Consider the following 144,179-nt stretch of genomic DNA (forward strand, 5'->3'; position numbering starts at 1 on the left):
AAATTTAGCTCCTTAAGCCTCACATTGTAAGACTTGTTTTCCTGGCCCTGGATCATTTTTGTGATCCCCCATTGAAGTCTCTTCAGTATTTCCACATCTTTCTTGAAGTTTGGCCACCAGAACTGGACACAGTAATCACAGTCTTACCAGTGCTGAGTACAGAGGCGAGATTGCTTCTCTACTTTTACTTGATATCCCCCTTTTTATACATCGAAGGATTGCATTAGTCCTTTTTTTGCCAAAACATTGAACTGAGAGTTCATGTTGAAGATAAAAGCAGCAAAGAGTCCTGTGGCACATTATAGACTAACAGACGTTTTGGAGCATGAGCTTTCATGGGTGAATAACCACTTCGTCGGATGCATGTAGTGGAAATTTCCAGGGATATTCATGTTGAAAATATTATTTATGATGACCCCTAAATCCTTCTCTGGGTCACGGCTTTGCAAGACAGAATCTCCCATCCTGTAGATATAATATGCATTCTTGGTTCCCAGATGTATTATCTTGCACTTTAAAATGTACTTTAACATGTATTTTGTTGGACTGTGACCATTTAATCAGGAGATTCAGATCACTCTGTAACAGTAACCTGTTCTCATTATTTACTACTCCACCAATCTTTGTGTCACATGCAAACTTTAACAGCAAAAATGTTATATTATCATATAGGTTGTTGATAAAAACATCAAATAGTGTTGGACCAAGAACTGATCATTGGTATTTCCCCATTAACATTTTGAGATAGGCCATTGAGCCAGTTTTAACCCATCCAGTGTATGCCCTAGCTCTTTGTAAAATGGCTTGTTGTCTGCCCCAAATTGGCCTTTTATTATGCAAGGTCTCATGATATAGAAACTTCAGTCCCTCTACTGTCTCTTGACATTGCTTGGCACTTCTAACAATGCCCATTTCAGCCAGTTTTTTGGATGCCTAGGCAGGTAATGTATATGATTTGAGTTCAGCTGCCCCTTGATCTCTTCTTCTCTCCAGATGGATACCAGCATCTCCATGGCAACCTCAAGCCAGTTGGCAGCAGGCTTGTAAGATGATTCCTCTGGGACTAGTTGACAATATGATCACATTTGGGTAACAAAAATGGGAAATGGATTTTCATTGTGAAAATAGTGCATACAAGAACTCTATAGCATGTGCAGTACTTTTTATGGAAGTAAAGGGCTTCTAGGCAACTTGACCTTGACAGAATGGAGTGCAGAAATCAGATCAGAAAGGCCACCTCAGCAGTGATTGGTGCACTGTGGGACAGTAGTGGAAGGACTGTTTATAATATTGGGATTATGATGCCAGTGGTAAATGTCCATTCTGGCACATTACCAGTGGATACTGGAATGATAGAAAACAACATGGCAGATGGTCTGGTGTCTAAGGCACTTGCTTGGGACTTGGGATCTGGATTCAGTTTTTCGCACAGTCACAGATATCCAAGTTATAAACTGTCTATGCCTCAGTTCCCTGTCCGTAAATTAAGTATAGTAACACATACTTCACAAGGATAGATTTACCGTGGAACAGCTTCCATATGAGGAGAGATCAATAAGACTGACACTTTTCAGCTTGGAAAAGAGATGGATAATGGGAGATATGATTGAGGTCTATAAAATCATGACTGGTGTAGAGAAAGTAGATAAGGAAGTGTTGTTTACTGCTTCTCATAACACAAGAATTAGGGGTCACCAAATGAAATTAATAGGCAGCAGGTTTAAAACAAATAAAAGGAAGTATTTATTCACACAACACACAGTGAACCTGTGGAACTCCTTGCTAGAGGATGTTGTGAAGGCCAAGACCATAACAGGGTTCAAAAAAGAACTAGATAAATTCATGGAGGATAGGTCCATCAATGGCTATTAACCAGGATGGGCAGGAATGATGTCCCTAGTCTCTGTTTGCCAGAAGCTGAGAATGAGCAACAGGAGATGGATCACTTGATGATTACGTGCTCTGATCATTCCCTCTGGGGCACTTGGCACTGGCCACTGTTGGAAGACAGAATACTGGGCTAGATGGACCTTTGGTCTGACCCAGTAAGGCCATTCTTATGTTCTTATGTGGGGACAAATCCATTGTTTGTGAGGCATTCAGATATCATGGTGATAGGTGCCATATAAGATCCTAGCTAAATAGACTTTCTTTGAACAAAGATAACTTAATTCAATGAAAAGGAGTACTTGTGGCACCTTAGAGACTAACAAATTTTTTTCAGCATGAGCTTTCGTGAGCTACAACTCACTTCTTCGGATGCACAGAACCGAAGAAGTGAGCTGTAGCTCACGAAAGCTCATGCTGAAATAAATTTGTTAAGTCTCTAAGGTGCCACAAGTACTCCTGTTCTTTTTGTGGATACAGACTAACACGGCTGCTACTCTGAAATTAATTGAGTGAGTGGTTGTAACATTTGTGAACCGTTGGAGCATTTTTATGTGTGGATGTGAAGTGTGTTGCAGTGGTGCTATGAGACCAACCAGCAGTTATAGACTAGGCCTAAGTGTATATTTTACCAGCTCTTCTGTATAATTTCTCTTTTTTACACACATACTTTTTAATGTGATACTCAGGTACTTAATGCCTCTGTTTCCCAAAGAATAACTTTATGGTTGAGAAAAGCCTGTGGTCCCCCTTCTTGCTCTAGAGCTAGAGAGGGCCAGGGCCACAGTTCTGTGCAGTGATACCTCACTCAGGCAAAGCTGTGTGTCTCTCTTGCATGATGGCTGTGCCAATGTTGCCAACTTTCACTTTTTTTTAATCACAACTCTAGTAATTCTGGGATGTTATTTTATCTGTCTCATGAAAACATGATGAAAGGTGCCAACTCACAATTTTTCCCTTATTCAAAATTGCCACCATCCCTATATTTCCCTCCAGTCCATCTGCATGTGGACATGAGGCTGCCCTTAATAAACTTGGTTGCCCACTCACATTGTTTTCAATAAGACTGAAGCCAGGCCTACAGGGAAAAAAGCTGCCACTCTAGGGTCCCAATGGCTAGACAGGACACAGGGACTTGGAGGAGCAGCAGAGACACTGAAAAGTAGATGGGGAGAATAAGGGGGAGCAGGAGGCAATTTAGGATTTTCAGGGCTGCAGAATGTTGTGAGGGCTAGGAGGAGAGCTGGGGGTGGGGTAGGGAAGAGGCAGAAGACAGTGATGGGAGTGGGAGATGGAGGGGATGGAATAGCAGCTCCTTCAGCTTGGGGGTCAGTGGACTGGGAGTCAACTCCAAGCAGCCAGAGGAAGTGTTGCCAACTTGCATGAACTGATACTGATCCATGAGTCACAGGATTTTGGTGCCTGCCCTAGGACCTGTTCTGATGACACAAGAGACGCTTCTCAGTAAATCTCCCATCCCACAACTTTCAGGGCTTGGCATGTGGGCAGAGCTTTGTGCAAAAGCCTTCGGACTACGGCCGCAGACCTGCCCTGACATGTGTATGGCCCTAGAGCGGAGAGTTGATACTGGGATAGGAAGCAGCAGTGAAGGGGAGTCACAAACTGCTGCTGCTGGAACCCAGGAGTCCTAGCCCAGCAGGAGACAGAGAAGCCTAGCTGTGGGGGCAAGGCAGGAAAAGGAAATGGCAATGGCTAGTAAGGCCCTATATCTAGGAGCCAAAGGGGAAGCAGCCAAGAAGAGGTGTGGATTAAAAGTTGACTTTTCTATCTGAAAATGTCTCACCCCTACAGGCACACAAGGGAGTGGAAAAGGCGAATCATGCTTTGGGAGGGGGCCGACGCCTGCCTGTGGCGGCACCGCGTGCCTGTCCGTGTCAGGGAGAGCCGCTCCCAGCCGGCGCGGCGCTGTTCCGCACCACGGGGCGGGCGGGCCCCCTCCCCACCTTGCAACACAGGCCTGGGAGGGCCCCTCCCCCACGGCGGCGGGGCGGTGCCTGGGACTGGCGTTCTCACGTCCCGTCCCCCGCTCCCCCCGCCGGCGCAGCGCTGTGGTGAAGCCGCATTGTTTGTGCTGAGGGGGGAGGGGAGGTTCTCAGCCCTAGGACGGAGCGCCGAGCCCGCAGCCGGACTGCGACCAGCTCCGCGCCTCCCGAATGCGCCGCGCGCGGCCCGAGCAGGAGCCCCGCACCCGCCGCCGGCAGCCCGGCACCGCCAGCGCCCGCTTGGCCGCCCGGGGCTGCTGGGAGCCGCATCGGTGGAGCCGCCTCCGCCATTAGACCGGCCGCAGCGTCGACCCGGAGACGAGGAGCAGGAGGGTCTGTCAGCCGCGCTCCGGCGGCTCCCACAGCGTGAGTGCGGCCTGGCGGGCAGAGCCGGGCCTAGCGAGCGGGGCTTGGTGGCGGGAGCCGGGGCAGGCGGCCCGGCACAGCGGGCGGGGGAGGGTGCAGCGCAAGCTGTTTTGTTGGACGCCATGTTGGTGGGCCGAGTATTGTCGGGGTGGGGGTGGGGCGAGGCTCGGGAAGGGCTGGGGCTGACTGGGCTGGGAAGGAACTATTCGCGCGGGGGTGACGGGCGCGGGCACGAACCATTCGCGCGCGGGGGTGTGTGTGGCTAGAGCGGTGATGGGCGTGGGCAGGAAGTGTTCGTATTGGAACAGGGTGTGGGAGGGATAAGGGGCGTGGGCAGGAACCATCCATTGCGTGTGCATGGGGGGAGAGAGGAGGGAGCTTGGGGAAGAAACCATTCGAAGAGCCTAGGTGAGTGTGCCCTTTGGGAGGGTGGAGAAGGAGCTAGAGTGGAGAATGATGCTGGTTACCTCTTTGCTGGGTTCCAGGAGACCCAGGGAATGTTAGGCTTGGTGATATCAGGCTGGGTAGAGCCCAGGCCTAAAATGGGTATTGTCATTGATGAGATCAAATTAATTCTTCAGGGTTTAGCTACTGTATTTTCTGTGCATCAATATGGCTAGACTTGAGAGGGTGATCTTACTCTGAAGGCTGAGGCTGCTAGTATTCTCTCTCCAGGTGCATGGTGGAAATATTTCTGCTTGCTCTCTCTTATTGACTGGTAGTAATGGACTGTTTGTAGAATCCTTGGTAGTTTCTTTGTGTCCATCTCTTTGCGGTGGTCCACAGATGGATGCTTGTTGAGAACCACAAATGGAATAGGAGATCTCTCTTCCACGAAGCAAGAGAGCCAAGGACCAAATACAAAGAAATGAGGGAGAAGAAGAGAAGTGAGTGCAGGGTTCACTGCAGGTTTGCAAACCCAATTGGCAGCATTTACAAAGGTCCACACAAGTGCTGCACCATGGGTTTAATCTGCTCTCCTCTCACCTATTCTCTTAGCAAGCAATACTTCAGCCCCATAACTGTCATTGCACATAAACAACTGCATCTTCACATTTTTTGTCATGACAATGGAAATTGTTGCAACAAATTGTCGTTCTAAGGAAAACAATAGCTCTGTGGAGAGCATTTCTTCATCTTATCCTGCTTTAAAAGGAGGGAAGTGCCCCAAACCTGAGTTGTGTAACACATTAGGAATTCTTCCTGTTTTATGGTAAAGTTAGTAACCCTTATTATTATGCTTTAGGTTCAAAGGCATTTTTTACTCACCCAAACTAGACGTATGCAAAATTAGGAATGATAATTTCAGTACTACTTCCACATGTAGTGTTCTCCCTCACACACATTTTTACTGTTTTCCTTTAAGTGTAAAATGCTAAGTTGCCATCCATTTTCGGATTGGGCCAAAACTAATCTAAATGTAAGAGAAGGTGCTTAAGCACGTAAATGATAATTGTTCTAATCTCATTATTAGAAGGTGCCTTTTTTCATCACTTTGTGGTCGACATCTTCCCTTATTTAGGATATATGACATTTGCACTAAGTCTGGGAGGCAAGCTGCTTGCATTCTGAGATACTCTTGTTCTATCAACTGGTTGTCACTGTAGTTGAGAAATTGCTTTTTGGCCTGAAAACCAATACGCATGATTGTGTTTTTTTCCAATATTAGAATATATCAGGGGTTGTCAACCTCTGGCATGTGGCTTGCCAGGATAAGCACCCTGGCAGGCTGGTCCAGTTTGTTTACCTGCTGCATTGGAAGGTTCGGCTGACCGCAACTCCCACTGGCCGCGGTTCACCGTCCTGGGCCAATGGGGGCGACGGGAAGCGCCGCGGGCCGAGGGACATTGTGGCTGCGGCTTCCCGATGCCCCCGTTGGCCTGGAACGGTGAACTGTGGCCAGTGGGAGCTGTGGTTGGCTGAACCTGCCAACACAGCACGTAACAGACTGGCCAGGCCCGCCAGGGTGCTTACCCTGGCGAGTCGTGTGCCAGAGGTTGCCGACCCCAGGAATATATGAAAGAACAGTGACGAGGATATGGACAAATGGCAGTGTCTTCTATAGCAGTGGTTCTTAACCAGGCATCTGGGGCCCTCTAGGGAGCCACAAGCAGGTTTCAGGGGGTCCACCGAAATATACCAGAGAGCAGGGCCAACTCACTGAGGCATGAGGAAGAAAGCTGAAGTCCAAGCCCTGCTGCTCAGGATTGAAGCTAAAGCTTGAGCAACTTAGCTTTGCAGAGCTGCCTGTAGAGTTGGGCCCTGAGCCATTGTCCTGCTTGCCTACCCCCCAATGCCAGCCCTGGCTTTTAATCTACTGAATATGGAGAAAAACAGTTATGGCGGCACAGGTCGGCTGGGAAATGTTTATAACGTGTGAGGGGGTGAAGAAAGAAAAAGTTTGAGAACCCATGTTGGATAGTCAGTCATAATAGCCACTGTCTATCCTTCTTTTCCAGTCTGAGGTAATACGCAGTTACCTCCATGATCAATGTCATTGGTCTTTGAAGCTCTGGTTATGCTGTATATAAACATAGGTGGTTTTATATAAAAATGCTCCAAATATTCATATGTTGGATTATTAAAATTGAATTTTTTTTAAAAAAAAACTATTTACTCTTTACCTATTGTGCTATTTATCATTATCTTACAAAAATGAAACTAAATGGGTCAATTTCAGTGCAAGGTTCTCTTACACTAACAAATTGATAAATGGCTTTACAGCATTATAAGGGAACAAAGAAATATACATTTTTATTGAAATTTAGAGGGGCCATTTTATATTCCCTGCCCCAGAATTTGTGAGATAATGGGAACTAAATTTAGAATTAAATTAAATTTTCACACTCTTTATATCTAGTTATTAGACCTACTTTAGCAAATATTAGTGGATTCATCTGTTCTGTTCATCTGGAAACTGACATGTTCAATGAAATGTTGCTTTGCAGACAAATAATAATAATACTTAACTTTAATATAGTGCTTTTCATCAGTAGACCTCAGAGCACTCCACAGTCTTTTAATATATTTATCCTCACAAGCACCTCTATTAAAAGTTTCATGGAAATTCACAAAAGGAGAAAAATCTGTATTGTTTTTGTTCATTACCTAAGCACAGTGGAAATCAGATGTCACCCTGTAGTGACTGTGCACTGGATGTTGCTTTTTTGGATTTGTGTTAGAAACATATTTTTAATACAGTTGTGTTTAACTTTAACACACAGTTTGTTAAATAACACAATATTACATCTACAAAACCAAGAAAACTAATTCAGGCTGATCCTTTTTTTTGTTGTTAAATGAGGCCTTTTTTGGGGGATGGGTGGGCGAAGATACTGGAAGGTATGTGATCTGGTATTGGCTGCTTGATACATTTCATCTTGCCTTTGTATTGCAAATCATCAGGTATGTGATTTTTGTGCATATAACTTCTGAAGGTGAGCAAAACATTTTATTTTAGGTTTGCCTTTGAATTTATAGGTTGTAAATTTTGTTTCAACTTTTTATGAAGAAAATAGCAGTATCGTGGAACTGGTGGGCAGATAATTGATTTATATTTGCTCTAGTGTTTTGGTAGGCATACTGACTGAAATATTTTTCTGTGTACTGTACTCACTCCATCATGTATAATTCCTGACTTGATCAGGTCTGGTATGGTCTAGCTAGCAGGTCAGATTGATGGCCATGGGCGCTTAAGAAATCAGTTATAGGAGGAGCAAGAGCTTTGCTGTTGGTAGGGTTGAGACTTGCTTACTATCTAACAGCTGGTTTTCAAAGTGCTCTAAAGATAAATTAATATAAAGTAATTAACATGACTTTCAGATGCCAGATTGAGTTTGCAGAGCTGACAGGGAGAAAATCGTCTTTCATTTGGTCAGCTGATCAGACCTGTGCTGAAAAAGATACAAACACGGAAGCCATCAGTTTTATTTTTGATAATTTTCCAGATTACCAACTGTGTATGGACCAGTCTGGTCAGGATGCTTAGTTTTCCATTTTTTCAATCTTCTTATCACAGCTTCCTTTATGATACAGGTGCAATACTTTATTCCAGTAGACCTTGAAGCTAAAAATGAGTGTTTCTTTTCCTGGGTCACAGGTTCAAATCCATCCCAGGATGACTGTGTATAATTTTGAAGTTAATGGAATTTTAGCAACTCCACTGCAAGTCAGAAAATGCTGATTTTACTTTTGAGAATCAATCTTTGAATATAGCGATGGAGGTTTCTTTCAGGTCAAATGTTAATTTTAAAAGTGAATTTTATTTTTTCTAATTGGCAGCCCCCAAAACCCAGTCTGGGAGCTAAAATTAATTAAAAGTGCTCAGTTTGTCTCTCCACTAGTGGTAAAAGCATTGGTATTAAAACTTAATTCATAATTGTCTTGGTGTTATGTAGGCCGTAATGGAATGTGCTCTTCCATAGCCGTATGGGCTATGCAGAGCTGAATAAAACATATGGTGGTAATAATAATTTTAGTGAGAAAGATTATGTTGATTATCTGATAGTACACCTTGGGAATTGTCTGCTACATGTTTTCTTATCTCAAAAAGTTTACAATATAAATAGTGAGACACATGAAGAAATAACATAAACCATGCATATTTGAGGTTCACTTTAGGTAAGTGTAAACATACTGACTGTAAGCAGATAGATAGAATTCTGAATACATACTGAGGTCAGATTTGTTAAAGCAAATATAATTTTTACATAGTCACTTTTCTGATCATAATTGCCTTCTATGCAAAAATATTTCTGGAATATTTCTTACTCAGACTGCTGCTGAATAAGCTTTTAACAATGAAACCAGGACTTTGCATAGAGGCCTTTAATTCTACAAAACAATGGTAATTTTCTATTACAATGACAACTTCTGTTACCTTATGGCACAAGTTTGATCCTTTCGTGGGTGGGCCTGGGCAACAATTTCTCTGTGCCAGTGTTGAATTGCTATAGTTTGATTGGCCCTGTAGGTTTGCAGAACCATAGGTTCTGTAAATTCATTATACTCTTATTAATTTGTCTCTCAGGGACTTTTTTTAATGTAGGAAATAAGTGTAATTCATTCCAGCAATCTATCAACACATTTGTATTTGGAGTAATGCTAAATGTGTTGCTCACTGGTGTGCCTTCGGAAGTTAGGAGTAGTCCGATTTAAGTTGTTTCAAGTACAAACATTGCATAAATTTAAGACTTGCATGTCCATGGATAGTACAAAGCTTAAACTAGTGCTTGTTTTTTACTGTGTTAATTTTTATACTTTAGCAAGTGAGAGAAATATTTAAAATGCAACATCATAACTCTGATTATAATTTTAGGTAATCATTACCAAATGAGGAGAAAAGGAAGATGCCATCGAGTATCTGCAGCAAGGCATTCTTCTTCCCCGTGCAGTATTAAACACTCCCCTACACGAGAAACTTTGACATATGCTCAGGCTCAAAGGATGGTTGAAATAGAAATTGAAGGTCGCCTGCATAGGATCAGTATTTTTGATCCATTAGAGATAATATTAGAGGATGATCTCACAGCACAAGAAATGAGTGAATGCAACAGCAATAAAGAAAATAGTGAGAGACCACCTGTTTGTCTGAGAGCCAAGCGGCATAAAAATAACAAAGTGAAAAAGAAAAATGAAGCTCTTCCAAGTGCGCATGGTACACCTACTACAACAAGTCCTCTTCCAGAACCAAAAGTACGTATTGTTGAGTACAGTCCACCTTCTGCCCCTCGGAGACCTCCAATTTATTATAAATTCATTGAAAAGTCAGCAGAAGAACTTGACAACGAAGTGGAGTATGACATGGATGAAGAAGATTATGCATGGTTAGAAATAATAAATGAAAAGCGAAAAAGTGATGGAGTATCAGTTGTGTCACAAAATATGTTTGAATTCCTTATGGACAGGTTTGAAAAAGAGTCTTACTGTGAGAACCAAAAACAGGGTGACCATCAGTCTTTAATTGATGAAGATGCAGTATGTTGTATATGCATGGATGGTGAATGTCAGAACAGCAATGTAATCCTATTTTGTGATATGTGTAATTTAGCAGTGCATCAGGAGTGCTATGGGGTGCCATATATACCTGAGGGTCAGTGGCTCTGCAGGCGTTGTCTGCAGTCCCATTCGCGGCCTGTAGACTGTGTGCTGTGCCCAAACAAGGGAGGTGCCTTTAAAAAGACTGATGATGACCGCTGGGGTCATGTTGTGTGTGCTTTGTGGATTCCAGAAGTTGGATTTGCCAATACAGTTTTTATTGAGCCAATTGATGGTGTCAGAAACATTCCCCCAGCCAGATGGAAGTTAACATGCTACCTCTGTAAACAGAAAGGCGTTGGTGCCTGCATCCAGTGCCACAAAGCAAACTGTTACACAGCATTCCATGTGACATGTGCTCAAAAGGCTGGTTTGTATATGAAAATGGAACCTGTGAAAGAATTAACTGGCAGTGGGACAACATTCTCTGTAAAAAAGACGGCCTATTGTGATGTACATACTCCACCAGGTTGTATACGGCGACCTCTAAATATTTATGGAGAAGCTGACATGAAAAATGGTGTGTGTAGAAAAGAGGGATCAGTCAGAACTCCAAGGTCTACATCAAAAGTCAGAAAAAAGGCAAAAAAGGCCAAGAAATCAGTGGTTGAACCCTGTACAGCTATGCCAACAGTATCTGCTCCTTATATTCCCCCTCAGAGGTAAGCAAACAATCATACAGAAATTTTTGTCTAAATTTTGCTGGATGTCCATTTGAATATACATTTGTCATAGGTTCTACAGATAAATAATTAATGAAAATTTGAAAAACTACATAAGGTACTTACCTATTTTTTTTCCATTTTTGTCCTTTGTTGTGTGTCCCTAACATGTAAATTGTGCATGTTGTATTACTTTTGCCACAAAGCACACAAAAATACTTTCACATAGAAATTGGAGGATAGTTCTTCTCCCATTCTAATTTCATTGTTAGTTCCAGCAATCATTTTTCTTCCAGTCTGTAAATTCTGTGTATGCCCTTTTAGTTTACTCACCTAGGCCCCAATTCAGAATAGTAAAAATATCATGTTTACCTGCACCTCATTTCAGGAAAGCTCTTAAACACATCTTTAAGGTTAAGCACAGATTTAAGTACTTTCCTGAGTGTGCCTGACTTTCCATTCTCAGCTGGGCTTTTTAAAGGGACATCAACAAATATCAAATCAAAATATTCTCTACATGCTGATTAGAGAATATTTTATCAGAAATTGGAATTTTTTGAAATTAGTAAATTGAAAAAACATTCAAGTTGAGAGTTTCCCTTAAAATCTTATCTTAGACCACCAATACTAGTGGTCTTTTGTTGAGTTGGACATCCTGTGCTCACTCAATTTTAGTATGCAGTAGAATGTTTTCCAAGTAGTATAGGAAGCACTGTGAGGCAGTTCTTTGACTGAATGGGTTAGATCAGTGGTGGGCAACCTGCAGTTCGACAGGGTAACTTGACTGTGGGCGGTGTGACATTTTGCTGATTACCGTCCACAGGCCCACTGCTTCCTGCAGCTCGTATTGGCTGGGAATGGCGAACCGTAGCCACTGGGAGCTGCGGAGGGCCGTGCCTGCAGACAGTCGATGTCAGCAAAATGTCTTGCAGCCTGCAGTCAGATTACCCTGATGGGCCACCTGCAGATTGCCCACCACTAGGTTAGATTCTCATCTGCCTGTTCCTAAATCTTATGTTTGATATTGCACAGTGCAGCTATGTTCTGCAAGGCTGGCAAGAATTACAGTTTGCTGCTGTGCAGATTTTGTCTTGAAATTTACTAGTAAGTCATTAAAGCAGTGCTCTACAGTTTAATAACATATCTGAAATGAATTATTAGGCATAGGACCAAAAGCTCTATGCCATCAACACATTGACACTAAAACATATACATGAGAACATAAAAATAGCCATACTGGGTCAGACTAATGGTCCATCTGGCTCAGCAGCCGGTCTTTCAACAGTGGCCGGTGACAAATGCTTCAGAGAGAGGGAACAGAACAGGGAAATTTATCAAGTGATCCAGCTTCTAACAGTGAGATATTTAAGGTCACTCAGAGCACTGATGGACCTATCCTCTATGAACTTATCTAATTATTTTTTGAGCCCAGCAGTAGTTTTGTCCTTCAGTTAACTTTCATTGGATGACCCCTGATTCTTATGTTATGTGAAGGATGAAATAACACCACCTTATTCACTTTCTCCACACTATTCATGATTTTATAGACCTCTATCATATCTCTCCTCAGTCATCTTTTTTCCTGAACTGAACTATCCCAATCTTTTTAATCCCTCCTTGTATAGAAGCTGTTCCACACCCTTAATAATTTTTGTTGCCTTTCTCTGTACTTTTTTCAGTTCTAATATACCTTTTTTTGAGATATGGTGACCAGAACTGCATATAATATTCCAGATGTGGGTGTGCTATGGATTTATATAGTGGCATTATATTTTCTGATTTATTATCTATCCCTTTCCAAATGGTTCCTAACATAGTTAGCTTTTTTGACTGCCACTGCTCATGGAGGGAATGTTTTCAGAGAACTATCATGCAGTGAGTCCCAAGATCTCTTTCTTGAGTAGCAACAGCTAATTTAGACCCCATCATTTTGAATGTATAGTTGGGATGATGTTTTCCAGTGTGCAGTACTTTGCATTTAGCAACCTTGAATTTCATCTGCCACTTCCTTTCCCAGTCACTTAGTTTTATGAGATGCCTTTGTATCTCTTCACAGTTCGCTTTCCAAATCATTTATGAATCTGCTGAATGGCACTGGTCCGAGTACAGATCTTTGGGGGACTCCACCATTTTCCTCTTGCCATTATGAAAGTTGACCATTTATTCCTACCCTTTGTTTTCTGTCTTGAAACCAATTCTGATCCAAGAGAAGCCCTTCCCTGTTATAACATGCCTGCTTAGTTTTCTTAAGAGCCTTTGGGGAGGGACCTAGTCAAAAGCTTTCTGAACGCCTAAGTACGCTATATCCACTAGATAATCCTTATCTGTTTGTTGACACCCTCAGAGAATTCTAATAGATTAGTGAAGCATGATTTCCCTTTATGAAATCTGTTGATTCTCTACAGCATATTGTGCTCATCTGTGTGTCTCACAATTCTGTTCTTTGTTACAGTTTCAATCAATTTGCCTGGTACTGAAGTTAGGCCTATTGGCCTGTAATTGCCAGGAGTGCCTCTGAAGCCTGTTTTCAAAATTGGTATCACATTAGTTATCTGCCAGTCATCTGTTACCAAGACTGATTTAAGTGCTATGTTACATACCACAGGTAGCAGTTCTGCAATTTCATATTTGAGTTCCTTCAGAAGTCTTGGATGAATTTCATCCGGCTCTGGTGACAACTTATTATTTAATTTATGATTTTTTCCTCTATTGACATCTCAATCTGGGACAGTTTCTCAGATTTGTCACCTAAAATAATGGTGAAGGTATCTCTCTCGTGTCCTTTGCAGGGAAGATAGATGCAAAAAATTCATTTAGCTTTTCTGCAGTAGCTTTGTCTTCCTGGAATGCTCCTTTAGCACCTGGATCTTCCCAAGGCTTGTGAAGCCTGATTATTTGGTAGGCTTCCTTTTGATGTACTTTAAATTTTTTGCTGTGTCTTGAAGTACAATTGTATAGTTAAATCTGAAATTGAGTAGTTCGTTTAAAAATATTTCCATTATATAAAAAAAATCATGGATGGGGTAAAATTTCTGTGATCCTAATCTTGCTCTTTTTATTTTAAACTTCGGTATATTGTAAATTCCCGCAGCAGCTTAAACCTTTATCTTGTGTGCAGTTTTTGTATCTATGTATAAAATATACGTAGATACACTGAAAAGTGTATAGTGTACTGGTTTTAGTGGCTGCAGGAGTTTGTTATATGCAGAAGTGTAATAGAAAGAATTAATACAAACTAAAATGGACCCAAACTATTATCAAAGCAATTATCACCTGTTAAAATTATATGTCTGTGTTACCAATATTTTAAACAAGGACTGCTGGTGTACTGTAAATCTAATTTAGAACTTGTGTGAGTTAATGAGAGACTGGTAATTTCCAAAAAGCTAACACTGAGAGATTTCCTTTATGTGGGGGAGGAGAGCAAAGTTGCAAGATTGTAACTTGGCTTCATTTATCTATTTTCAAATTTATGAGGCCTTAGAACAGCTTAATTAAATGAAGAGAGCACTGAAACTTATTTTTTTTCAGATTTCATTCACTTACATTAACTGAGTTTTAATACCTCTTAAATGTGGAAACCTACTTCTTACGATGTCAGAGAGCTGGGACAGAAGGCTGTGTCAGAGAGGCACACTGACTTCAGTTTTGCTGACAACTGGGACTTTACCTAGTTGATACTCAAAAACACAACGTATAGTAGAGGACAGGAAATAAATATAGCACATAATTTAGGAAAAGAGATTTTTCTGGTGTTCCTCTCTCTCCTTACTAATTTCAATCCCAGCATTGCTGTTATAGCACCCAGTATTCTCGTTTTAGGATTAAGCGACATGAATGCTTTGTAAGATACTTGTGGTAGGGACTATATGTTTGTGTTCATAATGTTTACCACAACAGACCTCTGATCCTAATTGGCCTCTAAGTGCCACTATAATACTACAAATAAATTATATCATTTGATGTATAATGTGTGATTAGAGCTGGTCAAATTACTCTTTACAAATAATGGTTGTTGAGAATGTAGCCGTCTTTTGTTCTGATTTCTTTTAATATATATGTTGAATAGCTTGGAGGAACTCTCTGGTTTGGTAGCAGACTTCAGTTGGATTGTTCTCTGTTCATGGTTTGCGATTGGTGAAATGAAATTATTTCTGCTTCTTGATGAGATAATTAATATTTTAAAACAGGTTATTGGCAAATAGCAAATATTCTTGTTCACATGAAAAATAGGTATTCATACATTCAGTCTAGTTCCAAAAATGTTTACAAACAATTCTGTTTGCTTGAATGTTCACACATAACAAGGAGACAGGAATTAAACAGGTTGAATTAAATAGCAGTTCAGAATTTAAATGTTCAAACAGTGTTGAACCAGTTCTAGCTTTTTTTTAGTTTTAGTTCTCACTAAAACGAGGCCATCACATAAGTATGGAGGAGGAAGGTAAGGAGAGGGGCATTATGGTGATTGGAATCACTCAATTTTAATATATGAAATCTTATGAAAAATCAGAGATAGAAATAAGTGCTCTACATTGTTGGGAAAACTTCCATTCCCAGATTCCACAGATATTCCAGCATTTGTTTCCAGCCTTGTGCTGAAGCAGTTGGACATGTAATGTTCACTGGTTCCTCGGACCAGAAATTATATTTTTGGCAGAGGTCTGGGGTTTAAAAGTGTAGTTAAAATAACAATTTAAAAAAATGGTTTAAAGGCAAGTTCTTAATATAAATTGTTTGGCTTTGGATATTGCCTCAGAGTCCAAAGTTGAAAGGTGTATGTTTTCCTAAACTAATCTATCTGTGAATCAAACAAAAAAGTTTGTCTTTGATTTGTTTGATTTTTGGCTTTACTGAGGAGAAAACTGATTTTACTGTAGTCCAAAATCTTCATGGTCTAATCTCCCTTTCCTGAATGATAAATACTATGAGAATTAATATGTGCGCAATTTTTAAGTACAGTTCCACAAAATGATAGTGAATGCTATGGTTAATGCTACTTGCAGTCTTCATGGAAACTAACCCTTTTTCTAATACTATTTTTAAGCTGTATCTCTCTTGGGGATGAAGCTTGCTATACCTTTTCTATGGAGTGAGGAAAATTTAAGTCATTTGAGTTATAAAAGAAGAAAAGCATAAAGACAATTTTAAAAAATAATTAATTGGTTTGAAATTTAGAGCTATTGAACGGCGATGTAAAAGTTTATCGAAGCTACATGTGCTCAGCACCTCTGAAAATATATATTTTTAAAATCTCCTGCTGAGTAGTATCTCAGAATTGGGTGAATAAAGAAACTCTCTTTGGCATGTAGCTAGATCTTCATGAGAATGTTTCTTAGTCAACCTTAGGCGAAAAAAAAACCATTAAAAGTAAAATGAATGGAAAAATATCTTCTGAACATGTTCAGTGAGCATCTCTGAAACTTTATCAAAACCTAATGAGCCCCGGCTTCTAGGACATTCATTTAGGTATGCAGGGCCGTCCTTAGGCATAGGAAGAATAGGCAGCTGCGTAGGGCCTCACTCTCCCTGGGGGCACCACTCTGCAGGCAGCCCAGACAGTGTAGAAGCAGGGCTGCTGGGTCCTAGAGAGAGCCGAATGCAGCACAGTCTGAGGAATGGGATTGGCTGCTGGGGTCTCTGGGAAGGGGAGGGGTAGGGGTTGGGAAAGGAGCTCACCTGTGAGTGTGACTCTTTCCCCCCAGCTGAGGTGAGGCGAGGCAGGCTCTGTAGCACCCCTCTCTCCCGCCTCCCTCCCCTCCGTCAGGGCTGGGTTGAGTGAGGTGCTGGTGGGGAGGGGAGGCTGGCTGGCTGCCTGCTGAGGAATGAAAGTGAAAGTAACTCACTTCCTCTGCAGGCAGCCAGAATTGGAATGTCACACAGGGCTGGGTTAGGATTAGCCAGATGTGTGAAAAATCAGGATAGGGGTTTGGGGTACAGTGAGCAGATATCCCTATTTTATAGGGACAGTCCCAATTTTGGGGTCTTTTTCTTATATAAGCTCCTTTTACCCCCCCACCCCCACCCATCCCTGTCCTGATTTTACACACTTTTTCTGTCTGGTCACTCTAGGTGGGGGTAATTGATGCCTATATAAGACAAAGCCCCAAATATCGGGACTGACCCTATAAAATCAGGACATCTGGATCTGGCCACCCTAGCTGGGGAGCGCCTCTCCCCCGGGCTGGCAGCTGCCAGCGATCCATCTCATCCGGGGGGAGCTTCACAGGGCAGGATGAGCTGCTGTGGCTCCATGGGTGCCCCGTCCCTGAGATCAGATACTGTGCTAACTTCACCATGGTCCATAAGGCTGGTGGTGGTGCCCATTGGCGTGTGATTGGACCTGAGGGTTTGCTGCTGCTGTTGCAACTCTGCACCCCAAGAGGTGGATTTTGGGGTCCTGCAGTTTTCCACCTATCTCCTCCTCTACTGCAGCTGTTGGACCAGCAGGCTGGGGGGTGAGCCAAGCATGAAAGCAGTACTGTGTTGCCATTTAGATTGTCATTTAACAACTTTGTTTGCCAAAAATTCTTGCTAACAATCCTGAACCCAATTTCAATATTTTTTTTTTTAAATCAATATCTTAGCCAAAAACAGAAAATTAAGTTGTTGACAATTATTAGTGACAGGTTTGGTTTGAGACGGAGTGGGTCAGTTTTCATCAGAGAAACAAAAAATGTTGACTGACTTTCCTATAGCCTGTTACTCCTGATAAGAGCCCTCCAACAACTGTAATATGCTCATCTCCTTACTAGTGTATAAAGCAGGGTTCGGCAACCTACGGCACACATGTCAAAGGTGGCAGGTGAGCTGATTTTTGATGGTATGCAGCAGCAGGCTGAGCGGCTCAGCCCATCACTGCTCTGGGGTTCCGGCTGCTGCCCTATTGCCAGCTGGAATACCAGCCATCGGCCCCACTCAGCACCTGCTGCTGGCCTGGGGACCCCCAAGGAACCCCAGGCTGGCAGTGGGCTGAGCAGGCCAGCTGAACCACTTAACCTGCTGTCAGCCTGGGGTTCCATTCATTCAGCCGGCAGCGGGCTGAGTGGGCTGGTGGTGGGCTGAGTGGGCTGGTGGCAGGCTGAGCAGGGCCGGTGGGGGGTTGAGTGGCTCAGTCTGCTGCCAGTCTGGGGTGCCAGCAGCACTCAGCCTACTGCTACTCTGGGGTTCCGGCTGCCGGCCCCTTGCCAGTCAGGAGCTCAGCCGCCAGCCCCACTCTGCCTCCTGCCAGCCTGGGTGAGCAGAATCCCAGGCTGGTAGCGGGCTGAGAGGGGGTTGGCGGCCGGGATCCTGGCTGGCAGGAGTTGGTGGTCAGAACCCCAGACCAGCAGCGGGCTGAGCAGGGCCTGGGATCCTTGTCTAGAGTTCCAGCCACCAGCCCCCTGCCGGTTGGGGTTTCATTTACTCAGCTGGCAGTGGCCTGAGCAGGACCGGTGGCCAAGACCTCAGATAATAACAATAGTTTATTTATATAATATAGACATAGAGAGAAACCTTCTACAAACATTAAAATGTATTACTGGCACGAGAAACCTTAAATTAAGGTGAACTTGGCACACCACTTCTGAAAGGTTGCCGACCCCTGATATAGAGTGACCATATGTTGTACTAAGATTCTCTTGCTTTTTTTTACCCTTGTGAGTCAGTATAACTTTTGCCAGCCCAGAAGTTGGGCAGCCAATGTTTTACGTTTTCACAATGTTTTCTCCAACTTTCATAAAGTAAATACATAGTTAATATGAGTTTAAAAGGCCAGGGACACTTCTTTGTGAAGAATCTGTACAGCAGATCATGCCCATAGACGATCCAGAAAAGAAATTTTAGGTTGAATTTTTTAATGTTGTGATGGATAAAGCAGTATCTGCTGTTGATGAAAGGTTTAATACCTTGCAAGTACACCATGAACAGTTTGGATAGTTTGTATGACATAACTAAATTCAACGAAATAGGAAAACAAGAGCAACTAATGACAAAGTGCAAGAATCTAGAGAGCCTCCTGAAGCATGATGATAGTTTTGATTTAAATGGACTTGAACTGTACGAAGAATTGAGTACACTGTCATCAATGTTGCCACATGCAAAATCGGTGATTTACATTGTACAGTTTATTCATACTCGCAAACTTGTTGACATATATCCTAATGTGTACATTGCCACTCGTATTCTACTGACAATTCCTGTAACAGTAGCATCAGGAGAACAGAGTTTCTCAAAACTAAAGCTCATTAAAAACTATCTCCACTTTACAATGAGTCAGGAACGCTTGACTGGTCTTGCGTTCTTGCGATCGATCAAGACACGACTTTGTCTTTGTCATACGATGACATTATTACTGATTTTGCAGCCAAAAAAGCCAGAAAGATTGCTTTTAATTAAAAACAAATCTTTGTTTCAATACCTCTTCATATAAATTTCCAATAAAATTTTGATAAATTAAAAAAAATATAGTATTTGCATCATTCTGTCATATCAGAATTTTTTCTATAGTGCTGCTTCTTTAATGCTAGTCCATCAGCATTACAGTGTGTTTAATTAAGTTTAACTGGTTTTAATAATGTGAATGTGGCAAGTTTTCCAATACTATAAGCTTATGTTTGTGTTGCTAAGAGCAGATCAGGCACAGGGGCACCAGTTTAATAATCTCGCCTAGGGCACCATAAATCCTAAGGCCGGCCCTGTAGGTATGAATGAGAACTGCACCATCTCCTTAATCTAGAGTGCCTCATTGAGAGGAGGTACACCTGAACAGTGTGTGTGTGTGTGTGATATTGACATACAACCACAATAAAATTATCCCCGAAAGCCCCTGCCATAACACTAATGAAAATAGTAGGTGTGAAATTTGCAGTCCCTGTCTTTTCAGGATATCTGTGCAATTATTTTGTATTCCATAGTTTTCTTACATTAACTTGTGTAAGAAAAATTCCCAGGTAAAGCTTTCAGAATCATTTAAGGGAGTTAAGGTCAGATTTTCATACAAGTTTTTGCACTAGTTTAACTAGATTGGTTTTAAAAGCAGATTCAAGTTATACCAGTGTTGCTGTCCCATGTAGATCAATCCATAGGCTTCTATGTCCTTTTGGCATTTTTTCAAAAATGTGATCCTTTCTCTTTCCTGCTTGGGAAAAATACATCTCTCCCAGTGTAAAATAACATTACTGCCTTATTAAACTACTCCTTGAGAAAATTTTCTAGAAAATGAGTCCACTTCTGCTCCTGTTGATCTCAGTGGGAATGGGTAGGAAGTCTCCCCCTCTTCAGTCTTCTCTAACATTGTCACCCACGCTGCACATGCAGTGTGTGCAGTTATTCATTTAATCAGCTACTTCTCACACACTGAAAATATATATTAGTTAATTACTTACAACAGGACTCTTGTTACTTCCTTTTGTGCTTTTAAATTTTTTTTGTAACTTTAATGTTGCATTAACTTTTGCCTTTGTTTATTATAAGGGAGCATCCCCTAAACCTTTGATGATAAAAAATTATGACATCTTCTTTGAGAAGTTTTCACACTTAAATTGTTTGCTTTTGATATTTAACAGGGGGATATCTCTTAGCCTACAGAAGTGCCTTGTCTTTCTTCCATGAAATTCCATTCAGCTTTGGCTGAGATATAAACTGAAAATCATCACTTGTCTTCTGTTTCTTGCATTCCTCAGCAAAACTTTGGTAATATGCTAAAATAACTAAATATTGTCAGCTCTGCCTCAAATCATGTTGCTGCACATGCTGTAGTGGGAACACTTGAAAGATGTCAGAGCATCTGTAGTGGGGGTGTTCCCCACTGGTACTCAGCATGTGGCCCCAGTTGACACCATCTAGGATGAGGAGTATGTGGGGGAAAGGTGGGATAGGGGGCTGGGCCCCTCTCAGCAACCCCCCAGATATAGCACATTGCCTGAGTGGTCCATCCTGTCTTCTGGAATAACAGCCTTTTGCTACCAGCTAATGTAGGCTCTGTAGCTCACATGGTAATAGTCTGTGTTGTAGTGCCAAGGTAAATGGTTCAAACTCTACTGATGATGCATTATATCTAAGCTGTTACAATTGTACATAATGGAATTTGTTTTTACCTTTTTCCTTTAAAACAATAATTCTAGGAAATTACATACAAAAAGATTGCAAAGTAAAGCACTCAAAAGTTAGGAAATGGCAGATTTACAGTTGTTGGTGCAACCTTCATTCTTCTCTTCATGTATATGCACTGAAGCAGTGTTTAATTTTTACATACCTTTTATTTTCCCTGAATGATCCCTGCCTCATTCAGTGCACATGATAGATGTGGAAGGGAGCAGAATTAGGGCTGCCTGTGCAACCTAAATCTAGCATTGCCTCATTTTCTAGTTCTTGACTTTGCAACCTAAATAACGTTCATTTGATGGTGTTTTTTTCTCTTTTTATACGTATAGACATGATACAGACTTGGTTTATATGTTTGAGCCAAAAGAAGTACCAGTATGTCAAGTCTGATCACTATGTAAAATGAGGCAGATATTACAATTTATATCCTTTGGGGAAAAAAGATCTTGTGTGAGAACTGTGACTGAAGGTTCATACCAACTGTAAGGAGTGTGGCTCAGGAATATTTTTACATAATGTTAAGGGGATCAAAAATACTGTAGAAAGATTTAAAATTCTTCAGTACTGTGAAGATGCACTGTGACATGGTGTTAACCCACTAGGTTACCGTAGCATTCATTCAAGAATTGTCCTTAACCCTTGATTGAGGCAGATAAATTAAAAGACTAACTTTTGCTGCCATCTGCAATTCCAGATTAGAACTGGGTAAAAGTTTTTGTCAGTTTCACCAGATATGTTTGCTTTAGTTAAAATAATAAAAAACTAAACAAAATCAAACTTGTCATTTAGACATTTTTGAAAGAAAACATTTTTTTTTTCTTGGTTTGAAATGACTTTTTGTTTCAGTTTTTTTTTAATTTTATTCTAGCCCCCCGAATGCTTAAAAATGATCAGTCTAAACATAATATTTTTTGTTGTTGAAATGAAATTTTTTTTTAATTGCCCACAAACAAACAAAAAAAAATCCATTTTGTCCAGCTCCACTCCAAATACTGAAGAGTGTGTATGCAGTCATGGTAGCTGAGAAAATAACATCTGAAATGCAAGCTTGTTTTGGGGACTGGAAGCTGAAAGGAATAAGAACAATACCTGCAAATAACAATGTAACAGACAGTAATTATCTAGCTTTTTTTGTGAGTCAAATTGTGTTCAGGAACTAGCCCATTGCTATCTTATGCTATGCTATCTTATGCTATTACCTTGAAAAAATATTTAATGTAATTATTATAAGAAATTGGTCTGCAGGATGCAACCAATGGAGAAGGAACAGTGAAGCTCCTAAGACTCTTAAATAATTATATCTAGCTGATATCTTGGAGGATAAACTTCCTCTCTATTACATAGTTTTTTTTTCTTCCACATTTATCTTTGTTTTGGTGATGATGGCTTATTTCGACACATAGTAGAAATTAGAATTCTGCCACTATATACTTGAGTGCACAATATGCCTGCCACTCCATTTCTCTTAAATAATGGGGGCCACCTTTTCTGAACAAGTATTTATATCCAGATAATGAAATGCTTGACTGAATATATGGATGTGGTTAAAAAAATCTTTGACCATACTTGGGATGTCATAGAGCATGGATTAGAAGATATTTTAACACAAGATGCTTGGAATATGAACTTGCTGAAGTATAGAATTGGTTAAGGAGGGTACATTTTAAAAGGACCCCTTCAAAATGATGTCTTCTACAGGCATCCTCAACACATGTAGAATAGTTTATTCAAACCTTTAACTTTTCTTTTGGCATAATAGTGATAGATATTATGCAGTTGAGATATCAGGAAAGTGGCAACATCAAAATATTTGTTTTTATCATCACTCCTGGTGATGGACCACAAAAGATCTGAAGATAAATATTTGAGTGCTTTAGTGAATAATTGTATAAATCTGAATCAGAGGATAAGTGGCTAATGTACAATATTGTTTTGTTTTATTTGGATTTATAAAAGAGTAAGAGGTGTGTATTTCATTCTGTTTGCACCTCCCAACAAAAAATACATCCACATAATTAACACGGGGAGGAAAAAAACAGCAGCCTCACAAAATGCCGTAACTACCAAATAGCTGTACAACACTGTTGTCATGTCTGGATGAAAAATAATAATTGGATGATCACATTACTGAAAGAAATTTAGAGGCTCTGAAGAAAATAGGAATTTGGTCACTAAGGAAGACTGATTGTCTCATGAAGTGTTCATATGAAGACTGGTGTCTTTCTGTGAAATATCATTTAATCATGATATGTTATGGCTTGGTATATATGAAGTCCAACAGGATTATCTAATGCTCCCTTCTGGCCTTAAAAAAACTATGAATCCTCTTCAGCCTGATGCAATGCCCATTGAAGTCAATGGGACTTCAGTTGGTGCTGGATGAGGCCCCCATTTCCTTTCAAGGAAAACTGGATCTTACTTAGACCCCAGTCCTGCAAAAAGTTAAGCATATATTTAAGATTATATTTTGAAGAAAATTCCTGACCAGGAAATATTCAATCTCCTTTTCTTAAAATCAAAATTTTCTGTGGGAAAATTTCAGTCTTTCTGGAAAATGTAAATGACTGAACCCCTGGCTGATTTGAAGGCTGTGGTCAGAGCAAAAGTGAAATTGTCAAGAGGCCGTACAGGTATACAACCGAGGAGCAGATTTCATCTAGGCTGAAGGGAGATGGGGAGGCTGTGCTTCCCAATTCTTAGGCAGTTGGGGAGTGGGGAGAACTCAGCGTCCAGCTGAGTCTACTTTGAGAGTTCTTGTCAATTTAACTTTCTGCCTGTAAGGAGAAAGTGAAATTGACCAGAGCCTTCCAGATGCGTAACTGGTCATCAGAAAAAAGTTCTCACAAAACAGAATTTTTCAGAATTTGTCCTGCCAAAAAACTATTGAGGTGCTTACTGTTCATTCTGAATTGGCACACAATTTTCTGTGGGGCAGAAATTCCGTTTTCCTGAAAGCTCTACTTCTGTTAACTTCACTGGGGCTACTGGAAGTGTATAAAGTTAAGAACGTGCATGTTTCTTTGTAGGATCAGGGCCTTATTTCTTTCTGTGAGTTGCTGTGTATTCTGTTAAGAATCTCTTGGGATTCTTTTTGAAGATCACCTTATTTCCTTTTAAAATACTAAAATAATTAATCTCAAACACTAGATAATCAGAAATTCAAATGTAATTAAACTTCAACGTGATTTAATTTCACTTCCTATAGTTATATTTTTAACCTTTAATAGTGGAAAATTATTGAAATGTCATATTTCCATATCTTTCTTTCCGTTATGTAAGAAGTATAGTAAAATAAAATTTCATCCTTTTATATATAGAAACCTTTACTGTTTGGGAAATACGGAAGTTGGAATGGAATGGACACAAATTTGTCTCCTTTTCTGTGTGTGTATAATAGCATCAGTGCTGGGTCAGTAGAAAGTCAGCAATATATTGGTTTAGTTAGCTACTATATTTCATTTAGGCAGTTTTGCTTGTTATTTTTTGTGGGTCTCTTAACATAACAGCAGGGGAGGAAAGAACAAACAAGATTGTAAAGTCATAAAAAATAGGCAGGAATGAAGGAAACTCAGGAATAGAAATGGTACCTGAAATTTTAGCGTGTGTTCATATTTCAAAACTGATTAGATTTCAAGTTAAGTGTCCTTTTCAATCATACAACTTAACTGAAAATTTGATCCTTTGTGATATCCATATACAAGAAGAGGGAGTGACCACCACATAAGTTTGGTTCATGTAATTATACTGGAAAAATATACGTTTGCATTTTTGTAGGAAGCATCTCATTTTAGCTAGTCTGTGCATTTTGAAACCTAGTAAATGTGTAGTGTAGGCAGGTGCTGCACAAACTTTCTTACATAGTTCTTATAACTGAGTCCTTAATCTTGAACTGCCATACTCCTGCTATTTGATATTAGTCTCTTAATCAGATACCATCAGTAAAGTTACCAGTTAAAGTGAATTGTGTGGCATTGTGTTAAAAAGATCCACATTAATTTGCACAGATAGCATATTTCCTTTACCATTGTCTAATGTGAATTTTGATTTCCACATATTTCCTCCAGTGATCACTTGAGAGAACGTTTGTTTTTATACCCAAAACTCCCATTATTTAGATACTCTTTACTTCTAATGTCCCTACAAGAAACATTCTCTGGTTATATTCAGTAACATTTTTCAAAAGTTTTAAAGATTTCCCTCCCACCCTGGGAGACTGCAGAAAAGTCTTAACAGGTTATATTTGATTCTGTTAAAATAAATAAAACAATTCTGCTGAGCAACAAATAAACTACTGTAACAGCTTGAATAATAAATCCTATGCATCAGCCTCCTTTTACAAAATGCTTGAGTGTGTTTTTTTTCCCCTTTGGTATATAAAAAGTTATGAAGATGGAGCAGTCTTTCTGAGGAAGCGGAGGCTGTAATACATCTTTCTCTTTATTGTTTATTTGTGTAATGTGCACTGTTATGCAAATATTTTCCATTTGTTTTGTTTCTGCCTGAAGACTTCATAAAACTAGTGTTTGTTCATTGTGGATTTACTTATACAAATTGCCAAAATGGGCATGTGCCATTGAAGCCAATAGAAGCTTTGGGTGCACAGTATGTCACGGGAATGGGCCTACATATTTAAATATTTATCTGGTTCCTTTAGATTAGTGGTTCTCAAACTGGTCTTTGGAGCAGTTGCTACAGTAGAAGAGAACTGGCTGGTCTTTATAGTTCTGGCTTTCCTTATTACAAGCTGCTGCATAACATCTAAAGGGCAACTAAAAATACGTTACTTTTTCATGTAACTAATAACTATAGCTGCCATAGTGGTGGTATGTAATTGAAACAGAGAGGAACTGGTCGACATAATTATGAATGGGGGAGGTGTTCTGTGAGATTGCTTGGCCTCCCAATGGCAGTGCATGAAAACATAATTTAATAAAGAAATTATCCTCCATTAGAGAGAAACTTGTCCTTTAGGTGCACCTACCTAAGTTACAGTATTTCAAACACTTCAAAAAAATCAAACAGAACCAAAATCCTTTTCTGGATTCAATTGTTTTCAAGCCAACATTCACTCATAGCTTAAGTTCCCGGTTTTTGTCACGCATATGCAATATATGTGCAGCTCCCATTGACAACCATTAGGTAAATCCCCAAATAACAAATTATGAGTAGGACTTCAGTATATCCTAGTTCCACAGTTAGAGTAATGTCACAATACTCAGACTGCAAGCAGAACTGTAAGGCTGTGAAACAAATATAACAGTTGTGAAAATGTTTAGACATCTTAGTGGTTTTGGAGTGGAGTCCAGGAAAGGGGAAACTAGCAGGGGGCCTGCCAGGGGAAACTCAAGAAATTAAAAGGTTGTAGTCTGACGAAATAGCTTTAGAATAGTGGCTCTCAAACTTTTGTACTGGTGACCCCTTGCACATAGCAAGCCTTTGAGTGCGACCCCCGCCCTTAAATATATAAAAAAGTTTTTAATTAATAACACCATTATAAATGCTGAATGCAAAGCAGGGCTTGGGGTGGAGTTTGATGACTCACAACCCCCCCATGTAATAACCTCCTGACCCCCAGTTTGAGAAGCCCTGCTTTAGAAAATGGCCAGTGTGAGGATGGTAGCACATGCATTTATGCTATTGGTTTCTATCTAGAACAACAATTCGGAACCTCAAAATCTGGTCCTATTAGACAGGACCAATTATACATGGAGGGCTGCTGAAACTAATGGAACAGAACTACTTTCCTTTTACAACTCTCTAAGAGGTAAACAATACAGAAAGGCTTTAAGATACTGAATTTTGAAGTTTGTTTTTATCTATAATATATATGTTATACACGTGCTCCATAGTAATGTTAACACATTTGGCACCCGTGTCAGCAGTCTCAGAAGAGAGGTCAAGAATTGCACAAATGTGGAGATTGACCTACCTTTCCTGCAGAGATTCTTCCAGATCAGAGCAAAAACTTATGTTTATCATACACTTTTAGTGCCTGCATGAGAACTCTTCCCATTAATCTCCTACCTCTACATTTCTTTGAGGCCTGGTCTACACTTGAAACTTCTGTTAGTATAGTAATGTTGGTTAGGACTATGCTGTTGTCCCCCTCCACCTCCCCGGGTGCATTTTTGTTAGGACTGTCGATTTAATCATAGTTCTCTCATGCGATTAACTCAGAAATATTAACTGTGATTAAAAACATTAATCACAATCACACTGTTTAAACAATAGAATACCAATTGAAATTTATTAAATATTTTTGGATGTTTTTCTACATTTTCAAATATATTGATTTCTATTACCACACAGAGTACAAAGTTTACAGTGATCACTTTATATTATTTTTTATTACAAATATTTGCACTGTAAATATGATAAATGAAAGAAACAGTATTTTTCAGTTCACCTCATATAAGTACTGTAGTACAGTCTCTATCGTTAAAGTGTAACTTACAAATGTAGATTTTTTTATTTTGTTTTCTAACTGCACTGAAAAACAAAACAATGTAAACCTTTAGAGCCTACAAGTCCACTTAGTCCTACTTCTTCTTCAGCCAATCACTAAGACAAACAAGTTTGTTTACATTTACGGGAGTTACTGCTGCCTGCTTCCTATTTACAAAGTCACCTGAAAGCGCATACATGCGTTCACATGGCGCGTTTGTAGCCAGCGTTGCAAGGTATTTAAGTGCCAGATATGCTAAACATTTGTGTGCTCCTTCGTGATTCAGCCACCATTCCGGAGAACATGCTTCCATGCTGATGATGATCATTTAAGAAAAAGTGTGTTAATTAAATTTGTGACTGAACTCCTTGGGGGAGAATTTCATGTCCCCTGCTCTGTTTTACTCGCATTCTGCCATAGATTTCATGTTACAGCAATTTTGGATGATGACCCAGCACATCTTGTTCATTTTAAGAACACTTTCGCTGCAGATTTGACAAAATGCGGTGAAGGTATCAATGTGAGATTTCTAAAAATAGCTACAGCACTCAACCCAAGGTTTAAGAATCTGAAGTGCTATCCAAAATCTGAGAGGGACGAGGTGTGCTTTCAGAAGTCATAAAAGAGCAAGATTCAGATGCCGAAACGTTTTACATTGTTTTATTTTTGAATGCAGTCATTTTTTGTACATAATTTGACATTTGTAAGTTCAGCTTTTGTGATCAAGAGATTGCACTACAGTACTTACTAGATGAATTGAAAATAGTATTTCTTTTGTTTTTTACAGTGCAAATATTTGTGATAAAAATGAAGATGGAAATGAGCACTGTACACTTTGTATTCTGTGTTGTAACTGAAATCAATATATTCGAAAATGTAGAAAACATCCAAAAATAATTAAACAAATGGTATTCTATTATTGTTTAACAGCGCGATTAATCATGATTTTTTTTAATCACTTGACAGCTCTGATTTTTATATCAGTAAAAGTCCTAGTGTGTACAAAGTTATACTGGCAAAAAAGTGCTTGGCTGATATAGCTGGGAACTGATGCAAGTCTGTACCAATAAAAGCACTCTTTTTTGCTTGGGTAAGCTGCATTTACACTAGGAGTACTGGTATGGCAAACTTCCAGCTTTCTGATGGTGTATACACTGTTTGCTTCTGGAAGAGCTTTAGATTATTACTAGAATTATAATATCTGTGTATAAAAATACCTTGTGGGGAGGAGGCGGTGACGGTGGCGAATCCATGAAACTTATATGATCAGATTGTTTATGAAAAATGTCAGTTTGGAAGCTGCAGGAGGTTTGAAATGATAGCAGTAGTCCTAGCTGAGATGAATCAGTGGCAGAAGTTTTCCTTTGCAAGAATGGCACTTAAGTATGTGTTCGTTTACGTCCACTGCTTTGCTGAATAGGACTGCACATAGTTAAATGCTTTCTTGAATCCTGGTCTCTATGCAGTTCATCATGTGGCTGTAATTTGTCACACACATGCACTAGTGACATCCACAGGATAAAACTGAATTTGTCTTGCAACTGTATTCTGATATGCAGGTCAAGGACAATATCTTGGAAGGGTTCCAACCATTCTATACTACCATTAGGGTTCTGGAGCTACTAGAGATAAAGATAAGTCTTGGTTTGTTCCCCCAAAGACAACTGTAGTACATACACATCTCAGCTTATTACCTTGAACATGATCAAGAACATTCTGCCTAGGAAAATGTGTATCTGCTGCTCCCATTAGCTATTATAACTGTTCCAAGTATCCAGCACTTCTGGAAATTTGGTCCTTAGTCTCTTCAGGAACTAAACATTTTGTGGCTGCAACTATTCCTTAATGCACAAAGGGCTTTAATAAACCTGCTATCCTAAAAGGAGGACCTGATTCAAATGGACAGTTGATCCACTATGTTTTCTGTGAACAAGCAGAGAAGATTTGGACCACAATTACCATGGTGGAAGTCCTGAGAGTTTGGGATTGAGAAGAGTTCCACAAGGCGTTCCAAATGGCCATGTAGCTAATCAGGTTCTCTCTCTCTCTCTCTCTCTCCTTTTTTTTCCCTGTCAAAGACAGGCTATGCCAGGGTCGGCAACCTCTGGCACCCTGGCAGGCCGGACCAGTTTGTTTACCTGCTGCCTCGACAGGTTTGGCTGATCACGGCTCCCACTGCCCAAGGTCCGCTGCTCAGAGCCAGTTGGGGCAGAGGGAAGCGGCATGGGCCGAGGGATGTACTGGCTGCGGCTTCCCCCATTGGCCTGGAGCGGCGAACCTGCGGAGGTGGCTGGTAAACAAATGGGTCCGGGCCCAAGAGCTGCATGTCTAAGGTTGCCGACCCCTTTGCTGTGCTTTACTGGTAATGGAAACATAAACTCAGGGTTAGTGGTCCATATCTGTTCTGAGCAGGAACATGATGGAAATAAATGGTTGAAACATCTGAATGGCCTGTGATTTGTTTGCATGGGCCATTGAGAAGATCTTGCACTGGCAAATTTACTCCTTTTTACTCACTGTGAAGGGAAGCTGTTGTATACTGCTTTCTGTTACCTTTGATAGCAAATGTCCTGCCTATGCTTGGGAGACACACATGCTCCAGGAATCCTGTAGTCCCTTACTAGATTAACAAATACATTTCTTAAACCTGATCAGGACTTTGTGGTTTAGTCTCACCACATCTGATCACACAAGCAGCTCAAGTTGTGGTTGCTTGGGTGTCTTCAAGTTGGTTTAGTTTTGACCCAGATTTTTGACTCAGTTGAAGAGGTTTTTCTGTCTGCATGAGAACCATGTCAAAGCAGTTATTTAATTGTATTTTTTACTGTGTTGCTTATCAGCTAAGTATGGTCTTAAAGCCTGTTTCATATCAGAAAAGTCTGTTATGGCAGCCAGCCTCTGATTTTCCCTCAGGGTCTTTCCTTTTCCCCTCCTCTCCCCCGTCCCCCCATCCAGGAGATTTGCAAAGCAGCTACATATCTACATGCTTGCTTAGCAGTATTGCTTTCATTTAAAGTAAAATTTTCAAGAGCATTTTAAGTTACATATAATTTAGTCATTAAATGTCACTGGTACTTAGGAGCCTAAATTGCTTTAGCACTTTTGAAAAGTTTACCCATAGCTTCCAGATAATTTGGCTTGTCTGTCAGAGATATAGGACCTCTTTCTAGGCCCAAGCTTTTGTAACTTTAGTTTTTCGTTTTCGCATTTCCCTTTTCTTTAACCCCTCCCGCCCCCCAAAAACAAAAAAAACAAAACCAAAAACCTGTCTCATTCTTTATGTTAACAGAAAAACAAAAACAAAATATATGCAGGTATCTTATACCTCTACTAAAAATGTTTAATACTCATGTACAAAATCAAACACCTTTTCTGCAGTTGCTACTGCTTGTTGCAATATTTTGTTTTATTCAAACATCCTTAGTGTTTTACTTTCGATGGACTGACATTTGTTATAATATCTTACTGAAGAGAAAGTTAACATGTTTCCGTTCACTGTTAACACTCCTTCCCACAGAGATGAGGTTTCTGTAACCCTTAGAGCCTTGTAAAGCTTTCGCGTTCCGTTGCAGGGACTCAAAATAAAACAGCACCTGTTTGCATGAACTGCTTTAGAATTTTGTGTGTTCCCATCTCATTTGCATGCAATAGTAGGCCTAAAAGCTGGGGATCTATTTTGATTATCTTCAGAGAACAGTAGTTACAGATAAATTAATCATCTTTCAGCACGTCAAAAGTGATCTAGACTTGGATAGAGGTCTGACACTGAGAAATGAACTTGCTTGCTAAACTGTTTACCACTGGCAGTGAGTGAAACTACAACTACTTCTTTGAGTAGTGTCACTGTGGGTGCTCCACTTTAGTTACATATGCCCCCTCAAGCCCTTGATTGGAGATTTTTCTGTTAGTTGTGTCTGTCTGACCCACACATGTGCTATATCCAATCTTCTGCTGCAGTCCAAGGATGCATCGGGCTGCATAGGTGAACTGCCCTTTGTTCCTTCTCTGCCACCTTGGCCTGAGACAGAGCTCTAAGGGATCCAACTTGTGCATGTCTCAGCATGTTTTGTAGTTGTCTGTTTGTTTGTTAGTATAGAAATAATTACGTAGTTGAGAGGTTTCAGTCCTCCCCCCTTCTCTCTCTCTCTTAATTTTTTTTTTTTTATTTTTATTTTTTATTTGGCCTAGGTGAGTAGGCCTGGCTTGCCAGGTTTCAAATGCTGCCTCTCTTGTTGGGAGGCTCTCCCGATCACCAACGGCCACTGTGAGTGTACCAGTTGCTTGAAGGAGTTCCATATCTCCCAAAAGTGTAACTTTGTCCTGGCTCTAAACTCTAGAGCTTGGGAGACCAAACTGAAGCTGCTGCTGATGGAACGTTCCCTTTGACCGTTCCAGGTCAGGTCAGGATACACCCATGTACGTCTGTCTCTGAACACGTTAAGTGACCCTCCAATTTCCGCTGAGGTCTCAACTGAGAAGGGGAAGATCCTTATCCACATCAGGGATGGTGGGATCAGTCCTGGGTACCATCTCCTCTCCTCTATGGGCCTTTCTAATTTCCATATTGAGTTCCTTGCCCGGCATATCAGCAACAGTTTGCCAGACATCTGGCTTCACTGCACCAGGGTCACACAATCTTCTCCAGCAAACCCCCAACACAAGGAGACCTTTGAGGAACAGGAAACTAGGACGGACAAAGAGCCTACCTCTTCCGATTGTGTCTTCATCGCCGGACGAGACAGTGACGCCTCTGCCACCATCGGTGGCTGATGATTGTCGTCAATTCCTGGCCCTTGCAGAGAGGGTTACAGACACTATCCAGATACCAGTGGAGGAGGTTAAAGACTCGCGTCACAAGCTCCTGGACATTTTGCAGTCAGTGACACCTATCCAGGTTGTGTTACCTATTAATGAAGTGCTCCTGGATCCAGCAAAAACTGTGTGGCAAACTCTTGCCACCATACCACCAATTTGTAAACTGGCATATAAGAAATATTATGTTGCCCCGTAGGGACTCATGATTTTTGTTTTCCCACACCCAAACTAATTCCCTGGTGGTGGATGCTGCAAACAGGCAGGGTAGACAGCATTACTCCAGGTCTGCTCCTTATGCCAAGGAACAGAGAAGTGAAACCTTCATGGACAGAAGGCCTCCTCAGGACCTTTGAGTTCCGGCTCGCAAACTAACTTGGCCATTGTTGCCTGAATGACTACATGAATTACAACAAATTTGCATCCTTTACTTTACAACTTCCACAGGAGCATAGAGAACAATTCCAGGTTGTCATTAAGTAGAGTCTTTAGCTAAAACCTCTTTCCAAGCGTCCTTGGGTGCCCTGGACACTGCTGCTAGATTCATCTCCATAGCAGTTGTCATAGAATGGGGGGGAGGGATAGCTCAGTGATTTGAGCATTGGCCTGCTAAACCCAGGGTTGTGAGTTTAGTCCTTGAGGGGGGCCACTTAGGGATCTGGGGCAAAAATCAGTACTTGGTCCTGCTAGTGAAGGCCAGGGGCTGGACTCAGTGACCTTCCAGTTCTATGAGATAGGTATCTCTTTCTCTCTATTTTTTTTTAATTATAGAAACGTAGAACTAGAAGGGACCTTGATAGGTCATCTAGTCCTGCATTGAGGCAGGACTGAGTATTATCTATTCTAGACCATCCGGGACAGGTGTTTGTCTAACCTGTTCTTAAAACCTCTAATGACAGAGATTCCACAGCCTCCTTAGATAATTTGTTGCAGTGCTTAGCTACTCTTACAGTTAGGAATTTTTCCTAATATCTAACCTAAATCTTGCTTGCTGCAATTTAAGCCCATTATTACTTCTTTCCTTGGTGATTAAGGAGAACAATTTATCATCCTCTTCTTTTGTAACAACCATTTACATACTTGAAGACCCCACTTAGTCCTCTCCAGACTAAACAAATCAAATTTTTTCAATCTTTCCTCATAGGTCATGTTTTGCACTCATTTTTGTTGTTCTCCTCTGGACTTTCTCCAGTTTATCTAGATCTTACCTGAAGTGTGATGCCCAGAACTGGACATAGTACTCAAGTTGAGGCCTTATCAGTGTGAGTAGAGTGGAAGAATTACTACTTGTCTTGCCCTCATGTGCAGGGTGCCATGGTTCCAGTTGGCGAGATTCCTGAGAGAGTCTCAGAATGTGGTTGAGGACCTTCCATTTGATGATGAGAAGCTTTTCTTGAGAGCTGTGGATGGGACCATGCAGAAACTGAAAGACTCTAGGACCACGTTGAGGTCTCTGTATATATACACCCCTACAAACAAGGAGATTTAGCAGGCCTCAGACTGCCCAGAGATTGCATTCAACTCAGTACTCTGGTTTTCACAGAACCTCTTAACCTGCTAGAAAAGAACAGATTCTTGAGGAAAAGAACTTCCTAACCTCCTTCACCTAGTACCCAGCCATTATCAGAACAATAGTTTTGACAGATTGAGGGCTCGACTTCTTCCTCACTTCTAGTTTGCAGCTGCAACCTTTTGCCTCCTTCCCCACTTCAGGAGACTGCCCATCCCATTTTCGGAAGGCCTGGCAGTGTATTACAACAGGTCATGGGTGTTATAACATTGGGCTATAACATCCATTTCACATCCCTCCACATTCATCCCTCTTCTCCATCTTTCTTCAGGGACCTTTTTTACAAGACTATATTAAGTCAAGAAGTACACTCCGTCCTTTGTTTAGGAGCAATAGAACCAGTCCCATCCCCTCGGGGGAAAGGGTTTTACTCCATTTTCTCATGCCAAAGAATGCTGGAGAGTGGAGACTGATCTTAGAGCTGAGACGACTGAACAAGTTTGTAAAGTCTGAAAAGTTCCGGATGGTGATTCTGGCACACAGCAGATACTTGTACTTCACCATGGGCCCAAGATCATTTTCATTACTGAGTATTCGTGATCTGGTATAATGTGCTATTATCCTTTGGGGAGGCAAAACACCAGCTTCATCATAGCAAGCAGTAACACATCAGAGGTCCATCTCAGCAGTCCCTTGAAGAGATTGTGCACTCCTTTGATTTTCCTACGTTGGTGACAAAGAGTCTAGGTGATTTCTGAAATTGTTTGGTCCTATCTAGATCTCTCTTCAGCCCCAAGGGTGTTCACGAAGCAGGATTGGCTGCTTACCTTTGTAAGAAGCAATTTTGGTTTTCCCATATCTTGACAACTGGTTACATAAGGGCCAATTTTACGACATCATACTGACTTACAGCCAGACAGGTCTCTCCCTCTTCAAGGAGTTTGGTCTCCAACTTATTGTAAAGAAGTCCAAGTTAGCTCCGGTACAGAGAATACAATTCCATGGGGCATATTTGGATTTGTTGGCAGCCAGGAACTTCCCTCCCACAGACAGATGATATCTTTGTTGAATCTGGGTTTGACAATTCAGGGAAGCCCTAGTATTATAGTAAGGAATGGCTTGCAGCTCCTGGGTCATGTGGCAGCTTGCACCTTCGTGACCAAGAATGCAGGATTACGCCTTGACTTCTTTTAAGGCTGGTTCATGAAGTCTTATTCCTCATCCAGAGTTAAGTTGGGCAAACAGGTCACAGTTTTCTGCCAACTGAAGAACTCCCTGGATTGGTGGAAGATCAGCACAAAGTTTGTGCAGGTGTCCTTTTCATCTGCCCAGTTCCAGCAATAACTGTGACAATGAACACATCACTGTTAGGTTGGGAGCACCCTATTCTATCCATCTACCTGTATTCCCCCCCCCCCCCCCAAACCACATAAATATCAGCAGGGGACTTTTCTTCATATGTTAGCTGTACAGTGGGCATCGGCCTTTTATCTGGATAAGACCAAGCAATTTTGGAAATTACCTAGACTGTGTCTCCAATGCAGAAAGTTCAGAGAGGTCCACAGTCTCTTCAGAGGACTTTTGAGATGGATCTCTGAGTGTATTACTGCTTGCTACGATGCAGCTGGTGTTTTGCCTCCCCAAAGGATAAAAGGACACTACCAGAGCACAGGTGTTTCACAGATATGCAGAGCTGCTACATGGGCTTCAGTGCATACGTTTTCTAAACTCTGTGCCTTGGTTCACTCCATCAGATCTGGTGCAGAACTTGGTTCTGTTACATGAGCTTCAGTCCTGGACTTGATTCTGAAGCTTCTTCCTCCATGTGAGGATACTGTTGGAGAGTCACCTGAAGTGGAGCACCCATTGGGACACTATTCATTGAAGAAGAAAAAGCTTCTCTCATTGTGCAGTAACTGTGGTTCTTTGAGGTGTGTGTCCTTGTGGGTGCTCCACTACTCGCCCTCCGTCCACTCTGCTTTGGACTGTTCTTGCTGGATGTTTGGCTAGAGAAGGAACTGAGGGCAGTTTGCCCACACAGCCCTATATACCCTTGTGGCACAGGGTTGTCTAGAGCGCTCGTGCAGGCTGAATGGATGCTGCTGATGGAAAAATCTCCGATCAAGGGCTCAAGAGGCTTGTGCGTACCTGAAGTGGAGCAGAAGGTGAGTGACGTGTTCTTTTACCTTTATTAACTTTTTTGTAAATACATTACACAGATTATCCACTAAGAAACGCCTAACTCTTTTAGTTTGACTATTGAACTGAACAAAATACATCATGTTCTATTTTAAGAATCCTTTAAAATGTTTGGTTGTTTTACCTTGAGAAAGTGTCCCATAATTGCTATTTGATGACCGAGTCTTGCAGCTCCTATGTATACATAAGTTCCCTTGAGGCTGTGTGTGCACTACTATGGTATCAGTGTTCTGATATTTTGATTTTCAAATTGCTTTTTTCTTCAGAAAAGTCTCTCTTCTAGGCACTTAAAAAAAATAGATCTAGAGGAGTTTTTTTTAATTGACATTTTAATATCCAAGGTGCATTTAAAATTTTTAGAAAAAGCTAAAAATATATCTTTTTTTAAAAAATAAACTAAATACACACAGTAGTATGTAATGAACACACAAAACATTCATCTGAAAATTTGTATAGGGCTTTAGGGCCCTAAAAATTAATTACAGGAGGTTAGGATTAAATATCAACCTTTTAAAAAAAAAAATCTACTGCTGAGATTTTGCTGTCAAATTTAATCTGAGAGCATTTTTTTATGCCTGGATTAATAACTCATGAAAATTTACACACCTTCATATATTAGTATCATAATGTGTAATTTGATAGAAACTAAAATGTTGAGTAGCTGCTGCTAAAGATTTTATTTATTTTAGCAATCAGATAAAATCAGAGCAATATAGTCCAAAGAGACTTTGTAATAAATGTTAGTGCCATATTGTTGTAGTATACAAAATATCTTGATAGAAATGAAAACTCTGATATTTAATTTCCATAACCAAAAACTTGTTTGATGCTTTGCTGCAAAAATTAAACTTTCAGTTTTTCCACATTTTAGATTAAATAAAATTATGAATCAGGTGGCCATTCAACGGAAGAAGCAGTTTGTTGAAAGAGTACACAGTTACTGGTTACTTAAAAGACTGTCTAGGAATGGTGTTCCTCTGTTGAGAAGGCTGCAGTCCAGTTTACAGTCACAAAGAAACATACAACAGGTACGTAGCACACTTTTTACTCAAAACACAGATTTCAAGTCTTTTAATTTAATTTCATTTTGTAAAGAAAACACAAAAATTTCTAGGGAACTAGCTTTGAATAAAATTTGATTTTCCTTTTAGATTATCGTCTGATGGATAATGTCCTCTGAATTCTAATTTAAGATAATATAGTCTTGACAAATATTTTTTTTAGGCCTCATTAGATGTACACAAGTATTTTTTGTATTTATCTTTGGTATGTTGTAGCAGGGAAATATTGTTCACCAAAGTCTTCGAACATCATCTATAATAATATTCAGGTTATTATGTCTCACTCATTACTGGGGTCTGAGTGTTTTACACCTATAGTAAACCAATAAGACCCCAAAATGCATTTTTATTTTAATATCCATTGGAAACACATGAAACAAATTCAGTGGTTATTAACTGGATAAGAGAATAAGGAAGGCTTTTGGAGGTATATTTTACAAACGGGGGAAGGCAGGGTAACCTAGAGATTAGAGCACTGGGCTGGCATTCAGGAGACAATTCAGGGTCATTCTGCAGCTCTGCTACTGCATTGCTTGGTGACCTTGGGCAAATCATGTCCTGCATTGTACCTGAGTTCCTGATTCGTAAATGGGGATAAATAATGATACTGATGTTCTCTGTAGAGTGATTTGAGATCTATGGGGATAAAAAGTGCTTTGTAAAATCAAGGTATTATAAACATGACCTGAAACTTTTTTAAATCCCAATGGTTTTTCCTGCTCCTGGTGTTTGGTGGCAGTAGAATTAAGCCATAAATTGTCCAGGGTGAAATTCCCCCCAGCGTAGAGAACCTGACAGAGATCTATGTACCATTTCAATCCTTCTGAAACAGTGCTTCTATATCCTGGGAAATTTCCCAAAATCTGAGAATTTTTGAGTAAAATGTTTTGAATGAAAATTCCCAATTTCCCAAGTTGAAACATTTTACTCACAAATTCCCAGGTTTGGGGAAATTTCTCAGGATATAGAAGCACTGTTTTTAAATAAATAAATAAATAAATAAATCTTTATCTGGGAATTGTTCACCAGATTTGGGAAACTTTTAGTGCTAGGTTGGAAAAGTTGTCATCAGGATATAGAAGCACTGAAACCCCTTTATGATTCCTTAAGTGGGACTGAAATTATACAATTTTACTGGCTTTCTGCACAATTGCACCTTACCAAAACCACATTTAGGTTGACTTAAAATTATAAATATATTTAGAAAATGAAGTACATGAAAAACAAAAGAAAAAATTATTACCCTTTGCCATCCAATTTCTGGGTCCTAATCAGGAGTAGGAAGCAACATGTACTTTGTTTCGGGGGTTTGTGAGGTTGTCATCTCTTGTGCGAATAACACATAACCCTGACCTTGGGTTTTTACTTAAAAATCTGTGTAATTTTAAGTCATTAGTAGATTCTATAAATGAGTTAAGGCCCCAGTCCTGCAATTTGAATCATGATGGCAGAGCTTAGCCCCACTCTGATTCAGTAGGGTTCACGTAGTGCAGATTTCAGCCTGCATGAATCAAAATGCAGGAGTTTTTTCATCACTCTTTTTTAAAAGAGCTGAGAATGTGTGTGACTGTTTCTTTCAGTTTGTTCTCTTTTTTTAAAAGTGGGCTCCATAACAGTTATAAAGTAGTCTTCAGTTTTAAAGCTGTCTTCTTTTCATGAAGAACTCTTGATCAGAAGAATTTAGTGTAATTTTATATTGTCATTTAAATTATGATTATATATACAAAACTATTAAATTCAAAATTTCCCTCAGTACATCAAGAACACTGTTTATCCTGTGCTATTATTTGCTAATACATCACTCGCTGGTAGCCTGTCCTTGGGGAGGGGGGAGATCATGATCATTATTGCTTTGTCACTTCCTTAGTTCTTCTCTTTGTCCCTTTCTCCCTCTCCCACATTTCTTCTCTCTTTTTCTTTTATGAAAACCCCCTTGTTGTGGATTGTGACATCCAAAGAAGTTATTTATAGAGGTAACATAGCTGGTTGATAAGACTGATAGAATTGAAATTGGATGTAAATCAGCCAGTTATTCCTTCCCTGTTCTGCTTGTGTAGAATTTTTTAAATGTGTAATTTTAGTTTTTTAAAGATCTTAGATTTTGAATTTTTGACCTACACAACTAGGTACTGATCCTGCACCACTGAAGTCAATGAGTGAAGGATCAAGCTCCTATAGAAGGCTATTTGAATAATGTCTCACTAATCTAAATTGGGTCAGAAATTTAATAGCTCATTGCACTATAAAACAGATAAATTGTACAACTATAAAAGTCTTGTGTAATCTTCTAGTTTTAAATATTAGAAATTCCAGCTCAGAAGACATATTGCATATGAATAAAGTCATTTGTGTATAATCTTAGTTATTCATAAATATTTGCAACTAAAAACATCCCAAAATAATTGTAAAATGACTTCAGTGGGAGCTATTTGTGTGCCCAGCATATCTAGAAATCAGGGCAAGTGCTTAGCTCCTGGGGGGTGAGGGGAGAGGGATGTGAGTGTCTGGGCTGCGGTGTGCCCCACAGCAGGTTTTGGGGGAGAGGGTGTGTGTCTCTCTGAGGCTGGAGTGGCAGAATTTTGCCCCAAGATGTGCCCAGCTAGCAAGTGTGACACACCCATACTGAGATGCCCAGCAAAAACATAACAGAGAAACAGGAACTGAGTTGTCATAAGGGTTTCTTTAACTCTACTCCTGGGGGAATCTCTTTTGTTGTCTGTATTGTTACAGACATACTTGCTGACAGGCATTTTGAAATAATTTATCAAAATAATTGAAACTAGTGTGATTATATTTTGTTATTTTGACAAATAAAATATGCAGAACTTTCCAGAATTTTAAAATATTATGCACAGACTTTTAAATCTTTTGTCACAGAATTCCCCCAGGAGTAACATAGTGGAATGATAACTGGCAGAATGAAAGCAGTTTAGTTTAGGTTGTTCAAGTGTTTTCATTTTCAACCCCTCTTCTGACTCACTTTCAAAAACTTTTGCTTGCTAAACTGAAATTCCACAGAAGTGAAAAATTGTGTGCCTTTCTCCAAAGGTGAGTGTGTAGTTAGTTGTTTTGTTTTTTGAGCTTAATGAAAACATAGTTCAGCCTTTCTTGACTAAGAACTACAGGGGAGGAGGGAAGGGGAAACATATCCACTTAAAAAACCCCGGGTGTGTTGGAAGAGCTTGATAAAAACTGTTCCAGTTAGAAAATATTGGTGTGATTTAATATAATGGATTCATCTTAATGAGCCACTTCTCTTTTAAAATGTGCTCAAATATCAGGGCAGTCAACAGATTGTTACAGCCTAAAGGGGAGATTTTATTGAAATAAAGATCTGTATTGAACAAAAGTTTTAAAAACTTGATTTGTAACCCTTGAACAGGGACCCTTTAGCTTGCCTGTCTGGCGGCATTAAACACATTTTGCTACAGCTTCTTTTTTACTTTTAAGTTGTACAGGTTGTACTATAAGTATTTAACAAGTGTCTTTAGGGTACCACAATGTATGTACCCTTTTAAGCATCTAAATGTCAATACATATTGCTCTTTATAATCATTTGGTATAAAAAATTGTAAAAAAAAAAAAAAATTGTAAATAGGTTTAGTGTTTCCTCCATAGTTTAGGATTAACCAACAAAGATAAAATCTCAGTATAATAAAAATTTCAGAATAGAGGTTTTTTTAAGATTTAATCTGAAAATAAGTTCCACAAACAAGAACCCTAATTAGAAACGGAGATTGATTGTATGTAAGCAGTTTCAGCTGAAGAGGCCATTGGTCCATTTTAGTTAATGTCCAACATGTGAGAAAGAGAACTTTGTTATACTTTTTCATTTCACCTTGGGGAGTAGCTATCCTGTAGAAACAGATTGTGAAATATATTTGGTAGATGACGAGCCTCTAATTGTTTTGAAATTAAATAGAAAGATGGACGTTTTATTTGTTCCTTATTTCTTCAGATTGAAAAGTAACTCCCTCAAAAGAGGGTTATAATATTTTCAGTAGTGTCAGTTTTATTTCTGCACCTGTAAGGTTGGAGGAGAAATTACAAACATTTTAAAGTTGTTCTAAAATGGTTTGCCTAGATTGAAAGTACCTAGTATAGAAGAGGACTAATAATAGAAACCTGAATATAAGGTTCTTTTTCAAATAATGTCCCTGTGGAGGCTCAACTTCAGGTGTGCCTGTGTCTTTGTTCAGAGATTTTTGGTAGCAGTACCTGTATGGCCTGCTCATATATCCCACACCTTTCTGGGCACTGCGCTGAGGCTATGTGGGTCTGCACAGGCAAACCACTCTGTCCCTTCTGATCTACCTTTTGGCCCAAGACAGAGTCTGCTATGGGCTTGTTCTCTAATATTTAGCTTTTTCTCAGATCTCTTATAGTTCCTTACCTCAGTGTTATAGTTGTTGGAACAATTGTTATCTTTGTTTTTTCTAACCCTCTCCTCAAAAAACCCAGCAGCCCACCACACCAAACTTTGTATTCATAGAGATAGTTTTTAGATAGATAGAATTTGGGTACCCAAGGTTCTAATCATGTCTTCTGAGCCAGTGCTCCCCTCTGTTAACAAGTGCTTGGGCTTTGTCAGTATCAGAATTCTCTTGGTCACTGACTCCTTTATCACCTAGGGTACCACCCTCCCCCATATCTATTCTTCAAGCCAAACAACTCTCTCTCCCTCACCCCCACCCCAGAGTATATGGGAAAGGACTCATCACACTCTCAAATTTCGGTACAGGTTCACCATCCTATTCTAGAACAGATCGCTTTCCCTTCTATACTGATGTATTGTACAAGGACAGACTTCAAATGACACCCACATGGCAGGAACACAGGTGGCTGCCTCCACCTATGCCTTTTGGGCCCCAGAGTGCCCTTGTTGGGGTCCGTGGGCATTGTCACCAACAATTTATATCAAGGTCCTCGCAACATCGGAGGGAACAGAGAAGAGCCTATTCTCCTCAACCCCATTTACCACTACCTGTCCCAGAGGAACAGACCTGTGAGGAGCAAGAAGCAAGGGCCAATAAGGAGGTTGTACCTCTTATTAATATTTCTTCCTCATCTCCTGATGAAACATTATACTCCACCATCTTCTAGGGCAGATGAGTTCAGGCATTTTCTTGAACTGATGAAGTAGATTGTTGACATGCTGCAAATTCCCTTAGAGCAAGTTTAGGAGTCCCACCATAAACTCCTAGCTATTTTACACACTTCGAAGTCTATGAAGATTACCATTACAGTCAAAGAAGCTCTTGTGGAGCCCATTAAGATGGTTTGGTAAATCTCTGCTATCATACCGCCTACCTGCAAAGTATGATGTTCCAGCTAGGGAATTGGAGTTTCTGTTTTCTCATCCAACTCAGAATTCCATTGCCATGCAGACCATTAATGAATGAGGCAGACAATATAACTCAAAGTCCACCCCATACAGTAAGAACCATAAGAGACTCAGTCTTTTTGGTCTTCAGCCACACTTCAGTGCAGGACAGCAAAACATCAGGCGTTCATGGCCAAATACAACTATTTAAATGATGATAAATTCAGTTCTTTTATTGAGCATCTCCTGGAAGAACATTAGGACCAGTTTAAGTCCATTCTACAAGAAGGTCAGCTCCTGACTAAGACATCACTCCAGGCCTCCTTGGATGCAGCAGATACTGCAGCATGGTCTGTCTCCACTGCCGTGATTGTGAGAAGAGCATCTTGGCTACATCTGTTGGGCTTTCCAAGATAGGTTCAGAGTACTGTTGAAGGTATCCCCTTTGGCAGTCACAACCTTGTGAACTTGACAAATACATCTCTCCATGCTTTAAAGGACTCGAGAGCCATATTGCAATCCCTAGGGGTTTACACTCTTGTCAATAAAAGGAGATTTGGTAGTTCTCAGATGGCACAAAGAACATGCTCTGCCCTGTATTCAGCATATATCCTTCTGAATCCCTTGGTCAAGAAACAAAGATACTCAAAAAAGAAACCTTCTTCAGCTACAGATGCATCTTCTCAGCCACCCACGTCCCCCATACGATAGTTTTGATGACTTAGTCGAGAATCTCAACCATCCAACCAACAAGGTCTTACAGCTGCAACATCTTATCCCCCTTCCCTCCTTTTGAATGTTGTCTCTCCCATTTTCAGGATGCATGGGAGTTGCATATCATCAGACAAATGGGTTTTGGAAACTATAACATCTGGTTACAGTATCCATTTCAAATCTCCTACCCATTCTCTCTGCCTGTCCCTCTTCAGGGATCCCCTCATGATCATTTGCTAGAACAAAAAGTGATATCTCTTGTACATAAGGGAACAATGGAACCAGTTCCTGTGCAACACAGGGTAAGGGGATTCTATTCAAAGTACTTCCTGGTTCCCAAAAAGAATGGAGGGTGGAGGCCAGTTTTAGACCTTCCATCTTAAATATGTAAAGCAACAAAAATTCAGGATGGTGATCTTTTCAGCAAAGATTCCTTTATTAGAAGTAGGAGACTGGTTTGTGATTCTCGACCTACAAGACACATTTTTCAAGTCGCTATTCACCCTTCATAGAAGAAGCTTCTTCATTTCCTAATAAACTGAGAACATTATAAATGCATGGTGTTCCCCTTTGATCCATCTTCAGCACTGAGTGTATTTTCAAAGATTCTGGCAGTAGTAGTTGCTAACCTACATCGTTTGTGTATAATGGTTTTCCTGTACCTAAAGTATTGGTTCATCAGAGGCAGGTTGTATCAGGAAGCATTGATGTCAGTAAAGATCGTGTGTTCCCCATTTCACAGCCTGGGCCTTCAAATCAACCTTGAAAAGTCCATTTTGACTCCACTATAGCATCCAGATTTCATAGGCATATCCCTGGATGCAGTGACAGGCAAAGCATACCTACTGTCCAGCATGTTGCTTGCCTTAGTGAATTTTATCTAAAAGATTCAGGGCAGTCCTCAAGTAACAGTAAGAGATTGTCTTCAACGGCTAGGACATGTCCGATTGTGTCATTTTAGTGCTGCATGCCAGATTACACCTCCAAGGACTACAGGGATAACAGAATGGTTTGCAGACCAAGCATGCAGTCTAGACAGGTTACTCTCTGTTCCGCAATGTGTTCTACAAGCACTCAACTGGGGGAAGGCCTGGAACAGAACTGCATGGGTGTTCCATTCTTCTGGATTTCCCCTCCATTAGATCATTCACTTTTGGGGTGGGGGCACATCTGAGACCTCACGAGGTACAGGGACAATGGTCACTACAAGAGCAGTTTCTCCACATCAGTCTCTCTGGAATTGAGAGCCCTCAAAAATGCTTGCCTATGCTTCTTTAGCACTAATCAAGTAAAAGTCAGTAAAGATAAATGATAGACAACGTGGCATGCGTGTATTATATCAACCATCCCCATCTCAGTGCCAAAGCGATAAAACCCTGAAATTGGTGCGTAGCTAGCCACATAGTCATCTCAGTTTCTCACCTTCTAGATATTCAGAACACCATGGCAGATGACTTCAGCAGATATTTTTCTCTAAATTAGGAATGCGAACTGAACTCCAGATTCTTCCACAAGGCATTCTTAGCCTGGGGTTTGATCTGTTTGCCTTGGCAGCCAGCACAAAATGCATCAGATATTGCTCGGGGGTGGGGAAGAGGCCCCATTTCACAGTGGACTTGTTCCTTATCTCATGGACGAAAGGACTTCTCTTTGTGCATCTACCTACCCTTCTACTGTTAAAGGTTCTCAACAAGAAACCAAGATCAATCCAGAGTGACACTGATTGCACTAATACGGCCAAGACAGGTCTGGTATCCATATATGATCAGACTAAACTCTCACCCTGGCTGAGCATTTCATCCCAGCCTGCAGATTCTGAGGCTCCAAGCATGGTTCCTCAAAGGTTCTGTGGAATAGAGAGATCCTGTTTGTCAGAGGTACAACATGTTTTATTAAATAGTAGAAAAACATCTATAAGAAGTACTTATCTCCAGAAGAGGAAATATTATATTTGGGGTATTCTGTTAGCCGACTCGCTCTCCTCTTCGCCGAGTACTGGATTATCTACTGGAACTGAAAGCATCAGGAGTTTCTGTGAATTCCATTAGGGTTCACTTAGCAGTAACAACTTTTCACGCACCTAAAGGTTTTTTTTTTTTTTTTCAATCTTAGCTCCAAAATTCCTAAGAGATTTATTGAATATCTCCCCATAAATCACAGATCCTGTTCCAAGTTAGGGCTTGAACGTAGTTCTTAATTGTGTCATGAAACACCTTTTTAAGCCACTAGCTATGTGTTCTTTATTGGATTTATAAATGAAGACAGTCTTCCTGGTAGCAATCTCTTCTGCCCCAAGGGTGGGAGAATTGGGGGACCTTAATGGCAGACCCCTTTTAGGATATTCACCAGAGAGAAAGTGTTGCTGCAGGCCTATCCCAAGTTTTTTATCTAAGGGCTGGTCTACACTACGGGGGAAAATCGATCTTAGATACGCAACTTCAGCTATGTGAATAACGTAGCTGAAGTCGAAGTATCTAAGATCAAATTACTCTCCGTCCTCACGGCGCGGGATCGATGTCTGCAGCTCCTCCTGTCGATTCCGCAACTCCGTTCGGGTTGGTAGAGTTCCGGAATCGATATAAGCGCGTTCGGGGATCGATATATCACGTCTAGATGAGACGGGATATATCGATCCCCAAGCAATCGATTGCTACCCACTGATACGGTGGGTAGTGAAGACGTAGCCTATGGTGTCCTCAGAATTTTATATTAATCAAACTATTCACCTCCCAGTTTTTTTTCCCCCCAAGCTGTGCTGGGACTATTCAAGAAACCATATTCCAGTAGATGTCAGGAGGGCATTAGCCTTCTACCTAGATAGGACCAAACTTTTTAAAAGATCTCCAAGAATATTTGTGTCCATTGTTGGACAGAAACACGGGTTCAGTAATTTCAAAACACAGGTTATCAAAATGGATCTCTGATTATATTAAGATTTGTTTTAACAGACCTCATGTTCAGCCCCCTTCAAGAGTGATAACATGTTCTACAAGAGCACTACCTACATCTATAGCCTAACTTAAGGATGTACCAGTTGTAGACAGCTGAAGAGTGGCAACGTGGTCGTCTGTTCAGACTTATTTTAATCATTATGTTTTATTACCTGTGGCGAGATCAGATGCTGTTGTAGATAGTGCAGTTTTGTCTTCTGGATTGGACTCTGGTCTGAACCTTCCACCTCCTTAATGGGGGTACTGCTTGGGAAACACCTGAAATGCTCTACTACCCACCCTCCTCTCCATCCTGTCATTTATTTTTAATTGGACAATTCCATGTCCAACAATCAGCAGAAAATTTCATAATTCTTTTTCTCTTTTGTGATCCAAGAAGCATCATCACATTTTGATGTGGCAGTGACATTTTGAAGCAATTAATTACAGTGATAAATTACTTTTTAAATTTAAAGTTATAAAATAGCTAGTTCGCCTGTCTTTTCCCCTTCTCTGAGTTTTGGAAAATTGTAAATAGATTTTTAGGTTCTGCTTCATAAAAGATAGGGGTAGGGTGCTTTGGCAGAACTTCGTGGTCCAAGTCCCATCTCCTGCCCTTCTGTAAAATTCACCCTTTCATCTATGCTTTTTGTGACCAATTTCTAAAGTACTTAGTCCAATATCTAAATTACTGCCAGTGTCCTGTCCTGAGCGTCCTGCTTTAACACACATTCACGGGGGGTAATCACTTTATTTGTCATCAGGCATTTTGATACCTGTGCAGAATAGTAGCAATCACGATGAAAATAAGCTGCCATTTTGCTGTTTAATATTTGGATTGTGTAGTGCGTAGAGAGGCCCTGATCATGGTTTGAGGCCCCATTGTGGAAGGCACTGCACACACACACAATGTAAAGATGGACCCCAGTCTTAAGAGCTTACACCTACATGTAATGTACACAGTGAGACCAATAGAAATGTAAATACCGCTGTAAATAAATGGGCAGGAGTGCAGTTCTTTGCTGTTTTTAACTTTGTCTTTTAGCTGTGAGTAGTAATTAGTTATAGTTATTTGCTCCAGTATTAATTCATACAGTAATACCAACTTCGAGCATTACAAAATCATATTGATTTAAAATCATGGGATTTAACGTGCACAAAAATTACATCTCATTGGAGGCCTTGTTTTTTTTTAATGATCTCCTGATATTTTAATCTTTAGGGGAAACTGCTTATCCCTAATTTGTATTTGATCATCTCAGGTTCAAAATTCAGTCATAAATACATAAACAAAAAGCAGGCATCCCTGTTCCCTATTTTATGGGGACTGTTTACTCATGCAGAGTTGGTGATATGCAAAGAGCTGCCAATCCCTCCCTAAATAGTCATCTTTCTCATAGTACAGGAACAAGGGAACATTCAAAGGCAGCAAATTAAAAACTAGTAAAAGGAGAAAATATGTCTTTACACAACATAATTAACTCCTGGAAATTGTTTCTAAAAATATTGAGGTCAAGAATTTATCAGGATTCAGAAAAGGTTGAATGTTTATGTAAATAATGAGACCATTCACAGTTACATTTGGTGAAATAAAAATGTTTGCATATTTTCCTAAGGAAAAGCAAGAGCTCACATTTCAGGGCAAAAGCCTGATGTGAGTTAACAAAAACCTTCCCTTATTCCATAATGGACCTCAGGTTTATTGCACGTTGCTTTGCAGCAGATGGTATTAGTCTCTGTGTAAGATAGAAAAATTGATCTGTGGTCTGGTATGGCAATTTCTATGTTTTCATGAGCTTGGAGACCTCCGGGTTACTGAATTAAAAACTTTAGTCTGGTTATGCAACTTAATTACAACATGGTATTAGGTCCCATCCCATTGCAGACTTAAAAATACAAGCATGGTGTAACATGGTCTCTGAGTCATCTGTTATTGCAGTGTAGATGTGTCCTAATACTGCTCTCGGAGTCTGTTTATATCAGTGTCTTTAGTTACTTTTTGTTACTAATAAAATATAGAAATATATGAAGAACGGTTTCCCACAAATATTGTCTCTGTGGGATTGGCCACTGAATCTACCTATTGTAACAGAATCTGTCTGTTGTTGCTAGTCTCTAATTTTCCTTTATATTAAAAATATTTTTCTCATATTTATGGGCTTGTGCCTGCAAAGATAACCTTTCAAATGTAAACTGTGCTGTCTACATACAGCCTGAAACAATCACTAAGGGGTGTGAAATATTCTGATTCATGTCCTTGTGGTATTAATTTTGAAACCTAATTAGATAACTTAAATATCACAGTTAATAATTTCATAGGTGTTCATTTTAGCAGAAACATCCAGCTAATGAGTTTCTTCCTAGCTGTTGGATGCAAAGTTAGAGATTTGCAGGTCGTGGTTATTGGATCTCTTGGGCAGCTGATTGTTGTCTGGAGTCATTGGATAGTTGAACTAGTATTTCAGGCCCCTCTACACTCCAGAAACCACTACCACCCTAGCCACAAGGAAAAAGAGATACATCTCCTTCCCAGCACCAAACTCTCAACTATCGAAGGCATTAACCCCAAAATGCCTCACATACCCTTCCAGTATACTTAAAATCTAGCTGCTTCTTAACTAGCTGCCAGAATTTCCTGCTTTCTGCCAGCATATTTTGCAGTGCCAGTGCAGTGCTGGCAAAACTAATTGCTTTGGCATGTTAGACATTTGATGGCAAAGGAATATTAAACTGGAGGCTTGATTTTAATGTCAAATTGCATACAATAATTTGAGACATAGAGTGCTGACTGTATTATTGTTTTGCACTCCATACATTTAAACTCCATTTTTGAATTCACTAGAAGATATCCCAGAAATGTCAACATGTTGTAGAAATCAGGGGACCCTGCTGAAGAATTGTATGCAGTGTGGCGCACAGTATATAAAGTCCAAATTAATAGAAGGAAATCAGAAAAAAATTAAAATATTTATAAACTTTTAATCAAAAGTAGAAGGAATATAATTTAATTCAGTTCAATGCAAAAAATGTAGATAATATGATGATATGGCTGTGAACTTAGTTGCAAAAGTTAAGAAATTTTAAAATTTTTGCTTCCTAGGAGAGCTGGATTTTGCAGACTCTTTTGGTGTTGAAACAAATACAATTACATCAATTTGGAAGAGAAAAGCACAGGAGAGGTTGCTGATGCCTATGACTGTTGCTCTGTTGAAGCTCATTCAAGTGTGCAGTCTGGCAATTGTTTACCAGTAATTGCACTGGTACATTTATTTTAATTTTTATATTGTAGGCGGAGCTGTTAATGACACCTGTATTTGCAATTCCCTGACATTGTTGATTCTGAGTTCCTGTTTTCAATTTCATATAGCCCTGCTGCACTTCAGTTATTAGAGTTTAAATCTTCCACACACATTCTCTGCCTCAGGGTTTTTTTAGAACTGGATTGATTAAATCTGTTTAAGTCGAGTGATCTGTTAATGGAGATAAGTTTGTATATGTGTATGAATACATGCTGTCCTAGAGAAATAGAGTTATGCTGATATAAGTTCTGTGTATGGACCAGAGCTCAGCAAAAATGATCATCATTTCTGAGAATGAAGTTAAGAAAAAAATAGGTAGCTTTTCTAGTTTATTTTTTTTCCTACTGTTTTTTGAAGAATTTGTGTGCCTCCAAAGTTTGGACTTGGAACTTCACAAAGGGATGGTCCTGGGATGAGAGAGAGCTCTCTTTTGCTGTCCGGGTGAAAAATCTGACCCCATTTGGCCATGTTGTAAGCTTCTGAAAATCATTATTTGCGCATGTGTTCGTCAGAGCTTGTTCGATTGAAGAAGGAGATGTATCTGTTTTAACCATTGGAAGGATGTGTACAGGATACAAGGAAAAAACCCTGAATTCTGTTCACAGCTCTTCTACTGACTGGTGTTAACTGAAACATTGTGGAGTGTAAACATTGGAGAGGGTTCAGAGAAGAGCCACAAAAATGATTAAAGAATTAGAAAATATGATTTATGGTGATAGACTCAAGGAGTTTAGTCTGATTAGCTGGATAAAGAGAAGGCTAAGGTGTGACTTGACTATAGTATGTAAGTACTTACATGAGGAACACACATTTAATCTAGCAGAGAAAGGTATAACATTATCTAAGGACTAGAAGTTGAAGCTAGACAGATTCAGAATGGAAATAAGGTATGCATTTTAAAGTGTTCATAATTAGCCATTTGATCGGTTTACCGAGTGTCATGGTAGATTCTCCATCACAGGCAATTTAATCCAGATTGGATGTTTTTCTAAAAGATATACTCTAGTAATTATTTTGAGGTAGTTCTATGGCTTGTGTTATACCGGAGGTCAGACTAGATGATCACAGTAGTCACCTCTGGCCTTGCAATCTATGAAACTTTTTTATAGAACCTAACCATATAATCTTGTCTTAACACCAACAAGTATCACTTCCTCCATTTTACGGATGTGAGGCTTAACTGAGAAGTTGCACAAGGTCATGCCTGACTGAGCTGGGGGTAGAACTCAGGGGTCATATTCAGTTGGTCTCACAGGAAGCACAATAGAGAAGGTTTAACTCCATGAGGGCAAATGTTGCTGTAAGCTAGCTATGTTTCTTCAAGAACCTGGGCTGCACTGGGGGCTGGTGTAGCCCCTGCTGTAAGTTAGTTCAGCCCTGAAGGAGGTTTTCACTTACGATGACACTGCTCATTTTTCCTATCCCTGGAATACCACTACAAGAAGGCCTGAGACTAGGGACAGCCTAGGGCTGCTGTGCTGGCCCTGCACTGAGGGAATTTCCCTAAGTGTACACTATTTCCTTTATGGCCCTTTTATGCCACTTCAGCAATGTAAATAGACTTTAATAGGGGCCAGAATCAGTCCCCAACTCTCTCTATTGTAGCCCCAAGTCTCCTCCATTCCTTCCAAAAGTGCTGCAACTCTGCGCTTGGCTGTACTTACTGTAACCACGTCAACACGTGCCCTTAGAGCAAAATTTACCTGTTGGTGTGAAATCAGAGAGCCAAAGGACAAAAGCCTCTTCATTGCATACTTCATTTCTCCTTAAGAAGTATTAAATGGATCTGTCAACCAGTATGATCCCAAACAGCTAGGTAAAAGGTCCATGGCCTTCGTTAAGGTTGAAATCCCAGTGGTAACTTCCTGAGGACAACCTCAGTCATCCACTGTTAGGCTCACAGTCCCTTCCTGGACAGTAAAAATACTCCTTGGCCTTTAACGCTTTTCAGGACCATGAGTATATTAATCACATTTTCCTGTTCTAAAAAAAAAATTTTGTATTGATAATTATTTTGACCCAGCAGGTTGGGGAAGTAGAGGCTTTTGCAGAGAATGAATAATTGGTTTTCAGTCAGAATAAGATGATTCAAAGGAGTATCACATTCTTTCTTCCTAAATTTCTCTTTCGTTTCATGTCAAGCAGGAAATATTTCTTTGCCACCGGAAAGAGATTTTTGGGAAAAAGGAACTCTGGAGATCCATATTTAAGGATGTTGACAGAACTAAAAAATTATGCACATCAGAAAACTTTTTTTGTTAGAAGACACTAAAATGAGACCTGAAAGACATCTCAAATCACCTTAGTCTTTTTTGATGGTGTAAGTAAATACGTATCTAAGACCTGGTCTACACTGCCGCTTAAGTTGATGTAAGTTATGTCACTCAGGAAACACACCTCAGTGACACAGCTTTACAGCAACTGAACACGGTGTCCACACTGCACTATTTCCTGCCGCTTTAGTTTCTGCCTCTCAGAGAGCTGGACTATTGACATTGACAGGAGAGGGCTCTGCCATCAACTTATGTCTTCACAAGATCCGCTAAATCAATGCCACTGCATCTATCTCAGCAGTGGTGATTTAGAGATTTAGCATGGCAGTGTAGACAAGCCCTAAGAAGCCTATGCATCTGTGAGTCGTCTCCCTGTCTAGCTACCACAAGGCCACTTTGTATTAAAGATAAGGTTTCTCCATTCATCAAGAGAAGGGAGCTTCTACGACAGTTACACAAGGCAGTTATCCATTTCTGTGTCTTTTGCAAGCACTGAAGATTCATTTGAAATTCAGATGATGGATCTTTTGGGAACACTAAGAACCAGTGCTAGTGCAGACCCTGCTAGGAGGGCGAGGCTCTTTTTAAAAATTTAGAAATAAAAATTCTTTCTTGTTAGTGGGTCTCCTACCTGATCATCAAAGTTCCTAAAGAGGGTTGGCTCAAAATTCTAAAGTTTAAAATTTACGAAGTTGGTGCCATTTTTCCTTTCTGCTTATATTTCAAGATTGAATATTTTAAATGAAATAGAAAATACTAACTGTAGGTATAGCAGCGGGAAAAAGGACACTAACAATTTCTGACTCTGATTCTGTTCTGCCTGTCCTTGCAATTTGAAAAGAGGAACAAACCATTGTTTCCAGATTGGCCTGATGAGACACAGAAAAAACAGTTGATAGATGAGAATTCTTAACTTTAGCAGTAGAGTCAGAGAGATTTAAGTGTCTTGAAATAGTAATTGTAAGCATTTGGATAAATAAACTATATGGTTGTCCTGTTTTACAATAATGTCTGTAAAACAATAACTTATTGTGCAGAGATGTGGTGGTGTTTTTTTTTAAACTTTTTTTTTAAATTGCAGACCCATTGGCTCTTGTCCCCTCCTTTTTGTCTTCAAATGACATCAACTTAAAATTAACACTGAAGTCTGAAAAAAATCATCTACCCTTGCTACCAAAAACCTGTAGTAATATTACTAAAATTGAAAGATGACAGATTTTCAGTTTGTTTATTTGACAGCTTTTGTGTTGAGCTATTTTCATGGTTTCCCCCAAGCATTTTCCTTTTGTTTTTTTTAAATATATATATTTCAAATTTAATGAATCCTTGATTTTATTGTTGTTATTTCTATTGTGGAAGCACATAAAGCATCCCACCGTGTTGGTAGCCCATTATGTTAGGCACTGCTAATCATAGAATAGAAGACAGTTCCAAGCAAGTTGGCAAAATTTTGGATTAACTCCAAAATATCTTTATGAAATCTGATATTCTGTACTCTGTAAGTAGATCATTCTGTTTCATGATTAAGGTCTAATTTCTGGACTTTCAGGAGACTTGCTTTTCCTTTTTGAATACTCTGAATAATCTCCTCCTTCTCTTTTGTTACTGTTTCTTTCATATTGCCTTATCAATATTTTTCCTTCATATTTGTTCAAATATAGATAAATACTTCATATATTACACAATTAGTCTTTCTATGGATACTTACAAAGGAGAAATATGTTCACGTGTTCGTAAAGCCTATCCATTTGTTTAATCTGGTTTAATTGTTCTTATCTATTTGAACTGATTATTTTCTACACATCCTTATCATATGTTTTGTTAATTGGTTCTGTTGAAATTGTTTTTTTGCCTCCTGCAGTTGAAACTTTCAGGGTTCTAATCCATTGCATTGATAGTCAGAATAGCTTTCTAACTTTATCCATCTTCAAAGTTTAATATTTTCCCTCCCTTGCTACCCACTACTGGAGAGGATGTGAGAGGGTTACTTTTTGTTTCCAATTCTTTAAAGTCACAGAATTCCTGATGTCCAGTCACCACTACTCCTTAGCTTACAAAAAGGGGTCAGTTGAGAGTGACAAGAACTGCTTCTTTTACCAGGACTGCTTCTTGCAGTGCTCCTAAATCCTGCTGGTCCAAGAGTTTCATATACTTTTTGGTATGTCATTATAGTGCCAGCCACCATTTGTTTTCTAAAGTAAATTCATTTTTGTCTTAAAAGTAACATGAGCGCAGGTGGGGCCACCCTCCCCTCCAGCACTCCATTGGACCCACAAATGGGCAGGGGAGACTCTGAGGACACTAGGACTCAGGTGGGGCCTTCCTTGTCTCCCACGTGGCCTGGGAGGTGGGGTGGGGACGGTGAATGGGAACTACATAGAGGAGCCAGCGAGCGACTCCTGCTGGTAGGGGCAGAAGCAGCGAAAGCAAGGTCCTTTGTTCCTTTGGACATTGGGATAACTTTCTACAGTTTTAACTGGACTTTCTCTGTCATGTGCTGATTGGCTGTTTTCTTCAACCCTCCCCTTCAGTCTCTTCATCTCACTTCACACCATACCTACCCTCTTCTTCTCCCATGCCCTGTCTTTCTCACCCCACCTTTCCTTCCCCTTTCTTTCCGTTGAGCTTATCCCCTCCTAACCAACCTAATTCTCAAACCCCACCTTCCATTGTGGAACTAAAACGTTTATTGGCACATTGTTCATTCTGCTTCTGTATTCTACCCCTTTTCTCTCCTTTCTACCTTGTCTATTTATATTATAAACTCTTCATGTCAGGGACTTCTACTGCTCTTTGTTTGTACAGTGTGGCCCTATATTTATTTGGTACTTGAGCGCTATCATAATAAACATTTATTTATATTATTATTATTATTATTATTAGCGTGAAACTGAAAGCAGTCAAACCTTACTCACAGGTCAGGAATTTAGAAGTAGTAAGGAAATATACTAGCTTGTAAGGGAGTGGGGGTTTTATACCATAATTATTTTGAATGCAGTATTTGAGTTGTCAAAAATAGAGAATGCTTTGCTATTTTTAGAAATAAGTAAAAAATAATTCGCATTTCCTATTATGTCCCAACTTTAGAAACTGTGGTTATTTTCTTACAGAGAGAAGATGATGAAGAAATGCAAGCCCTAAAGGAGAAGTTAAAGTACTGGCAAAGGCTGCGCCATGATCTTGAGAGAGCACGTTTGTTGATTGAACTTATACGTAAACGTGAAAAATTAAAAAGAGAACAGGTAAATGAATAACTTCAATTTGGTGAAACTTTGTTGAAGGAAAAGGAAGGTTGCTGATGGATTTATTTTTTTTTTAAACAGGAAAAGACTGTACTGTCTTTGTCTAATTGATTTTAAATAATAAACAACAAAACCATGCATAGTATAAAGAATTTAGACTGAATTCAGGCCATTTTGTTTGGGTTTTAAAGTCAGTCCTTTACTAAGTAAAGAAAAATAGCACCTTTCTACGCATCAGATCTGAAGTAGGGTGTGTGTGTTGCATTTATTCACTTTTGTGTAAAAAATAACTGGTATTTTTAATTCCTGTTAATTCTGTAGAGACAACACAGAGGGGAAAGAAGCACAGTGGGAGTGAGGGCCAGTCGTTTACACTTGTATTAACATAATGAAGGCATTGGCTTTGCCCTAGTTTAATGAGTGCATAATTTGGGCTGCAGAATCTTCATACTGGTGGTGGTAGGTGAGAAGTAAAGAACCCAGCATGATTCTCAGAGCCAAAATTGAGTTTGCAGTGCTGGCACTTATAAAAACCACAACTTAGTTGTAAATGGGGCACAAGAGCTCTAGAATCACTCACATATTAAACATGAAACTCTAGGATGATATTTTTCCAAAATTACTTTTCAGAATATAATTTTACTTTCATTATGAGTTAATATAGTCCATCGGTCATAGTCTTGACTGCATACTGAAGTTTAATGCCCTAATATATTAAAAGATGATAAAGTCCTATAAATCCACTTGTCAGTCAGTTCATATCTAAAAGGAAATCTTTCATATCGAAGGTATCACTGATACCAAAATCAAGATTATTCAACAAATGGTTACTTTTAATGTCGAATACTAGAAGTATGTTCTTAAAATATCCTGAAACCACTTTTTATAGAGGATTATTTTAAACTTTCTTTACAGTTATTAAAACAATATATGATTATTCCTATAGAAGGATCAAACCTTTGAAGTAATTAGTGATTATGACCTTAATAAACAGCTTTTATTTTTTCTGGAAGTTTAAGTAGAACAGACCTTAGGTGTAGAATTTATGTAATATTTTTACTTTCGGATATCAGTGCTATAAACTCATTTGATACAGCTCGTATGTGGCACCATGTTTGAGTTTCGCACTGGTTTAAAACAAATTATTTTTCTGTTTATTGGTTGCTCTTATTTTTTTGTATATTTGGTCTTGTCCTGTAAAGCCGTTTTTTTTTTTTTTGTAGCCTGTTTTCTTTAGAACTGTTAAATAGTTCCTGAAAAATCACTAAATTTAATCACACTAGCATTATAACTATTCTCAGATTGAAAGCGCATTCAGATAACTAATAAAATCCCTCCTTGGAAGTGAAGCTGCAAATTCACTTGAATTAGACACTTTTGAGAGAGAGAGAATAGAAAAATAGTTTATATTCACTTCTTCTACTTGAAAATAACTTATTTGGTGTTTTTTATATTTCATTATTCAGATCAAGGTTGAGCAGGTTGCCATGGAGCTCCAGTTGACTCCATTCACTGTATTGTTGCGATCAGTTCTGGACCAGCTGCAGGAAAAGGATTCTGCTCGAATATTTACTCAGCCAGTAAACCTTAAGGAGGTGCCTTTCCAATTAATCTTTTCATCAGAGTTCATAGCCTGTTGATATAGCTGAATTTAATTTTTTTTAATTCAGTTGTGCTGCAGGATTGGAAATAATTGGAAGTAAATTTATTTTACAATATGCGGATTTGAAAACAAATTCAAATTAAACCCCAGTAGAAGTAGACTGGGAACATGAAAATAATTCAATGAGAACTTATGGCTTGGTTTTCCTGTTCTTAAAATAAGTAATTCTGTAGTATTTAAACATAGACGTATATTATAGGAGGACATTTAAAACTCATTTTGCAGTCTAAAGTTTAATTTGTTTAGACATTGATGTAAACATATGGTCGGTGAAGGAAGTTGGAAAGATGTCTTCATTTTTATTTCTGTTTTTCAAATAATCCTAAAACTACATCTTAAATTATTCTGGAAATGGAAGTTCCAAATTTCCCAAAGGAAAACCAAGTTCATATACCATATTTGCATACAATAAAAATACTACTATTAATCCCTCCACAATCACAGAAATACACAGTTTTATATACATTAATAGTGTTTAAGTTTCATTGTCAGTCACAAGGTTCATTCTCCACTTTTAGAAGTCCACCAACTGGTCTGAACAGGCTGCCAATATATAAATAAACACGTGGCAGTAAGAGTACTAAGGCCATGATCCTACATAGATTTATGCCCATGCTAATCTTCACTTTGTGTAGTCTCAAAATGTGAAAAGTTAAGCATGTATATAAAACTTTACTGGATCAGGGCCTGAGATTAGAAACTGGATTCCATGCTTTCTTTATTTCACAAAATATACTTAAAATTTCAAAAATCTAGATTAGTTCATCACAATATAATTATTTTGTTGTTATACCAGCTGCACTTTTACACATCTTCTGTTTTAATATTTATTTATAGGTTCCAGATTATTTGGATCATATAAAACATCCCATGGATTTATCTACTATGAGAAAACGGTTAGATTCCCAAGGCTATAAAAACCTTAATGAGTTTGAAGAAGATTTTAATCTTATTATAGATAACTGTATGAAATACAATGCAAAGGATACAATATTCTATAGAGCTGCAGTGCGATTAAGAGATCAAGGAGGTGTTGTTCTGCGACAAGCTAGGCGAGATGCTGAGGGGATCGGTTATAATAATGAAACTGGAATGCATTTACCTGAACAGCCTAAACTAGAATCACCCCAGCCTTTCTCCTGGGAAGAAGGTAAGAAACTTTCTAAATTACTATGGCAATCAATTTTCAAGAAATATAATCAAAGTGTTAGCTGCATTTTTAAAGTTTAGTTTTTAAAATAATTTTTAAAAATGGCACTTTTTTTTTACTGCAGTCAGACTATGTAGTTCTTACACATGTTTAAGTCATACCTGTTTAGTTTACTAACAAACATTTTTTTTTACTATTTTGTAGCACTGTAGATATACGATACCTTTGAAAGATTAAACTGTATTCTTTGTTTTGCCTCATCCATAATCAAGAAAGAACTTTTCAATTGAATTCTGATTCCAGAACATTTAGGCCCAAATTTAACAAGGTTCTTAAGCATGTGCTTAACTTCAATGCATGAGTCCTCCCATTGAAATATACAAGTTACTTATGTATGTGCGTACTTGAGTAGTTCAGTGGCACTGTTTACATGCTTAAATGTAAGTAAACGCTTATGTACCTTGCTGAATCAGAGGTACTTTTGTGCAGTAGTGGTGTTGCATGAAACAGGATGCAAACAAACTCGATATTCAGGTTGCGCTTGTAATACGAGCAATCCCAAAAAGTCTTATTTTGACTTATACACTGAAAAAATGGTAAATGTAAGTTGATGAAAAGAGAAGAAATAATTATAGTGATTTTAAACCTCAAAGCAGGGGAGGGATTAATAATGTTTAGTAGAACTATGGGCCAGGCATCACTATATATCCTTTAGAATCATAGAATTATAGAATGTTAGGGTTAGAAGGGACCTCAGGACATCATCTAGTCCAGCCTTCTGCCCAAAGCAGGACCAATCCCCAACTAAATCATCCCAACCAGGGCTTTGTCAAGCCTGATCTTAAAAACCTCTAGGGAAGGAGATTCCACCACCTCCCTAGGTAACCCATTCCAGTGCTTCACCACCCTCCCAGTGAAAAAGTTTTTCCTAATATCCAACCTAAACCTCCCCCACTGCAAATTGAGACCATTATTCCTTGTTCTGTCATCAGGTACCACTGAGAACAGTCTAAATCCATCCTCTTTGGAACCGCTTTTCAGGTAGTTGAAAACAGCTATCAAATCCCCCCTCATTCTTCTCTTCTGCAGACTAAACAATCCCAGTTTCCTCAGCCTCTCCTCATAAATCATGTGCTCCAGCCCCCTAATCATTTTTGTTGCCCTCCGCTGGACTGTTTCCAATTTTTCCACATCCTTCTTGTAGTGTGGGACCCAAAACTGGATACAGTACTCCAGATGAGACCTCACCAATGTTGAATAGAGGGGAATGATCACGTCCCTCAATCTGCTGGCACTGCCCCTACTTATACAGCCTAAAATGCCACTGGCCTTTTTGGCAATAAGGGCACACTGTCAATTCATATTCAGCTTCTCATGCACTGTAACCCCTAGGTTCCTTTCTGCAGAACTGCTGCCTAGCCATTTGGTCCGTAGTCTGTAGCAGTGCATGGGATTCTTCCGTCCTGAGTGCAGGACTCTGCACTTGTCCTTGTTGAACCCCATCAGTGCACCTAAGTCCTGACATATAGAGTCCCTGGTATTCCAGTTCTGGATGTCAGTTAGCATTTTTTACTTCAAACAGGAGTTATAGCAAATGGCATAGCAGGAATTTACATAGGCACCTTTTCACTAGTGATAGTGAGACTATAAAACTTGCATCAACTTGTGGTCAAAGTCAGATTTAATTTTTATATTTCTAATTCCCAAGCATAAAACTTAACAAATACTTTTTCTTGTAGTAGTTTTTGTGTAAAAAAAACAAAAAAAAACAACAACAAAAAAAGTTCATTAACAGATATCTTAAATTACACGTTTTGACTTCAGTGGATAGGTTACTGAATCCAGCTAACAGAGTGCATATGTCCTTGGAAGAACAGCTGAGAGAGATGTTAGAAAAACTTGATCTCACCTGTGCAATGAAATCCAGTGGGTCAAGGAGCAAACGAGCAAAGCTGTTAAAAAAGGAAATCAGCATTATTCGCAACAAACTAAGTCAACAACACAGCGAGCCTCCCCAAATAGAATCAGGTATTGGAAGTTTTGAAGAGGAAAGTACAGCATTAGAACAAGAAGGTGAAGAAGAAGGTAAGATTTTAACTGGTGTTTAAATCAGTACTATTTTGAACACTTTCAATTAGATATCCTAAATTTGTCATGTAAATTACCACAGCAGAAAGTAAAATTCTATTATGATATGATTTCAGGGCAAGTTTAATACACTGTAAATGAACTATACTGTTACCTTTAGTATGAGTAAAATCTATTGTCTGGTTAATTTCCCCTTGCTCCTGTGAGAAATTTATTATTTCTTTTTTAATCCTCCCTCCCCCCAGATTTCTAACAGGTGGTAGCAAAATTAAACTTTTTAAAAATTACTACTTTCAGTATAAAGTTATGGGGCTCAGTATTTTTGAAAGTCATGTTATTCATACTTAAGTGACTGCACATGGATTAAAGACCCAACTTTAGAATTCAGTGCTGAAAATTTTGGCCACTAAACACTTCCTTTTGTAGTTCATCTTTTTGACCCATGCACTGTAAGCTGGTTTTTGTTTCGTTTATTGTTGGTGGAATTTGCCAGAAATGAAGTAAAAGGATGCAGAATATGAATATAATAAAGAATAGGAAAGAAGGGGTTTGGGTCGAGTAGGGTTGCCAGATGTTCGGTTTTGGATCAGAACGCTCGGTCAAAAAGGGACCCTGGTGGCTCCAATCAGCACCGTTGACCAGGCTGCTGAAAGTCTGGTCAGCGAGGCTCAGGCAGGCTCCCTGCCAGCCCTGGCTCAGCGCAGCTCCTAGAAGTGGCTAGCATGTCTGGCTCCTAGGTGCAGGGGTGGCTACAGGGGCTCCACGTGCTGCCCCCGCCCCGAGCACCACCTCCACAGCTACCATTGGCACCGGCAGTGCACAGAACCCCCTGGTCTTTACATCCAGGAGTCGAACATGCCAATTGCTTCCGGGAGCCACCTGAGGTAAGCGCTGCCCAGCAGAGCGTGCACCCCAATCCCCTGTCCCTGATTGGAACAGTGCTGGGACTTCGGCGGCAGCTCAATTGGCTGCCGGTGCCTTCGGCAGAGGGACCTTCCTCTGCAGCAGTGATTTGAGCTGCCACCGAAGACAGTAGCAGGACTTCAGCAGCAGCTCCTTTGGGACATTTTGGGGCCCTCTTAGGCGCGCGGGGCCCGATTCTGGGGAATTGGCTGAATTGCCCTAAAGCCGTCCCTGCCTTCCTGCACCCACACCCCCTGCCCCAGCCGGTGAAAGTGAGTGAGGGTTGGGGAGAGCGAGTGATAGAGGGGGGATGGAGTGAGCTGGAGGCAATCCTCAGAGAAGGAGTGGGGCAGGGCGTTCAGTTTTGTGAGATTTAGAAAGTTTGCAACCCTAGTGGCAGGGCGGGGGAAGAAAGATTATGGTAGTCAGAATAAGATCATGTATTTACATAGACTAGCTATTGTACAACTTGAGGCTTTCAAGTTATTTGATAGTTGGTATTTAAAAAAAAAAAATCAGATATCTTTAACTGCCCCATCATCTACCCATCTTTGGAATTGCATGTTTGAGTCTCTTAGCTTGATAAAAATGTTTTTCAAAATATATAAACTGCTGCAATAGGGAGGCACAGTTTCAGAAAAACATCTGCATCTGACGAAGTGGGTATTCACCCACGAAAGCTCATGCTCCAAAACATCTGTTAGTCTATAAGGTGCCACGGGATTCTTTGTTAGAAAAATATAACTACAACTGCAGTTGGCCTTCTTATCTACTTCCATGATTTCTGAGTACTCTTAGAACAGTGGTTCTCAAACTTTTGTACTGGTGACCCCTTTCATATAGCAAACCTCAGAGTGCAACCCTCCCTTAGAAATTAAAAATACTTTCTTATATGTTTATAAATGCTGGAGGCAAAGTGGGGTATGGAGTGTAGGCTGACAGCTCTCGACCCCCTGCGGGGTCCTGACCCCCCAGTTTGAGAACCGCTGTCTTAGATTAACTATTTAATAATTTTAAGAAAATTTCTTAAATTATCTCCCTAATCTTGTTAAAACTGAAGACATTTATTTCTGAACTTTCTTACTGACAGATAATTAAAATAATAAAAAATATCAGATTGCTTTACATACATTTGAATCTTAAAATAGTCAAAGGATGCGTATATAAATAAAATGCATAATGGTAAGACATTCAGTTATTACATATACCTAAAATAAATGTACTTTTAAAAAATGTGTTCACATAGTTATTCAGAATTGATGTAATAGGTCCAAAATACAGTTAAAAATTCATATACCTTTTAAGGATTGTAAATAGCTTAAATTTAAACTCTGGAATAGACATGAGTTGGAAAAGAATTAAAAACATATTGCGAAACAGACATGGGAGATGCAGGCAAGTAGATCCTGGTAGTAGTTTTTAAAAATAAATACTGTATATGCTTGTTCATAAGCCGGATTTTTTTAGTAAAAAAGGGAAACACCAGAGACGGGGGTTGGCCTATGAACGAATAAGAGGGGGAGGTGGGACACAGCCCCTCCCCCAACAGAGGGAGCGAGGAGAGGCAGCACAGCCAGTAGAGATAGAAGGGAAGAGTCGGGGCCAGAGTCTCTCTACTTCTGGCCAGGCTGTAGCCATGCCGCTCGGCACCGCCCCCAGAGCACAACGTGGCCCACACCGCCCAGCCCAGCCTGCTGGAACATGCTGCGGCTGTGCTGCGCAACCTGTCGGAGCAGCTCCAGCCAGGCCAGAGACATACTCCCTTGACCCTCCCTAGCTAAGTGGGTAGGGATGGAATGGGGAGAGTGTGAGGGTCCGGGGCTAGGGGTGGGGTCATTGGGGGGTGGTCACAGGGGTTACTCCCAGCTTCTCCCCCCAAAAAAATTTCCCCACCAGTTGCTGTCCCGGCCCATCAGGGTAAGTAGCTGGCGCGCCGGGACGTTTCGTTTACTTAGGTTTACCTCCGGGCCTGCTGACGCTTGAGGTAAACAAACCATCTCGGCCCACCAGAGGCTTATCCTGATGGCCTGGGAGCCAAAGTTTGCTGACCCCTGAATTATAGGGTTGGATTATGAACAGGTTATAAAATTTTTCCATTTTTATTTATCCATCTTGGGTGGGGGCGAGGGGGGGGATCGGCTTATAAACAAACCAGTTTATGATCAATTATATACGGTAAATAAAAAACACAATAGTCATTGACCAGAGTAGGTGAATTTTTACATTGTTAGTCTCTGAAAGTGCTATGGATTATCTAGTATACTTATAATTCCATTTGGATTTCCGACCACACACAAAAGTTATAATATTTGCAGAGTACCTCAGTAAAATTACAGCTTTGTAATTTGTGATTAAAACTTCCCTTTTGCTAGTTGCTTCCATTGGTAATTATTTATTTTGTCTGTCTCTCATATATCACATTTTTCTTGCAAATAATTTCGATTTTTATAAAGAGGAACAATATTAAACATTCTTATCAAATCGGTAATTAGAAACATTTGTTTTTTAAAGATACCATTTGTACGGGATTCTAATTTTGAGATCCTGTCCTGAGTAAATTCACAAGAGAATAACTGGATTCCACCTCGTTATGATTTGAATGCAACTGAGATTTTAGCATTTTAGGTGTTTCATTAGTAATTTATAGATTGTGAACTCCTCAGCACAAAGTTCGTTCTTTTTGAGTGTATAGCACCCACTGCTGGTCTGGGTGAATGGAACCCCAGGCTGGCAGTGGGCTGAGTGGTGTCAGCAGCTGGGACCTCAGACCGGCACCAGACTGAGCCGTTCGTCCCGGCCACTGGCCCTGCTCAGCGTGCTGCCAGCTGAGTGAGTTGGAACCCCAGACAAGCAGCGGGCTGAGTGGGGCTGGTGACTGGAACCTCAGACAAGGATCCCAGGTCCTACTCAGCCTGCTGCCGATCTGGGGTTCCATCCGCCAGCTTCTGCCAGCCGGAATCCTGGCCACCGGCCCCCCTCAACTCTCTACCAGCCTGGGGTTCTGCTCACCCAGGCTGGCAGGAGGCTGAGTGGGGCCGGCAGCTGGAACCCCAGAGCGGCAGCAGGCTGAGTGCTGCTGGCACCCCAGAGTGGCAGCGGACTGAGCCACTCAGCCCATCGCTAGCTGAGTGAATGGAACCCCAGGCGAGCAACGGGCTGAGTTGCTCAGCCTGCCGCCGCTCTGGGGTTCTGGCTGCCGGCTCCTGCTAGCCAGGGTCTCATCTGCCGGCCTGCTCAGCCTGCTGCCAGCCTGGGATTCCCGGGTGTCCCAGGCCAGCAGCGGGCGCTGAGTGGGGCCGGTGGCCGGGACCCTGGCTGGCAATGAGACAGCAGCCGGAACCGCAAAGGGGCGGTGGGCTGAGCCGCTCAGCCTGCTGTTGCATGCCATCAGAAATTGGTTTGCGTGCTGACCCCTGGTGTATAGAAAGCATTTATCACACAGTGCACTGCTGTAAAGAAACTATGACAAACTAATAAACGATAATTCAAGTCAATAGAATTCCAGACTTTCTGCCTGGTTTATGTGCACTATACATATGTAAATTTAAATCTGCATGAGATTGGTTAAATATGTTTGATCCTTTTGTGTTCTACACCAGCTATTATTTTTGTGGTGTAACAAGTTACATTTGATTGCATAAAAACTCACCTATAAAAATATATAGCCTTTTCATTTTGTTAGTGTAGCAATATTGATACCTGTAGAGAAAGAAGGTAGATGTCTTAACCTGTTTTTTTGTTGTTGTTGTTGTTTTTTAGAAGTATAGGAAAGATTAATCATTTTTACACTTATCTTTTGCAAACTATGGGTTGGGTAATTTTTGCTTGTTTTATTGGGTTCTGTAGAGCAGATTTTTTTCTTCTGTCATTTGTGTTAAAGAGCATTTTCTAGCACTGGTTTTATTAAACACCTGCAATGTGTGTTTTGCCATTCTACGCCATGAAATTGAAAGACAAGAAAAGAAAAACAAAAGTCAGAATTGACCATTGGGTTGGATAGGGGGAAAAGAAAAATTGGCAGAGGGGTGGTTTTTCTGATTTCTCCTGTAATGTCTGCAAAGATGTCTTTGCCAAGCATTTGTCAGTAACTATACATTTTAAAATTTAAAACTGGTAACCATAACTGTAAAGCAGCTTTGCAGAAATTTCCAATTTGTGAATTTGGTAATAGTTTGTAGCCCACTCGTAGTTAATTCTGATAAGTTAAGCTATAAATGCAGTTTTTAAAAATGGCTTTTATCTGCTTTCAAAATGGTTTTCTTATTTAAATTTACTTAAACAGGTAAGGTGAATATTTTAAATTAGGAAAATGTATTTTATTCATACTTTTAATGTTAATGGTGAAATACTTGCATTACCAGATACAAATCATCTGCTACTCTATTTTTCTCTAAAAAGTTATCGAACCCGAGATTTTAAATATCATTGCATGTAAGGTAAAAAGACCTGCCCAGGTTTAAATTTTTAACACTAAATGTAAACACCTATTTTGTTACAATCCCAGTATAAAACTAGGCACTACTAACTAGGATAGGTTGTTGCTAGCCAAACGTTTATGTATTTAAAATGTTATGGTTTGTTTCCAAACAACAATTATTTGATGAGCTGCACATTTATAGTGAGTGTTATAATAGATTTTATAACTACCAGTTTTCAAAAATCACACTCTATTTATAATTTTTTCAGGAGATAAATCTCCCCCTAAACTTGAACCATCAGATGCATTACCTCTTCCTTCAAACTTGGAGACTAATTCAGAACCACCAACCCTCAAACCAGTAGAACTCAATCCAGAGCAGAGTAAGCTTTACAAAAGAGTAAAATTTGATAATGAATTATATAGCACTTCCATTCAGAAAGAAATAAATGGACACACTCCAGAACACTTACTTGACAGTAATCTCAATGAGTCGACTGTTTCTGCTGTAGCTGAGTCATCAACTGATGTAAACAGACGTACATCCATTCTCTTCTGCAAATCAAAAAGTATAAGCCCCCCAAAGTCTGCAAAGAACACTGAAACCCAGCCAACTTCTCCACAGCTAGGGACCAAAACCTTTTTGTCTGTAGTCCTTCCAAGGTTGGAGACTCTTCTGCAGCCAAGGAAAAGATCAAGAAGTGCATGTGGAGATTCTGAGGTTGATGATGAGTCCCCTGTAAAGCGCTTGGATACAGGTAAATATTACAAAACTTACATATTGGTGAGCAGAAATATTGGAAGATAATGCAGATTATAAAACAGACATTTTAATGTTTATTTACTTTAAATAATTATTTAATTATTTACATTATTTGAACACGTCAGCATTTTTTCCTCACAGTTGAACCGAGTGCAGTTATGATTTAGGAAAGTTATTGGTTTTTTGCAAACAGTCTTTTATTATTGAGATTGCTTCTCAAATTTTTATTGTTGTAGTACAGACCTCTCTCTTTCTCTAAAAAATTTTTTTTTTAGTTATGCTTGCTTCCTGTTGTTTTTCCCTTGAACGCACTAGGGGAGACAAACAACGCACTTCCTCTGAAAAGACCACTGGTGAATCTACATTAAATTTCTTTATAGGATATAAACATGAGTACATCCCCCTCTGCCCTCAGTCAGCAGCCCTAAGTATACTTTATTTATTTTGTATTTCTCACATGCCTTTTTATTTTGTATTAATTTTCCATCTAACACCTTTCCTTTTATGATGCAAAGTTATAACTATAAGTTTAGAATGTGTGAGTGATAGCTATACAGAATATATATCTGGAGTGTTAAAATCATAAGGCATAATTGGCTTTTCTTTAGAAAATTCCTGTTTTTAAATCAAGATTTTTAAAAAGTAAAGCCATGCATAAGAAAATGGTTGGTGTCAAATGTTTGACCTAAAGGATCCAACTGTAAGATTACCATGGCTAGATGTCACCTGGACTAGTTCTTTCAGAATTTTTTTTGAGGAACGTATTCTGTCTGGTGAGATGCAGTTGTGTAAGTTAATTATTCTTCTTGATTGTGTTTTTCTCGGTTATGTTTGTAGTAGATACTTTGAATAGAACAAATGTATGGGGTGGTGGGGGAAGGATAAAGTAAGAAGTTAGTAATATGTACTTTCCTTATGTTGCTCTTTAAAATTCTTGTTTTTTTCGTATCCTGTCCCATTTGTCATGTTGATATATAGATTGTTGTTTGAAACGTGTATGCATGATGTTAGTTTTGACTCCACTTAAACAAAATTTAGTTCTGCACAAAAATGAAAGCATAATTTAAAGAAGTTTTTATTTACCGTTGAGTCAGTTGGACCCGGTTCCATTGCCAGAAAATATATGGTGAGGAAATTACAAGTAACACTTGATGCAATTTCTAAATGATTTTTTTCTGTACAAACACTTTTTCAGACATATTTGGAAACAACACTAACATCTGATTTGTTATAATAAGGATTAATGTATTTTAGATAAATACCATGAGACTGGATTGATGTTTTGAATTTGGACAATGGATTAATCTTCACTGGAAGTCTACAGAGCTACTATCGCTACATGTTTACTTTGACCAGTTGTTAATACAAGTGCATAATGTAAAATATGTACAGCGTATAACATTGCTATATATTCTATATCCTACATACAGAATGTACAGATTATCTGTAGACCCATTTACGAAATAAATCTGTACATTTAAATTACATTTACAAAAGTTTGTAGTATAGATCAGGGATTGGCAACCTTGGGCATGCAGTCTGTCAGGGAAACCGTGGACCATGATCCTTTGGAGAGGTCCACTTGCACAGACCTTTCCTTATGTCTTTGTGAAATCCAAATCCAGTTGAAATGGATTTCCTTTGCAGGTTCAGGTCTTAAACTTTTGCAGAGTAACATGTTAGTGTTCAGTCAAAATTAAATGAAATTAGAAATACAGAAAATACAAGAGTATGACATTTCTGTTTTCAGAGGGATAGTTGGCTAAGTTATTATTTCATATTGTTAGTCAAAATGTTCATGTTCAAAAGACTTTGGTTTTTTATTCAGATGTACTTGTATCATGCATTCATAGACAAGTTCTGCTTAAAGGCATTCTTCTATGATTGCATTCCTCATGTTTCTCCTAGTACAGATCAACATTCATAATAATTGGAAGATAAACCAGTATAATAATTTTTTCAGGTTCATTAATATGAGTATTAAATGTAATCTTTTTGTATTATAGGAATATAATTCACAATTTAAGAAAAGCTTTATATTTTCTGTACTATATATCAAATGTTCAAGGCTGCAGTAGTCTCTGGAAGGAAAGTGAAGTGGTTGAATGGTGTTCCCAGGTTTTTTGCTGTCAATATCTAGTTTCCCCCATTACGCTCTTATTTAAGTCTGTGCACTGCCAACTCTTGTTCTTCAAAGTCTCTCGCTTGTTATCTGTCACAAGATGCTGGGCACTTCTTCCCACACTATCCCCTATGCCTTATATTTTGTCCCTGTGCCCATTACACTGTGCAGTCTCCTTCTTGAAATCTCACCTTTTCATGTAGTTTCTTATGCAATAGCAAAATCATAACCATATTTAAGTACTCTTCCCTTCCTTTTTTCCTCTTGCCAGATGAGTTCTTCCTGTATTTTTATTTATTTAGTTGTTTGTTTGTTTGTTTATTCATTAGAATAAGCTCTTTGAAGCAAGGTCATTGTATTTACTAGTCAGTGTTAAGAGACAGGACTGCCAGTCTGTTTGATATGACACTTTCCGTGTTTTATGATTTTCTAATAAAATAGAAATAAATTAATGTAAAATAAGTAATGTTTTTGGGAATAGATGGTGATATACCAAACATCAAATATCTTCTGCAAGGTCTAAAACCAGTCAGTTTTAGTGATACCATTATTTACTTCTGCTCCTCTGATCTCTTATCTCCCAGAAAGATCTTAATCCCTCCCAGTCTTCAAAAAATAGCATAACTCTTCAGAATAAAACTTTTAAAATGGCATTAAGGTTGAAAGTAGATGGCATTGACTTGGTTGTTGAAGCCTTGCCAAGAATGCTGGTATTATCAAACGAACATTAGAAGATGGCAGAAAAAAATTACAAGAATTGTGTAGGACTCCTTTGTAGAGGAGAGTCAGAGGGAAAGCATTTTAAAAAGTTAGTTTTAACTTATGATTTTCTAACTTGTACAGGAATTTTAAAAAATTGGCTTGTTCCTTTTTTGATGCCTTATGACATATTGAGAGAAGCTGAAAGGTATATAAAAAAACACTAACGGACAATCCTACCACGATGTATTACATCAACAGACAGGGCGCTGCCAGGTCCTCGGCCCTTTGTCAAGAGATGTTCAGTCTTTGAGACTTTTGTGTGCGGCATGCCATTCATCTGGTCGCTGGGCACCAGAAACCTTTTGACAGATCACCTCAGCAGGACCTTCTTGTCTTGCCACGAATGGTCACTCCATCCAGAGGTGGTCAACATAATCTTCCAGAGGTGATGGGCTCCCAAGGTGTACCTGTTCACATCCAGACAGAACAGAAAGTGTCACATGTTCTGTTGGATTCGGTTTCTGGACAGAGGTTCCCTTTTGGATGCCTTCTGCATTCCATGGTTGGGAGCACTGATGTATTCCTTCCCGCCAGTGGTGTTAATTCACAGGGTCCTTGTGAAGGTCAAGCAGGATAGAGCAACTGTTATCCTTGTAGCCCCTGCTGGCCTGTTAGCACTGGTTTGGCATGTTGCTGAGCCTTGTGGTAGCCACGCCTCTTCCACTGCCTTCTTGGTGGGGATCTGCTGTCCCAGAACCACGGCACTCTGCTGCATTCGAACCTGGCAGCGCTGCACTTGATGGCTTGGCTACTGCGTGACTAAGCGGAGACAAGTGGACATGCTTAACCTGTGTCCAACATGTCTTACTGGGTAGCAGGAAACCCTCCACTAGGGCAACCTACCTGGCTAAATGGAAATGGTTCGAGTGCTGGGCCTTGGAGCAACACATTTTAGGGCCGAGTAGGCTTTGCTGCAGGACATATTGGATTATCTGCTGCACATCAAACTCTAAGGGTTGTCTATCTCTTGGATCAAGGTCTACTTGTCTGCCATTTCGAGGTTGCATCCTCCGTTCCAGAGCAAGTCTCTCTTCACCCATCCTGTGATGGCACGGTTTTTTATGGGTATGGAGCGCCTTTATCCACGTGTCTGGGATCCACCTCCCTTTCCCCCCGCCCTGGGACCTGAATTTTGTGCTGTGAAGGCTCATGGGACCTCCCTTTGAGCCTCTGGCTTCCTGCTCCCTTCTGCTCCTCTCCTGGAAGATTTCGTTCCTGGTTGTCGTAATGGATGTCTGAGAACCGGGCACTCACCTCGGAGCCACCCTATATGGTGTTCTGGAAGGACAAGGTCCAGCTGTGCCTGCATCAGGTGTTTCTGCCCAGAGTCATTTCTCAGTTTTATACGGGCCAGGACATCTACTTACCAGACTTCTGTCTGAAGCCTCATGCGTCTGAGGAACGCAGGCTTCACACCCTGGATGTCAGGAGGGCGTTGGCATTCTACATAGATAGAATGAAGCCGTTCTGTAAGTCAATGCAGTTGTTCATTGTGGTGGCAGACAGGATGAAAGATGGTCTGGTGTCTGCTCAGAGAATCTCATCCTGGATTACGGCCTGCATCCACTACTGCTGTAAGCTGGCAAAGGTGCTTCTGATGGCAGTCCAAGAGATCTGTTGAACCACACTCTGATTCTCCGTCCACACATTGGCATCACATTTCATGCTGACCCAGCAAGCTCGAGACAATGCTGGCTTTGGCCAAGCTATGCTGCAAGATGCAAGACTATGAACTCTGAGCCCACCTCCATTGATATTGCTTGTGAGTCACCTAGAATGGAATTGACATGAGGAAGCAATCAAAGAAGAAAAAACAGTTACCTATCTTTTGTAACTGTTGTTCTTCGAGATTTGTTGCTCATGTCCATTGCCTACCTTCCTGTCCCTCTGTCAGACTTGTCGGCAAGAAGGAATTGAGAGGGAGTAGGGTCGGCGGCGTCTGATATGCCAGTGCATCGGCACGGCACTCCAGGGGGCACCACGGACGACCCTGCTAAGGCAAAAATCTCCAACGACCGCATGTGTGGGCATTCACACACACCTAGAATGGAATGGACACATTTCTAAGAAAAAGAATACAAAAGGTGGTTTTTTGTTTGTTTGTTTAAAAAAAACCTTAGCTGATATTTCCAAGTCAAATTTTATCTCCTCTGGTTTTGCTGGAGAACTGCTTGGGGAGTAGGTGTATAGGAGGTGTGTGTTGTGAATTGTCAGACCTTACTTAATTGGAGTGACCAGGATGTGGAATATTTGACAAAGATGTAATTTGTCCCAGGTGTTCATTAGGAAGAAGTACTGGTAAAAACAAGATTTTAATCACTATCTAAAAATCCTTTAACCCTCTTAGTGGCTGTTTTCAGTCTCCTTTGATGTCATAATTCCCTTAGTTTTCCAGTCATTTAAGGCTTGGTCTACACTAGCAATTTGTGTTTGCTATAACTGCGTTGCTGAGCAGTGCAGTTAAACTGACCTAACTCTTGGTACAGACAGTGCTGTGTCAACAGGAGGACGTATCCTGTTGACATAGCTACTGATTCTCAGGGAGGTGGATTACCTATGCTAATGGGAGAAGCCTTCCTGTTTCCATAGGTAGCATCTTCACTGAAGTGGTGCATCAGTGCAGCTGCACCGCTATGGCTTTTTGAGTGTAGATAAGCCCAGAGTCTGGCCTCAGTTACTAATGTAAAAATGAAGCAAAAAAACTTCTTTTCTCAGAAGTGTTTCAGCTCTTCTACATGCTTTAAAAAAAAAAAAAAAGGGGAAGGGGAGAAATGAGCGCTGCCTTATTTTTTCCTTTGCCATTCATTTATGGATTTCTGAAATGTTAATTTTAAACATTTGAAAGGAAAGAAATTCTGTTAATGTTACCCAATCATTCTGTCCTGTAACAAGTTGAAACTCTTAAGGCAATTTTATTCACCCATATTTAAATGTTTGTTTTAAATTTATAAAAGTCCATAATCATAGAATCATAGACTTTAGGGTCAGAAGGGATAATTATGATCGTCTTGTCTGACCTCCTGCACAACTCAGGCCACAGAATCTCACCCACCCATTCCTGTATCAACCCCCTAACCTATGTCTGAGCTACTGAAGTCTTCAAATCGTGGTTTATAGACTTCAAGGTACAGAGAATCCTCCAGGAAGTGACCCATGTCTCACACTGCAGAAGAAGGCAAAAAACCCTAGGGCCTCTGCCAATCTGCCTTGGAGGAAAATTCCTTCCCGACCCCAAATACGGCGATCAGCTAAACCCTGAGCATGTGGGCAAGACTCACCAGCCAGACACTCAGGAAAGAATTCTCTGTAGTAACTCAGATCATAACTAATTTCCTTAATTTTTTAAAGTTAGCCCTTTTGAAATAAAAAACCCTAATCACAGATCTATTTTTGTTTATCCTCCCATTTAGTTTAAAGTGAATTAGCTCATGATCGCTTGAACCAAGGTTGTCCCCTACAACCATTGTAGTGAGGGCCTCACTGCTCACCAAAACCAAATCTAAAATGGCATCCCCTCTTGTTGGTTCAGCAACTGCTTGGTGAAGGAATCCATCATCTATCGCATCCAGGAAAATCTGAGCCCTATTATTATTATTATTATTATTATTATTATTATTATTATTATTATTATTATTATTATTATTATTACTACTAGCACTTGTCCTCCAGTCTATATCTGGGAAGTTAGTCTCCCATTATCATACAATTCCCATTAGTATTTACTTCATTAGAAACATTAAAGAGGTCTCTATCCATATCCAAATCAGATCCTGGTGGTCTATAGCACACCCCAAGCACTATCCCAGGAGAGGCTCTAGTAGCTTTCTTCCCCAATGAGATTTTTGCCCAGATAGACTCTGTCTTATCCATTCCATCGCTTCTTATTTCTTTACAGTCTGCCTCATCATTGATATACAATGCTACTCCACCACCTTTGCTTTTTTTCTGTCTTTCCTAAACAGCACATACCCTTCAATACCTGTACTCCAGTCATGACTACTATTCCACCATGTTTCATAACAGTCTCTATAATGTCTGGTTTCACTTCCTGCACCAATAACTCTAGTTCTTCCATTTTGTTCCCTAGGCTCCTCACATTGGTGTACAAACATCTTAATTTTTGCTGTTTGGCTTCACTCATGTCCTTTACCTGATTAGGCCCAGACATTCTATCGCCAGAAGAAAGGATCATCTCAACAGGACCTCAAAAGTAGAATTTCGTGATCTTAATATATTGAGAGTTGAGACACGCTGGCATTTTTTTGTGATAATATACAGTTAACCAGAAAATATTTTATCACTTTCTGGTTAGACATCATAGTAGAGGGAGTAATTCACTGAAAGGTATCATTTAGCCTGTTCGCCCATTAGAGAGAGCCTCAGACAGGTGTGTGTGTGTGTGTGTGTGTGTGTGTGTGTGTGTGTGTGTGTGTGTGAATGTAAATAGTATGGGGTGATGGAAATAAACTCCTCCAAATGTGGGGTGTGTCAAATATATAAATTATATTCAGGAAATCTTTCTTTAGACCTCACACACGTGGGGATGATATATTTGTATTTATCTGGTATCAGTGGTCCTCTCACTTGTATTCTGCCTCTTAATCCATCTCCACCTGGACTACTACCAACATAAAAACTTCTGAATAGCTTCTGAACTGCCATTTTTTATGAATAAACTGCTCAAATGTTTTTCTCCTCCATTCCCCATCTTGAAAGGTGAATTTCTGTCCTTGAAAGATTATAATGTCTCTGGACCAGTGAAAGGTTTACAGCGTAATTATACAATCACAGGTGGAAATATCTGTGAGGTAAATTGTGGAGTCATGTATCACGCACCCCTAATTACCTTATATCTTTTGTCTGTGAATTCTTCTCCTCTAAAACTTAATTCCAATATTCCAAAGTTTGGATCAGCTACCACTTTATGAAAAGAAAAGAAAAAAAAAGAAAAAACAGATTCCACCAGTTTCCTTGTATTTTCTCCCTTTACCCATCACAAAGTAAAATCACAAAATAAAATCTGAGATGGAGGAGGGGTATTATTCAATCCTAAAGCAGTAACAGGTTATATTTCCCTAATTTTTTTAGCCTGCAGGGATAGAAATTTAGTTTTATAGCAATGTGAAGGGAGAATTCTGTTTTCGATTGGCAGGTGCACCATTTGCTTCTAACGACTCAAGATACCTTTTAAGCAGTAAGAACAGGAATACTTGTGGCATGTTAGAGACTAGCAAATTTATTTGAGCATAAGCTTTTGCAGCCCCCTTCTTCGAATGCCTAGAATGGAACACACAGAAGATATTTATAGCTAGAGAGAACATGAAAAGGTGGAAGTAGCCATGCCAACTGTAAGAGGCCAATCAACTGAGATGAGCTGTCATCAGCAGGAGGAAAAAAAACCTTTGAAGTGATAATCAAGATGACCCATAGAAGGTGTGAGGAGAACTCAACATTGGGGAATAGATTCATTAGTAGATTATTACACTAATTAAATCTATTTCCCCATGTTAAGTTCTCCTCACACCTTCTATGGATCATCTCAGTTATCACTTCAAAGGGTTTTTTTCTTCTGCTGATGACAGCTCATCTCAGTTGATTGGCCTCTTACAGTTGGCATGGCTATTTCCACCTTTTCATGTTCTCTCTATCTATAAATATCTTCTGTGTGTTCCATTCTGTGCATTCGAAGAAGTGGGCTGTAGCCCACGAAAGCTTATGCTCAAATAAATTTGTTAGTCTCTAAGGTGCCACAAGTATTCTTGTTCTTTTTGCAGATACAGACTAATGCGGCTGCTACTCTGAAACCTTTTAAGCAATGACATTTTTTATGTGTAGAAAAATTATCTAGGTCACTTCTTGGAGATGTTTTTAAATTCTTTACTTTATATTTTTCTCTCCCATCATCTGTGTAGTAACTCGGCATTGGTTTGAACGTGGAGGGATACAAGAAATAATCCAAATACGTTTCACAAAGTATTTAAAATATTTGTAAAATATTTACCCTGTAATATATGTGGACTACAAAATACATGGTGATATGACTTTATTCAATACTTATTGTAGATGTCTTTTATGGTTTCACTAACGAATAATGTGAACTTTCTAAAATTATTACAATCAAATGCAAGCACACAGCTGAGGGCCAGGACTAATCTCAGGCCTGAAACAAACTTTCTTTCTCCCTCATGGCATTGAGCATATTACTGAGTGGTGAATTGCAATAAATAAATAAATGTGCTTCTCGTTTTTAAAAGAAATATTTATTACTTTAATGTAAAAAGGCCATGATTTTTTTAACATGAAAGTGGGAAAAGGATTTGGCAGGGGCAGGAGTTAACATTACAAATTCATGGCCTTATCTAACCTGACTGAAGGACTTGATAATGAAAGATAAATGAAATAATGTGGAACTGAAAGCTGAGCAAAAAGGAAGGGGTTTTTAATCAGTTTGTTAACAAACAAAAAACCCGCTTATGTGTTTTATACCTGATGAACATTTCAGAGAATGAATATTAAGGATTCAAAATCCCCATTCTTTCAGGTGCGATAGCTTACAATAAACATCTCTTAAGACCCCTAAGGAGTTCTCCAGCATAATGAGGGAAGACCAAAGTTTCCATTCTTATTTCTAATATATAAAAACAAGAAAAAAATCATTTTTGAAGTGTCACCCTTCATTTACAACAATATAAACAAAAATAATATGGCTGAGGGTATTTTTTTTTTTTTTTTTTTTGTTAATAAATCCTCTCCAGGTCATTCTTAACCTGTCTACCTCACTATTACACACTGCAGATGAGAGTTTCTGATAAATAAGCAGTAAAATAATTTAGTTACCGTGCTGCCACAGCTGCAATCATTTTTAGTGCTTGAGTTAGAGCTTTGTTGGTATGAGTGTGGCAGTGCTAATAGTATGCTATCTGTGAGCGGGCCACAGCTTAGGAACTGAGTTCCCAGTATGTTCCAAAATAACTCATATGAGTTGATCTTCTGAGTACACTGCAAGGCCTTTCTTTTTACACAGGCTTTTAGGGAGATGGATCAGTGATGGCAATATGATGTTTATGGGAGTAGGCAGAGTAGAATTGAGATTTTATTTTCTCTAATAGGCTGTTTTATTTTTATTAATAGGGAAACTTCTGTCTATCTTTTATGTCAGTGTACTTGTAGTTACATCAGTGGTATCGAGCCCTTGATAAGCGCTGCTGCTTTTTATTAGTAATACATTGAAATAAAGAGAAGAATACAGTGTTATTCCAAAACAGAAAAATATAACTTTAGTTATTTGTAAGATAAGTACACCTCTATCCCGATATAACGCAGTCCTCCGGGGCCAAAAAATCGTACTGCGCTATAGGTGAGACCACGTTATATTGAACTGGCTTTGGTCCCCCTGTTCCTTGTCCCCTGACTCCCTTCTACCCCAGGACCTCCCATCTCTAATCTCCCCCAGGACCCACCCCCTACCTAACCTCCCTGTCCCCTGACTGCCTTGATCCCTATCCACAACCTCACCCCCTGACAGGCACTCACCGGCAGCAGCGGGAAGCAGAACAGCCCGACCCCAGCCCATTCCACTCCACTAGCTCCCAGCCGCGGTGCTTTGCTTCCTGCCACAGGTGAGTACGGGGGAGGGCGTCCTTTCCCCAACCTCCCTGCACTCACTGGCAGCGAGAAGCGGAGCACCGCAGCTGGGAGCTGATGCACTGATCCGCCAGAGCGCTGCTTTACTGTGTTGTATGCGAACCAGCGTTCTAATGGGTCACCTTATATCTGGGTAGAGGTGTACTTTTGAAAAAGTGAAGAATATTTGAAATTGAGTTTGAGAAGGGAAGTTAGAATAACCAAAAAGGACCATCAACTGCATATACCAACAAAAATGTTTCTTTTTTTAAAAATCATAAACTGTTAGAAATATTTAACTGAAACTTGGTAAGTAAACCCATGTGCTTTATCTGTATATGCTGAGAGGATACATTTCCATAATATTTGATAAAATGCAGCTTTTATACTGTACGTGGCTTGCCTCAGATGGCCATTTAAATTTTGGGAGCACAGAAGGTGTTTTGTACATTACCCTATACCTCAGAGGTCAAATACATTCTTAAAATATAGGCATTTTTGATGTGTGGTATATAATAGTTTGGGTATCAGTACAAACTGAAGTCAATGTAAAATGGACAGATATATGCTAGTTTCTATTTTTCAGTTCATGGTGCGGTTTTTTCCTTGCAAATTTTATACAGAAGATCTGTATAATTTTTTTAAATACTTTTTGCTTTATTTTAATAAGTAGAATTCATTGAAGTGTATGTTCTCTTGCAAAGCCATAACTAAAGCTCTGTGAACTCTAGAAACATTTTCTTAGTACCATTGTTAGCAACATAGGGAGCCCCAGCATAGACATGTTGCCAGATGCTCCTGGGGTTTTTAATAGGTTTTAACCATGCTTAAAGCAGATATGATCAACATGATTAAACTCTGGTGGCAAGTTGTCTGTGGCAATAATTGGTTGGTCTGAATCATTGTTAACAAATGTGATCCACTTTTAGAAAATGTTCCTATTATATACAGGATCTAGCCATCTCCCACTTTCAGACTGCATCAGAAGTTGTGGATCAGGCAATCGATAGGGCTCTCTTTTTTGCTTTGTCATCTTTTCAACATTTTATTTGTTTACTGCTTTTTTCATAAATAGTGATTTATTAATCCCTATTTGGAATAAATTTTGCACATTTTTGGCCCCCTTTCTTTTTGCCACAAAGAGCTGCCAAAGAAGCAGCCATTCTTCTGCCACAGCACATCTATCCTCACAAATTGTAGTTCTAAGATTATGATATATCTTTGTATGTCTTTATTAGGTTATATAGCTACTTCAACACACTCCTCTAAAGAACAAGAGAGTGGCTAGATGAGCCCATCCGGACATCTTTTGGACTAGCTTGACTTTTGTTTTAGGGCTCTAGAAAAGAAGGGGAAGAAAGGAACTTTACTGTTTTTTGGATTTGTTTTTTTTTTTGAGGTGTTTTGGAGAGAGGGATTGAGAGCTGTCGTTTTCATGGGCTGTCTTTGACCTGTCGGTCTCCCTGATTTTGTCAAGCTGTTAGCCTTCCTTATGTTGCATTCCCCCATAGAGACTTGTTATGTATCCAAAAAGATTTTCATCCTCTTGCTGGGATGGAAGCATTGAAGTCTGTTGTAGAATGTGTTGATGACAAGGAGAAGCATATCTTCCAAACTTCCCGGTTACTACACAAGCGTCTCCTTGGACAAGGATTAATTTCAATCTTACATTCAGAAACACCAGACAAGATTTCTCATATGGCCTGTGAAAATTGTGGAATAGGAACAAGGGAAACTGTAGCCAGGCAGGACTTAAATAATTCTTTCACAAATGCCAGTACAGAAAAATGCACTTTTCCAGGCCTTTTTGTTTTGTTTCCCAGATGGATCAGAGGATCTTGGGCACTTGTTGACATTTTAAAAATACCTAAATAAGATTTGGAGACCTGGGTTCTGGTTTTTGGTGCCAGTATTGATTCTCTGTGCCTCTGCAAAAGTTACTGGAGCTCAAATCCAGTGCTGAAAGTTCAGCACCCAAAATCATGTTTAGATATAGATGAAAATATTAGTTTATGAAAGTGCACTTTGTGGAGTTCTCCATTTCCCCACCAACATTACCAGTCGATCTGTTTGTGAGACATCTGTTGAATGTGGATGCGATGGTAAATACTGGAATTACCGAGACTTGCAATATAGAGGGTATCAATATATAGTCCTTTTCCCTTCAACTTATTAGCCTATAGGCTCTTTACAAATTATTGTATGTTGTAGTCGTCTTCCTGATGTCAAAGCAATTCCATGTATACCTGTATTTTGTGTCACAGTCTCATCACAGCTGGATCACAAGGGAAGGCTGTTGCAAGGAGTCATACTTCTCAAAGAGAGAGAAATCCACAGGCCAGTGATAAACCAGCAGAAAGTCATCCATATCCCATCTGAGAGAATTACTCACTTCATGGTGATTCTGGATGTGCTTTTAGGCTGAGCAGTTCTGTCCAATAGCGCGTTCACGTAAATGGTTCATAGTGAGAGTTAAAATAAGAAGATGTAAGCCACATCCTTCTTGCAGTTTCTACATTCAGTGGTCTCAACAGGCGTAAGTGGTGCCTTGCACACTGCTATATGTGTGGCCATATCAGAGACAATTGCATGGTAAAACTCTTAGTTTTAGAAGGACAGTATGCAAAGGATGGTAAAAGATTCTGTGCTTTGGTACAGCACAGTGTGTGGTTTGCTTTTGTATTATCCAAAGGAAATTATCACAGCCTTAAATGTGGAACAGAGTAAAGACACTGAACATTCAGGAAGGAGTCATGGATTCTGCAGAAAGTAATAGAAAGCATAAACTTTCTTGAACATAATAAGGTGGAGCGCACATGTTTTCCAGAGCCAACTACAAAGCTGATATTAAGCAGTCACTATCTTCTTTTTTAAAACTTACAGGAAGCATCTGCATCTACTTCATTCTAGTGGGCAGAGGTATATGTAGTCTCAGTTTAAGCAGTGCATATTAAACAGAAGCATAGGCAGATTGGCTTATTTGCTGCATATTGGACAAATGGAATTTATATTAAGAAACCGTTTAGTTGGAACAGATGAGTTACCCCAAAATTTAGACCTCCCATGACCACAGCTAAGAGAATAGATAAGGGAACTGAGACCCAGGACAAACAAAAATAGTTGTCACAGATCTGTTCTTCTTTGTCTTCCATTGATTCTGCTCTCAAACACTGTGTTAAAAGGACACCATCAACTTAAAATCTATTTTCAAAATATAAGTTGAAAGTAGTTTCAGGTAGTACACATGCCCATGAATCCCCCAGCCACAGTCTTGTTTGTTTTATTAAAAAATGGTTCTTCTCTCCTGTGTAACTGAGAGAAATATTTCATGAACAAAAGACAAAACTAACTACACAGAGGAAACAGTATACAAGTGCTGTCAAATGCACAAAGTAAATGTGTTGGAAAAATGTATTGCTCAGTGATAGGAGCTTCAGATATTACATGTAACAATAGTAGGAAAAATATTTGCAGACAGAAACATTATAAAATGACCTTTTTTCAGAGAACAAAATAGAATGGTCATGGATCAGTCCAGTAGTCCCAAACTGGTCTTGCAGGCTGTGCTGTCCCAAATTGGGAGAATTTTCCATGCTGGAACCAGTATAGCTGCCAATCAGGCACACCCTTCCTGTCATACTAGCTTTAGGCAGGATAAACCTCAAAGACAATACAGGGGGAGGAGTTAACATCCTGCTGTTATGAAGAAAGGGTCTATGCCCAAATTGGATAAAATACATGTACTTGTGCAAAGAAAAGGATTTTGGGCCCAGGGAGATTAACATTCTGCAGATTCTTCAGCTCTTATAGGAAAGCTTCTAGTTAGGTCTGAGTGTCAGTTCATTAGAAGTACAAGTGATAACTTTGAGCATTGCAGTTCAGTCTGATTTTTAACACAAAGTTCTCCATTCATTCATGCACTGGGTGCTGATTAATTCCTGGGCAATCAAGGAATGTTTCATTTGAAAGGCCGCCACACAGTGACAAAATGTGTGAACTTTAAAACCTCTTGGAGTATTTTCTATGGGATTTCCGCCATGCCGCCCCTCCCGCCCCCCAGCTACAGTCATCTTCAGCAAAATATTGGATCTGGGGTTACTATTCACAGAAAATCAGTACTGTGCTTTTCACTAAGACAAGATTGCTGTATGAACTGTTTCAAATATGTACACTTTCAAAAGTTGCGGACAAATGTCCTCTTCAACTTTTGTTCAGCTTGCTACCTGAAGAAGAAACTGTGCTGGTTGCACACCTTAGATTCATCTGCAAGCCATACGAGACACAACTAGCTATTTTAAGGAACTGGAGTTTACTAAACCACTGCAGCCTTTAAAGCTGAAGAAATCTAAATTGCAGCTATCTGGATTACCATTCCCACTTTTGCCATACATTACATTGGATTTGCTGTCATAGTGTGACTATCTTAACGTGTGAGGTTCTCCACGATGCAGAAATTAAAAGCTTTAAAAATGTATATAGTTTTATATATTGTATATTTTTTTTCCTCCCAGAAACTTGGATTTTCTTATTTACCAGTAATACAGAATTACTAGGCATGCCTTCATAAGGGAGTAAAATTTTACTTGCCTGTTAATTAGTTTTCCTCTAGTTACCATGTCCAGCAATCAGACTTTCCCTTTTATGATGAACTTCTATTTTCCTTTGTGGAAAACAGATATTGGAGTTCTAGTTGGAAATGTTATGTTTTTAAATTAATTAAAACAACAATTCCAGAAGAATCATTCATAAGGGGAAATTGAGGATGTGGGCAAAGCAGGTCCTGTCGGACAGCTCTGAGACTGGTAGGCTCATCTAATCTAATGAAGAATTCTGGGCACTTGATATAAGGAGATATTAACAGGTAAGTCCTATTTTTCCAGCTAATGGCTCCCTTTAAAATGTGAGTATTCTGCATCAATGCATCAATATATTATGTTGGTTCTAGTCTGCAAAAACATACAGGTAGGTATAAATGCACAGTTAACGTTTTTTTTTAATAAAAATGTGGAAAATTTAGAATGGAAATTACCAAGGGTACAACTTAGTATTTCTCCAGTTCTTTTTGCAGAAACCCATATTTAATATTTGTATTTTATCATAATTCAGAAATAGGGGTCCCCATTCTGGTGTTAAATCTTCTTACACTGTTTACTTTCACTGCTTCCTGGCATAGATTATCCTAAATATTAACACCGCCTAGGTGAGTCTTTTATTTTATCTGAGTCACATCTCACTGTAAAATACAAAGTAAAAGCCCGCAATCTATATTGCTAGATAAGTTACATTTGTATTTATTGTTGCTTGTCATAGGTCGTGCAAACTTGAGCTGACTTAAATGAACTAAAATTATAAAGTTTTTAAACTCCTCCGAGCTGTGTATGCTTTTAATGGTTTATACTGTATGTCCCTGACATCACAAGTACTTTCTTTCTGGTTGGAGCAGTCTCTTGGAAAACCCTTTTAAAACATTCTGTATTTAAGACCCTTCTGCTTGCATATTGTACATTTTCTGTTTCTCTTTCACCACTTTTTTCTGGAATGTTTTTGAAAGTTTTCCGTAGATGTTGTCTCCTAACTATATCTATATCTCTATCTATCATATATAAATTTTAATTTTGTTTGTTGTTTGAGCATAATCCTGTCCTGTGGAAGATGCAATCTGAGCAATTGATTAGTTTTCACCTAGAAGTGTGCAGCTCAAAACATATTGTTTTTACAGAACAATCCTGGTGAGCTAGGGACTTTTCTTACAATTTCAGAGTTACTGTAGATATATTGGATATAGGATGAATTTTTAAGCATTCTTTCTAAGAAATATATCTAAAATAATCACTTTTTTGATCAGTCAGGTTGATGTTTGCTGAGTGTATTGACTAAATTTCCCATTTAGAAACTAAAAGGATTCTGTTGTAGGCTACCAGTATCGTTACATCTCAGGCTCATTCTGAGCTTTCTCTGCTTTCTTTGAACCGTAGTCAAAATTATGGGCAAAAATTGAAAATTCATTTCTTAAGCATTGTTTCTTCATCCCAGCTCTTGGGTACCCTCTTCAAGATTACAGTAACTTGCTCTGATTTGTCTCCCACCTCCGTTTGAGGTTTCTCTGGACTCTGACATGCTCTGAGATTCACCAATGTGGTCTGAACTTGAGGGGTATATTTTAGCTGTCTGCAGTGCACTCCAAGATTTACTGATGCAAATATATTTTCTCGAACTCTGAGACTAATCTGATGAGAACTTTATGGATGTCTTCCCAGGCTGTTAATGCAGTTTGAAAGTTATCACAGTTGTTTTCAGTAACTAGATATATTCAGATATTTGTAGACTTGGTTAGACTATTCCTTTATGTCTATAGGTATATGCATAGGCAGTGTAAAACCTCTTAAAATAGGGTCATCTGTCTTCTTATTCTCATTGGAAGGAATTTAGAAAATATCAAAACCAAGTTCTTGATGAGTATCACGCTTGCAAAGATTGTTTTCTGTGCTATCAATTTCTTATGTAAGTAATTTTCTTTTTCAACAATGAGCAACTGAATCTGAGTGAAGCCTCTGTTTTAGTCTTGCCTCTTGTGAAGCTTATGTTAAATATTAGAACATGGAACATTTGTGTAGTTTTCACTGTCTCTGGACACTGTGCTGCAAGGATAGCTTATTTATTTAAAAGCTTTGTTTCCTTTCAGTGAGACTTAATGGCTTTTTCACTGTCTTCCAGGTTCTCATATTAACTAATATCATGCTGGGTATTTATCTCTTTGGAGCATAATTATTTTCTATTATCCTCAACACGGAATGGAATTCAATTAAATGATCATTTTGGAACGCAGAAAGACAATTACATTTCAAGTAATTATTTTGGATCATGTTGGAGACACCAGCCATCCTTAAAACAAAAACAAAAAACATGAACACTGTTGGAGGAAGTCTTTGACATATATGAACCTATGCTCTTCATTCAATATATTTCCCCATCTCCGTAAGTTATAAAGTTGTACATGTTACAATATATGTGACACAAATTGGTCGCAGTATTTTTTTTTTACCAATCCCCAGAGTCCTTACTCAGAGAACATGCTCTCTGAGGGCTGATTGGTTAAGAATGTTCCATCTTTGCCCTCCTACCTTCCCCTCCCACCAATCAAATCTTCCATTGAGATTGGAAATAATGCAAACAAAAAAATCCCTACTTTTGGTACGTTAATATAATTCTATAAAATATGACTTATTAGAAGTAGTATCTGGCTAAGAGAGGTTCTGACTTCTGGTTATCCAGTATAAGTGCACAGACCAGGACTTGGTAGCCAGTCGTTTTAATTATGAAACTATTTTTATATAAACAGTGATGCACTGTAAGAGGCATACAGATGTACCCAGGTATAATACCACACGTTATCCTGGACTAATGCTTACATATCCATCAAGCTGTGCATAATAAGGCTTGACTTGCATTGGAAGGAAATTGATTACGTGACTTCTGCTGGTTGCTTGCTCTTTCAGTGTTAGCAGAACCTCAGAATGAGATTGCAGCCTTAAATGCACAACCTTGTATGTTTTTGGTAGTATTTTTTATACTCTTAACATATATTGCCCTCCAAACTTTTGTATTTTTCCTTTCCTTGTCCCTGCCTCTGCTCTGTCATCTCTGCATTTTACCTCTCCCTGCTTCACTGAATATGTTTAGACGTACACAGGATTCTACCTGGCTTGAAAGCAGTGTTTTATTTTTAATTGCAGTATTCATAATTACAATAGCTGAAAATTTACTTCCCTAAATGATCAACATTGGAGAAACCCAGAAGTAACTAGCGGATTCAATTTGAATTTATTTATTTATTTCTAGTTTAAAACTGTTCTATAGTTTTGTAAATTTTTAAAATGTATTTTGAAGTATCTATGTCATTGGTGTTTACTCTGTGATTTACATGGAAACTAATGTTGCTTATAAATTGTACTGTCTCTAGAAAGGTCTCTTATTTATTAAGAGTGGGAGCAGTAGTGACCGCTTACACTTAAAATTGCTAACAGTTTGCACTTGTTTAAATCTTTCTGCAAATTTCACTTATCGGGCTGAAAAGTTTTGCATTTGGTCTTTGCCAAAAATGTTGGGAGGGGGGGAGGGTGTTTTTGTTTTCTGTTTTGTGAAAGTCAGAATGTAAAGAAATTGCATAGACTGCTTTGAATAGTTCTATAGCTGATAAAACTGGGGGTTGAAAGTTGAAGTAGTGGATGGAAATAGCTGCCACCAAGGTGTGACTTTTCCTTGTTGCATAGAAAACTAGTTTTAATGTGACCAAGTTACCGGCTTTTGAAAATTGAGTGCATAGCAAACACAGCTGATTTATTAGACTTGTAAAGTGCAAAGGAGGGCAAAACTAAGATTCCTCCAAAGCCTTTTTTTCAGTGGACTGAACTTGTAAGATGCAAATGGATTGAGAGGAGATTTCTGCGTGCTTTACAGGAGGGAGCCTTGTCCTGATGTATCTTGTAACTGCCTGATATTTGCGGGAGAGGCACAACACTCCTCTGGCTGGCCCAGGCCAGCTAACTCTGGATTGGGCTGTTGGGTTGAAATTGCAGTGTAGATGTTCGGGCTTAGGGTGGAGCCCAGGCCCTGAGACCCAATCCCCTCGCAGGGTATCAGAGCCTAGGTTGCAGCCTGAGTCAGAACGTCTGCACTGCAGTTCTTATCCTCACAACCTGAGCCCTTCAAAGAAGCTGAGTTCCGAGATTTAGTGCCACAGATTTTTTTTTTTTAATTGCAGTATAGACATACCCTGGATTTCCTCCTGTTCATGGAACAGAGCTTCATAGGTGTCTAGCCAAGCAATTCCAGTTAATAGAATTTAAATGTGGTATTACTACTACGTTTATTTCTTTTTTACAAGTCAAAGATTATTTGAAGTACTTAGATGAAATTTTATCATCCAGTTATAAGTCACAGTACAGATTTGCAACTAGATAACAACAATCTTGCCATTTTAGTTTCAAAGATTTAAAGACTGTCTCTTTTAAAATGCCCCTTTTTAACTTTTGAAAAGTAGCTGTTGTGGAGTTATTTGTCATTTAGGATTTGGTATTCATTTAGTGGGATTACTGTAAACAGCTTCTGAAGATGAAATAGATTAAATTTGAACTTTTCACAAAAAGATAGAGAAATAGCTAAATGTTTCCTGATTAGTGCTATTGCACTTTGTAGAGTTTCCCTTTATTTGACTCTTAGATCATATTGTACTACTAAGCCCCAAGTAGATTTTTAATCTTGTCGCGGTGGGAGTCTAACTGTCTCATAATGCAGCTCTAATTAAACTGTAGCTACTGGTCTTATTTTATGGAACTTTCTGCCAGGAACTGAGGACTCAGTAACGATTGTGATGTGTGTTGGGTTTGTTTTCTTTTTGTTGTTAAAGACCCGCCCTGGACCCAGTTAGAAGATTGCTAGATGTAATGTTAAAAATATTGTGTTGGTGAAGTAAAAAAACAATGAAAATTCACTCAAATTCTTTATCCTAAGAAAGTCCTGCAGATGAAAATGTACAGTTCCAACTACAGATGGCACAGATACCACGTAGGCCAGACTTATTCAAGCCACATTATACAGTAGCATGTTATGCTACCGTAACCTTGCAAGGGTGCTTCTACAGATTTCCTCTTGCTTTCCTGTTCATTAAAGGGCTAGGAACTGAGCCCTATGTCTGATAAATTAAGTTGTGGAAACAGCTCTGATTTACATCCTGACCCCACAGCACTAGATTGATCTGTGAGCCAACATCTGTTAACTTCTTTAGTAGCCTAATCATTGTGTAATTTATATTTCTGGTTTGTGATCCTGATGCAAAACAAACAAATTGGCAAAACTTTTTTTAAGACTAGGTCTGTCTACCTGCTGACAGATATCCTACAATGAAAGGATAACCTGCGGAAACCTGTTATTAGTCATTCTCAGTAAGGCTTCATATCCTCTGTCTAAAACATTTAATATAGGCATCCTCTTAAACCACTCTTGCTTTGAAGGAATTTTCAGCAACATTAAGGTTAATCTCCTGGAAGTACCTGCACTGACTGGCTGAAACATGATAAAAATGAGCATGATAAAGGGTTGATTAATAATTTACAATTTAGGGCTTAATGACACTGATAAAATAATGACTTTATTCTCCTCTTCCTCCTCCTTATAGCATGTATATAGTTTTGTAGTGAGGAACATTAAAAAAAATTGTATATTTAATGACTTGGACAGATCCAGTGGAGAATTGCAAAAGACACTAGAAGTTTCTGAATGGGAAGAATGATAGAAAAGAGAAAAATGAAAAAGTAATCTCTTATCATTTTTAATTTGTTCATCTTTTAAATATAAAGGTAGCAGGCTATAACAGTCTGTTTTTAAAGCATTGGATTGGTGCTTTTTTTTACATTTTCTATACAAATCTAAATACTTTGATACATAGAGGTTTCAAGAATTATGCTGAGAAGAGCTTCTGTGTGAAAACACCATAGGATAGAGTTGGATAGTATCAAATAAAATAGGCCGCTAATACAAAAAGATCTGATTAGTCAGTGACTTTGGGAAGGCTTGGGAAGTGGCATTCTAGTTAGTAGTGAAATGAATTAGAATATGGTAAAGTTAACAAGTAACTCTACATGTGATCAGCCTTTGTCTTTACTACTGTGCAGTATGTAATAAGGGCGGTTGTTTTTTTTTTTTGCACTTACTACTTTTCATAATTTTCCTGTCAGTTTCATTCCACTTTTCCAAAATACAGAAGAATCTCCTAATGCAAATTAGAAAATTTAAATAAGACAGAAGACTTGAGAAACTTCTTTAGGAACTTCTGCCTATGAAATGAGGGTTCTGATATCCTTTATAGCATGTAGAATGGCTGTTTTTTACAGTTTTGATTTAAAAGTGCAAAATGTCACAACTTTGCACGTGTGATTTAAATAAAAAATTGAATGTACATCATCTTGTATGTCAAGAAAATAAGCGTGTTGTCCGAAGTCCTACTTAAGAATAAAATTAGATAATTCTAGAGGATCTCAAGGCCCGTAGCGGCTAGCTGGACACTGGTTCCTTTAGCTCACTGGTCCCCAAACTTTTTACATCATGCGCCCCCCCACCGTTACCCCTATCCATGACCCCCCTCCTAGAGCTGGGCACAGGAGCGGGGGCACAGCTCTGGAAAGGGAGCCCACAGATGGGGGGTAAGGGGGCTGAGGCTGGGGCCACAGCTAGGGGAGCTGGTCTGGGCCCCAGCTGCGCCTCCCTGAATTTCCCTAGGTGGGTACATCCCACAGTTTGGGGACCTCTGCTTTAGCTTAATTTGCTCCATTTTTGTTGAAGTTCTTCCTGAGTCTGCTTTGAGTCACATCTGTTTAAAATACAGAGTTCTTAAAAAATGTTTTTCTCATAGGATCCTATACAGATACACACTTTATTTAAGTAAAGAATGCTGTTTTAAACACAGACAAATGAATCTTGAATAAAGACTGGATGAATAAGCAAATAGATGCAAGATTTATGGTGGTCGAGTTATAAAATTCTCAGATTGGTAGCTTGAGCATTCTATGTGTTTTCTACTACATTGTCCTCCTCAGAACCCTGAAACAAAACGCACAAACTATGGTGAAAAGACAGCAGACAACAACTGAATTTACATTATTAATTTTGATATGGAAGTAGATGAAATATTCTCTTAATAGTCTTAAGTCTGGATTTTCGTTGAAATATATTATTCTGAAATAGGTTTTCAGGACTGATTATAGTGGAAAGACTCCCAATTGACTCAGAGGACATTGGATAAGGCCCTTAATTAATCACCACTACTGGTTACTTTGAGCATTGAAGGGCTATTTTCAGCACTTCTTGTCTTGCAATTTACAGATTTTAAGCACATTAAAGTTTTATATAGAGGGGTTTTTTTGTTGTTTTTTTTAAGAGTCTGCAAGTTTTGTAATGCTTTTTGTTCCTTGGTTCAAGATTAACTATCCAATGCAGTTCTTATTGAAGTATGACATATGGGGAATATTTTTTGATGTGCCATTGTGCACATCTTGTAATGGAATATAATCTTCCTCTTTTCCTTGTTACCTGAAATTAACTTCCTGTTTCTGAACATGTGGACTACACATACTTTGCCTGATCTTTCATTTTTGAAAATGAAACATTTCATTTTTTCTTACTCGTCACAGTTACTTTCACGCCACAGTCACTTAACAGATGCGGACCAAAAATTATATAAAAACATGTATTTAGACTTGTATAAAAACAAAATGCAATTAAAAAATTTGTGTAATGTATACCTCTCGTTTACATTATAGGCCTATCAAATGGTTTTGGAGATGGAAGTAAAGAGAGAGAGTTAGATGATGCTCCAGGAAGAAAAGTTGAACCTCGTCGCCGCTGTGCATCTGAATCTAGCATATCCTCCAGTAACAGCCTTTTATGTAATTCAAGGTAAATATGTGACCTTTTTTTTTTTTTTTTTTGCCCTTTTCAAAAATTTTTTTTAGTTTAAATAAAGAACTATAATCATGCACCAGTAGACTAAAAAGTACGCCCTAAACCGGAGCAACAACACAAACATGTCTGGTTTAAAAAAAAAAAAAGTTTAACTTCTTGTTTTTAGGTTTCAAAATTAACACAACATTGAGGTTCACATCTTTTGAAATAATTATTTCAGGCTTTCTGCAAAATCAGAAAGCCAGCACTGCCTCAGTTAACACTAGGGCTAGAAACTTTTTTTTCCCCCTGTTAATGAAAGCATAAATTCTGGAGCCCAATTTTATAGCAGGGGGTGAATTACATAGCAAATTCCATGGCCATTGAACCAGGGAGTAATTCATGCAGTGACTATAGTTCTTAATTGCATTTCTTAAAATGGTTGTCCATCTGAATCCATTCTCATTTCTCACCTTCCCTCCTTTTTTGGTATCTGTTGTTAAGGGTTCCTGAACTAGAGAAATGAAATGAAAGGGCAATTGGGCTGCACCCGCATTTGTGCATTTATGCCCCAGAGCAAGAAGGTAGGGTGGGTGAACGTGGGGCTTCACTTGAGTCTTGAAAGCTTGCTTGAAAGTTGCCAGTTTGCTTACCAGTGGTGCATATCTCCCATGAATGTCTTTTGACATGGCAGTCATCTGGAAGAACCAGAGTTGCTTTAATAAGTAACCATTTTTCTGCTGTGTACTCTTAAGTTTGCCATCAATGTTGGACTGCTTAAGAGGATAGGTTTAACATGTTCATGCCCAAAAATTTGATTTGCGTAGCATAAGGAAATTTCATATTGCATTCCTTGAGGATGAGCGATACATTGTGAATGCAGTTCAAAATAATTTCTAGTCAAATTGCTAAAATCTTTAAAGTAAAAATGCAGGAGTGTGCAAAATTTATCCATGGGAAAATATGTATAGTTCAGTGATTTTTCTGAACATCACTTTTTTTGGGAGCATGGAGGAGAAGGAATTCTTATTATCTAGTTAGTTAGATTTTCTTTTGTTTATCAGTACAAGTTGAATCAATCAATTTGTATGTGTTGTCTGGCTATACTGAAAGAAAACACTTGATGTGGTTTTAATCTGGCTGCAACTTTATTATTAGATGTTGAGGACTACCCAGCAGATAAAAGCATACAGTACAGGTAACTCCATGATCACTCAATATGTACCCCGGAGGCTTTTGCCAGCCCCCTTCCATCCAGGTCCCCCAGTCAAACCATTGCTGGGAATTTACCATCCCTGCTTAAAGTGGGTGCGGTCATTCTGTGAAATGCAGTAGAATTTACTATTCACCTTTAGGTAACTGTAGCGACATACGAGTACTATATCTTATTTCCAAAGATTTTTATGGAGGGGAGTGAGCATACTAGTTTTCCAGTAACAATATTTATACCTCTGCAGTTTTAGCTTGCCAAAGTGTGGTAAAGGCAAACCAGCGCTTATACGAAGACACACCTTGGAAGACCGAAGTGAGTTGATATCATGCATTGAAAATGGAAACTACGCAAAAGCAGCAAGAATTGCAGCTGGTAACTATAATGATTGTGTTCTTAACTGTTATAAGTGTGTGTTTTGCCAAGCTACTTAGGGCCAGATTCTGACATTCTTATTTGCATTATATAGTATCTTACTCAACAAGTAACCAGTTGATTTCACTGACACTGTTCCTAAAGTCAGGGTGTAAGAACCTGACCCATAGAAAATTATTAATTCTGTTTTGGAATATTTAACTTTTAAATGTGTTTTTAAAAGAAACCAGGAGTAACAGTTGATCGAATTTGGTCTTGCTTTATTCATGCATGTAGTCGCTTTGAAGTAAATAAGGCTGCTCAAGTAATGCAAGCAGAATTTGGTTCCAAATCTTATCTACAATTGTATTCCATCATCAGGCATATTAAATATTCAGTGCATAATTAAAGAATTAATGTCTTCATCTGTCTCTCTTTGATGTGCTTATTTTTATATAAACTTGTGTTATGGTGAAAACCACATAAATAAGGGAAGTGAAAAGACAGAATTGTAACACAAGCTCTAAGTAATGTTCCATTACTTTAATTATTTGATTGGAGGGCTTAATGGCATTTGAGATACTTGATGGCAGACTGGTATTTCACCAGTGTTAGAGCTCTACAGATTTATATATTCAACAGATTCATGTAGAACAAAATAACTCAGTAGTCCAGGGGTAGGCAACCTATGGCATGTGTGCTGAAGGCGGCAAGCGAGCTGATTTTTATTGGCACTCACACTGCCTGGATCCTGGCCACTGGTCCGGGGAGCTCTGCATTTTAATTTAATTTTAGATGAAGCTGCTTAAACATTTTAAAAACCTTATTTACTTTATATATAACAATATTTTAGTTATATATTATAGACTTATGGAAAGAGACCTAAAAATGTTAAAATATATTACTGGCACGCGAAACGTTAAATTAGAGTGAATAAATGAAGACTCGACACACCACTTCTGAAAGGTTGTCGACCCCTGCAGTTGTCTGAGGAAATAATAGGTGTGGTGATGGCATAAACATCTAACAGGTATGATAGGTTGTGAAAAATGAATGGATAATTTTTTCTTTATCGGTTTCCTTATTTTTCATGTTATTACATGGCTTATCCTTTCCTTCCCATCTCTTCCTCCTTCAAGCTCACAGCTTCTCTACTTCAACAGTTTTACATTTAGTGTTTTCATTTTGAGTTGTTTTTCACTTGCCCTCCTCCCTTCACACCCAGCTCTTAGTTGTATATTGCTTGCTCCTCCTCCTGTCTCTGTTCTAATGTGCTAGTGAGCTGTGCTGAAATAACTCTGAGGCAAATGCCATTTTATAGAGCCAGAATAAATACTGAATTGGTATTTATTGCTGCATTTTCTCTGACATGAGGTGATTTCAGTGTCCTTTACCAATCAGTGTCTTTGGTGCCTTGTGGAAGCTAGATAGAGAGGGAGATGTAGTGAAATGTCCTGTTTCCATCCAATGAACAACAAAAGTTAACTCTGAGGCCATGGTTTGACTACCCACTGCACGCTACAGTTCAATACAAAATATGTTAAAACATAACTTTCATTGTTTAAGACCCAGGTTTTCAAAAGTGACCAGGGATTTTGGGGTGTCTCAATTTTTGGCCAAAACCGTGATGCCTTCCTGGTCCTGATTTTTCAGGAGGTTTGTGCTCAGCTTTTTCTGAAAATGGGACACCTTTAAGGCATCCAGTGTCACTTGTGAAAATGCTGACCTAAATGCAGAAAATAGAAATAATGGCTCCCACAAAAACCTTAATGGAGGCCAAGTGCATTCATTGTCATTTTTTTTAATAGCTTATGCTGTTTTAACAGCTTCAGAACTGCCTAGAGTACGTAGTACATGGAATAAAATGAACCTCATATGCTACCTCAAAGCCCCCAGTACAGTATTTTGAAATGCTGAAATTCTAGTGGAATCTCTTTTTACATTGATCTATATGTGTAATCGTAATAAAAAATAATGTATTTCAGTGTACACATACAACACACACACGATGGAAGTAGATAATGGACCCAATTAAAGTACATTCTCATTCTAGAGATTTTACCAGGTCTAGTAGTATCCTTCACCTTGAGTAAAGGGAATACCTTTGAAACCTTTACTCTCTCCAAAATTAAAATAAATTTTAAGCGTACCCTCTGCTTGACTGTAGAATTCCAGTGCACTCCATTTATAAGAATCTCTGATGTAAGAATCTACTGCATACAGTAATCAAAACCACTGGAACAAAATCATTCTTATACTAACCTATACTCCGCTTGTAAGAATCAGTGGCTTTTAAGAATCAAATAATGTGCCATAGATGTGATTCTTATAAAAGAAGTGCACTGTATATGTATTATGGAGAGCACTAATTATGGCTCTGTAGTTAAGATTGTGTTGAGTTTTACACATTTATTTATATAGTATGCACAAACTATGCTAAAAGAACATTATTAAATTGCCAGGTACAGTTAGGAAGTACCAGAATTAAGACTGCTTGGGCAACCTTAATTTGACCGCTTGTGTCTGCGGTCTTTAATGGCATGTTCACTTACTATTTTTTTCACAGAACTCCTGCCTCATTCAAGGACAGGACAGATAGTACTCAATTAATGAGCGGCTATTCAATATTTTATTTTTGCCTGATGTCTTATTCACTGCAGCATATTCAATCCCTGCTCTGAAGACAGAATTTCTCATTTCCTCAAGGGCTTTTCTATGTCACTCATCACAGTACTATAACTTCTTCACAAACATTGAATAAATATATTTTCACCAGACCCCTCTGAGGTGAGAGGATGGTGTCATTCACATTTTATAGGAGGGAAGCTAAGGAACAAAAAGAGTAAGGGCAAGTATCCACAAATTTTGGGTGCCCAATTTGAAATGACTAGGTATGATTTTTCATAATGCTTGCATTATTTATCACTTTAAATGCTGAAAGCACTGCTCTTACTTCAGTTGCAGGTGAGAGTGCTCATTACTTCTGCAAATCAGGCCCCGTGGTATCAAGTTAGGCACCAGAAAATGAACAATTGAGTTTGTGACTTGCACAGCATCACATAGGAACGCTGTAGCAGAGGCAAGGATGGAATCCCATTCTCTAAGGAAGCATTTGACTGTCTTAAACATCCTTTATCTTCTTTGTAGTCCTCTACCTCATTCACTATACGCCTTTCCATCTGCAGAAAGAGGGAGATCCTGGTACACATCTGCATAGAATGCATCAAGTTGTAGCCCCTTTTCTAGGTCCTGTAGAACCTCTTACTGAGGCTCTGGCTGCACTTCTTCCTGCACCTCCTGTTTGTGGCCCCACAAAGTTGAAGGACCACCTCATCAGACTCCTCCTGTTGCTGGTCAAGACATCTATACATCATACCAGGAGGAGGAAGTTGGACAGGGGAATATTTTATTTCCTTTCCCTTATTCTGTCACACCTCCAAGCAGATTTCCTCTGGGTGTTGTCCACTGACTCTTCAGATGCCTTTGAAGAGCATTGGGTGCTGTCAGGTGTGCTCTTCCCAGTGTTCCCTTCCATTACCTGATATTTGCTCTGTGACTTTCACTCCTATCCCTGTTTTTTGATTTGTTGTCCCCAATATTCAGTTGTAACCCAGGTTCACTCCCCGCCCCCCACTCTCCTTGCTGGCTAAGGTAAAGTATCTTCAGCCATTGGCAGGCTTAGGCCAGTTGTTTTCCTGGAACCACAGTAGATGCACCACCTAACTTCTGCAACAAATGAGGCACAGCCTCATTTGCAACACAAACCTGATTCCACTGAATAATGTGGAAAAAACATGATCACATTATTCCACTGAATAATGTGATCATGTTAATTAAAGCCTATACCATGCATGAACACAAAAGGGCTGAATTCAAGTTGCACAGGCAATCTTAATTCTTGGATTTCCAAGCTTTTGCCTGACTTTGCAGTCTTAGTAATGCTCTCTTAACATTGTTTTATGTGTGTGTAATATCCTAGGTTTTTAAAAAGCAAACTGGAAATTCCATCATGTGGCATCATATTGATATCCACATTGTTCATCAGCAGGATTGGAATCTTAAGAGCCATCACCCAGACTGCTGCCACTTGAGCTAACAGAGTAACTGATTGCAACGGTGGGTTGTCTTCCTTTATGTGGACCCACACTAGAGGGGGATGGGACACACTTTGCCAATGAATTTCATATTTACTTGGTGACAGCAGAGGAATGATGAGACTCTGGAATCTTGGGTTCCATTCCAGGCTCTGGAGGGCTGTGTGCTCTAGTGAACACACTCTCTTTATCCTATTCTCACAAACTTGACCCCTTCTACTCCATCTTCTCCAGCCTCTACTCATCCTAGTCCTGTCTCACTTCCCTACTCATAGTTCCTTTTCCCAGTCCCATTTTCTTTGCCTACCCAGTCCCTGTCTCCGCTCCTCTAGCTTTTCATCCCCGTCCCAATCTCCTTGCCCGGCCAATTCCAGTTCCTACTCTTCTATCCCAACTCCTTGTCCCCATCTCCTTGCTCAGACAGTCTAATCCCCCCACTTCCTGGCTCCCCATCTGAATTTGTCTCACCACCACACTGGCTTCCAGTCCTCGTCTCCCTCCCCAAGTTTCTCATCCAGTCTCAGTCTTCCCCACTTGGCTCCTTGTCCTTTCCTTCCAACACACCCTCAGATTCCTAGTCCCAGGCCCTCCCCAGCCATTCCTCCCAATTCAGCTCTTTGGCCCCTCTGCATTCGAATCATTCAGCTTCCTCCGTGCTGCCTGGGTGCCAAAGGGAAGTCACTGAGAGCATGGGCGAGACTTAGGTCTGCACTAAGAGCTGAGAGAGGTTCAAGCATACTTAGTGAGTACTGACTCAAAGGAGAAATTAGCTGCTTAAATTAAAGTCTCTACTGAGCATGTGCAAACTGCGGGGGCGGGGTGGTTCCAGAGGCTTGTAACTTGGCTAAATGTGGGAGGATTTTCACGGGGATGGCAGAAGGCACATCCTTTACACCAAAGCTGCCTCCTTTCAAATTTCAAGTCCTTGCTCCACTGTAATAGAGCTTTTCAAAGAAAAGGTCACCAAGAATTTTTAACATTAGCATAACTATGTATTTTTCCCTAGCCTTTGTCTAAGAAATGGTTAAACCGTTTTAGCTGAAACTTTCCAAAAAAATTCAGCCTGAGGAAGATATGCAGTATGTAGAATTTCAGCCCAGTCGGTTGAAGCATAGCTGCAGTCAAAACACACCCCATCCCCACCCAAAACCTATGGGGTTTCCATTAGGAAAGGGATCCATAATAAGATATTGCGTGTGAATCTGATAGTCCCATCTCAAAAAAGATGTTTTGGAATTGGAAAAGGTACAGAGAAGGGCAACAAAAATTATTAGGGGTATGGAACAGCTTCCAGGTGAGGAAAGATTAAAAAGATTGGGACTTTTCAGCTTGGAAAAAAGACAGCTAAGGAGGAATATGATGGAGGGCTATAAAATCTTGACTGTTACGGAGAAAATGATTAAGGAAATGCTATTTACTCCTTCACGTAACACAAGAACTAGGGGATGCCGAATGAAATTAATAGGCAGCAGGTCTAAAACAAAAGGAAGTGCTTCTTCACACAACACAGTCAACTGTGGAACTCTTTGCCAGGGGATGTTGTGAAGGCCAAGACTATAACAGAGTTAAAAAAGGAAATAGATAATTTCATGGAGGATAGGTCTGCTTTAAACAAATAGCTAAGGGTTAACGTCTCTTTCACCTGGAAAGAAGTATCTGAAGCACCTGACCAGAGGACCAATCAGGAAACAGGATTTTTTTCAACTCTGGGTGGAGGGAAGTTTGTGTGTGAGTCCTTTGTTCTTGGTCTTCTGTCTGCCTCTCTTTTAGCTATGAGAAGTGATTTCTGTTTCCTGCTTTCTAATCTTTTGTTTCCCAGTTGTAAGTACAAAAAGATCAGATAGGGAGTTATATGGTTTGGTCCGTCAATGGCTTTTAGCCAGGATGATTAGGGACGCAACTGTGTGTGTGTGTGTGTCCGTCCGTCCGTCCGTCCCCCTAGCTGGGAGTGGATGGCAGGATGGGATCACTTGATGATTACTTGTTCTGTTCATTCCCTCTGAAGCATTGGCCACAGTCGGAAGACAGGATACTAGGCTAGATGGACAATTGGTCTGTTCTTATGTTCTAGTATGACTGTTCTTATGTTTTAAGTTTGGCAAAGTTCTAATGAACTGAAAATAGGGTCTTATAATGAGAAGTGTCGAGCAACCTTAATAATAGGTGGTGCTGCCAGCCCCGCCTAGAACATGCAAATGGTTTGTGAATGTGTAGTATATAATAGTTTAAAATTAATCTCCAAATTCATTATTAATGAGTTGGTTTTTAAACTTTACAAAACTCAAATTCTTCATTTAGGACTGTGCAGATACCAAGTTTGAAGTTATAAATCAAAGCTGGTATCTCAACTATAGCTGTAGGACCCTTCAAAACTCTTTATACTTCTTTCATTTCATAGGAGTATTTTTATTTAAATCTTTTGACAACAGATTTCAGATTTTCTAGCAATGTAAGGCGCTATGACTACTAGCACAACAGGAATAAATGCAGATTCTCTTCTAGTCTGGGGTAATCAAGATTTTCTCTTGTGGTAAGAGAAAATTACTGACCGTGCATTTTTATATAGCATCCCAGTCACCAAAATAAGTAAGTGCTTATTAAAGGAAGTATTATCCATGAGACTTCACTGTTGGTCACATGTCCTGAGAATTCTCTTTGAGGGAGACTTGCCACATTCCACATGCATGCAACAAGAGCATATACACCTTCTTAGCTTTAAATCATGATTTCCTTTTCTTTTATGTTGACTTTGCAGCTGAGAGAAATGTAAGTTTCTTTACTGTTTTCCTTGTGTTAGCTTACTCTAAATAAAGATCCTGTACTGTTCTTCACATAATTTTAATAGATTTAGTTCTGTGTAACTTTTAAGTGATCTATAAAATGTTGCCAGATTTTGTCTAAAAGATACATTACTTATAAGGATATATTTAAATATATCTAGCTCCTGTATCTGCATTATTTGGGATCTTAATGAAGCTCAAGATGGAATTAAGAGAACGGAGCAATAGAGAATGTACCTAAACCAGTTTACCTGTCAGTCGTGCTGGAAATGACTGTTGACAATTTTGTTATATTTGAAATCTTGCCAAAACTATTCACTTGGAATTAGCACAACTCTTTCCATAATATTTTTGGATATCTTCTTTCCTTAACCAAGATCTTAAAAGGGTAGTTTATGATATCACCAGAACCCTAAAACTTATGTTCTCTTGTCCTTACGTTCTCTTGTCACTTACGTATTGAAAAATATTGTATGGTTTTGATAAAGAAAGTGTTACGTTTGTATAAAATTTTCTGAATACTACCTTTTCTCATTTCTCAAAAAAATCTACAAAAATTACACGTGAAGAAAATAAATAAGGTTCCCACCCCCTTCCTGGCTGAATGGTTTAGTATTAAAAAGTAGAATTGTGCCATCAAGAGTAAATCAGTATAATGCAATCCTGCATTATGATGAAAGCCTGATCCAAAGCCCATTGAAGTCAGTGGGAGTCTCACCACCATTTAAAACTGCTGGGAAAACTGTCTTGGGTTTTGCTTATATTGATACTGTAATAAATCATATTTCACTGTTGTGTTATTTGAGCTTTAAAACTTCTGACATCTTGGCCATGACATGGTGATGAGTAGGTGACATGGAGATTTTTATCAATATGGCCAGTGTTTACAAATTTGAGTGCCAAACGTTAGTTACCAAAATAAGTGGCTGGCCCATTTTTTTTGGAAGTACTGAGTGCCTACACCTCTGAAAATGAAATATAATGGATTTAGATGCCCACATTTGAAAATTTTGTCCAAGAAAACTATACAACTTTTCTATGCTAAAAGTATATATTATTCTCTGACTTTCTACAGCATCTACTGGGTACTTCTAGTGTTCAGAAAACAAACCACCATCCTTAGGAATTTTACAACAACCTTCTTGATCTTTACTGGGTGGGAAACATGTTCTTGTTGTTTTCACTAGAAGCATTACTCATTTCAAATCTGAAGAATGTATTTTTCCTTGACATGTCAAAAAATTCTTCTGTTCGGTATGGCCATGTTACCTGAAAATTGAAAATGACTGTAATTTCTCACAGTGTGGTAGGTTTTTTTGGTGCTCTTGTCAGAGTTTCATCTGCTGCAACAATCAGGGTCTCAACTAACCCTGGAGCTCTGAGCCTCTTAATTTCCTTCTAGTTCTCTGATCCCCATCCTACTTTCCCACATAAGAGATAAGAGGAATATCTTTGTCCCTTGCTCCCCATTCTCTGTTCCCACCCTCATCCCTGTACATCTTTATAGGCCACATCTTCTCTCTGGTCTGTGACTGCCTTTATGCCCTGCAGTCAGTTTGTCTTTTCTTTCCTTCCTTCCAGTCGTGGTTACCAGGAAGGAGGAGGGGAACTGAGAGAACAGATGGAGGTAGCTTTATTCAGCCTCAGATGCCTACTGTGCTGCCTGCTGTGGAGAAATAAGCACTGCAGCAACTTTATACTGTCCTGTAGCCTGTTCTGGGCTTTGGTAGTAAAGAAAGGAGCTTTGACAGCTGCCCCAGGGAAAGGCAAGATAGAGACAGAAAAGATCAATGGAGGATGAAAAGAGCTGAGGAGAAGAACAGCAGAGAGGATCTACTCCTGAGTTTGCTCTTTTGCAAATCAAAAGGCTGGTATACCATGTAAATGGCAGAACAGTAGTTCTTCTTCGAGTGATTGCTCATATCCATTCCAGTTAGGTGTGTGCGCCGCGCGTGCACATTCGTCGGAAAACTTTTACCCTAGCAACTCAGTGGGCCGGCAGGTCACCCCCTAGAGTGGTGTCACCATGGCGCTTGATATATACTCCTGCCGGCCCACCTGCTCCTCAGTTCCTTCTTACCGCCCGTGTCGGTCGTTGGAACAGTGGAGCGCGGCTTAGCTGACCTCCACTTCCCTAGCTACTCGTATTTCTCGTATAATAACCCTTTTATATATATATATATTGTATAGTTATGCGTGTTTTCTTTGCTAACATGGTTAGTTTAGTTAGCGGGGTTCAGGAAGTAGCCCCTTCCATGATCCCGGTGCCGGAGCCCATGCATGGCTCACCGGGTTTTAAAATGGGCCCGGCCTGCCAGAAGCCGCGGCCGAAGGGAGATCTACACGACTCCTGTTTGAAGTGCCTCAAGGAATCACACTTGACAGCTAAGTGCCCCATTTGCAAGGCTTTTAAGCCGAGAACAAAAAGGTGCGGGACTTTCACTTAGCCCTCCACCTTGGGCGCCGAGCGATGTTCAAGCGGTGGACAGAAGCGCCTTCTAGGCACCGGACCCCGCCGGTACTATCAAGGCCTTTCGGCACCGATGTCGACTCAGCACCGCTCCCTTCTTCCGAGGTCGAGAGAGCCTACGATTCCTGCTGGTGCCTGACGGCTCCCCGGCACGCGCCGTGGTTGAGCCCCCTGCTCCTGCTGCTTCCGTGCCACCTGCATCGCAGCCAGAGAGCTCGTCTAAGTTGGATTACCCGGCACCGACACCTGCAGAGGCACCGATGACATCGGCACCGTCGATTCCAGTCCCCCAGGGCCACTGAATCCGGTGCCTGGCAGCTCCCCGGCACGCGCCGTGGTAGAGCTTACTGCTCCTGCTGCTTCCGTGCCAACTGCACCGCAGCCAGAGAGCTCGTCTAAGACGGATCGCCCGGCACCGACGACGTCGGCACCGTCGATCCCGGTCCCACGAGGGCCGTAGAATCCGGTGCCTGACGGCTCCCCGGCACGCGCCGTGGTTGAGCTACTACTCCTGCTGCTTCCGTGCCAGCGGCACCGCAGCCAGAGAGCTCGTCTAAGTCGGATCGCCCGGCACCGACACCTGCTACGGCACCGACGACGTCGGCACCGTCGATCCCGGTCCCACAAGGGCCGTAGAATCCGGTGCCCGACGGCTCCCCGGCACGCGCCGTGGTTGAGCTACTGCTCCTGCTGCTTCCGTGCCAACGGCACCGCAGCCAGAGAGCTCGTCTAAGTCGGATCGCCCGGCACCAACACCTGCTACGGCACCGACGACGTCGGCACCGTCGATCCCGGTCCCACAAGGGCCGTAGAATCCGGTGCCTGACGGCTCTCCGGCACGCGCCGTGGTTGAGCGACTGCTCCTGCTGCTTCCGTGCCAACGGCACCGCAGCCAGAGGGCTAGTCTAAGTCGGATTGCCCGGCACCGACGCCTCTGAGGCACCGACAACGTCGGCACAGTCGATTCCAGTCCCACAAGGGCTATCGAATCCGGTGCCCGACGGCTCCCCGGCACGCGCCGTGGTTGAGCTTATTGCTCCTGCTGCTTCCGTGCTGACGGCACCGCAGCCAGACAGCTTATCTAACTCAGACCGCCCGGCACCGACACCTACTGAAGCTCTGACGACCTCGGTACCATTGATCCCGGTCCCACGAGGGCCGTCGAATCCGGTGCCTGACAGCTCCCCAGTATGCACTGTGGTTGAGCCTGCTGTTCCCTCCACGCCGGAGACGTTACCAACGGCGAGGGCTCTCAGTGCCATGACAGAGTCGATGCTGCCTGACCCCGACACCGCCGGTGCGGGTAATACAGTCTCTTCAGGTGACCATCCTCTGTCAGCACAGCAGAGCGGCACCGTTCATGATCACGGTCCCGCAGACACTCCAAGTCCTGTCGGCACGCCGGACACCACTGGCAGTCCCAGTGCTGTTTTCCTCATCGGTACTGGTCACACTCGCTGCACCGGTCGGTATCCCGTTCGCCGACCCACTATCGGCACCGTTCCGACTCCCGGCACCGCGGCAGGTGCCTTGACTCCTGTAGCCTCTCCCCGAGCCTCGAGATCTCGGTCGACCTCCCGGCACCGTTCTGGTTGCGGGTCTGGATCTCGTTCCAGGTACCGATACGCCTCCCGGTGCCGGTCCCCGGTGCCGAGTTGGGCAAGGTCCGAATGAGTCAGAGACTCTGCCTGTGCCTTCTTTTAGTACCTCCATGGCCGTCCGGACATGCATCCGTGTCATCCCATATGCGCAGATTTTATGCTCAGGACCACGATTCTGATATGATGGCCAGCGGGCACCAGCCCCGAAGCCGAAAGAGGCTTGGCGAATGAACCTGCTTGGCCACCAGGTGTACTCTGCAGAGGCCCTGCAGCTCTGGGTAGCAAAGCAACAAGCCTTGCTTAGCTGCGATAATTATAGCACCTGGGTGAAGGAGTTTCTCCCACAAAACTCCCACCAGGAGTTCGCTGCCGTCTTGGAGGACGGGGGAAAGAAGGTTCCCAAAGCGTGCCTCCAGGCCTCATTGGACGCAGCAGACTCTGCGGCCAGGACTCTGGCCTTGGGTGTCGCCATGAGGTGCATTTCATGGATTCAGGTTTCATACCTCCGGCCGGAGCTGCAGTATGCCATTCAGGATTTACCCTTTGCTGGTAAAGGCCTCTTCGCGGCAGGGACAGCCCCAGGCTGCGAAGCCTGATGGACAATAGGGTCCTAATGCGCTCTCACAGCATGCATACGCTAGCGACCAAAACGCAGGCCTTTCTGGCCCCAGCCGCCATACTCTGTACCTAGCCAGAGGCAGAACTCTGGCAAACGGCAAGGCCAAGGTGGTCGCAGACGAACGTCAGGACCCCTAAAGAGCCAAAGTCAAGGTCCCTCGCAATTACCACTGGGACCGAAGACGAACCTTCCAAGGTTCGCCTGAGGGCGGTGTACCAGTCACAGGCCGGGATCCCGCTTTCTCCTGGCGTGGCCCCAGTTACTTTCAGATCGCTGGGTCCTGCGCACGATGGAGCATAGGTACCACCTTTAATTTGCTCCAGCCCTGTCCCCCTTCAGCGGACGAAAGGGGCAAGGGGTTTTACTCCCGTTATGCCCTAGTCCCCCACTCGAACGCAGGTCCCAGACCTTCCTGGTCCTGCACGGACTCAACCGGTTTAGGATAAGGTTGAAGTTCTGCATGGTATCCCTGGGAACCATTACCTCCTGGGGGCTACTATGCCGCCCTGGATATGAAGGACGCGTACTTTCGCAATGCCATCTTCCCTCCGCACAGGAGATGCCTCCGCTTTATAGCCAACTGTCAATACTCCTGGTTTACGGCCGTAGTCGCCGCCTACCGTCGCTGATGTCGGATATGCGTTTTTCCGTATCTGGACGATTCGCTTATCCGAGGAGACTCTGAGACACAAACCACTCAGCGCGTGGGCATTGTCACGGTCTTATTCACAGGTCAAGGCCTGATGATTACTATAGAGCAATCCACTCTGGTTCCCACGCAGAGGTTGGGCTTCCTAGGGGCTATCCTGGTCTCCTACCTAGCCGGAGCCTGCTTATCACAACTGCAGTTTTAGGCGATGGCAACAATCATCTGAGGTCTGAAGGCTTTCCCAACGACCTCAGCTCGTTCTTGTCTCAGTCTCCTGGGTCCATGGTTGCCTGCAAGTTTGTAACCAAACACGCCAAGCTCCGCCTCCGTCCTCTCCAAGTCCGGCCCTCCTCGGCGTACCGCCCGGACAGGGAGCTGGTCATGGTAGTCACCGTTCCCTCGAACACCTTAGGCTCCCTAGAGTGGTGGCTAACTCCCTCCTTGGTGTGGACAGGGATGCGGTTTCATCCGCCCCAGCCCTCACTGCCCTTGACGACGGACGCATCATCTCTCTGCTCGAGTGCTCATGGTCACCTCCGAGCTTAAGGCCTTTGGTCTTCTAGGGAGCTGGCATTCCTCATCAATGCCCCAAAAATGAGAGTAGTCCACCTGGCGTGCCAGGGGTTCCAGCGGCAGCTGCGAGGCCGTTGTATCTCGGTGTTTACAGCCAACACAACGGCCATGTGCTTCATAAGTATCCAGGGAGGGACATAGTCCTCCCCCCTTTTTTGTCAGGAGGCCATCCATTTCCGGGTCTTCTGCATGGCACACTCGATGGAGCTGGCGACGTCCTTTCTCCCACGCTCACCGCGAGAGCAGGAAATGCCAGGTGTTCTGCTCCTTCCAGGGTCTCTCCTCGGAATCGATCTTGGACGTGTTCCTGATGCCGTGGAAAGACCAACTGCATTATGCCTTCCCACTGTTCCCACTGGTTCATTAGGTCCTGCTCAAACTCCGCAGGGGCAGAGCGCGCATCATCATGATCACTACAGAGTGGTCCAGGCAGCACTGATATACCACGTTGCTCGGCCTGTTGGTAACAGACCCAATTACCCTTCCACCCCACCCAGACCTCATCATTCAGGGCAACGACAGGCTTCGTCACTCGAATCTGCAGCCTCTTCGCCTCACGGTGGCTGCTGCGTACCTGAGTCGGGGGTGACAGGCAGCCTTCCACCTGCTCAATGTACCGGGCCAGGTGGAAGCATTTCTTCTACAGCTGCAATACGCTCGATCTTGCTCCTGCTGAGGGCTTGATCCCCCTCTATTTGGCCTGCCTCTGGCCTTCAGCGGCAGGACCTGGCAGTATCATCGCTGAGGATACGCTCAGCAGCCATCTCTATCTTCCAGCAGGCTAAGGTGGACGTTCCGTGTACTCACGCTCTATGGGTTCGAGGCCCCTCAAGGGCTTGGAGCGCTGGCACCCTCGGGTGCGCCGCCCAGCCCCAACCTAGGACCTCAGCCTAGTCTTGGCCAGACGGGTCTCCGAGCTCAGAGCTCTTACGGAGGTTCCACCGTACACTAAGTTTCACAAAGACAAGGTGCAGTTATGACCGCACCCGGCTTTCCTCCCTAAGGTGGTTTCGGCCTTTCATGTTACCCACAGCTCAACGCAGTGGGCACAACCATTGCACTCCTTGGACATCTGTGGAGTGCTCACATTATATTGTGCTGACAGAACCATTTCCTAAGGTGCCCCAGCTCTGTCCCGGTAGCGGGCCACAGGGAGGGCTTGCTTGTTTTCCTCTCAGAGGATCTCATCTTGGGTGATGGCGGACATCCCCACTTGTTATGATTTGGCTCATATTTCCCCAAGCCACATCACCGTGCATTCTACCAGGGCTCAGGCTTCATCTGCCGCCTTGCTGGCTCGTGTTTCTACCCACGAGATCTGTCGCGAAGCTCCATTGGTCCTCGGTCCATACCTTTGCTTCGCAGTATGCCCTGGTTCAACAGTCAAGAGAGGCTGTAGCCTCTGGCTCAGCAGTTTTCATTCTGCCACATTTCACTCCGACCCCACCGCCTTTGTAAGGCTTGGGATTCACCTAACTGGAATGGATATGAGCAATCACTCGAAGAAGAAAAGACGGTTACTCACCTTTGTAACTGTTGTTCTTCGAGATGTGTTGCTCATATCCATTCCACACCCGCCCTCCTTCCCCACTGTCGGAGTAGCCGGCAAGAAGGAACTGAGGAGCGGGTGGGCCGGCAGGAGTATATATCAAGCGCCATGGTGGCGCCACTCTAGGGGGCGACCTGCCGGCCCACTGAGTTGCTAGGGTAAAAGTTTTCCGACGAATGTGCACGCGCGGCGCACACACCTAACTGGAATGGATATGAGCAACACATCTCGAAGAACAACAGTTACAAAGGTGAGTAACCGTCTTTTATAAGTCATCAAATGCCAACCGTGCTTCTCATTAAATCCACCCGTTGGAACATACCTGAGATTTGAAGATCCAAAATTGTAAATCACAATAGCCACTAACTTGCTCGATGACATTGGGCAAGTAATTATGGCCAAGATTTTGAGAAGTAACTAGGGATTTTGGGTGCCCAATTTAAAACAAGCTAAAGAGGTCTGATTATCAGAACGTGCTGAGCACCCACCTTCTGAAAACATGACCCTTTAAGACAATGAGGCACCTATAATCTAGTCACCCTTGAACATCTTGGCCTTTATCCTTCTGCGTTTTAGTTAATCCATCTGTAAAATACTAGCATACCTCACTGAAATGTTGCAGGTTTTATGATTTGAGTGTACTTTGATATCTTTGGATGAAAGATGCTGTGTGGGTGCAGAGTATTAGCAATAATAATTAGAGGGGCTGATAAAATGGCCCATAGTGAAGAGTTGCAGATGGGTAACCCAAGCTCTGAATCTTTACACTACTACTGTTTTATTGTGATTTTTCTTAGAAGTTGGACATAGCAGTATGTGGATTTCAACTGATGCTGCAACATCTGTTCTTGAGCCTCTAAAAGTAGTGTGGGCCAAATGCAGTGGATATCCCTCCTATCCAGCACTGGTGAGTCTACAGCATACCACCAGTATTACACTGAAACTTATTTCACTATTTCCAAACTCTGTACATAAATGGACCCATAAGATCAAATGAATTTTCACTTTTCCTTACTTAATATTTTGCATGAAACTTCATTACACAGAGTTTGTACAATAGCAGACAGTGACATCGTGGGTTGATAGTGAGCCACCATAAATGCATCCTATAGGATTCAGAATACCTGTCTTGTAAGCAAAATAGATTGACCAGCATGTTTTGTACAAGAGAATGTTGCATTGTTTATAAGAAGGCAAATTAGAATAAACATCAGGCTGACTTTTTATCAGTACAGGAATTGTATGCTGTTGTCTGCTGCAAAACAAGTGTAAGAAAATTCTATTTCTGTAACTCTTTTGGCTTATACAAAAAAAACCCTAGGATCAGCCAGAACTGGTATAGGCTCAATTGAAACATGCAAAATGATGGAGCAGATAGGGGAAGCTTTTCGGTCACACTGTTATTGCTTTGAGAATAACAGTTAATTCCATTAAATTAACAGTTTTAGATGGATAATACACAGAGAAAATACTATTTCTTGCAGTGAATAGTCAGCCTCTGGTGTTCAGTATTATGAGAAATTGTTCAAATACTGTGGCTAGACTTTTAAAGTAGGGAGATAATCTTATGGCTGTTAATAGTAGATACATGCTAGAAAATGGTAACTAACTGTCCTGATTCCTTGTGTTTGCTGAGCATCTCCAGGGGCTAGGAAGGAATTTCTCCCTCAACCTCCATGTTCAGCATTGCAGAATTAACTAGTTGCATATTTGGTGGCTTTTTACCTTCCTTTGAAGCATCAACTATTGATCATTAAATAAAGACAGAGTACTAGACTTGAAGACAGATAGGCTGATTGGGCATCATAAACCAATAGCCAAGATTTTCAAATGCAGCTACTGAATTTTGAGTCAATTTTGTCTCAGTTTTAGGGAGCCCAGTCTGAGACATCTTTAAAGTGGCCTAATTTTCAGAAATTGTCAAATCACCCACATTCTGAAAATCAATCCTCCTTTTAGGTGTCTCAGTTGGACACCAAAACTTGATAGATGGAATATCACTAATTGCTTTTAAAAATCTTGGCCTGTGTTTCTAAACTTATTTGTGCATTTGTCAATTGTATTTTAGTGTTCTGAATTTGTTATCTCTAAGGGCATTTCTTCGTGCAGCATGGCACCAGTGAAGATATTATTTTAAACTAGTTTAATTATACGAGGTTTAAAATGCATTGTGGACACTCTTATTTTCCTTTAAACCAGGTTTATTTCAGCTAATCCAAAATGAGATGGTTTGTTTCATTAAATCAGTACAAGTTTGTGTAGCAAGGCCTAAATTTATACACATTGTCTGTTTGATTTGTATAGTATTTTCCCATTAAATACATTCATAATAAAGAAACCTTTAACTATTAGTGAACACAGATTTAAAAAAATTAGGAATTGTTCTTTTTTTCCATTTGTAGATTATTGACCCTAAGATGCCTCGTGTTGCCGGTCATCACAATGGTGTTACAATACCAGTGCCACCTCTAGATGTATTGAAAATTGGAGAACAAATGCAGACCAAATCTGATGAGAGGCTTTTCTTAGTTTTGTTTTTTGACAATAAAAGAAGTTGGTATGTATCGTTATTTAATCAAATGTAAGAAACATATAGTTTAATGCACTAATTTATAATCCAAAGCAATAAGCCATATTTTAGTTTAAAAAGAAAGTTGAAACACCATTCTCTCCCCATATATAAACTTTAATGTGTATTTAATGTTTAGCGTCTCTGAATATGTTGTTGGAACCAGACATCTTGCTAAATGACACTTATTTACTGCCAGTTTGGAAGAACAGTATGACTATAAACTAGATATTATCGTTCCTTAGTACAGGTTCGGTATCAGAACCAACCATTGTTTTGATATTGGCATATTAAAATTCTTCCTTTGATTGCAAAACCTGTTCAGAGGATGATCGTCTACATTTCTGTGTATATCTATCTCTTCATCTGAAATATCTGACGACTACTTTGAGTGATGGTCCCTACTGTTTTCTACTAAGGGTTACGTGTATGCACCCAGAGCCAGAGCTTTTCAAAGTAGTATTGGTTGGTAGTCCAGTCAGGCGCCCTTGTATTCCCTCATAGTTTTTCCCGAGGCAATAAAGGGCAGGGTGGACTGGCCACATCTCCAGTTCCTTCTCACTGCTACATGATCCAAGTTGTAGCTTCCGCTGACCTGTCATTCTTAGTAACATATTTTCAAGGGGTTTTTATACAAAAAATGTTTTTTTGTTCATAGTTAGGATTTTATTGTTTTTTGTTGTACTTTGGTCATTTCCATGAGTTTTTATAATTGAGGACTTGGGATGCTTTTTCCTGCCAAACATTCCCAACCCCCGTGTCTGCCCTCATTCCTTTTCCATCAGTAGTGAACACTGATGCTGTTTGTACTGGTTGGGGGAAGCCCACAATGCCTCCAGATAAAGTATCTGCCTCTCTTTCCCTGCCCATACATGGGAAGGCTAAACTCTCCTCCTCAAGAAGCACCTCATGAAGATAGCCATGGTCCCCAAGTTGGATCCTGGCTGGGGAATCTCCCTTATGTCGGCAGAGCCCTCCCCCAACTGCAGAGCCTCCTACCAGATACGCTGGTACCAGTGCTACCGACCCCGATGCCTTTACCGTCAATAGACCAGATACCATTGACTCCAGAGAGAAGCAGAAGCACTCCCAGCCCTCATGAACTGCTCGCCCTGGAAGGAGCGACGTCTATGTGTGTTCAGGTGCACTCACCTGTGCAGAAGGCCCCATCTCCTGCGTTACATCTGCCTCTTGCTGACTGTGCTTCTCTAATGCATTCCGTTCCAGTGGCTCCATCAGCACCACCATTCATGCAAAAGTCTAACTCATCTGAATCCAAGAACTCTTGTTTCACCAACCCGTCCTTCATCCAATAGACATTCAGAAATGGAGTTAGATGATGCTCAAATCAGCCCAGCTCTGATGGTACCAGCAGATCCAGAGAGATTTCCCTTCTGTATCATCGAGATCTTCCTGCCCATCAGATGACTATCATCATTTTCAAGAACTACTATGTAGAATGCTCTCAATATCCCATTGGAAGAGATGCAGGACAGTCAGCACCAGCTACTAGGCATTTTGCATACATCAGCACCAGAACAATTATGCCATTCTTCAGCTGGCATGCACCTGGTGGCATACCCCAGCCACGTGTGCACTGACTTTTAAGGGGCAGAAAAAAAGATACATCCCCCAAAAGGTTCAGAAATTTTATTTTCACACCCTCTACTTAACTCCTTGGTAATACAGGCTGCATTGTAGCAGACAAAACAGCAACACCCATAGTGCACTCTGGCAGACAAGGAGGGGAAAAGACAGGACTGCATGGGTCGAAAGGTGGTCTTCTTCTCAGCTGGATTACAATTGTGGATCTCTGACTGCTTGGCACTGATGGTGAAGAATGACTTTATAAACTATGGCCGGATGGAGAAATTTGCACATAAGCTACCTCAGAAGGATCGTAGTTGATTCCAAACAATTTTACAGGAAATCAAGTTGGTCACTAGGGCCATACTTCAGGCTGCAGTTGGTTCAGCAGACGCATCTTGTGTGTATTGGCAACTGGAATTGTCATGAGAAGGGAATCCTGGTTACACTCTTCAGGTTTCCCTACAGAGGTGAAGAATACAATCGAGAACCTTCGCGTTGATGAATCACACCTCTTCAACCAGAAAACTGATGATTCCTTACACTCACTAACGGACTCTAGAGCCACCTTACGATCCTTGGGCATATATACATCAGCACCAAAGAGAAAATGTTATCGCCCACCACCAGCCCAACACTATAAAACTCCTCACTTTACCACCAATGGGCCTACAAACCTCCTCAAAAGCACCCTAAGTTCACAGAGCCCGTCCGCCAGTTCTGGCAGCACAGACCTCTGCACAACACGCTCAGTTATCATGAAAACAGTATTTCTGAGTGCACCTGGGGAGCTGTTAGCCACTCCATACACCAGTGCTTCCATCCTCCATGCCTTTTGGGGATCATCTCAAATTCATTCTACCAGCTTGGAGAGCTGTAACAACAGACATCATTCGACGCGGCTCCACCATTGAGTTTATGACAACGCCGCCTCTACATCTCTTGCCCCTCAGATATCCCTCTCACAACAGTATTCTTACCCTGGAGGTGGAATCTCTTCTCCAGAGAGGAGCAGTGGAGCCATGGTGTTCTATTCCAATTATTTTCAGGTACCAAAAAGAAAGGGGGATGGAGACCAATCTTGGATCTCTGACACCTCAACTGATCAATTTGCAGGCCGAAATTTCGTATGGTCACACTTGCGGCCATCATTCCCTCACTAGAAAAATGCATGTGGTTTATGGCTCTTGACATGCAAGATGTCTACTTCCATATCGACATACATCCGACCCACAGAAAGTTCCTGTGGTTCAAAGTGGAGTATCGACACTTCCAATACAGGGATCTCCCATTTGGACTTACCACTTGCCCACAAGTTTTCAACAAGGTTTTCTCTGTGGTAGTGACTCACCTACAACATTAGGGAATCCTTGGCTTTCCATACTTGAATGACTGGGTGCTGGCAGCGTGGTTCAAGGAAGCTTGAGCATCAGTGTCCCAGCTTCTCCCCTCCCTAGGAGTGAGCATCAACATTGAAAAATCAACTTTGCACCTTGTCAATTCCTGGAGTTCACACGAGCTCACATCGATGCAACCTTTGCACGAGCTTATCTACCACAGGACAGATTCCAGACCCTACTGGACCAAATAGCCCTGATAATCTTCAGCCCTTCAGTCTTGGCCAGGACCTGCCTCTCCATCCTAGGGCATATGGTGGCGTGCATATATGTCACACCCTTCGGCTGCTGGCACTGTTGCTGGCTACGGCTATGGCCATAAAGAATCTTCTTCTGTGCATCAATCCATGGGACACCATACTCTGAGGCTGGGATGCTCACATTGGAGATCACATGACAAAAGTCAGCTGGACCACGCAAGTGGCTAGGGTGCACATAAAAATTCTCAAGCTTCGGGCATTATGCAAAGCATGCCACTTTTTTGTTACCAGCTGTCGACATGTCTTCATCATGTCAGACACCACCACAGTATACTACATAAACAGACAAGGGGGCACACATTCCCCAGTGCTGTGTATGAAGGTGATTTGCCTCTGAAAATAGTGCATCCCACATCATATACTTTTGTCAGCAGAATAGCTGCATGACACCCAGAATGTGACTTTGCAACCAACCATGAAGGGGAATTGCACTATGAAATAATCATGGACATCATAGTCGCTGGAGTACACCAGTCAGACACCTCTTTGCATCTCACACTAACATCAAGTGCACCAGTATTGTTCCAGGGGAGGCACTTGGTGCCCACTTACTAGGCAATGCTCGTCGCATCCCTTCCTCTCGCGGCATCCTCCACAAACTGTGTTCTGGCCTCACCAGTTCTGGTTCCCCCATCTCTGCATGTCAAAACAACCTTCACTTCTGCTCCAGATGTTTCCGGTAACTGCTGACACAACACTATGACAGACTCAGGCATTCAGGTGTATGACTGTTACACTTGACAGCACGGTTTTTGGATAGGCACCTCCATTAGCACGATAATGCTAATTAGCAGTGCCAAATGTTCTCTCCAGTAGCTGAAAGGACTCCACGAGGCAATCCTATCAGGCCAAATGAACATGGCCTTTCTCACTAAAATCTCCTTGTGGATGTTTAGCTATAAACTCAAGCTCAACATGGCTAAAACAGAGTTCTTAATCCTTCCTGCTCAGCCCTCCCTTATTACCACCTTCCTAGATCACTGTGGACAATGCTACCATCCTGACTGTCACTCAGGTCCCTAACCTGGGCATCATCTTTGATTTGGACCTCTTTCTAGGCCCTTACACATATTTGTGTCTAAATCTTTCAGCTTCTTTCTTCATATCATATCTAATATATGTTTTTTCCTGTCCACCTTTACAACTAAAACTCTTACCCAAGCTGTCATAATCTTGCATATCGACTACTGGAATGTCCTTTTATCTGGCCTTGACAAATGCAGTTTTGTCCCACTGATACCCATTCAGAAAGTTTCTGCAAAGATCATTTTCCTAGCCTCTTCACTTTGACCATGTCACTCTCTTTGCGTTCCTCCACTGACTCCCCATTCTTTATCACATCAGATGTACGCTACTTGTCTTCACTTTCAAGGTACTTCATAACTTGTCCCCACTCTTTCTCTATCAGGATGTTGACCCGGGCCTTTGGTCCACAATGACAGCCTTCATTGCCCACTTGTTAAAATTTTGAACAAGCACCTTCATGCTTTACCTCACATTTGGGAAGAGCTCCTCTTGAACATCTGCAAATTTCACTCATTCTCCTTCAAATCCTTCCTTAGAACTCTCATTTACTGTGATGCCCACAATAATCTTGACAGGCCTGACTGCTGGTGTGCTGAGACCACTGTCTCTCATGCTGACCAATATTGTCTTATTGTTACCGTGTACTCTCCCATCTGTGTCTCTATCTTCATCTGTGGTCTTTCGTCTTATATTTAGATTGTAAATTCTTTGGGATAGGCACCATCTCTTTGCTCTGTGTAGCACTTAGCACAATGATGTCCTAGGGCTCCTAGGCACTACAGTAATACTAACAATGAATAATAATTTGGTAACAAAGTTTCTCCCTTAAAGACTGTCAGTAAAAATTTGATTCATATTCAGTTTTAAAAGGGCCCCCCATCCTACAAGTTTGAATAGTTTAACTGATCAGAAGCATAGCTTCTGCTATCCCTTAATATGTAGATTATATTGAAATATTTTATTTCAAAACAATTTCATTTTTACCTTGAGAATATCTTTAAAGTATCTAAAGCCTAAGAAAACTGAGTTGACTAAAATGGCATCTCTTTTTAAAGATGAACTAAATGAATTTATTGATTGGTTGATTTTATGTAAACAGATATTCTCCTTGTACAGATGCTCCCTGGTTACACAAACCCAACTTTCGGAAATCCAGACTTACAAAAAAAGTTCCGTAAGGTTGGTTGGGTTTTTTTTGGCGTAATTGGAGATACATTCCCGACTTTGCGGAGCTTCTGTACTTGTAAGGCTGTAGTTCAGAGTTCTTTATTTTTGCAGCTGTTAATGTCTTAACTATAGAGCTGGGTGAACAGTTGACTTTCTCGGTTCACTGGCAGTTATGGAAAAAAATAAAAAAATTCAGTTCTGTTTTAACAGAATTTGAACAAAATGGCAAATCAGAATAATCTGTTTTGGGTGAATGAAACATTTTGTTTGATTAGAAACCTTTTGTTTCTGTGTGTGTTTTAAATGACTAAATTAACAAAATGAGATATGATGGTGCCAGCCTAAGATTTAGCCCACCAGGTAGGGCACTGACCTGGGATGTAAGTTTGAGTCTGTATGGGTTCAATTCCCCCCCTCTGCCTGACAGGGTGAAGGGATTTGAACTTGGGTCTCCACATTGCAGGAGAGTGCCCTAGTCACTAGACTATGTGATATTCTGATGGTGGGTCTGTCAGTCTATTCTGTTGAAGCTGTTCCACTTTGTATAAATAATGGTTATTGGGCCAGAGAGAGAGTTAGAATGACTCTGTAGCCTGTTGGTTGGGCTACTCACTAGGGAGGTGGGAGACCTAAGTTCAAATCCCTGCTCCAATGAGTAATTGCTTTTAGTAATAGCAGTGGAACAGCTTCAACAGGAGAGATTGAGACTCCCATGTCAGAATACCCCATCGCCCAGTGGCTAGGTTTCTTGCCTGAACAGTGGGATTCCCAAGTCAAAATCCCTTTTCTTTATCAGGCAGAGAGGGGAGCAGAACCTTGGTCTCCCACATCCCAGGTCAGTGGCTATAAGGGAGGCATTATTACATCTATTCTCCTCCTTCTTGGGTTGTTTATGAAAGTTGCCTCAGACACCCCACAAAAAGTGTGCTCAAACTTTCGGCAAGCTTGTGAATAGCATTGATTTTTAAAAAACACCTGGCTTTAGTAATTATTACCTAACATAGAAGAGTGAGCTGCATAATCTCTACCTTATGCACTGAATTGGTTCTATTAAAATGTAGCGTAAATGCAGAATGCGGGACTGAGCAGGAATTCATTGACTATGGAACTGCCTATTGGAGACCAAAACTAAAACGTTAGAGTGTGGCGTAACCAAACTTTTGCAAAAATCTTTGTGCAGTGATGGAAATTGAAGAATGAATAATTTTTACAAAAATTCTACAGGTAAAAACAGCTGAATCTAGTAGTGACTGAAAACAATCCATTACTTTCTAATCTAAGCCTGAGTTGTTTTAATACCTAGATATGATGTTGCATCAGACTGACTCCTATTGAAGTCAGTATTTGCCATCAATTACAATCCTATGGTGCCTGTTGGATTTGTAAGTCTTGTTTATTCAAGAGGCTGATGCTGCTTCTCTTAAAACCCACGTTAAAAACACAGTTGTCCTATCTTTGGTAAGAATTTTGCTATTGGATTTTTTTTTTAAAGAGAGATATTGTTTTGACACACTGCATGAGAAGCATTACATAAGAGCTAGTTTAGTCCTATGTAAGGACAATCCTGTTGATCTATGTTTTATTTAACCTAAGATTTATTTTATCCTATTTATAGGCAATGGCTTCCAAAATCCAAAATGGTTCCCCTGGGGATTGATGAGACCATAGACAAGTTAAAGATGATGGAAGGTCGAAACTCAAGCATTCGTAAAGCTGTGAGAATTGCTTTTGATCGTGCTATGACTCATCTAAGTAGAGTCCATGGAGAACCAGTTAGCGACTTCAGTGATATTGACTAACAAAGGTGCTACCAAGGCAAGAAACACACCACATATAGACTTGAACTTTATTAATAAACCTCATTGTCTAAAAGAATGTATTGACAATACAACTCCTTAATCATTGATTCAGTGGCTGAGTTCTGCAAACTTCAAACAGTTGAGCAGTTTCTCTAAATCACCATTGCCATACAGATTAATGATTTTATCATTGTGTTGTAGTTTGGAGGATTTTCCACTAAACCTGTTAAAATGTCTTGTTCATAGTGTTCATAAATTGTACATATATATATATTCAACACTTAACTTATTCTGATTTTAGAGGTAGCTCTTTAATTCCCTTTTTTAATTTTGATGGGGAGAGAGTAGGTTCTCATTTTCCATGTTTTTTTTACATGTTAAAAAAAAAAAAAAGTAAAGTACATAAGCACCATCTTCCAGCTTAAGGTGCTTAGTGAATCTTAAAGCCTAACATCAAAATAACATCAAAGATATGTTTGCGTAAATCATATATTATACAGTATGGTGCTGCTTGTATCATTTTTCCTTGATCTGTAGCTTTTGAAAGACTTGTGAATGTTTTAATTTTGTGTAAATCATTGCTCTTTGCACAAAGTACCACATATTTAAGATTGATGTAAATTTACAATGACAAATGTGTATTTTAAGAGAGAAAATTACATTATTTTGGAGGGTACTTTGTGAGAAAGGCATCAAGAGTAAAATTATGCTATGTACATCACTTGCAAATCACCAAAAACACTCCATTATTGCCCAAAATAACTTTTTAAGAGATTTTTTCCCATTTTTTCTTTGTTTTAAACAAAATTGGCTTAAAGCCAGTGAGCACATTTTTTTTCCAAACCATCCCATCTATCTCCCATAGATTTTATTTTTTTCAGATATGTGCCTCCCTGTTTTATTTATTGTAGAAAATGTATTAATTTGCTTTATAATGAAAAATAAATTTGACAAAGTATATTGATATGCATTTTTATACAGGCACATGAGAAGACAACTTGCTTTGGGAGAAAAATGTATTGGAAATTGTATAAAATTACTTGATGGCTTGTGTGTAATTTGATTTTTTGTAACCTGTATGCCTTTGTTTCCAATGAGGGGATTTATGTAACTTTTAATTTAGAACACTTCGGTAGCAATAGAAACTTTGGATACATTTTTGTATGGTACATGTGATGTATATAGAATTAGTACTTTATTTTTATTTTTAAGAAGTAAAGCATTATGTATGGGTGAGGGAAAAGAAAGAAGGGTGGGTTTCCAGAACTGCATTTTTTTATATTAAAAAAATAAAGTCAAGATATTGATTGTTGTAGCTACTTTATTCCTACGTTCACTGAAATACTGAATTTGTAACAATGAAAATGGCAAGGTATGTTTGCAATGTGATTTATAATGACTCCATTATTTATAAATGCACTGTGTTGAACTCTTTTTTGCAGTGATATCTTAAATACTGTACCAAGTTATATAATATGCAACACCAAATAATGCATATGAGTGCACAAAGTATTTATGCCCAGCTTTTTTTATAATGGATTAGCGAATACAGCAAAACCAATACTTTTAAAATCTTTTTTTTAATTCATTGAATAGCATTCTGCATTGTTAAACCTGCTTGAATCTTTATTTTAAAGGGAAAGTCAATTACTTTTTAAATACCTTTTGATGTTTTTATTCTCTATGGTTTGTAATACCCCCTTAGAAACTTGAAATAAAATTTCTTTCTCAACTGATAATTTTGTCCTGCATTTGGCCCCTGTGGAATCTTGGTTTAGTGTCCTTTCTCCCAGAGGTAAATTAGATTAAGGAACTGCGACCATGTCATTAACTTAATCTCTTTCTGGCTGTTTCATAAAGAGGGAAAGTGTCATATTGTGTGGGGGCCACTGCTATCTATACCAACAAGCCTCTTCTGGAGAGACTGGTGTTTGAGGCTGCATTATCCAAGACCAGTGTTCTATGCTGAACTCTAGTACTTTCAAGGATTCCCTGGTTAAAAAGCAGTTTGGCCTTTGAAAAATTGGTCATGATTTGCTGACTGCCTTCTCTAGTCATGGCAGGAAAACATTGATATCTATCTTTGTGCAGGAATGGAGATGGCCATGCATCCAATTAGGATAATCTTTAAAAGTCTATGATATGATACTTATAGTGCATCTGAGGTAGAAACCCAAAAGGTAAACTTGATTGTTTGCTTGAGGGTTCTTCCAGTGAGCTGGAGGAGCTGTTGTGTGACCATATTCACCTCTTGGGGAGCAAGCAAAAAAAATGGAGCCAAGTATGACAAAGACCAGAAAAAAAAAGACCACACTTAATTCCTTAAGTCAGCTACTTAACCTTCAATATCCATCTCATACTAAACTAAGAGTAAGGACCAATTTTTCTGAAAACTCCAGTTGAAATGTTCCCAAAGATGGCATATCAAATGGTGTGATAATTCTCAGCCTCATATCAGTAAGTAGCAAAAACTAATGTGTGTTTGAGGCTTTCCGAAGCATCCCCAGAGAATCTAAGTAAGAGAACCCTAGTGTCCCTCTCACAATCTCCTGGTTCCTAAATAGTTATAAATCACATAACCATCACAAAAGTGGTTGAGATTACAAAATGTGGCTTATTGGAAACTCCTTCAGTTTCCCGCATCAAGTATGTTCTTAATACTAGGAACAAATGAACTGGGGAAAAAACAGCTCATCATTGCAAATAATTCCATTGAGCCTGTACTACTATAACTGAAAAAACATTTATACCAATGTGTTCCTTGATTCTTAAAAAAAAAAAAAGCTTCCACCCATCCTCATCTCAGAAATAAACTACCTGGTCAAGAACTGAAGATTGTGTGTCTGGAAACAATTCCACATCTTCCAGAGGAAGATATTTATGCATTCTTGGTCTTAGGACATCGAAGAACATTACTACTTATTCAAAGGCTGGCCCTTTGGGAATCCCATTTTCTTACAAGACACTTTGTTGTCAAAGTGGTGTATTTACATGAAAGGCTAGATGTGACAGGATACCTGGGGTGCAACTTGGGACTGTGGGACCACTGTGCCCCCTGAACTGTCTCCAGCCTGGGCATTCTCTCAAAATGCCTTGCTAGTGACCAGCAGCAAACCCCTCCAGGTGCTGCTATCACTCAGCACAACTGCATGGTGGCCACCCAACACCCAGCTAGATTGCATGAATGCTCCCAGAGCCACTCATGAATCACATAAATTAAGGCACCAGCCAAATTCCCCCAGCTCCCAGCCTTGCACCTCAGAAATATACTGTCTTGCACTGCTCAAGACGAGCAGCAGATTTATTAATTAGTTTACCACTTCATCAATGGAAAGTGGACATACATCAAAAGCCTGAGCAGATTTGCCAACTTCATACAAACTCACTGGTAAAGATAAACAATAAAACAAATGTATTGACTGCAAAAGAGATTTTAAGTGATAGGCCAAAACTCAGCCTGTGTTAGCAAAATAAAATTAAAAAAATGACACAGTCTAAACTCTCAACCCTATTAGACTGGGCAACAGTCCCTTTTGCCCCCTCCTGACCACCCTGTCGGCAGTGTTCCTGCCTATATGGACCCTATCAGCAGGGCTGCCAAAGGGGGAGGCAAAAGGGGCAGGGATGTTAAAGCGCTGCCATGGCAGCACTTTAACGTGGGCAGCATACAGGCCAGTATTGGCTTCTGACTGGTACGCCATACCAGCTCGCTTTCACCCCTGTGTGAGGCCAAGCCAGGTTTGAACTAGGGGTTTTCTCCCATCTCCTAGACTGACATTTATACATTTTGAGTTTTATGTATTGAAAGGATTTTTAATTATCTCAGAAAGAAATCTTGGTTCCTCTAAAATGACCTCTGACTATATATTAAAAGTAACCAAATTCTGCACCCAGGTAGGCAGATAGTGAGAAAAGCCGTTTGATTTAATTGCATGTGTCTGAGAATGGAATCTGTCCACTGTTTTTTACTATGATTTAATTGTTTGTAACTCCTATTACAGCAGAAGTCCTGTTTTTGAACAATTGTTAGTATTTTACATTGGAACTTCCATAGAATGGGAATCTATAACTTCCCAGAAGAAAAAAAAATCTTTGATCTCTGAAGAGAGATCATTTGCTCCTCATTGTTTCCTCAGAGTTAGGTTTTTATGGGCAAGTATTGTAGGGTGGGAGTGTTCCACCTTGGTTTGTCATACTGGTGTTTCTCCTGTTTGTTTAAAAAGAAATGAAGAGTGGCAGAATGACTCAGGACTCTCTGGTTTATTGTCATGTGTCTGAGGCAAAACAAATACAGATTTGTAATTTATTGCTCCTATCTTTAGAGAAACAGTTACAGATGGTACAGTTTTTGTTTTTTCCCCACAATATATTCACCATTCTCTGTCTCTGTTTACCAGAATCCATCTTTTCTCCACTTTACTGTTTGTATTGTATAACACTTTAATTGCAGTTTTGTGGAAGTTTTCCTTTTTGTTGATTGTAGTTTTGTGTTTTTACACAAGAGGGAGCAATATACTTAGGTCATCTTCAGATTAAGAAATTAAATATTTGAATATTTTCTTTTTAAACTTTCACTTCTATGAACACATTCAATTTCTATTTTTACTTGCACTATTTCATCTCTTGAAACGTTTGTAATCTGTTTAAAGTAGTTCTTAAAGTGATTTCTTCAGTCAGTGGTCAGTTTTGAAAAAATGGTTGTGGTTAAATTTTCTAATGAATGGATCTCTATTCCAGTTCTTTTGTCTGCTTCTATCTCACATGGAGAGCTGACTTTAAAATTTTCATTTCCTTTAGCATGCATGTTCCTATTACATTACATATCATTCTCTGTTTGCAGTGTTGTAGCTATGTTGGTCAGAGGATATTAGAGAGACAAGGTGGGTGAGGTATTAAGCAATTTATGGCTTATTACAACAGTCTGTAACCCAATAACTCCCCATTTTTGTCTTTTGATTGCATAGTTTTTCACAAGCCATTTCACCTTGAATGGTCTCTTAACAACAGGGATTGGCAATCTTTGGCACACGGCTCACCAGGGTAAGCACCCTGGCAGGCCGGGCCGCTTTGTTTACCTGCTGCGTCCGCAGGTTTGGCCGATCGCGGCTCCTACTGGCCATGGTCCCCCGTTCCAGGCCAATGGGGGCTGCAGGAAGTGACACGGGCTGAGGGATGTGCTGGCTGCTGCTTCCCGCCACCCCCTTTAGCCTGGAATGGGGGACCACGGCCAGTGGGAGCCACGATCGGCCAACCCTGCGGACGCAGCAGGTAAACAAACCGGTCCGGCCTACTAGGGTGCTTACCCTGGCGAGCCACATGCCAAAGGTTGCCGATCCCTGCTTTACAATGTATGTTAACTACTTATGCTAAGCAATTTTTTCCACTTTAGATTAGCTGAAACACTGGGAGTACCTTTCCCAGACCGGAGGAAGAGCTCACTGTTGCACAAAAGCTTCTCTCTTTCTCCAGCAAAAGTCAGTCTATTAAAAAATATTACCTCACCCATTTGGGGGTCTCTACTATTCTCTAGTTGCCAGTTTCTTTTTACACAGACTACTGAATTCATTTTATAATCTTACAAACAGAGAAATGCACCAATTCATTGAAGCCGACTTGTGGCCAGATACATAGTGTGGGTCAAACACATTGCAGTTAGTGGCAGGAAAATTCCAAGGTTTAGCATACAGGAGAAGTTTGCAAAGTTGGGTAGTGCTACCTACTGTTAAGATAAGTTCCTGTCTGCATCCTAAAAGATTTGCCCATACCGGTATTGCCCTGGCCTCTTCCTTTGTCAGTCAGTGTTAAAGGCATTCTGAACTATATGCATTTCCTCACCTTTTGGGGGCGAAGCCAGACTTTCAGGCACCTGTTCCCCTACTTGGTGTAAACTTTGCTTGTACCAATCAGAAACGAACACACACAGTTTTTGGGCCCCGTCCCCTATGACACTTCTATGATGTCATAGTTGGTATTTTAGGCTGGTCTGCCATGTGCAGGCAGAAGAGGAGAAAGAAAAACGAATCTTGTGTACCTTGTGCACACCCATAACCGAGCCTGATCACCTCGAAGCCTCTCTCAGCTCACGTGTTTTAAGCAGAGTTTCTACGTTTGCCGGTCATTATGAGTTGGTTTGTATTCGTAAGTATTGGTTATTACTAAATGCTGCATCTGTGTTTATAAATATTGTTTACTGCATCTTTGTTTATAAATATTGTTTAATAGTACATACTTTAGCCATTGTTTGTTTTAAGTTCCATTAACCCTATTAGCTAATCATACGCTGCTTCCCTACCCCTTGTAACTATCCCCAATAAAACTTTTAATTAATTAATTTTAGTTGTGTGCGTGCCTGCAGTTTGCATCGTGACCCAAACCCTCCTTGCATCCCTTACCTATACAGTCTATTGCCACGTGCAGCCTGGTAAATAACAGCTCTACATTTTTCTTTCGCCCCTAAAAGTACGTGGCAATCTACATGCCGTCACGAACAGGATGCACGGAGGTTGGGCCATGCCCGTGGCACACTGCAGATTGCGCAGATAATGAAACTGAACAGTTCCAACATTTGCAGTTTCACCTTCTTACTAGCCAAAATTCGACTAATCCAAAAATAGAATGGATCTGTTCTCTTGGCTCGGGCAAAACTCTAAAAGGTTATACTGTACCATTAACCCTGGCAGATATGGGATGCCTCCTTCAGTGCCACCCGAGCTTTAGGAGTCAGCCAGCCAATTGTTCCCTGCAGCCTCAGTGCACGGAGACTGTGGAAAACCTCGGTGCTGCAGATCCCTCTCAACTTTGGAGAGAATGTAGCCGCATTGTTAAAAAATCTGGAGGCACCATTTCCAAATTAATTCCCCCACCTCGGGTAATACCTGCTGATCCGGCACATAAATTATTATGCCAAATGATAAAAGAATTAAATTTGATTAAGAAAACCAAAAAATTGCGACCCGATGAATATAAATCTGAGGATGTTTCCACCGTCCTGTTTAGCATGATCTGTGTTCTGTCCTCCATGGAGGCACAATGTTTGCAGCTAAACAGGCAGCCCCAGGCTCTCCTAAAGGTAATTAATGAGAAGAAGACAGAAAAGGTAGAGCCCATCACTACCCCCCACAAGTCCCTCTCGGAAAATTCTGCCACCCCCATATGAAGCTCCTAAAACTCCTCTGTATCCAGCTCTGCCAACAGCCCCAGAATTTGCAGAATCTGAAACCGTAGCAGAAGCTTTGCCTATTGCAATAACTAAAACTAAAATAGACGCACAAACAGGCAACACCACGCAGGTTACTGAACTGCGAACACGTACTAAGGCCGAACTTAAAGAGTTTTTAAAGGAAACGCAACGAAAAGCCGACGAGGCACCCATGGTTTGAACATGGAGCAGAATTGGTGGACCGCGAGGAGGCCAGCCCCTTAGCTAAAACGGCCAATTGGGCCAATTGGGCACGAGGCTTCCCGGGTCACGCTTTATTAAATAATCGCATTTGGCCACTTACCACCCCGGCAGCTGCCATTTTAGCAATGAAAGGCAGTTTTAAAGGATTATATATCCCTCCGGGAACCTTAGTTACTCCACACGATCTAATATGGGCAATTGCAGGAGCTTCCATAGCCCTGTGGGATCCAATACAAAATCCACTTAATTTAACTATTCAACAGCAATTGGTGGCCACACCCTTTATACACGTTACTGATCCCACCCAAATTCCTGTCTCAGCAAAGGCGGTTAATTTGGCATTAGAAGCTGCCCCTGGAGCTGACACCGGTGCCATGCTGCACTTGCATGTGGCCGTTCGCAGACCCATCTTAATGTTATTTGAAGTGGTTAGTAAAATTAAGTTGTTACTGCCACCCCCGCCTGTTGTTCTCCCAGTTAATTCGCCACCAAAAAACCCTCCAAAAAGTCAGTTTAATCCCCAAAAATACCCTGAGCGAACTAAAGCTGAACGGGCACTATTTGGCTTCCTTCTTAACAAAGGGATCCCCAAAGAAGCCCTGCGTAAAATGTAGCTGAACAGCTAGGCTGGAAAAATTGGGAGGACTATGTTAGGACAAAAAACGAATAGGGGCCGGATGCTGCCCGGCCCAAATTAAAGATCCCACCGACGAACGCCCATACGCCACCGTTAGTTATCGGTGACACCCCCACTTCCTTTTTATTAGACACTGGAGCTCAAGTTAGCATTATTGAGCCCAACGTTCCCCACTGTCCTACTGGCTCCTTTATGTTTGTTCAAGGTCTCAATGCAGTACAAGAAAAGCCTGTGGTTTGGGTTAAAATTGCCCACGGAAAATACCTAAGAAAAATAAAAGCCTTGTTGGGATCAAAAAATCTGCTAGGTGTCTCAGATATTAAAAAATTTAAACTGGATGATCAAATTCTGCAAGCCCTCCCTATAACCGTAGGCGATCATTCCACCTATACCCCCGAAGTAGTTAACTCCCAGCCATGGAACTTTTCCCCTATTCCCACAAAATCCGAAGGGCTTCCCCTTATTGAAGCTTTACTCACTCAGCTTCTAGAAGGAAAAAAAATACAAAGAGTCACTGCATCCACCTTTCTGTCCGCGGGATGGGGTATTCCCAAGCCTGGCGATCCCTCTAAATATCGCCTTGTCATTGATTACAGACAAGCTAACAGCCGTGTAAAGCCTATCGCATTTTCCAGCTCTGCCACCATTCCCGAAATACAGCGGCAACTAAGGGCTTGTCTACATCAGAAAGTTGCAGCGCTGGTGAGGGAGTTACAGCGCTGCAACTTTGAAGGTGTACACATCTGCAGGGCATCACCAGCGCTGCAACTCCCTGTTTGCAGCGCTGGCCGTACTCCCGTTTTGTCTCGGGTGTAGAGGATCCAGCGCTGGTGATCCAGCGCTGGTAATCCAATGTAGACACTTACCAGCGCTTTTCTTGACCTCCGTGGAAGGAGGAAGCCTCTGGTAATCAAACTGGTCTCCTTCCCCGGCTTGCTCTCGCGTTCCCGGAACCCCGAGCAAGCAGGTCTCCTTCCCTGCGGTTTGCAGGGTGGTTCGGGGAACGCGAGAGCAAACCGCGGCGAAGCTGGTCTCCTTTCCCGGTTTGCTCTCGCGTTCCCGGAACCCCGAGCAAGCAGGTCTCCTTCCCTGCGGTTTGCAGGGTGGTTCGGGGAACGCGAGAGCAAACCGCGGCGAAGCTGGTCTTCTTTCCCGGTTTGCTCTCGCGTTCCCGGAACCCCGAGCAAGCAGGTCTCCTTCCCTGCGGTTTGCAGGGTGGTTCGGGGAACGCGAGAGCAAACCGCGGCGAAGCTGGTCTCCTTTCCCGGTTTGCTCTCGCGTTCCCGGAACCCCGAGCAAGCAGGTCTCCTTCCCTGCGGTTTGCAGGGTGGTTCGGGGAACGCGAGAACAAACCGCGGCGAAGCTGGTCTCCTTTCCCGGTTTGCTCTCGCGTTCCCGGAACCCCGAGCAAGCAGGTCTCCTTCCCTGCGGTTTGCAGGGTGGTTCGGGGAACGCGAGAGCAAACCGCGGCGAAGCTGGTCTCCTTTCCCGGTTTGCTCTCGCGTTCCCGGAACCCCCCTTGAAGCCGCCCAACAGCGCTGCAGTGTGGCCACATCTAACACCACTTGCAGCGCTGGTTGCTGTAAGTGTGGCCACTCTGCAGCGCTGGCCCTATACAGCTGTACTAATACAGCTGTAACAACCAGCGCTGCAAAATTTTAGATGTAGACATGGCCTAAGCTATGCAAGTAATCAGTGGGCATGTACTCTTGATTTAAAAGATATGTTTTACCAAATCCCACTCTAGGACACACAAGGAATCTTAAACTTTGCTTTTAAGGGCGTCCAATATAAATGGAAAGTTTGCCCACAGGGGTTTTGTAATTCTCCTGCACTTGCATCGTCCCATCTCAATATCACATTACAAAAGGTAAAACCCCTACAGGATGTGTATGTGCTAACCTATGTAGATGACATTGTGATTTGTGGGCCCAATCCACAAGCAGTTCAATGTACCACCCAAATGATAATTGATGCATTAGAAGCAGATGGGTGGCAAATTAACAAAACAAAGAGCCACCTGCACGCCAGCCAGGAATTCTCATTCTTGGGACTCCAATTCACTCCCACCACTCACATCCAAGCCCCTCCACAAAATAAACAAGAGTTTCAGCAGCTATTAGGTCTCCTTAATTATCACCGCCAATATATCCCGGCACAGCTAATTTTTAACCTAGAAATCCTACAAAGCTCTCTTTCTTCTAAACGCTCCCGAGAAGTATGGAACGCATCAGCACAACAAAGCTTAGAGAAAATAGCTGGCTGGTTCACCTCTAACCCCCACCTCGCCCGTTTTAATTCCCAAGAACCCCTCAACATCAATTTGTTTATTACAAAACACCATGTAGAGTTCACTGTACTGCAACATGGTAATGCTATTTACAATTGGGCCCATCGCCTGTCTGGACCCCAGTACAACTATGGTCTAGTGGGAAAAATGCTACTGGCTGCGTCCAGTGCACATCACTGGTCCCAACTCCCTATCCCAGGTACCCTGTCTGGACCATGTGTTCATTTAATCCCATGGCTTACAAGTACCCCTCCACCCGAGTTTCATGGCACTACTCGCACCTGGCAGCTTCTATTTTTCCAGGTTGAGGTAGCTTGGCAGGCATGGACCCTAACTCCCAGGGATAACATCTTAGCCCCCCCCCCCTTCACCAACCGTTATGCATTGAAGTAAAATATGATCCCTGGGCTGTGTCTGACGGCGGCACCACACCATCCCCTAGGGCAGGAGTTCTTTGTTCCATATGTAATCACTTTAATGTGCAGTTGCTGCCCCCCTCCTGCTCCGCACAAGAATGCGAGGTGCAGGGCGTTCTTTTAGCTGCCCAACATGTTGCTAATGCCCACTCTGCCAACAAGCAAGTTGTTTTAGGTATCAATTCTCAATTTTGTTTAGACATTTTAATTGAGCAAGCCTCTCCCTCAGCTTTTGTTAAATTGTGGGACCAAATTTTTGCCCTAATTCGTAAATTCTCTCACCCTTGGTTCGTTACGCACTATCCCTCCCATTGACCAGACTCTAACCCCCTGCATTCCAGTCTTGATCAAAGAATGAGAGAGCTCTCCCAAGTTCATATGGCAAATCCCGCCGTACAGGCAGACCCGCTGTTGTGCTGGCTCCACGAAGAATGGGGACACTTACCACCCACAAAATTGTACGGCCTGTTATCTAGCTTTTCTAACCAAAAGCCCGATGTTAGCCGCAGTCAGTGCGAGCTCATTGTTCAGTCCTGCTTGCAGTGTGTGCAGGTAAAAACTATGAATCGTCCCCGATATGAGCGCTATGCATACGCTGCAGAACACTTTGCCCCAGGTAGTACGTGGCAAGTTGACTTAATAGGACCCTTGCAAGGTGCTCGTCGTTTTCCAAAAGCCTTAGTTACTGTCGATCTGGGGTCTCGACAAACCTTTTGTGTTCCTCTTAATAAAACCAATGCTGCTTCTGTCGCTGTGGCTCTTAAGCAAACAGCAGCTGCCTGGGGCACTCCCACTGAAGTCCAAGCAGATGGTGGACCGCCCTTTACCAGCAAAAGCATTGAACAGCTCATTTTCAGATGGGGGGCTTCCCTTCACATCCATACTAAATATCACCCATTTGGGGGTCTCTACTATTCTCTAGTTGCCAGTTTCTTTTTACACAGACTACTGAATTCATTTTATAATCTTACAAACAGAGAAATGCACCAATTCACTGAAGCAGACTTGTGGCCAGATACATAGTGTGGGTCAAACACATTGCAGTTAGTGGCAGGAAAATTCCAAGGTTTAGCATACAGGAGAAGTTTGCAAAGTTGGGTAGTGCTACCTACTTTTGAGATCAGAGAGGGGATGAGAAAATCATTCCTTCCTGCAGCTTGACAGGGAAAAATCATCACAGAGGAAAGTAAGGAAGTTTAAGACAAATTTTAGTTTGAGAGCTACAATTAGTGCCATACACCTGCTATCACATTTAAAGGGCTAGATGATTATTTGTGAAAAATGTTGTTTTATCACCCAGTATATAAACAGCACAAATACAGATGTGTGACGAGTGTGAGAAGGGGACAGGGAAGAGCAACTGTACCCCTTGTACTCATTTCCTGCATATTATCCTAATGTTACTGCTTCATATAACTAATCATTAAGCTGCCACAGAGAAAGAATGGAATCAAGATACAAGGGCTGGAAGTGTCCCATATTACAGAAAAAAGTTGAGATCTTCTGTTATTGTAAATGTAAAAATGACAAATGAGTGTCTGCACTTCTGCATACTTTTATATGAAATAATATTTTATTTCTGCATTTTGAGGCTAAGCAAAGTGGTGTAAAATGATTCTAATCAGTAGAACATTTTAAAGCCAACCCCATCATTAGAGGTTTCTAAAAACAGATTAAACAAACACTTGTCTGCAATGGTTTGGGTTAGGGGTTGGAAACCTTCGGCCCACTAGGGTAATCCACTGGCGGGCTGTGAGGCATTGTTTACATTGACCAACCTCAGGCATGGGCCCCCGCAACTCCCAGTGGTCACGGTTTGCCGTTCCTGGCCAATGGGAGCTGCAGGAAGCAGCAGCCAGCATGCCCCTGTGGCCTTCCACTTCCCGCAGCTCCCATTGACTGGGAACAGTGAACGACAGCCACTGGGAGGTGTGGGGAGCTGTGTCTGCAGATGGTCAATGTAAACAAAATGTCTCATGGCCCGCCAGAGGATTACCCTGATGGGCCACTTGCCAAAGGTTGCCGACCCCTGGTCTAGGTTTACTTAATCTTGCCTCAGCATGTGGAGATGGATTAGCTGACCTCTTGAGGTCCCTTCCATCCCTACATTTGTATGATTCTTTACTATCAGAAGAGGAATATTATGGGAAATGTTTTAGAGGGCAGGTTCAGTCTCTGCTCATGAAAAACCAGTTTGTCTTCATTTCTATTTCCCATAAGCCTACATCTAAATTAATTCCTTAGAATACCTTATCAGTACTTCAGTGAAAGATTTATTTCCCCTAAGGCCTCTCTGACGAGGTAGAAAAATAATGCATTCAAATGAATCAATGTTTTTAAGTTGAAAAATGCTGTTTTGGAATAAAATCAAATTGCTAAAAGCAAGAAGCTTTTACAACTTTGCATAAACTTCACATTTGATTAATTGTTCGTCATTTGTATTCAGCCCCGTTTATTGTAAGTCCTTCCTCTCACCCTATCTAGAAAAAGCTTTTACTATTGCACTAGGATCCTACCAATTAGGGAGCAAGATGCGAGATGTGTCAATGTGTGAGCATTCATTAAGCCTCAGTCCAGCCCCTTTACTCCTTATTTGCTTCCTAAATGCTAGAAATATAACACTGCAGTTTTCTCAGTCCTTCTGCCCCATTTACCCTTGTCCATTCTTCTTTCCTCCCTCCTTCTAGTAATAAAAGAAGGAAGAAGACAGAATAAGGAGGTGGGGGAAAAGGATACAGAGCCTATAGGGACAGGAAAAGCTCAAAAGGGCAATAGTAGAGAGAGTTCTCATGTGTGTGTCTGCCCCATTTCCTGGTACCAGCATTCTGGGTTCAAGTAGTAGCTGCTCTTTGCTTCTCAGGAGCTCTGGCAGGGACAATCCAGTGTGCACTGTCTTCCTCTCTCAGGTGTTGTGTGCTCTGCTGCAGACGTTCTCAAACTGTGATCCATGGACCACCAGTGGTCTGCGAGCTCCATTCAGATGGTCTGCGGATAGTTCCCTCTAAGGTGTGCACCTGGGCAGCTGCACACAAGAGAATAAAGGGCCACCCACCTAAGCAGTGAAGTTGCACAGGCGTGGCTCCACTAATTCAGTGCCTGACCCCTGAGAAGACACACATGTAAGGTGAGGTGTTGGCCTTGGGGGAATTAGGGGGTAGATGAGAAGGGGCAGTGGGGGAAAATTGGGATGTTCAGGGCTGCGTTGGCCAGAGAAAGAGGCAACTTTCCCCAGCTCCAGGGCAAGACCCCCTTCCTTCCCAGCCCGGGGGCTGCTGCAGTGGGGGAGAGAGGGCACATCCATCGCATTAGAAAGGTAAGACTACTGATATTAAAATATGAGTAGTGTGCTTTTATTTGCAGAACAAAAAACTTGTTTTTTTTATATAGCGCTTTTATCCAAAGTGATTTACAGTAGTTAGCTAACAGTATAAACAATGTTTGGAAAGCTCATTAAGTCCACCAAGACCCACAGCAATTTTCAAGTGGTCTGCGAAAAAAAAAAATTTGAGAACCACTGGGTTGAGATACAGGGCTTGTCTTTTGCCCCTGCAGAACTGGAGTCTCCTCTGTAGGATCTTGGTAGCCTTAGGGCTAGAAGACTTGAGACCGTGATATACCGGTCTGGGGTTTTAGTTTTTAAGTGGGACTCTTCTCCTATCCTGTTTGGGAAAGGGAATAGAGAGAGGATGGGAAAGTTATTAAAAGAAAACGGGGAAAAAAAGTTACTTTACCTCTTCATCATCCTGCTTTTCAAAAAAGTTGAGGCTAGGTGGATTTGCATTAATTTTACTCCTTCCCTGTGGTGTGGATATACCTATGTGATCCTTTCCCACTATGATAGCCTCAGTTTCCACTCTGAAAAATGTTCATTGTCCCTGTTCTCCTCCAATCCCGCCCAATTTATGACATAGTCTGTATGCAATGCAGCAGATTAAAAAGGCATTGCATGCCCAGATTTAATAAATCATGATATCAAATAAATCAAACTTCAGTTGTGTTAGTTAATTAAGACAATCAAGCAATATTTAATGCAGCATTGTACAGAATAGGAAACGTACCAAACTTGAAACTGGAGAAGTAAGGAAGCCTTTTGAGTTTATTTCTGACTAACTCCTTAAAACTCATCTTTAATGTGCTGTTAAGAATGAAGAAAAAATCTCTCATGTTCTGTCTAATTTTGAATCAATAAGGCAATGATATATATATATTGCCTTATATATTAAGAATGTACACACTTGGACTGAGGTGGAGATGGACATAGGAAATGGAAGTGTTGAGAGTCTCTGGGTTAGGCTAAAAGGGGTAAAAAACACGGGTGATGTCGTGCTGGGAGTCTACTACAGGCCACCAAATCAGGTGGAAGAGGTGGATGAGGCTTTTTTCAAACAACTAACAAAATCATCCAAAGCCCAAGATTTGGTGGTGATGAGGGACTTCAACTATCCAGATATATGTTGGGAAAATAACACCACGGGGCACAGACTATCCAATAAGTTCCTGGACTGCATTGCAGACAACTTTTTATTTCAGAAAGTTGAAAAAGCTACTAGGGGGGGAAGCTGTTCTAGACTTGATTTTAACAAATAGGGAGGAACTCGCTGAGAATTTGAAAGTAGAAGGAAGCTTGGGTGAAAGTGATCATGAAATCATAGAGTTTGCAATTCTAAGGAAGGGTAGAAGGGAGTACAGCAAAATAGAGACAATGGATTTCAGGAAGGTGGATTTTGGTAAGCTCAGAGAGCTGATAGGTAAGGTCCCATGGGAATCAAGACTGAGGGGAAAAACAACTGAGGAGAGTTGGCAGTTTTTCAAAGGGACGCTATTAAGGGCCCAAAAGCAAGCTATTCCGATGGTTAGGAAAGATAGAAAATGTGGCAAAAGACCACCTTGGCTTAACCACGAGATATTGCGTGACCTACAAAGTAAAAAGGTGTCATATAAAAAATGGAAACTAGGTCAGATTACAAAGGACGAATATAGGCAAATAACACAGGAATGCAGAGGCAAGATTAGAAAGGCAAAGGCACAAAATGAGCTCAAACTAGCTATGGGAATAAAGGGAAACAAGAAGACTTTTTATCAATACATTAGAAGACAGAGGAAGACCAAGGACAGGGTAGGCCCACTGCTCAGTGAGGAGGGGGAAACAGTAATGGGAGACTTGGAGATGGCAGAGATGCTTAATGACTTCTTTGTTTCGGTCTTCACTGAGATGTCTGAAGGAATGTCTAACATAGTGAATGCTTATGGGAAGAGGGTAGGTTTAGAAGATAAAATAAAAAAAAGAGCAAGTAAAAAATCACTTAGAAAAGTTAGATGCCTGCAAGTCACCAGGGCCTGATGAAATGCATCCTAGAATACTCAAGGAGTTAATAGAGGAGGTATCTGAGCCTCTAACTATTATCTTTGGGAAATCATGGGAGACGGGGGAGATTCCAGAAGACTGGAAGGGGGCAAATATAGTGCCCATCTATAAAAAGGGAAATAAAAACAACTCAGGAAACTACAGACCAGTTAGTTTAACTACTGTGCCAGGGAAGATAATGGAGCAAGTAATTAAAGAAATCATCTGCAAACACTTGGAAGGTGGTAAGGTGATAGGGAATTGCCAGCATGGATTTGTAAAGAACAAATCATGTCAAACTAATCTGATAGCATTCTTTGATAGGATAACGAGCCTTGTGGATAAGGGAGAAGAGGTGGATGTGATATACCTAGTCTTTAGTAAGGCATTTGAAACAGTCTCGCATGATATTCTTATAGATAAACTAGGTAAGTACAATTTAGATGGGGCTACTATAAGGTGGGTGCATAACTGGCTGGATAACCGTACTCAGAGAGTAGTTATTAATGGCTCCCAATCCTGCTGGAAAGGTATAAGAAGTGGGGTTCCGCAGGGGTCTGTTTTGGGACCGGCTCTGTTCAATATCTTCATCAACGATTTAGATGTTGGCATAGAAAGTATGCTTATTAAGTTTGCAGACGATACCAAACTGGGAGGGATTGCAACTGCTTTGGAGGACAGGGTCAAAATTCAAAATGATCTGGACAAATTGGAGAAATGGTCTGAGGTAAACAGGATGAAGTTCAATAAAGATAAATGCAAAGTGCTCCACTTAAGAAGGAACAATCAGTTTCACACATACAGAATGGGAAGAGACTGTCTAGGAACGAGTATGGCAGAAAGAGATCTAGGAGTCATAGTGGACCACAAGCGTAATATGAGTCAACAGTGTGATACTGTTGCAAAAAAAGCAAACGTGATTCTGGGATGCATTAACAGGTGTGTTGTAAACAAGACATGAGAAGTCATTCTTCTGCTTTACTCTGCACTGGTTAGGCCTCAACTGGAGTATTGTGTCCAGTTCTGGGCACTGCATTTCAAGAAAGATGTGGAGAAATTGGAGAGGGTCCAGAGAAGAGCAACGAGAATGATTAAAGGTCTTGAGAACATGACCTATGAAGGAAGGCTGAAACAATTGGGTTTGTTTAGTTTGGAAAAGAGAAGACTGAGAGGGGACATGAAAGCAGTTTTCAGGTATCTAAAAGGGTGTCATCAGGAGGAGGGAGAAACTTGTTCACCTTAGCCTCCAATGATAGAACAAGAAGCAATGGGCTTAAACTGCAGCAAAGGAGATTTAGGTTGGACATTAGGAAAAAGTTCCTAACTGTCAGGGTAGTTAAGCACTGGAATAGATTGCCTAGGGAAGTTGTGGAATCTCCATCTCTGGAGATATTTAAGAGTAGGTTAGATAAATGTCTATTAGGGATGGTCTAGACAGTATTTGGTCCTGCCATGAGGGCAGGGGACTGGATTCGATGACCTCTCGAGGTCCCTTCCAGTCCTAGAGTCTATGAGTCTATGGTCCTTGGGCTAGAACCTGGAGTAGCAGGTGGACCCAAGTTCCTCTACCAGGCGCTGGGAAAGTGGTAGAACTTGGGAATTACAGATGCACTGCCTGAGATGGTACAGGCAGATTGTCTGGTTGGACTCAGCTGCCCTGAAATGGGAAGACTATATAGTGACCTAGCTGGAGAGCTGAGTCACAAAGAGAGAGCACCCCAAGTCCTGGAGAGCAAGAGGGACCATGCGGTGAGTGAGTGACAAAAGGGTGGGCTAGACTGACTGAGAGCTGATTCCCCAGACCTAGCAGTGAGTGAAACCCATTATAAGGCCCTAATCAGTAGCCTATTGGTTGTTCTGGCATCTATGTGTTTGTCTCTCTTCTTCCCCTCCAACCTCTTGAAAAAAATTGGAAAGGTCTCATTTCCTTCTGCATTGGAGCAGAAACAAATGTTCAAACCTCAAATATTTTCATGAAACAGAAATCTTGTTTTCTGGTCAGCCCTAGTTCTAAGCAATGTCTGGATTAGACTCGCTTTCTGGAAGACTAAGATCAGTTTAGTCTGGCACTGGTTTAGTGCCAGTGTGAACATTAAATCAGACTGAAACAGTTCAGTCCACTAGTTATTGTCTCACAGCATGGTAGTGGCCTTTCTAGCTCTGTCAGAATTTACTGCTTCTGGGAGATTTGAAGTACCCAGGGGGCACTGTGGATTAAATGATCTTGGACAGCACTTGTGTGAATGTGGGACAAAAGAACAAGGGTTCCTAAACCAGTTCAGCGTGACCATAATGACTCAATGATTTGTGCTTAATATGGTTTAAACAATCCATTCTCTCACTGATAAACGGTTCAATGCTGTAATGTAAACACAACATAAGAAGCAGTGGGAGGCTGACAGGAAGTTATCTGTCACCGTTCTGGGGTTAACGGACCCTCTGCTCCCTCAGTCTCTGGGTACCCCTTGAGGTCTGAGGCCTCTAGCTGTCACTTCTCTGTGGGTGAGATCCCTCATTCCTCTCCCCCTAGTGTTTTAGGGTTGCAGGTCCCTTACAATTCACTGTGCTTGTCCTAGCATGTCTGACTTTAGTTCTCTGCCTGTAGTTCCGCTCTTTTCCAAGAGCTATGACAGTATTTACCAGCAACCAACCAGTTTTCACAAAACACAGTATGCTTAGGAGGAAAGAATTCCAGAGAAAACACTTGATAGAACAATAGTCCAAGTGCATACTGAGCTTACCAGCTGTAACCCTGGTTGGTTTCCAGTCTTTCAGACCCTTCCAGTAGGGGTTTTTCTCCATTGGCTGAAGCTTCATGTCAGTTCATTACTCAAGGGAGAGGCCTCAGAGTCAGCTGAGGCTGACACATCATACAGTTTTTGTCTTTGTTCCCATGCTTCCTGACACTGGTAAAACCAGTCAATGCCCACTTTCCCAAGGGGAAAAAGCTTCACAGGCTAGGTATTTGTGTTGGGGAGTCCCTTGTGTATTTCAGGCATGACCAACACACTCACAGGAACACACAGAGACTTGCGTTTTTGGTTACGGATCACATTTATTGTACCAGAAGCTCACTTACACCCTGCAAAAGCATAGCTGTACCATGCTCCCCCACATCCAGAGGAGTGAGCACTGAGATCCTTTTGCATTTCCCTTTTTGTTATAATCATCAGCCCTCCCTCTCCCCAGGTGGGCAGTTCTGGTCTTGGTCTCGGCTCAATAATTGCCCTCTAATTTCCCTACTACATTCCCTGCCCCTGTTTATGTTTACCCTCACTCATGACTACTGTTGCCATATAAGGGGTTGTTGCTGAGCACTTGGCTGTCTCTATTGGTGAATATCTGAAAGCTTGCAGTTTTGGGTTTTTTTGTGTGTGTCTCTGCCAGTACCTCCCAGGCAGACATGACATAACTCCCCACAATCTGCATAACTGGCATGGGGATTTTATGTTAATTACACCACCAGGGATTCCACATTCTACAGGAAACTGACCAATGGGCCAGAAAGACCCATTCAACTCTGACTGATATGAAAGTCTATGAATACTCAACGAACATAGTTACACTTACACTCTCATGTACTTCTTGTTCATGGTAGGTGATAGGGCTTTTACTAGTACGTCAGTTTCTTGTACCAAATATGGACTGGCTACAGATCTTTCTTGAGAGAGAGAGAGAGAGAGACATTACAGATGTCTTCCATGAAGTGCTTTAATACACTGCCATATCTGTCTGCTGAATGCTCAGATAAGGTATTGCAGAGACAAGGGGACCAATTTCTCTCTAATATCCTGGGTCCAACGGGGCTATAACTACACTGGCTGGACAGTATAGTACAGTTTAATATTCCATTACACCACTGGTGGCAGTGTGTAGGGTATGTCTAATGCCTCAGTGAAAAGCCGTCTGTGTCTTTTTGGTAGTGTGTGGCTATATGTGTGAATGAAAGACTCTGGTTGGGGGAACTTCTGGCTCTTTTTTCTGCTGCTAGCGCCTTTCCTTGTAAAAGGAAAGACTCCAGCAGAGGGGAGCAGTGGGACACTGGGGTGAGGAAAGGGAGGCACTGCTTGGGTGAGCAGAGTACATACATGAGTACATATCCACAGCGTTCAAGCATGTCCTTACGCTAATTGCTGCAGCAGTGCCCCACCTTCTATGCTATTTATACCCATGGTGGGGGTGCACTGATATAGCACGTAGTATATATACTCTAATGCCACTGTGTAGTGTAGACATACTGTGTGTGCGTGGGGGGAGGGGGCAGGGGGAACTGAGTCACACATTCTTTCTCTTTTTAAAAAAAAAATCAGTTTCCTGTTTCTCCACAATATTCACTTTATTTCCCCTGTCCCTCAACACATCTTTGGATCTTACTTCTGTCTCTTCCAATGTAATATTGGAGTAGAGTATGTGGTCATGATGGAAGAAGTTTGTCTGAAGAGAGGTGGCAGCCTGACACACTGGTGTTGGGTCGTCAAACAAGCATCTTCAGTGATGCCTCTTTCATGGGGCATGAGAGCCAAAAAGTAAGTGCAAGGGTTAGAAGTTGAATAGAAACCCAGTTGAAACTGGAGCTGCCTCTCTCCATTAGTGAAAAATAATCATTAATCATCTAAAAAGGTGATTTAAGAGATTGTTTTAACCGGGTCCCTCTTAAAAATAAATAACGGGTAACCATTTAAAATTGAGACTTTTCTCAATAGAAAAGCATGCCTCCTCTCTACTTGTTTCTGATTAAACTTGCTTTTTCCCTGAATGAGAGACAGGAAAATAGCTATTTGTGCCCAAGGGAAAATGAATCTAATAAGAGGATTTAAACAAAAAAAGAGTGAAACTTTAGACAAGTAGTATGTGAGTTTAATTAGCAATCTAAATTTCATGCCTTTTCAATGACTTCTTTGTTGATGATTGTGAAACTGCATCGTTCTTAATGTACATATTTCAGTATGAAAGTGAAATTAAACAGTTTGCCGCACTTTCTTCAGACAATGCTTATGGGGATAACATACAGGGCACAGTTAGGATACGAATGAAGCATGAAGATCAATTTCTCAGATCAGTTTAATCAAATAGTTTTGACTGAGACAATCTAATTAGCTGAATTCTTGTATGTGCCGTTCTACAGATGGCATTTCTTCTGAAACTGCCTGATACCATACTTGTCAGCAGGTGTATCTTGGTGACAAATATGGGACTTGAATGTGTTATCAGCTACATTAAAGAACAACCTAAGTTTTGAAGAAAATGTCACTCTTTGAAAGGGGATTTCGATGACACAGAAGAAAGATCGTGGTGCACACTCATGATGGGAGAAGAACTGTATGCATAATCTTTTGTTCTCTCCAAACTCTTAAATCAGGTGGAACTCTTTTTCCCCTCATCCCCACCAGGAAAACCATTAAGTAGGTTTAATTTATAAGACTAAGTCTCTTAAAAGAAACATTTAACAGTTTTTCTTTTCCTCTGAGGAGATGAGCAATTCAGCTACTATAAAAATATCTATTTTTTTTTACTTCTCATTTTTTTCTGCTTTCTCTCAATAGGTAGGGAAATATTTGAGTTCCATTGTTCTTCATAGACTAGAACAATGCTGACAATATATCTTGTTTACAGAAGTGGCCTCTTGGAAGCAGATTTCACATAAAATGTTGGTTGTAGTTGTCTGTTACAGCTATCCTCCTATTCCATTTTGTTTCTTACAGCTGTCCCCATACTCCATTTTGTTTTCGTTCTCCTCCTGTGGCCGCCCTTCCCTGGCTGTTAAGTCGTTTACCAGGGCCACTGCCCTTCTCAAAGGGAGGGCCCCTTGAGTTGTTTAACAAGAGGCATTGCCCTTCTCAAAGGGATGGCCACTTGGGCTGCATGCTAAATGGGACCACTGCCCTGTTCAAAGAGTTAGTCCTGTTATCACCTCATTGAACCTGGGCTCGGTGAGGGCAGGCAATGTCCAGAGCTGCAAGACCTATTGTGTTTTTTAGATCCTGGGCATGAGTCATAGGCCTCATGTGCTTTTGAGTCACCTATTGCACAGGACTCTGCCCAGACATGTTTCTGTGCTCACCTGCAGTCTTTTTCCCTGTGCCTCGTCCCTGTGACAGAGGGAGCCTATCAGGATTACTGGTGGGAAACTGCCTGAGTTTGCCTTTAAAAACAGACATTTTTGAAACAAACATCAGAAAGGTTCCTGCATTGCTGCCTGGTCTGATCAGCCAGGGGTTCTGGGGGGTCCCTTCTCCACTCTCGTTTTATTTTTGAGCGTAACCCCGTTTTTTGACCCCCCCCCCCAACGAAGAACGAATTGCCACCTGAGAGATCTCCTGATTATTGAGACTGTACCGAGCCCTCCTTGCTTCTTCTGATGTTGCTGCTGCTTCTGCCTTTGCTGCTGCCTTAGGGACTAGTACGAATCCCTCTGTGAAACTTTCCCTACTTTTATTTTATTATTTTAGCTGCTGGCTCTGTTTCCCCAGCACACAGACTCAAGCTAAACCTTGGTCTGTGTCTTAAAATCTCTCTTAAACTCCGCAGCGCTTTGCTGCTAAAAATAAGTGGTGCCGCTGCTAAGCTCTGCTCCTATGGGCTTTGCCTCGGGGCTCCCTGCTTTCAGCTGTATCCCTTGGTTTCAGCCACCATCCCTTGGCTTCCTTCGGAGCTGTATCCTGGGCACATACCACTCTGCCCTCTGTGACTTCCCCAAAGCATAAGGTGCACCATAGGTTTTGTTTTTTTTTTAATAAGTCAGTTTGTTAAGATTGTAGAGCTTGTAAGTTCACCTGCCTTGTTATAGTTTACTGTTTTGTTGCTCCGTATAGTTGCTTGTTATAGTTTTGCTTAGAATTATGATATGTTGTTTTGCCTAGTCGTTGGTTAAAATAGATAAAGCTTTTGCTGCTTAAATTCGTCTTCCCACTGTCCTGATCTCTCCCTGAACTTTCCCGTGTCTGTTTTTCCTCTGCTCCAATCTCCCCCTGTGTACTTCTCCGTGTCTATAGACAAGGTTTTTGCCGCTTGAATTCGTGTCTGTTTTTCCCCCGCTCCAATCTACCCCTCTGTGTACTTCTCTGTGTCTATAGATAAGGTTTTTGCTGCTTAAATTCGTCTCCCCGCTGTCCCGATCTCTCCCTGAACTTTCCCGTGTCTGTTTTTCCCACCGCTCCAATCTCCCCCCGTGTGCTTCTCCGTGTCTCCCTGTTATAACCCCTTGCTGCTTCTCCCCCTGTATAACTTCCCAAACCCTTTGCTGCTTTTTCCCCCGCATCTGCACTCTCTCCGAACTACCCAACTCCTTGCTGCTTCCCCCCCCGCGTCTGCATCACCCTTTGAACTTCCCAGACCCCTTGCTGCTTCTCCCCCCATGAAACTTCCCAAACCCTTTGCCGCTTTTTTTCCTTTGTTTTTGGTGTCCGCTTGTTGCTTAAACCTCTCTCTAGCCCTTCTTTGCACTTCTCCGCTGCCCCTCCCCTACCGAAGATCACCATCACGCTGCTCCATTGTCCTTACCCTGCAGGGCTTCAGAGTCTCTCGCTGCTTCCAGCCCCACTCTCCTCTCATCAGTTGTCACTAATCTTTCACTCCCCTCCCCCCTCCTGTTCCTTGACAGATTATTTGCTATCCTAGCCTCACAAATTAAGTCATTACTTTTCTTTTATACCGTTACATTGCATAAGTTCACTTATATTCACATTTTACTTGTAATTATAACACCCCATTGGTTGCTTCCACTTTTCTGATATACTTTGTATTTGCATTGATACCATTGTGTTACATTGTGTATAAGGCCACTAACCACTTAATACATTCTATCTAAGATTGTTGACCATTTTATATAGAAGCTACCATTTTATTTTGCATTTCTTTTTGATACACTTGACTGTACTGTACCCCATTGTGCTGAACCCCACTTACTGTACCCCACTGTTAGAACTCCCTACACTGTTCAATAAGAACCTCTCCCATCATTGTCTATTGTAAACACCCTATACACCCCATCCCATTGTATTTCATTGTTAAATTCCTACCACTTCCTTTTTCCTTTAATAAAGAAATTAATTGGCACCCCACCTGTGTGGTAATTGCTCCCCAAGATCCCATATACCTGCAGGCAGGGACAGTAGTATTTGAGGAAAAGCAGCAATATATATTTAACACCTCAGAGAACACATCAAAAAACAATACATTCAGGACATCCACCTGATCCTCATTGCACAGACTCTCCAATCTGACCTGGGTGGCTAATGTGCATTGGGAAGGGCTCCTTCTCAAAAAGTTTTTTTCCATGGGTTGTTCTTTGAGGGGCTTTGCAGGTTTCCACCTATAAGGCAAATACTGATGTACTAATGGTGGAATCTTCTTTAAGCAGTGCCTGTTGGAGCACTCGCATACCCCATTCTGTCCTTCTCCTCAGGGCACATCTTGAGGGGAAGGCTATCAAGAAGGGAAGCTGTGCTCTCTACTGCTTCAGTTCCCTCCAATTACTGTGAGAGGGAAGTGAACGGCTAAGATGGATCTTAGTCCTCATGCCTCTCAAGGGTCCCTCATTGTGCAGGACATCCTATATCTGGCCTCAGTTTGTAAAGTGGTCCTTTGTTGCTATCGGAAAGTAGCTCCAGCATCCAAACACAACTACACCTGGCAGCAGTGGTGGATACCTCCTCCTCCCCGGCTGCGTATGCAATGCCTCTGCCCTACTGCCGTCAGGGGCAACGTGCAGTTGAGAAAATGCTCCAGCAGCCACCGGGGACCAGGACAGATGATATGGGTGGATAGTTTGGGAAGTCCCTGAAATGGGAGAGGAGAGGCTAGAGGGAAGGGGAGATTTGGGGGCTGACATGAGGGAGGGAAGGCTAGGAGTCTCTATGGGGGCAGAGGGAGTCTGTGAGGGGAGTAGCTTACTAAAATGTCTACTTCTTGTAGTACACTGGAATCATTGTTAAGTTTCACTAATAAATTTTAATGTATTTGTGTGTGTATTAAACATATAACAGTGTGATCAATAAAAAAATTGATCTCACTCATTTCAAGGTTTGTTGTCTTTCATTTTGAGGGTCACTATCTCTCATTTCAGTATCCAGGGTTGAAAGGTAAGTTAGTGCCTTATAGGATTAGTTTGCTAGCATTAGTTTGTTATGTAATTTTAGTGTAGTTAGATAGTGTTTGCTAATGTATAGTCTACTGTTAAATAGTTTTTAGGTTTTAATAAGTTTCAGTTTCATGACCAATGGAGGATCTGAAAAGAAGAAAGTAGGCTTCAAGAGGTGTGTTTCCTTCCCAGCAATCTTTCTGGCATTGGATGACCATGTGATGTGCCTTGGACAGACGTGTTCTTTGTCTAGGTGATCTAGCTGTCAGTCTTCCCACCTAGAGCTCATAAGGTGAGACAGAAGTAGGCTACCGGCACGTTTAGTTAAGGAAGTTTTTTCTGCTAGACCTTCGGGTTCTGGGAGATCTTTGGAACTGAAGGCAAAGATGCCTATATCGGCACCAACTTCATCATCTAATACAGCGAAGGTGCTCAAGGAGATGGTGGGATCTGCATCATCTTTGGGTCTGGGTGTAGTCCCACATTCAGGAGCATTGGATCCATTTGTGAAGGCTGCAAAGGTGTCCAAGGCACCCTCTGCTCAGTCTGCAGCTAAGAATCCTATATTAAAGCCACTGACTCTGACTGTTGGTTCCAAAAAAGAAAAGGGAGAAAACTGCCACTGTTATTAGTGCCAGATGGGTCAGATTTTTCAGATCCATCTTCCTCAATTCCGGTTGCAAAACCTACATCTTCTGCATACGAGGAGTGATTCCAGGACAGAGATTATGGATTTTAGACTTATAAGAGTGGCACCACTGTCTGTCATTGCCAGCCCTGGCATCAATATCAGATCTGAAAAGAAATTTTACAGAAGTTCACCATGCTGGTTCAGATCATTCTTCAGATCTGAATGAAAGATCTGTTGTGGGGGGGGGGGGGGCGGGAACGAGAGATCTCAGTGGTTCCAAGATATAAATCTGCTATTTCAGATAAGAAGGGCAAGAAGGAAGATGACCCCAGTGTTTCCCCAGAACTGTCTCTGCCTCTTCCTCCTAAGACTTCCATGGGATTCAGGCAGATTTTTCTTGCTTTTTTAATTCTTCATCTTCTGGTGCCATGGTTTCTCTGGTTAGCTCCACTGTGGATCTGAGGTTGGATTCAGAATTGGAAGAAGCTTAGGATAAGATCAGATGATCTGAGTCTTCTAGGTTTGTTGAAAATCTACCCTAGGTGTCAGTCTTGTGGTCAGTTCTTACCTGCTCATGCTAGGGGTTAGTTTCCCAACACTAGCTATTGGAAAGATTGGCAATCCTGAACTCCCTGGTTTCATTGGGCTTTGTATACAATGTTCTTTGAAAATCCACATAATGAATGAATTAATGAAGTTCCTGCTGGTAACCAGATCCAGTTACAATAGACTCTTTGCTCTCCACACCTTTGGCCTGGATCTGCCTGCAGCTCAGACAATCATACTTGACTCCTCATTTGAGGAGGAAGAGAAGTTTGTCACTTTCATGGAACAACAGGTGGGCACAGAGTTTGAGATGGAATTGTCTCCTGATGAGAATGTGGGCATTGCTTCTGCTGCTTCTCCTTCAGAGCCTACACTCCAGTTCCATGAGTTTGTGGATCAAATGATATCTACTTTGAATTTACCTTCTGTGGCTGTAGAGGAGATATCACATCAGATATTCAACATCTTAGGAGCTCCCTCAAGGAATAGGAAGTCTTTACCTATCTTAGATGGATGTTTACAATCTACTAAAGCTATCTGGGCTGCTCCTGCTTCCTGTCAACACATTGCTAAGAAGGCAGAAAACCTGTATGAGCTCCCATGTAAGTTGTTGTTGTTTTTTTTGTATTTTCATACTCGCCTGACTCCAAATTCTTTGGGGTTGCAGCTGCAAGTAGTGGAGTTAGGTGTGGTCAAACTCATTTATACCTTCTGACAAAGATGGGAAGAAACTGGATGTCCCATTACCATTTTCATCTGTGGGTAAAGAGAGCTATGTTTGTTCTAAACTTACCTGATGATCAGAGGAAATTTGTCACTGGGCATCCTTTGAGGCTCTGATTCTGCAGCTAATCTGCTGCTGATCTGCTGTCCATCTAAGACCGTGGTCCCCAAACTGTAGGGTGAACCCCCCTGGGGGGTATGGAGGAATGTTTGGGGAGCATGGCATGGCTAGTCCCCATTAAGGCCAGGGAGGGAGCACCAGCCCACGCCTCTGCCTCCAGCTCCACTCTGGCCCCAACAGCGGCTCCAGCCACAGGTCCAGCCCCGGCCTTGGCCTCTGCCCCCAGCTCCTGGCCCTGACCATGGCCGCAGAACTGTCCCAAACCATGGCTCCAATCATAGCTACAGCTCTGCTCCTGGCCGGCTCCTGGCCCCGACTGTGGGTCCACTCCTGACCAAGGCCCCAGTTGTAGGGGCCCCAGTTCCAACCACAGCCCAGCTCCTGGCCCTGGCTCCAGACCATGGCTCCCAAGAGTGGGGTAGGTGTGGATCTTGTAAGTGGGGGGAAGGGGGGGAGGTGTGGACAAAAAAGTTTGGAAACTACTGCTCTAAGAAGATGTGTCATTGAGATAATCTTCATTGGACAATGATACTATGCTTAAGTCTGAGGATTTCCCTTTCAAGGGTGATGGTAGTCTTAGTAATGAGATTTTTCCAAAAATTTGTCTGAGACCAGACTTACTGCCCACTCACTTTAGTTATACCTTAGTACAGGGGTCGGCAACCTTTCAGAAGTGGTGTGCCGAGTGTTCATTTATTCACTCTAATTTAAGGTTTCGCGTGCCGGTAATACATTTTAATGTTTTTCAGAAGGTCTCTCTCTACAAGTCTATATATTATATAACTAAACTAGTGTTGTATTGTAAAATAAACAAGGTTTTCAAAATGTTTAAGAAGCTTCATTTAAAATTAAATTAAAATATTGATCTTACGCCACTGACCCACTCAGCCCGCTGCTGGTCTGGGGTTTTGTTCACCTAGGCTGGCAGTGGGCTGAGTGGGGCCTGCGGCTGGGACCCCAGCTGGGAAGGGTCTGGCAGCCAGAACCCCAGATCGGCAGCGGGCTGTGTGGGGCTGGTGGCCGGAACCCCAGACCGGCAGTGGGCTCAGCGGCTCAGCTCACTGCCGCTGAGGGCTTCCATCCTCCACTGCCAGCCGGGATGCCGGCTGCCGGACCCGCTCAGCCCATTGCCGGTCTAGGATCCTGGCCCTGCCCACATACAGTGGGTACCTACCTTCTCCCTAGTTCTGGCCCATTCCCTTCCTCTCTCTGCACTGAGCTGAGAGTTGGAATGGACTGAGCACAGGGCTGGGGGTGAAGGGTCTGGCCAGGAGCTAGAATGAGGGAGAGGGCTCAGGGTTGGGGCAGGAGGTTTGGGTGCGGGGGCACTTACCTGAGCAGCTCCCAGGTGGTGTGAGGGGTGCAGGTGGGAATGTGAGTGAGGGTGCAGGGGCTCCTGTTTGGTGCTCAGAGTGGGGGTGGGGATGTGCAGGGTGTATGGGATGGGGGAGGGGCTGGGGATGTGGGAGTGCAAGAGTCAGGGCAGAGGGCTGGGGGCATGTGAGGGGGTGCAGGTGTCAGGGGAGGGGGGCTGGGTATGCGTGGAGGTGCCAGTCAGGGCTGGGGTCATGGGGGGGGTCAAGGAGTCAACAGAGGGCTGGGTGTGCGTGTGTGTGAGGGATCAGAGCTCAGGGCAGAGGGATGGGTGACTGCCCCCCCTCGAACCCCCGAGCTTCCCCCGCTCCTTGTCCCGACTACCCCCTATCTACTACCCTGGGACCCCACCCCCTATCTAAGCCTCCCTGCCCCTTATCTCCTGACCGCCCCCCCTAGGACCCTACCCTCACCTGTCCCCTGACTGCCCTAACCCTTATCCACACCCCCACAGACACCCTGGACTCCCATGCCTGTCTAATTGCTCCCCACCCCGACAGGATCCCCAGAACTCTGGACCCATCCAATCCCGCCCCCTGCTCCCTGCCTGCCCCACACCCCTACCTCCTGGCAGTCCCTCCACAACTCCCGACTCATCCAACCCCCCCAGCTCCTTGTCCCCCCTCTAGAGACACCCCCGCACCCTAACTGCTCCCCCAGGACCCTCTTTGCTCCCTGTCCCCTGACTGCCATGACCCCTATCCGCTCCCAAAACAGACCACGGGACTCATATGCCCCATCCAACCCCCTTGCTCCCTGACTGCCCCCTCCAGAGACCCCCACCTCTAACCACCCCTCCATCCTGCTCCCTGTCCCTTGACTATCCCCCGCCCCGGAGCCGGCCCCCTTACCACGAGGCTCCTCGCTCATTCGGAGCCCTGCCGCCGCCGCCGCCGCCGCCGCCCCGCGCGCAGCCTGCTCCGCTCCGCTCCGCCCCGCCCCTCAGAGGGCTGCGCGCGGCAGCCGGGCTCCGGGTGAGCGGGAGCGTCTTTCCCTCCGGACAAGCCAAACGCCGCCGCGCGGGAGCGCGCAGCCCCAGCCCCCCCCCCCCCGAGCTCCGCGCGGGCGGCGGCAGGGCTCTCGGGGAAGGCGGGGGAGGGGCCGGCGGCTTGCTGCGCTAGGCCAGCGCTCCAGGGGGGGA

The 144,179-nt window shown here is 41.3% G+C and overlaps 1 protein-coding gene across 5 annotated transcripts; it reads left to right on the forward strand.

Annotated features, from left to right (window-relative positions):
- Window positions 1-4,110: 4,110 nt before the first annotated feature.
- BRD1 (bromodomain containing 1) lies at window positions 4,111-116,211 on the forward strand. 5 transcript variants are annotated; one of them, XM_030549243.1, is made up of 13 exons: window positions 4,112-4,256; window positions 9,574-10,954; window positions 36,875-37,031; window positions 54,714-54,845; window positions 56,312-56,440; window positions 57,346-57,658; window positions 59,483-59,743; window positions 65,720-65,824; window positions 88,651-88,786; window positions 90,229-90,356; window positions 105,468-105,577; window positions 107,073-107,227; window positions 114,292-116,211. In XM_030549243.1, the coding sequence occupies exons 2-13, from the start codon at window positions 9,588-9,590 to the stop codon at window positions 114,473-114,475; spliced, it is 3,177 nt and encodes a 1,058-aa protein (XP_030405103.1). In that variant the 5' UTR covers window positions 4,112-4,256; window positions 9,574-9,587; the 3' UTR covers window positions 114,476-116,211. The 5 variants fall into 5 exon arrangements, with proteins under 5 accessions (XP_030405104.1, XP_030405103.1, XP_030405102.1 ...); XM_030549242.1 differs by having other exon boundaries at window positions 4,113-4,256; window positions 65,336-65,824; XM_030549245.1 differs by lacking the exons at window positions 4,112-4,256; window positions 9,574-10,954 and adding an exon at window positions 35,876-35,969 and having other exon boundaries at window positions 65,336-65,824.
- The last annotated feature ends 27,968 nt before the right edge of the window (window positions 116,212-144,179 follow it).

The sequence above is a fragment of the Gopherus evgoodei genome, chromosome 1 (assembly GCF_007399415.2).
Source record: "Gopherus evgoodei ecotype Sinaloan lineage chromosome 1, rGopEvg1_v1.p, whole genome shotgun sequence".
Lineage (NCBI taxonomy): Eukaryota > Metazoa > Chordata > Testudines > Testudinidae > Gopherus > Gopherus evgoodei.

Excerpts from the sequence above, each read along its gene's own strand:
- BRD1 (XM_030549242.1), top strand. The coding sequence starts at position 9,588 with ATGAGGAGAAAAGGAAGATGCCATCGAGTATCTGCAGCAAGGCATTCT. Across the intron at positions 59,744-65,335 it reads ACAAGAAGGTGAAGAAGAAG|GAGATAAATCTCCCCCTAAA; the intron begins GTAAGATTTTAA and ends TAATTTTTTCAG. Across the intron at positions 90,357-105,467 it reads AGCAGCAAGAATTGCAGCTG|AAGTTGGACATAGCAGTATG; the intron begins GTAACTATAATG and ends GATTTTTCTTAG.